We start from the raw sequence: 144,179 nt of genomic DNA, 5'->3' as shown, positions 1-144,179 counted from the left end.
GTTTCACAGATTCTACATTTTTTTTTAGGTTTATTTATTTATTTTAGAGAGACAGAGAGAGTGAGAAGGAGAGGGTCATAGAGAGATGGGGAGAGAGAATCCCAAGCAGGCTCCACACTGTCAGCGTGAAACCCGATGTGGGGTTCGAACTCACGAACCATGAGATCATGACCTGAGCTGAAATCAAGAGTCGGATGCTTAACCGACTGAGCCACCCAGGCGCCCCGTCAATTGCTTTTTAAACTGTGAATGTTCAGGTGACACAGTCCTGACCTGTAATACATAACAGGAAGTCAGTGGGTGGAGCTTTCTTGAAGTTTTTTAAAAGGATCTGATTTAGCTCATTTGTTCAAATGGAATTATACTCATAGAATAGTTTCACTATCAGAAATTAATTTAAAAATGCCAAAGTCTCTCCTGAAGAAAAAAAAAAATCAGCATTTAACCTGAAAATCTAATGATGAATTAGGAAGAGACAGAAAAGAGCCTGGGGTGGGGGGAAGGCAAGAAATGAATTTGTGGGCACTTATTAGGGCAGAGGTGAATCCATCAGACTTGAGGAAGTACATGGCAAAAAATTTTTCTGCACAGAAATTCTTTTAGATGAAGATTGTTAATTCTGTTTTTCATATCTTATTTCATTATTTTTGTCTGCTTTCTACTTAGGCTCTTGCTACTGAGATTTAAGTTCACAGAGTCCATTTTTTGGCAGAATGTATCAGGATGGTTCTCCTACCCTTCCCCAAGTTGTAGCCACGACAACAATTATATTCAGGTCTGAGGACTGTGTTGAAGTGACTTCCCTCCCTACTCAGTATTGCCAAATTAGCTGAGCCCTCGCTCTGGTGTTTGATTTATGAATTCTTTCTTCAGTTTGAATTCTTCCTTCAATTGTGTGTGAAGGATTTTAGCCTCCTTTTTCACAGAAGAGATGATTCAATCAAGCAAAGGTTAGCTGTTACAATGATTAACTTTGGAGATTTGGTCCTCATGGCCTCAGCGGCTTTGGCAGTAATAGTTCTGCTCTAACAGCAACTCTGCTCTATGGGGATGGACTCCCTCTACCGCCACTGGGGTGACTTCTTGACAGCCACCTGCATGTAGAGTCATGGTCTAGTGAGGAGACACTGTGGGGCAATAACAAGTTGTTTTTTGTTTTTGTTGTTGTTGTTGTTTGTTTTTTTATAATTTGTGGTACCTAAAAGAGAATTGCTTCTTCTTCCAATTAAAAGCCAACTTATAATTTGAGATGAAATCGGGAACTTTTTTTTTTTTCATTTGCCAGTAAAAAAAAAAGACTACCTAACAGCTGCCATGTACCAATCAATCCCCACAGAGGCTTACAACAACAACTATTCATTCAGCTCACATATCTTCAGATTAACAATTTGGGCTGTGATCAACTGCGTGGTTTTTCTAGGCTAATTATGTGTGAATGGTCTGCTGCTGGGCTGATCGGGGGCTGGTTGTCCAGGATTGACTCAGCTGGGACAGTTTCTGTCTTCATTTGGACGTCTCTCACCTTCAGCAGACTTTAGCCTGGACTTGCACACACGGTAGTGGCAGAGTTCTGAAATATATGGTTACATGCAAAGCCTCAGGAGATGTCGGCTTGGAAACGGCACACCGTCACTCCTACTAGGCCAGGGCAGGTATACAGATGAGAAAATAGCCTCTACCTTTTAAGGGGAAGAGCTGAAAATCACACTGAAAAGGGCACGGATACAGAAAGTAGCGAGGATTGTGATCACTTTTGCAAAGTGCCATGTTTGCCGTTGGCCAGGAAGATTGATTGCAGATCAACACTGGAAAAACTGATCTTGATCGAGGGCGGCAATTTAGCTAATATTGCATTCAGGTAAGGGATCGCTTATATGGTGTGGTGTGGGGCAGGTGTGAGGCAGAGAAGTATATACACATTAATCTCTGCTTTGTCAGCAGATTGTACTTCTAAATCGTGTATTGTTTTTGTTGTTTGTTTTATTGAGAAAAAAAAGAAGATATTTCTAAAATGTAGCAGCATGCAATTGTATGCTTCAGGCAGCATTTAATAAAAATTTCCTTGAGACAAGAGAAAGAGATGAGAAAGACCTACAGACAATCAAGACTGTTCTACTAGATTAGCTTCTTCATGTTGAAAATCTGTCAAATCTGTGATTCATTCAGATAGCACTTGTTTTTGGTATAATAATGAAATTGTTGCTTTAGTCTACTGCATTCTCCTCTATTATTTTGTTCAAGCAAGATACTGTGCTGAATTGAACCATGAAATGAACTGTATTGAACAACATCAACAACAAAAATGTTCTGAGGTGACATCTGAATTTTCATTTGCTTGTTCAATTCCTTTTACAGTTATTACCTTGTTAATAATGTAATGTTTTTTTATGAGATATCAAATCAGAGAAGAAAACAACAAAGGTGAGTTAAGTTAGCATAGTTTAATATAATAAAGGAGTCAATAGCATCAGTAAAAGCAGTGGGCACTACACAGAACTCTCAGTTCCGCTCTTTTACAATGTAGTGATGTTCACTGTTCTAATCACATAGCTCTAATAACCAAGGATCACTCTTCAGCCTGAAAATATGATATTTTGAAGCAGATGAGGATATCAGGGGAAGAGAATCTGAGCTGTTAGAAAGGTCAAGTTAGGAGAGATTCATGTCCTCTAGGAACAGCCAGCTGATTACTGTGGCTGGAGAAATTTGAGTTGCGGGGGAGAAAGGAGAAGAATAGGTCAAAGAGGCAAAGGGCAGGGAAGGAGCAGGTCATAAAGAAGTTGTAGGCTACAATAATGAGTTTGACTTTTATTCTGAGATATGAGAAGCCAATTACAGAATTGTGAGCAGCAGACTGAAATGATTTGTTTTTATTTATAATAGGATCACTTTGCCTACTCTGTTGGAATAGAACATGTGTGTTGGAGAGTGGTAGTGGATAGATAGCTATATAATGGAAGCTGGGGGCCAAATCAGGAAGTATGTTCTTTTTTTTCAAATCCATTCCTGGTACCTCCTCTGATCAGATTTATATATTAGAAGTTTAATCCTTGAGAAGTAGACTTCCCAGGTTACGTTGCTAACAGGTTTCAAAGCTGAATTTGAATAAAGAGAAACACTGTCATGAATTTAAAGGCAGAAAGAAAGAAGAACTAGGGTATTGCTCCCTCTCTTAATTGGTTCTGGTTTGCGCTTCTAATGTCTGTTGCACATATTCCTTTGTCTAGTCCTTGCTGGGCAGACCGCTCTGGTAGCCACTTTATTTGGGTAGTCTTGGATCTTGGGTTCCAATAAAACTAACTTTAGGGGTGGGGTAGCAGCTGTCTGTAATAACTATCACCTGGATTAATTAAACTCTTTTGTTTGTTCTTTCAGATATTCTAAGATTTTTTGTAACTAATTGGCTTCTATTAATACCCCAAAGTAGGTTTTCTTATTCCACTGGACCTTGACTAATAGAGTGGACTATTACAGTACTCAAGACTAAAGATGATGGTGGTTTGAAAGAGAATGGTAGTAATGGAAGTGACAAAAATCATTACATTCAAGATATGTTTTGTAGGTAGGGTGAACAACATTCCCGATAGGTTCTACAAATGTTATGAGAGAAATAAAAATGATTCCTGTTTTTCCTGATAAATTAAAAATAGTATAATATCCAATGACTAAAGTGAGAACTATGTAAGTAAGACTATAATGGAGGAAATCAGGAATTCAGTTTTGGGCATGCTATGCCCAAACAAATGAGCATATGTAAAAAAATAGAAGACTACAGGAAGTGAATGAGAGTTCCATTTACCACAACTTCGATTATTTAAATTTGTATAAATCAATGCTGTCCAAAGCAACTTTCTGCAATGATAGAAATATTTTTCTGTCTGCACTATCTGATATGGAAGCTGTGTTGGTCTTATATTTCTACCATAACAACTTAACCTCAAATTTGGTGGCTTAGCCAACACAGACTTAGTATCCTGAAGTTCTGTAGGTCAGAAGTCCAGCACAGTTTTAAGAGTCACATTTAAATGACACATGATGTTAAAAATTGAGCAGAGCAATCAGAAGCTAGACAATAGATGCATGGAATAGAATTTTGAATCCACAATGCCTGTGGAACTCAAAAAAGTTCAACCCAAAATTTAATTTAAAGAGGTGCCCAATTAGCAGTTCCCAAGATGGCAGAAACAAATACAAATCGTTTTATTGGGGGGTGAGGTGAGGGTCAGTGTGCCTGGCTTAGAGCTGCCCATGAGTGTTCTAAAACAAAAACCTAAAATTCATAAGCCTTCCTTATGCAGTCCAGAGATTGTATTTTTTTTTATTTTTTAAGAAGACCCATAAAGAAACATATGTACATAAGGACCATAAAACCCTCTGCCAACATCAATATTAATCATATTAGTTCTTCCTTTATAATGAAGAAAAAGAAACAATCACCAAAACTTTGCAAAAACTCAATTGCCCAAAAGAGAAACACAACCAATTATAATTTATAGTCAAAGGTCTCTAAAAGACTGGATACTTTTGAGGATATGTTGCAAAAAAGATATTTTTTTGTTAACAACAAAAAGGAGGATAATTAAAAAATACCAGGAAAAACTCAAAGGCTGCACAAAAAATGGTCTTAATATTAAACAAAGTCAAAACGTGGCATGATTTTGAGACGTCAAAGAAATATAAGAGTAAAGAATCTATTTGAACTTGATGTTTCAGAGTCACAGGGGTCCATGCATTATGCCTATCAAAAATAAAGGGTAAATCTAATACAGTACTTGATTGAGGAGTGACCAATACATAGACATAATAATGAAACTGCAGTTTGTTAGTTTTGAACACTTTGATCAAACTTATGACTAAGCACAGAGAAATTAAATGTAATATTATTATCCTTTTGACATAATAATGAAAGTGTCTACGTGGAACCTTGAAACAAGAAGAAAATTAAGCTGTAGGGTCAATAATATCCTCCCATTACATAGTGGGTGCTTGAGCTCCCACTATGTGGTCTAAAGTCATATATTGTCATAACAAACATAAGCTTAGAGGTATTATTTAAGGAACGCCAGAGTGGATAATTGGCCGAGTGTCTGACTTTGATTTCTGCTCAGGTCATGATCCCAAGGTTGTGGGATTGAGTCCTGTGTTGGGTTCCACACTGGGAGTGGAGCCTGCTTGGGATTCTCCCTCCCTCTCTCTCTCTCTCTCTTTCTCTCTCTCTCTATCAAAAAAAAAAAAAAAATTACTAAGGTAACCACAGAGGAGTTAAAAATAAAATATCTAGTGTAAAATGACAAAGATAAAAAAGATATGACAAGTAATGTGAGCAAATCCTGATCTTTTGAAAGGAGACAATAGACAATGTCTAAAATTGTTAATCCACAAAATAGAGATATAAATAGTTTATTCACAGTTAAGGAGATAGCCATCAGCATAGCACAAAATTGAAGTGGAAAAAGCAGTTGCCTCTGGGAAATGTGATTATGGATGTTATAATATTGTACTGTCAAAATCTGCTTTTAAGAAAGAGGAGGTATAAAAAGAAAGGTTTTGTTTGAAATTTGTATCCTTAGAGAATTTCAACAAATTAATGTATCCAAAAAAGAATAGTAGCTATTTGAAAAGATAAAATGTCATATCTTTGAAAATCTTTTTTTTTTTCAGTTTTGATTTTGTCTTTAACCTACAAGTTATTTAGAAAAGTGCTTGTTTGTTTGTTTCAAATTAAGTAGGTTTATTTTACTACTTTCTCTGTCTTTTTTCCCCATTAAACTAGAGATTTATTGTGCTCAGAAAATGTAATGCATTGAAATTCTACTTAGGATAATTTTTAGAGATTTTCTTCGTAGTCGAAAAGATTTTTGTAATTGTTCTATAAGACTGTAAATTATAATTTTTGTCAGATGTAAAGATTTCTTTTTTTAAGTTAGATTTTTTTAATGTTTTATTTTTGAGAGACAGAGTGCAAGTAGGGGAGGAGCAGAGAGAGAGGGGGGGACAGAGGATCTGACAGTGCAAGTTGGGAGGAGCAGAGAAAGAGGGGGACAGAGGATCTGAAGTGAGCTCCCTGCTGACAGCAGTGAGCCTGATGTGGGACTCAAACTTTTGAACCTGGAGATCATGACCTGAGCTAAAGTTGGATGCTTAACTGATTGAGCCACTCAGGCGTCCCAGGATGTAAAGATTTCTGAAACCTAGTTATAATATTAAACTACAATACTATATAAAGTTAGGCTATGTATAATTATTTCTGAGAGTAGTATGTTAAAGCCTTGACCGTTATAGCTTTATTTCTCCCTCTACATCTTTCGATTTCAAAAGCATGTTTTTTGCAACACAAACACCATAATTACTTCATATGTCATCAAAATAAAACACCTATTTTAGCCATTAATATTTTTTCATACTTAAAGACTTTTTGTTATCAGCTTTAGATTCACAGCAAAATTGAGACAAAGTTCAGAAAGTTCCCATGTACTCCTTGCCTCCGCACTTACAAAGCCTCCCCATCATCAATATCCCCACCAGAGAGATACATTTGTGATAATTGATGAACCTATATTGACACATAATTGTCATCCTAAAGCCATGGTCTACATCAGGGTTCACTCTTGGTTGTACCTCCCATGAGTTTGACCAAATGTAGAATGGTATGTATACATCATTATAGTATCATACAGAGTATTTTCACTTCTCTAAAAATCCTCCATGGTCTACCCATTCATCCCTCCTCCTTCCCAAACTCTAGCAACCACTGACATTTTTACTATCTCCCTAGTTTTGTCTTTTCCAACATGTCACATAGTTAGAATCACACCATATGTAGATTTTTCAGATTGGTTTCTTTCACTTGGTAATATGCATTTAAGGTACTTCCCTGTCTTTTCATGGCTTGATAGCTCTTTCCCTCCCTCCCCACCCTTCCTTCCTTCCTTCCTTTTTTTAAATACTGAATAGTATTTTATTGTCTAGATGTACATCTTTATCATTTACCATTGGAGGGTACCTGGGTTGTTTCCAAGTTACAAAACTAAACATAAAGATGCTATAAATACTTGTGTGTAGATTTTTGTATGGACATAAGTTTTCAGCTCCTTTGACTAAACACCAACAAGCACAATTACAGGATTACATTATAAAAATATGATATTTTATAAGAAATGACCAAATTATCTTCCAAAGTGGCTGTATTATTTTGCGTTCCCACCAGCAATAAATGAGAGTTCCTGTTGCTCCATATCTTCATCAGAATTTGGTGGTGTCAGCAATCAGGATTTTAGTCATTCTAACAGGTGTGTTGTGGTATCTCATTTTAATTTACATTTCCTTGATTGATGATACATGATGTGGAGCACTTTTTCAGATGCATACTTGCTATCTGCATATTTTCTTTAGTGAAGTATCTATTAGGGTCTTTGGCTCATTATTTATTTTGTTGTTTGTTTACTTATTTTTGAGTTTTAAGAGTTCTTTGTATATTTGGATATCAGTCCTATATTAAATATGTCTTTGGCAACTATTTTCTCCCAGTCTGTAGCTTATCTTTTCATTCTCTTGACAACATCCTTCACAGAGCAGAAATTTTTTATTTTAATGAAATCTAGCTCATCAGTGATTTTTTTTTTTATGGATCATACCTTTGATATTGTATCTGAATTCCATAAACATCATCTAAGTTTTCTCCTATTTATGTTCTACAGGTTTTACAGTTTTGTGTTTAACAACATTTACGTCATAATCCATTTTAAGTTTATTTTTGTGAAAGGTGTAAGGTCTGTGTCTGGATTTGTTTTTTAGCACATGGATGTCCAGTTGGTGCCATTAATGTTTTCACCTTGAATTTTATTTTGTTGAATATAAACACTGTCTAGTATACATATTTCCATTATTATTGTGTGTATATATTATATATAATATAATATACACAATATTATAATATTATATTATAATATCAGTTGGTTAAGGGCTCAGATGGTTAAGCATCTGAATTCAGCTCAGGTCATAATCTTGCAGTTTGTGGGTTTGAGCCCTGTATCACGCTTCATGCTGACAGCTTGGAGCCTGGAGCCTGCCTGGGATTCTTTATCTGCCTCTCTTTCTGCCCCTCTCCCACTCACCCTCTGTCTGTCTGTCTCTCTCTCTCAAAAATAAATATGTAAAAAAAAAGTTTAAAATGAAAGGAAGAGGGAGACACATTGACAGAATGGTGAAGTAAAGCCCTCCAAGACCATTCCTTCATAAAAGAAGTAGAAACAACGGGAAAAATTATCAAAATTAATTTTTTTTAGAAACCTGGAAGCTAACTAAAAACATTCAACATTTAGAAGAAATTTACTTAAAAAAATTTTATTGTTTATTTTTGAGAGAGAAAGAGAGACATAGTGCGAGCAGGGGAGGGGCAGAGAGAGAGGGAGACACAGAGGTAACCACAGAGGAGTTAAGAATAATTGAAGCAGGCTCCAGGCTCTGAGCTGTCAGCACAGAGCCAGACATGGGGCTCGAACTCACAACCTGAGCTGAAGTCGGACGCTTAACCTACTGAGCCACCCAGGCGCCCCGGAAGTTTATTTTAGAAAAACCATTGAATCTTGGTAAAAAGTGTGAACTTTATGATATTTTACATGTCTTATTCTCATTCCCATCTCACCATTTCTGTGGTAGCATTAAAAGCAAACAGACTTGCAACTGCAACCATGGTAGCTGTGAAACCACTAGCGTAGAAGTCATTGGAGGGGGGAACAGGGGCTCAGAACTTTCTTTACAGAAGCTGTCTGAAAAACTCCATACTCTGTGCTAATCTAGCCATATCCACAGGGTATGTGTCTAAAACAATCATTGACAGTTATTTCAAATCACGACTTCCTGAGATGAAGATATGGAGCTCATAGAAAGTTGACAAAGAAATTTATTTGTTTTAAATTCCAGGGTAGTTAACATACAGTGTTAGATTAATTTTAGGTATACAATATAGTGATTCAACAGTTTCATATATTACTCAGTTCTCATCAAGATAAGTGTGCTTTTAATTCTATTTCATCCATCCTCCCTCCTCCTCCCCTCTGGTAACCATCTATTTATTCTCTATAGTTAAGAGTCTGATTTTTGATTTGTCTCTTTTTTTTCTTTGTTTGTTTGGTTTCTTAAATTCCACATATGAGTGAAACTATATGGCATTTATCTTTCTTTGAGTGGCTTATTTCTCTTGTCATTGTAAATGGCAAGATTTCATTTTTCTTTATGGTTGAATAGTATTCCATTGTATGTATACCACATCTTCTTTATCCATTCATCTATCAATAGACAATTGGGCTGCTTCTATAGTTTGGCTATTGTAAAAAATGCTGCAATAAACATAAAGGTGCATATACCCTTCAAATAGTACTCGGTTTTTGTATTCACTGGGTAGAGACCCAGTAGTATGATGCCTGGGTTGCAGGGTAGTTCTATTTTTAATTTTTTGAGGAGGCTCCATACCATCTTCGACAGTGGCTGCACCATAGCATACCCACCAGCAGTGCATTTGCCAACATTTGTTGTTTCTTCACAACATTTTTTTGAGTTTTTGAGTTTTTAATTTTAGCTATTCTTACAGGTACAAAGTGATATCTCATTGTGGTTTTGATTTGATTTTCTTGATGATGAGTGATGTTGAGCATCTTTTCATGTTTCTGTTGGCCATTTGTGTGTCTTTTTTGGAGAAATGTCTGCTCTTGTCTTCTGCCCCTTTTTAAATTAGATTATTTGTTGATTGGTGTTGAGTCTTATAAGTTCCTTATATATTTTGGATACTAATCCTTTATTGGATATGTCATTTGTAAATATCTTCTCTCATTTAGTATGTTGTCTTTTCCTTGTGTTGATTGTTTCCTCTGCTGTGCAGAAGCATTCTATTTTGATGTAGTTCCAAGAGTTTATATTTGCTTTTGTTTCTCTTGCCTAAAGAGACATATCTAGAAGGATGTTGCTATGACCAGTGTCAAAAATCCCTGCCTGTGCTCTTTTCTAGGATTTTTATGGTATCAGCTCTCACATTTACATCCTTAATCCATTTTGTGTTGATTTTTGTGTATGTTGTAAGAAAATGGTCCAATTTCATTCTTTTGCGTGTAGCTGTCCAGTTTTCCCAACACCATTTGTTGAAGACACTATATTTTTCCCATTGCATATTCTTGCCTCCTTTGTCAAAGATTAATTGACCATATAATTCTGGGTTTATTTCTGGGCTCTCTATTCTGTTCTGTCGATCTATGTGTCTATTTTTGTGCAAGTACCATACTCTTTTGATTACTACAGCTTTGTGATATAATTGAAGTCTGGAATTGTGGTACCTGCGGTTTTGTTTTTCTTTTTCAGGATTACTTTGGCTATTTGGAGTCTTTTGTGATTCCATACAAACTTTAGGATAATTTGTTATAGTCCTGTGAAAAATGCTGTTGGCATTTTGATAGGGATTACGTTAAATCTGTAGATTCCTTTGGCTGGCATAGACATTTTAATGATCTTTGTTCTTCTAATCTATGAGCACGGAGTGTCTTTCCATTTCGTTGTGTTGTCTTCAAGTTCTTTCATCAGTGCTTTATAGTTTTCAGAGTACCGGTCTTTCACCTCTTTGGTTAGATTTATTCCTAGATATTTGATTATTTTTGGTCCAATTGTAAATGAAACTGTTTTCTTAATTTCTCTTTCTGCTGCTTCATTATTAGTGTTTAGAAATTCGAGAGATTTCTGTACATTGATTTTGTATCCTCCTGCTTTACTGAATTTATCAGTTCTACTAGTTTTTGGTGGAGTCTTTAGGGTTTTCTCTATATAGTATCATGTTATCTGCAAATAGTGAAAGATTTCTTCCTTACCAATTTGGATGCCTTTTATTTCTTTTTGTTGTCTGATTGCTGGAGCTAGGGCTTCCAGTGCTATGTTGAATAAAAGTGGTGTGGGTGGACATCCTTGTCTTGTTCCTGACTTTAGGGCAAAAGCTCTGTTTTTCCCCACTGAGGACGATGTTAGTGGTGGATGTTTCATATAATGCCTTTATTATGGAGGTATGTTCTCTCTAAACGTGCTTTGTTGAGGGCTTTATCATGAGTGGACATTGTACTTTGTCAAATGCTATTTCTGAATGTATTGAAATGAGCATACAGTTTGTATCCTTTCTCTTATTGATGTGATATATCACCTTGATTGATTGGCAATTATTGAATCACCTTTGTATTCCCAGGTATAAACCCCACTTGATATTGCTGAATGAATTTTTTAATGCATTGCTAGATTCAGGTTGCTAATATTTTATTGAGGATTTTTACATCTGTGTTCATCAGAGATATTGGCCAGTAGTTTTCCTTTCTTGTAGTGTCTTTATCTGGTTTTGATATCAGGGTAAAGCTGGATTCATAGAATGAATTTTGAAGTTTTCCTTCCCCTTCTATTTTTTTTTTTTTTTTTTTTTGGAAAATTTTGAGAAGAACAGGTATTAACTCTTCTTTAAATGTTAGCTAGAATTCCCCTGTGAAGTTGACTAGGCCTACACTTTTGTTTGTTGGGAGGTTTTATTTTTTTTCTTACTGATTCAATTTCATTGTTGGTAATCAGTCTGTTCAAATTTTCTGTTTCTTCCTGCTTCAATTTTGGTAGTCTATACGTTTCGAGGAATTTATGCATTTCTTCTAAGTTGTCCAATTTGTTGGCATATAGGTTTTCACAATATTCTGCTACAGTTGTTGTTTGTTATTTATCCTCTTTTGTTCATGATTTTGTTTAGTTGGGCCTTCTCGCTCTCCCTCTCCCTCTCCCTCTCGCTCTCTCTCTCTCTCTCTCACTGTTGGTATGTCTGGCTAGAGGTTCAATTTTGTTGATCTTTTCAAAGAACCAGTTCCTGGTTTCATTGATTTGTTCTATTGCTTTTTACTTTCTATATCATTTACTTCTTGTCTAATCTTTATTATTTCCTTCCTTCTGCTGTTTTTGTGTATTGTTTGTTGTTGTTCTAGCTCCTTTAAGTGTAAGGTGAGACTGAGATTTTTCTTGTTTCTTGAGGTAGCTCTGTATTGTTATAAACTTCTCTTAGAACCACTTTTGTTGCATTGCAAAGATTTTGGACCATTGTATTTTTATTTTCATTTATTTCCTTAAAGTTTTCTATTTTTTCTTTGATTTCTTGGTTGACCTATTTATTGTTTAGTAAGATGTTGTTTAGCTTCCATGTATTTGTGCTCTTTTCATATATTTTTCTTATGGTTGATTTCTGGTTTCATAGTGTATTATGGTTGGAAAAGATGCATGGTATGACTTTCATCTTTTTAAATTTGTTGAGACTTGTTTCATGACCTGATATGTGGTCTTTTCTGAAGAATGTTCCTTGTACACTTGAAAAGTATGTTTATTCTGTTATCTTAGGATGGAATTTCCTGAATGTATCTGTTAAATCCAGCAGTCCAGTGTGTCATTCAAAGCCATTGTACCCTTGTTGATTTTCTGTTTGGATGATCTGTCCATTGATATAAGTGTGGTGTTAAAGTCTCCTACTATTTATTATTCTATTATTATAGCTTAGTTCCTTTTTGTTATGATCCTTTTTTTATGTATTTGGGTGCTTTCATGTTGGGGGCATAAATATTTATAATTTTTATATCTTCTTCTTGGATTATCCCCGTTATTATTATACAGTGTCCTTCTTTGTCTCTTGTTACATTCTTTGTTTTAAAGCCTTGGGGGCCCTAAGTGGTTAAGCATCAGATTCTTGATTTCAGCTTCAGTCATGATCTCACAGTGGTGAGACTGAGCCGTGTGTTGGGCTCTGTGATGGGCATGGAGCCTGCTTAAGATTCTCTCTCTCCCTCGCCTCTACCCCTCCCCCACTCATGTGCACGCACACACTCTCTCAAAAAAAATCTGTTTTGTCTGATTTAAGTATTGCTACTCTGGCTTTCTTTTGACATCCATTTTCACGATAAATGTTTCTCCATCTCCTCACTTTCAATCTGCATGTGTCTTTAGGGCTGAAATGAGTCTCTTGTAGGCAGCATATAGATGGATTTTGTATTTTTATCCATTACATCACCCTATGTCTTTTGATTGGAGCATTTAGTCCATTTACATTCAAAGTAATTATTGATAAACATGTATTTATTGCCATTTTGGTATTTGTTTTGTGGTTGCTTCTGTAGTTCTTCTCCATTCCTTTCTTCTCTTCCTCTCTTTCAGTTTGCTGGCTTTCTTTAGAAATACATTTGGGTTTCTTTCTCTTTGTTTTTTGCATATCCATTACTGGTTTTTTGATTTGTGGTTACCATTAGCTTTGTACATAACATCTACTGCATATGGCAGTATGTATTAAATAGATGGTGACTTAAGTTTGAACTATTCTTTATTCTTTGCCTCCTCCATAGTTTAGGTATATGGTGTCATATTTTACATTTTTTTCATTTTGTGGATCCCTTGACTGCTTTTTTAAGATAAATTTATTTTTACTGCTTTCCTGTTTCCTACTTTCCTCACTCTTACTTATGGTCTTTCCTTTCCACTCAAAGAGTCACCTTTAACAGTTCTTGCAGGGATGGTTTCATGGCCATGAACTCCATCAGCTTTTGTTTGTCTGAGAAACTCTTTATCTCTCCTTCTAAACTGAATGATAGCCTTGCTGGATGGAGAATTCTTGGCTGAAGATTTTTCCCTCCCATTCTGCACTTTGAATATATCATTCCATCCCCTTCTGACCTGCTAAGTTTATGCTGAAAAATCCACTGATAGCCTTATGAGGCTTACCTTGCATATAACTGTGTTTTTTTCTCTTGCTGCTTTTAAAATTCTCTTTCTGCCAATTTTATTTACTATGCATCTTGGTGTGGACCTCCTTGGGTTGATTTCATTTAGGTATTTCTTTCCTCTTGGATCTGGATATCTGTTTTATTCTGCAGATTAGAAAAGTTTTCAGCTATTATTTCTTTAAATAAATTTCCTGACCCCCTTTTCCCTTTTATTCTTCTGGGATACCTATCATGCAAATGTTATTACGCTTGATGGAACTGCTGAGTTCCCTATTCCCATTTTGCATAATGTTTTTCTCACATCTGCTCAGCTTAATTACTTTACATTTCTCTGTCCTTGAGGTCAGTGATTCATTCTTCTGCTTCCTTTAGCCTGCTATTTATTTAGTGCATTTTTAATTTTAATTATTGTGTTCTTCATCTCTGATTGCTTCTTTTTTTTATCTCTTTGTTAAGGGTCTCACTGTTGTGCTCCATTCTTTTCTCAAGTCCAGTGAGCATCTTTATGATCATTAATTTAAATTCTCTATCAGGCATCTTACTTATATCCATTTTGCTTAGGTCTCTTGCTATGGTTTTGTTCTTTTATTTGGGACACATTCCTGTGTCCAACTCTCTGTGTCTGTTTCTGTGTGTTAGGAAAGTTAGCTATATCTCCTGATAATTTAAAAGGCTAGATGCATGTGCAGGACTGTGATCACATCTAAGAAACAGCTGAGAGGGCTGTTTCTCACCTATGGTTGACTTTGAGTCTGCATAAACAATAATTGAAGGTTAGGGCAGAGTTGTAAATTGTCTGCTTGCGTGTTGAAGATGTGCCAAAACATTAACACAAAGAGCCTTACAAAGTCTGTGAGACTTAGTTGTCCAAAACATTTAAGAAAATCTGTCTAATCATTAGCTTATGACTAAACTAACAAAACAAGTACTTAAGTGGCTGCATATAACAGGGATTAACTAATTCAGATTAACTGAATTAGTTCAGGAAAGTCACAAACAAAAGGAAAGCCACATAAATATAACCAACCAATAACAAACAACAATACCAACAACCTTGGAAAGTGAAAGACATGTAATTTTCATCTGATTTCCAGAGTTGCTAAAATTAGTTATTTTAAATGTCTGTCTTTGCAATAAAGTATCCACTGTATATACAGAGGAAACAAGTCAATAGAACTGCCCCTGAAGAAGAGCCAGACATGAGACTTAGTAGACAAAGATTATAAATCAGCGTTACAAATATCTTTAAGAACTAAAGGTTAGCATATATAAAGAATTAGAGGAAAGTATGAGAATTATATCTCAAACTAAGAATAGAAATAGAAATAAGCGAAAAGAAGAATTAAGTAGAAATATTTCACTCAATAACTGATAAAAAATTTACTGGAAGGACTCAATGAAAGATTTGAAATGGCAGAAGAAAGAATAAGTGGAATTTAAGACAGATCTTTTGAGATGATCTATTCTAAAAACAGAAAAGAAATAAAATAAGTGAGTAGAAACAGAGACATGTGAGACACCATATACAAATTGGGATTCCCAGAGGGAGACGAGTGAGAAAAAAAGACAAAATGAGAAAATAAGTTAGTAGAATATAATTTTAATGAAATTACCAAAAATACTCATAGTTAAATGAAGTGACAAGATACAAAATAAATATACAAAACACAATAGTCATATATGCAAGTCATTACCAGTGAGATACTATACTGGAAAAGAAAATGTGTAATTCATGATAGTACCTACTGTGCAAACTATATGTGAATAAATAAAAACTTGGAACAAAGATTTATAATCTATATAGTAGACTAAATGTTAATAAATATCCAATAGAAATAAACATACAATAGAAATATTACTTACAAATCATGATGAGGACAATATAATAGAAAAATAGCACAGTATACAAAATTTATCAGATAAATAATTTAAAGCGACAAACCACTTTAAAAGTGTGAAAGATGGTCAACTTTGTGAACAAACAAGAAAGTTCAAATTAAATCAGATCTCATCTCATATTGAACAGTGTATAACCACACTGTTCAATATGTAGACACTAGGTACATGTGGCTTTTTAAATTTAAAAATAATTTAAATGAAACTTAAGATTTGATTCCTTAATTTTGGTGCTAAATTTTAAGTGTTTAACTGTGATGTGTAACTAATGGCTACTGTATTAGCATGGATATAAGACATGTCCATAATTGTAGAACATTCTAATGTCCATAATTACAGAAGATTCTATTGGGCAGAGGTGGTCTATAAGATTTAAACTGAGGTGGAAGGAAATGGATCTTCATTGACTACTGATGGGAGTGTAAATGTTTTCTAGCCTCTTTGGAGAGAGATATGGCAATATCTAAAAAGTTAAAAATGAATTAAGTGCATTATTCTTTTAGGAAACTCTACCATAATCATATTTTTACATATATACAAAAATATGTAAAAGGATACTCATCCCATTATGTTTTTAATAGCAATTGGAAATACCCTAAATATCACCGGTAACAATTTATCTAATGTGTATAGACTGTTGGGTAAAAAAGCAAGTCACAAAATAATGTGAATAGTATGCTATAGTGTGTGTGTGTGTGTGTGTGTGTGTGTGTGCGCGCGCGCACGTGCACGCTTGCATGTAAGATCTGTGGGTATTGTAGACTTTTAAGAATACCCAGTAAACTTTTATAATGATTTAATGGTCAACCTTAGATGGAATTAAAGGTCAACAAAGACTATCATGTTTTGCTTTTTTTCTGTAGCATTAGAGGTTTAATCCATTTATGATTTAAAAAAAAAAAAAAAAAAGGTTTATAGAAACCAAGTAGTGCTGAAAGCAATGCCCTAAGTATTTTTTCACCATGGTAGAGATTTCCTCCATATCAGAGAAATATATTAGGTAAACATTGCCACATATGCTAAGATATTATGAGTGTCATGCATCATTTGTCCTCACACATTGTTTCATTTAGATGTGGCATTCTCAATAATAAGGAATTGTATATACTTGAAAGAAAATGTTAAAGAATGCTTTCATGTTTTCTAATGCAGTGCCAAAGACAGTAAATTCAAATAGAATTCAAGCAATGGCTTGATTGTAGCTATACCAAAATGGCAGCAGAATGAACTACTATGTAGTTTTTCATATCAGACTGATTTATGCTGTTTGCTTTAAGCCTGATTCTTCTCTTGAGGGCTCAGGGTGACATACCCACTTATGTAGGGCTATTCTAATAGATAGCCAAAATAACAGAAAAGAAATTTGAATAATTGTTTTTGTAGAATTGAAGAGTATACTTATATTATTCTAGCTGGAACCTTAAGTCAAGTAGTGGAAAAAAAGAGATTTCATTATAACATCAGAGCTTACAGTGCATTAAAAAAATATAGCCAATTCTCTTTTAATAATACAAATAATTTTTATGGGAAGACATTTATATCCTGTACCTCCCCATCCCATCACTTTAATGTTAATTTTAATAATTTTAGTAACCAATTGGTTCCAGATGTAACCAATAGGAATAAAAACAATGACAATATTAAAGACAGCCAAAGAAATAGGGCCTTTTGAGAGGGGGGATGTCTGGGGTACGCTAAGACATACTACCCAAAGCCCTTCTTAGCCCTAAATGATGTTTCAAGTTAAGTGTTTAAATTAGTACATCCAATGTGTTCTATTTGTAATGTTGAGTTTTTCCCATTCATTATATTTCAACAAATAAGAGAATGGATATGTTACTGGCTATAGCATTATTCTTGTCCTGTAGACGGTAAGACTCAATGCATATAACCGCTGAAAGGCATTTCTGTCTAAAAGCAGCAACAGAAAGTGGACAACAGAAATCTTATTAAACAAGTTATTCAAAGTTGTTTCCGAGATTTCAAGGTTATTTGCCAAAAGATTCTTTCCTAATGTATAACATAAAGTGATTTCGTGAAATTCTATATTAAGAATCACAAAGATTGTTCATAAAAAATACTCATCTCTATAAAAGTCTATAGATACAAATACAGCAACCCCAGAGTTAGAACAATAAAGCATACTTAGATGTCAAGGACTCCTCTTCAAAAATCTACTTATATTTGGGTAATAAAACCAACTGGGAACTAGGACACAACATTTTTTTCTGACTTGATCAATAACTAGCTACATGTTGCCCGTCACTTAACAGCATTGTGCTTCTTTACACTTACACTTGTGGAATGACTCATTTATATAATTTGTAAAATAATGGTGAGTAAAAAATTGAATTTTTTTTTGTTATTTATTTTTGAGAGAGACAGACACAGCACGAGCAGGGGAGGGGCAGAGAGAGAGGGAGACACAGAATCCGAAGCAGGCTCTAGGCTCTGAGCTGTCAGCACAGAGCCTGAGTGGGGCTCAAACTCATGAACCACCAGTCCATGACCTGAACCTAAGTAGGACGCTTAATTAACTGAGCCACCCAGGCTCCCCCCCAAAATTGAATTTTTTAAAGATTCTATCAGCTGAGGCACTGTATGAACTGAGGTTCTCCTTCTCACTAGACTTTTTAAAATTAAACTTTTTGTTTTAAAATAATAGATTCACATGAACTGTAAGCAACACAGAGCCATCCCATTTCCTCTTTACTTAGTTTCGTCCAAAGGTAACAACTTGTGAAAATATAGTACAATATTACAGCCAGAATATTTATATTGATTCAGTTAAGATACATACAGCTTGTTATACATTTGATTCTTTAATATTTATCAGACAAAAGGATTAAAATTTTTGAGAGCTTAATGTATATTGTGTTTTATATGCATTATTTCATTTAATTCTAATTTCATTAGGCCCCTTTGGAAATGAGGCCCAGCTAAGCAGTAAAAGAGTCCGGTTCAGGTTCTGTTGACATCACAGCCCTTTTTCTTTCTACTATAACATGCTGCCCCTGGGAAAGATCTCCAAGGTCTTTATCACTACTTTGCATGGCATTAAGTTGCACCACACATATAGCTGCCTATATATGTGCATCTGTTTCCATCAGGAAGCCTTGGCTTTTCCAGCTTTGCAGAGCCACATATGTAGGAAATTTTGAAACCTATCCAGGTCTAGGTCACCCAGCCCATCATCCATTTAGTTACAATTAAATTTGTCTTCTGGACTCCCTCCTTTTTTTTTTTTTTTTCATCTTTTATACCATAGCTTCATTCTCTGAATGATAAATGATGTTAGAGCACAGCAGAGGAAGAAGCAAGGTCATTTTAAAAGAAGTCATTTGTATGTTCCAAAGGAAGAAGAGTTTACAATAGAATCTGCTCAGATGAGGTACTTCTTTATGTAACAAACAAACATACATACGCTAACTAAAATAGGAATGCAAAATGGAAAATTGGGCTGTTCAGTCTTCTACCATTACCCTTTCAATGTCCTAGGGCAACAAACACAATCGTCTTTCTGAGCATCTAGGAATTCTCAGAACATTGGTGCCTCAGCTCCTGAGAAGTAATATTGGAGTAATTGGAATAACAATTGATTTACATAACAAATATGTACTGAATGTCTCCTAAGTATTTGAATTACAACACTAGGGACACAGGGCAAACCAAAAAGGACCCCTCCTGACCTCTTTACGGGTGGGGAGCACAGAATTTTTAATGAATAACTATAGAAATAGATCTATGCTTATATTCCATATACATCATGGAAGGAATCCACAAAGTATTATGATAATGTATAAAAGGGCAATTTAATTAAATATGAGAGTTCAAAAAAACCTCTGTGAGGGAATAACATTTAATTAGAGAACTGAAAGATGAGAAGATAGGTTTTACACTCAGAGAAGAGCCTTGTAGCCTGGGGACTGGTATCATCTGAGTGTGTGCCCATTTATTTACCTGTCAGCCTTGTCATATATACTCCTTAACTGGGATTAGCAGCTGGAACACTTACACTTGGCATCTCCTTATAGCCTGGGAATCCTCACAACAATAGTGGCTAGGTTTCAAGGATGGGGAAGGAGAAGGAGTTAATGCACGATAAAACCTACTTGTAAATCTGTCCTTTAATCACTTCCTTCCTAGAGATCTAAATATAAATGATATTTGACAAATAAAGTTCATGGATATTGATGTATGAAAAAAATGCATCTATGTGGCAAATGTTCCATTTTTTATTGAACATAAAATCTAGAATTGAAATTTAGGTTTTGTATCTATGGTACCAAAATAGACTTGCATGTTTTTACAACTTGGCTAAAAGTATTCAAGGTGGCATCTGACCTGTGCTCTATTTTATAGGTTTGAAGTATGATAGTTAATTGTTCTCTACTTCCTGTCCTTCCAAACAAAAAATTGTTTGTCTTCTAAATGAATTGGCTCAATTCACAGTAACCAGTTATCTTCTTTTGGTTACCTCTGTCTTGCAATTTTATTTATTTCTACGTGAGCAAACATAATATTTGACTGCACTAGACACATTCACCTGTCCTAACAGAGAGATTCCCAAGTGAAAATGGAAATAAACAGTGAAAGGAAAAACACAGTGCAACATGGTTAGTGGTTGCAGTGCACAGGCTCTGAGGTCACCCACCTGAGTTTGAAATCAAGTTGCACAATTTACCATTTATGTGATTTGTTTATTTAACCTCCTTGTCCCTTGGTTTCCTTTATATGACAATAAGGTTAATAATAGGACCAAACAAATCTTTAAGTATAGAAGAAGATAAAGCTTAAAAAAAAAAAACACAGACTAGCGTTTGACATATTTTAAGCTTTCAGAAAATGTTAGCTCTTATGGCATAATTACTTTTACTAATAAGAAAAATGCCACCCAGTTTCTTTACAATGAGGGTGGACACATGGGGAAATAGGGTTGAGAGTGTTAGTATATGCTCCATCCTCAGACATGGAATCTTCTAGCAGAATGGGCTTCAGGGAGACCTAGGAGAATAATCTAGTATCATTGAGAATACAGCATGAGGGCAACTGACGTTGGCCTCTCTATGCACCTTTGTGTGACCTCTCAAGCCTCCCCAAGAATCTCTTTGGGTTAGTTTCATTATCATCTGCACTGGCCTCTGCAGTTTCACCTAAATATAGTTACTTTAGCAATGTGTCTAGTCAATTGAGGTTTGTTTGCTTTTCTCACGCTGGCTCAAGACAATCACTTGTTCTTAAAAGAGAACTGTGGGCCTGGCAGTCTTCTAGAGTTTCATTAATTCTTTCTGAAAACAGTCAGGTTGGGAAAAAGAATACCCAGCTGGGTTCCTATCCATCTCAGGGAGAAGAGGAATGCCTGCCTCCAATGTTCTTGTCACTGCTGTCAGTCGCTGGCCATTTAAAAATTGCCCCATTCTGTTGTGAGGCTGTTAATGCTCAGCCTTGCATTCTGGTGACTGTTAAGTCCCAAGCTGACTGTATTAGTTAGGGTTCTCCAGAGGAACAGAGCTGATAGGATATATATAGTTAATATAAAATACTTTTTGTGGATATTATGAGAGGGGATTATTTATTATCTCCATTAGGGAGAATGAGAAGTCCCATGGTCTGCCATTAGCAAGCTGGAGGACCGGGAAAGCTGGTGGTGTAATTCTGACCGAGTTCACTGGCCAGAGAACCAGAGTACTCAATGGTGTAAATTCCCTGTCTGAGGCCAGAGGCCTGAAAGCTAGAGGGCTGCTGGTGTGAGTCCCAGAGTCTGAAGGTCAGAGAACCAGTATCTTCAATGTCTGAAGACAGGAAAAGATGGATGTTTCAGCTCAAAAAAAAAGAACAAGAATTTACTCTTCCTTGGCCTTTTTTATTCTTTTTTGGGTCCTCAAAGAATTGGATAATGCCAGACACTTTAGGGAAGGTGAATCTTCTTTACTCAGTCTGATTCAAATGCTAATCTCTTCTGGAAACACTCTCATAAACACTCCCAGAAATAATGTTTTACCAGCTATCTGGACATCCCTTCAGTCAGGCAAGATGACACGTAAAATGAACCATCTCATTGACCAAATGCCTGTCATTCATTATCATGCACTGATCTTTGGGACCTAAGATCAATCTGCTTCCCATTCTTATTTTTTCAACCATTATTTAAGTGTAGATTCTTGGGTAAGTGGTGCTCTGTCTTATCTCCTATCAATACCACTGTATGTTTCTGTTTCTTGACCCATACACCCTCTTCTATTCCTCCTACACTCCTTCTTCCCTGAGTCTCCAATTCCATTAGTAATGGACTCCAGATCCCAAAACTCTTTACAAAATATTTTGTGCATAATTTGGATTTAAATAAATTTTGTTTTCCCTAGAAGACCTTGATTAACCTCTTCTTCTTTCAAGCAGAGCTATATGTTCTCTTATCTCTCGGGGTTGAGAGGCAGCATTGCCCACTCTGTGCTCTTCACTGGAACTTTAGACTTAGTCTTCTGTTTCCTTACTACAATTTTATGATCTTTCGTGGCTCATGCCAGCCAGCTACACAATCTGCATCTCTGTTGGGGCTAAAAACCAACCCAGAAGCTGTGTGTGTGTGTGTGTGTGTGTGTGTGTGTGTGTGTGTGTGTGTTTTGTTTTTAATGGTGTTTAATTCTCTGCTGTAGGTAGGTAGTATTCTCTAGTTCCAAAATCTTTAGGATTTATGCTGTGAAATTCCAACTAGGACTTGCCAGAAATTGCATAAAACATATTTTTTTCCACCCCAAATGATGGGTCACATTTTTAAGTCTGAAACTGTGAAGGATCTGAGATGTTATTCTACTGTGAAGTTAATGAGTTAGCTGGTCTTTCTTCTACCAATCTAGCTACTAACAAAAACTGCAGGCCTCTGGATAAGACAGTTTATTCACCGAGCATTTTAGCAGGGCCCTAATTCCCCTATGAGCCACACAGTGAGGGACAGATATTACTTGGCACATACAGAGGTTGCGATATAGAAGAGGAACTCTGAAATCATGACACATCTGCCTTCTTCCTCTCCAGAAGAGACTTTTGCTCTGGGATATAAACAAACCTTCTCCAGGGAGGAGAAGAAATCATCTCTAGGTTTTTTTCTACACCACTTTGGAATATAAACAAATGGCTCCAGGGGATATCTGTCTTTAGAGTTGTTATTCAACCATCTTTAAACCATCCTTTACTTTAACCTGGACCATGCAGAAATGTGAAAATAGTAGTTTCACATGACAATGGCCCTAGTTGTAGAACTGCTTTCATATCAGCTTGGACTTGCTGCAGGGTACCTTTCTTCCCTGGATTCCACTCCAGTTTGGCAGCTTCGTGCCATCTACTAAAGGTCAGGGCACTATTCCCACCAGTGGGATATTCTGCCATAGACTCAAAAGTGCTATCTTCTTAGCTTGCATGACACCAAAATCCTCTTAGGTGTGAGATGCAATAGTTTTGTAGGGGACATCCAGCATGACCCAGGTCATTGAGCCCCTTAAAACTTTACCAATGTATTGGACCCTGATTCTTCATAAGGTCTGTCTCCTATCCTCTGTAGTTTGTGCATTTAATCAAAACTTCTCACATATTTGTGACTTCTCGCTCAGCCAGTTCCATTAACATATTACCCACAAAGTATACTCACATGTGCTATTCTATAAATATTCAGACAGTCCAGATCACTTCCAAATATATTATAAAAGATGGTAGAAGGGTTAATGTAGCCCTAGAGCAAGACCATAAAAGTATATTTCTGTCTGTTCCATATTACTACAACTTTGTTTTTTATCCTCCTTCTTAATAGGAATAGAAATGAAAACATTTGTTAGATCAATGGCCACACACCATGTATCTGAGCCCATGTTAATTATCCATATCCTACACAGCAAACAGAATTCATCTACTGGACTAGTGAATTCATCTGGAATATAATGGGGGCCATCATTCCTGTCCTTTGAACCTTTAAATGTGGCACTAATCACTGCCATTCCCTCCAACATGCAACATTGTTTTTGATTTACCGACTTGACCAATGGGGTTGGGGTGCGATGATGTCAGTTTTAGATGCTTCCATGTGGCCTTTCTCACAACAACATAATCTATGAATTAGGAGAAGGAATTTATGTGGGAATCCTAAGAACAACCATTTATTCAGGACCAGGTTCCAGAGAACTAAACATTGGATGGTCTAGGAACCCAGTGAATTCCCTATAAACTGAACCTCAGAGAGTATTACCTTTATTATATTCTTCACATTACTGATGATCACATTAACTCAGGCCCCGTGACTAACCTTCTTTGAAATATTTTTGTATTCCCTTTTCCTCATTATTATATGGTTACTTGAGTAAATGTCTATCTCTCTGAGGTCTGTAGGGGTAATTTTTCTACATATTCTCCCAATTTTAGAGTCTTGCATGGCCCTTTCTCCTGAGGACTTTAGTCAATATTTCAGATCTGCAAAATGGCTTAGATCTGAAACCTGAGCAAGCATTTGAAATATTTTATTGGGCCTGGTGCCCTTAATCTCCTTTCTTGATTTCTTTTGATTATATGGATTGAACAATACTCTTGTTGGTTGCCCATCTAGATTACCCTTAGGGAAACTGTGTTTTATCAACCGTTTCCATGGTACCTTGTGGTTCAGGTCCCCTGTTTGCCATACCAACCTTGCAGCTCATTACATTCATTCTAACAGCCTAATGTTGAGTTTATTTTATTTCTGACAGTTAAGTGCCACTACCTGGCATCTATTATTCTGGGATTCTAAAATTCCCAGTTCTACGATTGAGCCCAATTATAACAGAATCTCCTACTCTTTTCTTCTAGAGGAAAAGTAACCACTGATAGTGGTTTTAATGCTCCCCTCTCACTGGCATAATTTATCATTTTGGTAGAAGTATCCTCCAACTCCACCGATGAAACATGGTCAGATTTTCTAACTCCTGTAGATACCGATCTAGCATTCCTGCTTTCACTATCTGCTACTGCAGTTACTCCATTTCTATTTTACATACTGTGGGTCAGTGTTCTCTCCAAACTTCTAAGTGTCAACCAAGTTAGAATTAGAACCCTCTAATTAGTATACTGAAAAATCAGTATACCAGCACCACCTTCTGAGGTCCTTGCCAGATTAGGAGATCCTGTACTATGGGAGGATATTGCTGTCAGTAAACTCTTAATTATACAACCTTCTGTTTCATCCACACCCCCACCTCCCTTCCCCACTTGCAACTCCATGGTCTGCCACCTTCAGAATCCAGCCCCATACATAATTTCTAGGCTTCTGCTAGCACATGTTGCCTAAATCATGCAGCTTTTTCAGGATATAGCCATTTCTTCTCCTCTAGTCCCAGCACTTGACTGGCCATGCTCTGCTGTGGCTTGATGCTACATCTTGATTTGGTGGCTAGGAGGGGATGTGGGATTAGGTTCTTTTGGCAGCATGGAGTACAATCTAGAGGATGATGCATTGTCTTTATGCAAGGGGAAACTAGAACCCTTTGATTCTTCCTCTAACAGAGAGGGGCAGAAAATTCCTATAGACCCAGGGTGTTGAAGGGGATCTGAGGCTTTGATATTCTCTACTTACATGGCCTTCTCATGTCTCAGAGTTCCAACTCTATCCAACTAAAGCCTTGACTTTATGTAGTTGAGATTTCAACCCTTGGAGATCTGCTATTGGCTGGGATCCTCTACTTTCTCTGTTGTAGACTGTAAATGATAAGAGTTACTTTATATGCAGCCTTAGAGGCTGAATTTCACATTGTGCTTTTGATTTGTGAAATTTCCTTTAGGCATTCAGTGTCTTTCTCCAATGCATCAATTATGCTCAGCAAGAGCTATCTGATTCCATTGTCCTTATAATTAGTACTTCCACTGAACCTTCCAAAAGCCTGATATGTTGTACCAGTCTGTACATTTCCCTTTTCTGGCATTTCATCCATTTCAACTGAATAAAGTTTAATAACAACCAATTGCATCAAACTTCATTCTATCTTTTTACTTGATGCCTTTTCCAGTAAACAAAATTCAAACTGAGTTACAAGCCCCTACTTCAGCAAAGAGCAATTACTCTATTAAATATGTAAATATTAGATGTTTTTGGACCTGTGTGAGGATTTTCACTAAGTCCAATCACTTATTAGTTTTTAATATATTGCAAATAGAATAAGGCTAATTTTAATAGCTTGTATTGGAATTTGATTTTATCTACTGGAATGCCTCTGATTCACAATAAGACATAGATTGCAACTAAGCTAGTGGTTTCCACTGATCTAAAACTGGCCTAGCCAGGACAACTTGATATGTTGGGGTATGATCCAGAGAGCTCTAGGCCATAGCTGTTGCTCAAGCTTATTAGAAGTAGGCACTAGGATTCTTGACAGACCTAGTAATAGTTCTAGGTTAATTTTAGAATCAACTGTGTCAAAATTCTAGTAAAGCTGCCTTAACCTGTGGAACGTAATGGAATCTGTTTTCACACCCTCCCTCATCTATATTGCCAGAAATCTTTGCTATTCATTCCCAGTGCAATTCCTTTCCAGGCGGCTTGGCATGCTCTCACAGAGGCAATGCCATTCTTGCCAATTTGCATCCTTGAGGGTGAAGGTCAAGGGCTCCCAATTTAATTGATTTCCTTCTTTGATGAAAGGCAGGACAAGAAAGATGGAACTTCGTGAAAAATCCCTGGTGTTCCCATGCATGTCATTTGCCAGTGCGCAAAACAGCAAGGCTTTCATCTCCTCACAGACATCCATGCTTGGTTCCTGTCGTCCGTTCACTGCTAGTATCTGGCCCTGAATCTAACATGCCACTGAATGTACAAAGGAGTCTGTTGTATTTTTTTTGTCATTTCTGTTTTGGCTTGAGCCCCCCCGATGTTGCTCTGGCCCAGCAGTCAGCTGCTCAGACAAAGAGAGTCTGTCTCTTCATCTTGCAATTTCCTGCTTTCCATTCTTCACTCTCATGATCCAACAAAAGGATTTCATTAAAGGAGTTAAGTGCTTGGTTATTATCAGAGGGGAGAAAACAAATCCAGCTATTTTTGACCATGGAAGTCTTTCACAAGCCACTGAAATCAGCTTTCTTCACCTATAGTAATCATAAGGAATCACCCATGATTTCTATTGGTCATCTCATTATCCCACTGTAGAATGGGCAGATTTGTGTTGTTTAAAAACCAAGGGCAGATTATGTAACTATTCAAAGAACTCAGTGTTTTTGTTGCTGGGTTGGTTGTTGTTGTTCATTGCTTATTTATGTGCTACTTGTATAGCCACTGAAGTTTTTGGTAAATTCTGAATGCTAAAGCACATAAGACTGAGGTATTATTATTTCTTGGAAAGCAAGTAACAAAACAAAACAAAAACAACTTCTTCACTAACTCCATCAAGTACAGTCAGTAATAGAGTAACATCCTTTAATCTAAGAGCAATCAGAAACTCTAGTATCTTGTAATGTTTAAAAGGGAACCCTAGCTTTTTCTTTTTTTTTTTTTTTTTTTTTTTTTCTTGCTTGCTTGCTGGCTTATTTATTAATTTATTGAGAGAGTGAGTGAGCAAGCATGCGAGCAGGAGAGGAGCAGAGAAGAGAGAGAGAGGTAGAGAGAGAATCCCAAGAAGGCTCTGCGCTGCCAGCAGAGAGCTGGTTGTGGGGCTCAGTCTCACAAACTGTAAAATCACAACCTGAGTTGAAATCAAGAGTCAGACACTTAACCAACTGAGCCATCCAGGCACTGCCCCTCCCCCCCCCCACCACAGCTCATTTCTTAAAAGTTAGCACACCAACATATTACTTTATATACGCATTAGTGTATAAAAAAGTCACCATATTCTTTTTTCATACCATTAGGTTTTCAACTTTCTATAAAATTTAATAGAGTTGAATGATTGCATTTCACATCTAAGATTTTGGAAGGCACAAAGAGAAAAATTAAAGCTTATTGAGCTGGGTTTTAAAAATCTGAGTGTTTACTTATATGAATAAAATTGAATTCATTTTATACTGTATCTCTCTCTGTACTACAAAGGAAGACTGAACACACATTTTAGTTGTGTTGCTGAACTAGGAAATATTCTGCCCATAACTGGTGAACAGATATTCTTAAAAGTATAATCATCAACTTTAATTATCATTAAAATTGAATTTGGTAAACTGTCACACTCTTTTCTTTTTGGTTTTAAGAAACATCTTTTGGCTTAATGTCTAGATGACAACTATTCTCTACCTTTGGAAACTGATACAGAAGGGGATCTCCACCAGTCATGGCTATTCTATAGGCCTGCTGTGGTTGATTGGGTCTGAGGTGGCCACCTCATGTAACCAGTGACCGTTGCCTGATCCCAGTGATTAGGAAGCTGGAATGAGAGACACAGAGACTAGGAGCTTCTAGTAGTTGAGTTTTATTGATGGCAATACCCTAAGGCCTATGAAGTCCCACAGAAAGAACCTGCTCAGATATTCTGAAAGAATATCTGCTTTACCTGAGACCGACTTCAGCTCTAGCTTAGCTTGTGTGAGATATGGCAGTATCTTCCTAAAAGTATGTTTATTTGTTTAATCTACCTCTGTTTGGTGTCTGTTACTTGCAAACAAATATATCTCAAGTAATATATTTAAACTGTATTTATCATGTGTTGGCATCTATTTTTGCATTGTAAATATTAATGTCCCCCTTTACATTTCTCCTACCTCCTAACAAATGTATGACAGATACTTCTCTCCAAAATTTTGTACTCAAATTAGAATGCTTACATTAACAACAATGAAACAAAATTCCAAGGATATCCATACTACAAAGTCCACATTTAATATTACAGTTTACTGCAATAAAATTGTTGACAGAATATGCCCTTAATCTAGGTATACAGAAAGTATTCAGTCAGTATCTAATGAATTTAAATCAATTCATTTAGTATATTTTTGGACAACTATATTCTTACCTCATTTCAGTACATTTCTAATATACCACATAAATGTTTTTGTAATTCAATATCCCATCTAATAACAGCAGTATAAAGATTGCTATTAAAGGACACAGTGTAATAATAATCAGCTCAGCATTTTAAATAATATTATATGTGTAACATACAGCTTTTTAACAATGAAGATTTTCTAAAAATATTTGTAATTATTTTTTAAATGTAAAGCTGCTTGCCATTTTACAAATGAGAAGTAATAGCTTCCAAAGCAAACCTTAGGTAATATCAAAATAGCCTTTTATGAATGAGAAATCAAGGAAGTGAATCCCTATCTCATTACTGCACACACAAAAAAGCCACTTATCAAAAAATTCATCTTACTCTTGTTGGATAAAGTAGCAGCTATTTTTGTCCTTTGCTCTCTTGTAAGATCGTTAGCTTTGTGAGTCTTGAAACAAATTTTCCCAAATGGATATTCAGTCTCGTGCTCATCATGGGTGCTCCATAAATATTGTTGTGTAAAAACTTACCGCCCTGGGAGGCTAATGAAGAACAGATGCAGGCAAAAACAAGATGGTGCAACTAGAGGAGAACATGGAAGCTTAAAAACATTAGGATGAGCAGAGGGAATAAAAGAAAAATGCCAGTTGTCAGCTTAAATGGAGTTTGTGGATATAATTGAACAGCTCATAAAAATAGGTAGGAAAAAAGGATGATCTGCACTCTTATTTTCTTTCTTTAGGTTACAGCTGTGATTCTTGTAGAAGTAAAATGTGTTTCCAACTCATTCACAAGGGACATCAGTCCTATAGGTCTTTGTAACACTAGAAGCAGTTACACAGAATGTTTGAGTCTTAGGAAGTATGACAATGTAGATCCACTCCTCTTCAAGTTTAATCAGCAGAGTTTTTCTTTCGGTTTGGTTTGTTTTTGACATAGGTTTCCAATGGACTAAACTTCAAATTCTGGTAATTCTGTAGCAAAAAATATAGCTCTTGGCTATACTTATCACATTTTAAATTTCCCCAATGACTCTAACATGTGCAGCTTGCTGATAAAAAGGTCTTTTTGTTTGTTTGTTTCTTTTGTTTTTTTCTGCACTGTCTTTAGCTCTTCTGATGTGTTGGATTTTTGTTGTTGTTGTTGTTTTTCCTGTTCACCTAGTGACCAGTTAGGGAGGAAGAAGTAAGGATCCAGTGATGACAGAGCCAGGCAATATACTTTTCAAAGGTCATTTGCCCAGATAATTAAAGAATATGCAAAGAATTACTCATCAATTGGGACCTAGCAGTCAGCTTACCCAGTTGTGCAAAACTATGGTTATTTGCTTGTTGGAAAATAAGCATGATGTCAAAGGCACAGTTGCTATCTTTCTCACTAAAACTTGGTTGATTTGAATTGTATTATAAAATTTTTCCTTGATTATCTATCACTGAATATTTGGGCAGGAAGTGCATTTTTATTATTTTTGTTTGTTTGTTTTGAGTGGGGAGGGGCTGAGGGAGAGGAGATAGAGAATCTTAAGCAGACTTCATGCCCAGCGTGGAGCTCAACACAGGGCTCAACCTCACAACTGTGAGATCATGACCTGAGCCAAAATCAATCATCGGACTCAACAGAATGAGCTACCCAGGCATCCTTATTTAATTTCTTAACCTCTCCTGAGTCACATCCACTTTAGAAGTAGACGGTCATAAATATTTTTATCCAGAAAAAGCTACACATATATGTGTATATTAAATTTTATATAAAATTCAAATTTTGGCATATATTTAACGGTGATTGTTAAAACCTACCATTGGTACTTGAACCTCTTGGTTCACTCACAAATTAAACCTCCCTTTTGGAACTGCTACTATGAAGATTAGTCAGCTCTTGATAACTGAAGTTTTGCAGTTTTACTCCTGCCCTTTACGTAATATAATGTGTGCCTTTGCCCTTGTCACTGCCCTTATGAATCACCTGCAGATGGAAAGATAGAGGCATTTATCAGAGAACCAAGAACAAGAAAGCCAAGCATTATTTCCACCCCCCTTGTATATATTCTGAAATACAGTATTTAGAATACAAAATTTTAAATGTATTTCTTTAGTGGATAAAGTTTAAAGATATATTAGAATTTCCTTACTGAATTTATATTACTGATACTCACAAGCATAATATTTAGTCAGTTTAACAGCTTGTAAAACATTTCTGTGCTCTATTACAGCCAAAAGTACAAAATGCATGCTATATTTGGGTAGTGTGCAGTCTATTTCAAATGTATGTCTAAGGATGGAGTATTTATAGTTTTCTGTCATTTTTCTTTTTCCTCTACATAAGTTAGGATGATGTAAGTAAACAATAAGATTTTACTTTGCAATTTAATTTAAGTTTCTTTGTTTATGTGTTTCTTACTGAATCAAAAGGCTTTTTGGAAATTACCCAGTTCTCTCCAACATAATGTATAGAAAAGTAATTTTACACTGATAACAAAGTTGGAATGTATGTAAAACATTTTTCTTTCTGTTTCTTTTGCCCTGAGCTCTTATTGTTCAAAGTGTTTTTCCCCCTCTTTATAATATTCACCATAGTAATGTAAGGAATTACTACGCATTAAACCCAAACAGATATATTTATTTGTAATTCATATTTATTTGAATAATATCTATAACATTTTAATTATATTCCATCTTTTAAAATTTTGACTCATAACACTGAAGATGAGAAAATGAAAATGAAGAAATACTAGATGTTAAGAGTAATTAATTATAGTAGATTTTGTTTAATCTTTACAACAAAGTATGTGAGTTCCATTATTTCCAATTTACATGTTATTTTCAGAGGGACTAAGATGTTTCCTAGGATGTCATAGCTAGAATGTGGTAGAGGTAAGACTTGAACCCAAAGATTCTGATTTAAAAATAGTCAATATGTTTTCATTTTTTGGACAATTTCAAAATAACTGATAGAACAAGTATCTGGGATGAACTTTTCAAAATAAATAAGAATTTGCCTTTAGAGAAGCATTTGCCTAAGGTTAAAAGTACAGTAATTGAGTTAGTTTACATAGTAGTTAGGAATAAGTTTCCTCTTTTTACTTTGGTATCTCTTACCTCTGTTTTCCCATGCTTATTGTCTCTGTACTAGGATCGAGATCCATGGCATGTCATAAAAAAATTTATAAATTTTAATGCATTACACACACATACACGCACTATTTGATATATTTTCTAGTCTATCCACTGTCTTTGATATCCTTTGATATCTTTTCTAGTCCTCAATTGTCAAAGGCCTTAAGTGACTGGCCTAGTTTAGAATCTTATCTCTTGTATATTTGCTGAGTTCACACCTGCTGCTATTCCATCTGCTACAATTTTAGATCACTAAGACCTTCTTGAAATATGTGGAAAATGTCAAACATAGTCCCAAAAAAGTGCTGCCTCCTTTTAAGCTGATGGTGTCCTGAAATGACTGAGTTTTTCTTTTCCTAAAGATAAGCACTTACCTTTTTTTTTTTTTCAGTGACCTAAAGTCCCTTTATTTAAAGGATCAAGGTAACTTGGTCATGGTTTAAAGGACAGAGAAGTAGCATTTCAAAAGTAAATGTCACTCTACTTGATGGTAGGCACTTGAAAGTTTATCCATGCCATACTTATATTAATTTTACACCTGAATGAAATAACAAATTTTAATCATGTTTTCACATTTAGTGAATGTACAAAAGAGTTTCTTTCTATCTCAATCTTAATATATCCAGGACAAGATATTTTATGTTTAGGAATAACATCTAATAGCTTGATTCATTCATTCAGATATTTACTGTCTGCAAGATTCAACCTGGAACTGGACTATAAGGGCCTGAGAATATGTTCAGTAAAGAACCTGATAAGATAACATTTGTATGAGTATATGGGTCATTCTTTACGTATATATTTAGTTCTTATTTTTGTGTTTAAAATTCAGACATAAAAATTTATGTTTATTTTCTTGTATATTTGTATATAAATTTACTATACTTTTTTTTAACGTTTATTTATTTTTGAGACAGAGAGAGACAGAGCATGAACGGGGGAGGGTCAGAGAGAGGGAGACACAGAATCTGAAACAGGCTCCAGGCTCTGAGCTGTCAGCACAGATCCCCACGCGGGGCTCAAACTCACAGACCGCGACATCATGACCTGAGCCGAAGTCGGCCGCTTAACCGACTGAGCCACCCAGGCGCCCCAAATTTGCTATACTTTTTAAAGAAATTACTTAAGGATTACATTTTTTCCTCTTAAGCAATAAGGAAAGTATGGGGGTAGGAATGGATACAGCGGCTCCAAGGACCAGGAAATAGTAAATCCAGAATCTGTTGTACGAATAATTATCACCATATGGGAGCATTATTATGCTTCCAGTGTATGTTGGAGGATTTTTAGTGTTAATATTTTTATGCCTTCTAGAAATTATGTTTTAGAGTATTGTTATGAATTAGGGTAGAATTCACCTTTATTAGCTTTCACTGCAATATTTTATTGGTTGAAAGTTTAATTCTGTCCAAAATGGCAAGACCATACAATCTTGGGTGTTTGCTTCTTTATATAAAATAAAGGAATTGGACAATTACAAAATTAGATAGTTTTCTGAGCCTTAGCCCATAACTTTGTGGTCATGGTGGGCAGGGCTTCTCTACCACTGGGAGGGGCTAATGGGGGAGGAAAGGTAGAATTAATCTTCCGTGAAAAGCTGTCAGCCCTCATTGATAGACTGACGTTCAGAGCTATGGAGATTGATTTCTCTTCCTACATCTGCATTGGATTCTAAATCTTGAGCTGGTCTCACTCCTTGTTTTTTGTACCTTTTAACAATCTAGACTGTTTTTGAACAGTTCTTTCTCTTTGCTGTCATGTGGGGGAATTTCACTACAATAAACCTAATCACAACTCCTGTATGAACTTAACAAGATGAAGGCATCCACCAAAAAGGAAACTAACTAGATAACCACAGGAAACACAAATGCCATCAAGGTTCTAGCCAGGAATTTAAACTTTTTCAAATGTGTACTTTGAGGATTTTCAGAAAGCACAATGCCAATTAATCTGCTCCTTGGAATTTATATGTCGGGGGCTTTGATTCTTCCCTGCAAGAAAACAAAACAAAAAATGAACTAAAATATGCATTGTATCATAGAGATTGTAGGCCCAAATACATGGGAAAATGATATTTTTCATACTTCTGCTTTACCTCAGCCTAAGATATATATGACATCATTTGCTTCTACATAAGATTCTCAACACTAATTCTTAAAATTTTAAATTTTTTCTGAGTATCGAAACCATGGTAAGAACTTTGCTTAGTATTTTGCCAAGTGCCTCTCAGTCAAGGCTGACATTTTGGGCTATCTAGGCTGATAAGGCACTTTAAGTAGAGCTTTTTGTTAATCTATTCAAAACCCTGGTCTTTTGGTCTGTAGCCTGATCCTAATATTGCCAATGTACCGAAAGCTCTGGAATTCTACTGCTAGATTCCTGGCTTGGGGTGGACGGAATGCAGCTGCCTGCTGTCAGACTTTCCTTTTGCTGTCTGGACAAACAGTTCTTGTTCCTATATTCTTAGTATTGTATCTCACATGCATGTTCCTGGCTTCTTGTCATTTGTTGTATAGTTATCTCCCTATTGCCTCTCTATCTAGACTTCTTCCCAGCATTTCCTTCTTTCTGTACATGAGTAAATTTCACAATGTTGTTCCTCCCAATAATGTCCTATACTACAAGTATCTGAGCCTGTTATACCTGAATATCATGAGATGCCTTCCTAATTTGTATGGATCACCTCACAGGGCCTTCTCCTCGAGGAAAAGTAATGCTTTTAATTCTGTCACTGAGTAGGCAGTGCTTGGGACTTTGGCTCACTGCTTTTAGAAACCTAGAAGAGATGATAAACTGAAACATCTGTCCCTGTCTGTTCTGCCCATAATGTGGGCCTGCTTTGAAGAGGAGGACAGTATAATTTTCCCAGCCACCCATCCTTAGGATGGCCTAGGACTTTCACTATTTCTTCTTCAGCAATGATTCTGGTTATGTCTCTGACTACCAGGAGTTATGATTTTGAAGGGTTCCATTTGCTGTGTTTTGTTTTTAAAATAGTTGTTTGGGGATAAATTTCTACTGGATATAAAAACAGGAAAAATTAAAAGGACTTTTCTATTCCTCTGCAAAATAACGATACTAACCACCTCCATCAGCAAAATATCTTCCTTTTTCAGACACTGAAAATTATACAGTCTTTGTGTTTCCCATTCAGATAGTGCTACCAACAAACTTAGATGTCAGTGTAGGGCTTAAATATATTATTCCACACCATATTCTCAGTAGATTTATTTATCAACTCTCTATAAAAAATTTGTCACTTAAAAAATATCAGCCTTATTTTACAATTCACTGTGATGGGTTTTTTGTTCATTGGTTTGGTGATTTGTTTGTTTGTTGTAATTCTTCTCTGACTTTGTTGAAGGTATATTTGATATAAATGATAAATGCATTCAGAGTCAGAAACATTATACAGATATTAAGTGTTAAAGATTACAACATCAACACCTTCATATTGAATGTATTCCACAGTTAAATATGCAACATTATAGATTGGTCTGTATTAAACTGGTGATGGGTGTTGTGTGGGAGTAAGGATGGGAAGGTTTGTCAGTAAAGAAACAGCTCGAGGAATTCAAGTCAATTACAAACTGTCAATATGAGTTATCATCTATAAAAAGGTGTCTATTATGTGAAAATCCGTTTTATTCCAGAAAGAATTACTTTGAACGAACTACTTCTAGTGCATCCAGGAATTGTTGGCATGAAAACGATGACTGAAAGCTATGTCTAATGGCCTGGAACTCAGGCTGATAGTGAAAAGCCAACAGAGTGTAGCATTAGAATGTCTATCCTCCCCATGGGCGGTAACAAAACAGCCAGATCAAAACTCCTTAATATTGATTTCCAGAGCTGTTCTTGGACATAACTTTGAGTTGTGCCAAACTTCTTATTAGAATGGCAGTGAGTATCTACTGTATTTCATATCTAAACATTGCTGTGATAATTAGAGCTCAGAATCAGTTATTAACAATACATAATTTACAATTGCTTTAAATCAGGTATTTTCTTCTGGTTCAGATGAGATTTTAAAATTTATGAAAAAGGTCTTTATCTCAGTTTTACACTGTTGCTCATAATTTTCAGGCAAATGTCCTAGCTAAAAGTTTGGTATAAGCCACCAAGGGTACCCATGGCTTATTGCTGGGGACGTTTGCCAAAACAACTTGCCAGACTTCTCATCATTCAACATGGCACTTCATCTTCAACGGTAGGAGTCGGTCCTGCTGAATTACAAATGTTTGGCAGCCTCTCAAAACTTGTCTTAACCATTTCCATAGAGATTAGGGGGAGGTCTCGCATCACAAATAGTATGTTCTAGATGCTCATCTGTCTGGATTTAGTCTTCGGTTATTTTTACCACAACGGTTGATTTTTGTTGGGAAATACAGTACTGAATAATACTTTTCTGCTACTATAGTTTAGTTTCCTAGTCTGTGCCAAACAGTCCCGAGGGTAAAAGGACAAGCGTGCATGGTCCTACTGATTGACGTTTAGTATTTGCTACAGAGGATGATCCGACAATATTTTACCAGCTCACTTGCTCTTTTGCAGCAATGATATCCAGGGACTCACTAAAGACATAAAGAGAAACAGTACTTTTCCTGGAACCATTTGATTGCTGGTATTTCTGTTGCTTCTAGTGTAATACAGAAGTTGTCATGTAAAATGTTGCCTCTTTTGGGCCCAAGATGAGCCTACCAAATGGCAGGTGTTTGGGGAAAGATATTAGGGAATGGATAAGATTTGGGAAATGGATGGGGATTCAATTGCCGTTTTTCCCCTTGTGGTCGATGATAACCTGTTTTGGACCAGTGTGTTTTAATTTTATATATGCTTCTCCTTTTTTCTGGTGATCAGAACCAAAATCAGTGAACATATTGTATAAATTGAACAGCAAAATATATCACTTCAATACGAAGATACTGTGGCTTGGTGAGTATAGCTGAATCTAAAGATAGTTGTGTTCCGTAAAGCTAGTATTTATGGTTTTGGTGCATATTTACCTCTTACTTGCCCGATGTATTTTGGTGCTAGTTACTAGTCTACTAGTATCCATACTGGTTATTAAACCATTAAAATGCTCCCGTAGCTATTAGTAAATAGCCTCTGTTCAAGTCTCCTAAGTGTTTCTACATCATCCTAATCTTGATTAATACAAATATAAATTTATTTGTGGGATATAATTAACACATAACATTAGTTTCAGGGGTACAACATAATGATTTAATATTTGCATATATTGCAAAATGATTACAATAGACCTAGTTAATATCCATTACCACACATAGTTACAGATTTTATTTCTTGTGATGAAAATTTTTAAGATCTACTCTTTTAGTAATTTTCAAATATAATATTATTCACTATAGTCACCATAGTGTATATTACATCTTTATTCATGACTTACTCATTTTATAGCTGGAAGTTTATATTTTTTGACTACCTTTTCCACCTTTACACCCTCCCCCTCCACTCACCTATTTTCTGCATCTATAAATTCCACTATTTTAGATTCTATGTTTAAATGAGATCATACAATATTTATCTTTATCTGTCTTATTTCACTTAGCATAATACCCAGTTATCTCAAATGGCAAGATTTACTTCTTTTTTGTGGCTGAATAATATTCCACTATATATACATATCACACCACATTTTCTGTATCCATTCATCCATTCAGGGACATGTAGGTTGCTTCCATACCTTGGCTATTGTAAATAATCTTGCAATGAACATGGAATGCTTATATCTTTTTAAGATAGTGTTTTTAATTCCTTCAGATAAATACTTAGAAGTGGAATTGCTGGATCATATGGTAGTTCTATTTTTAATTTTTTGAGGAAACGTCACATTATTTTCCTAAGTGACCACACCAATTTACATCCCCCCAACGGTGCACAAGGATTTTCGTTTCTCCCCATCTTCTCCAATGTTTGTTATCTCTTGTATTTTTGATAATAGCCATTGTCACAGGTGTGAGGTGATATATCATTGTGGCTGATTTCCCTGATAATTAGTGATGTGGAACACTTTTTCATGTAGCTGTTGGCCATCTGTATGTCTTCTTTATAAAAATGTCTATTCAGATCCTCTGCCCAGTTTTAAATCATATTGTTTTTGAATTGTGTGAGTTCTTTATATATTTTGGATATTAACCCTTTATCAGATACAGGATTTGCAAACGTTTTCTCCCATTCATTAGGTTGCCTTTTCATTTTGTTAATGGTTTCCTTTGCTGTACAGAAACGTTTTAGTTTTATGCAGCCCCACTTGTTTATTTTTGCATATGTTACCTTTGCTTTTGGTGTCAGATCCAAAAAAATCATTGTCAAGACTGATGTCAAACAGTGTATAGCATATGTTTCCTTCTAGAAGTCTTATGGTTTCCAGTTTTACACTTAAGTCTTTAATATATTTTGAGTTCATTTTTATGTATAGTGTAAGGTATTGGTCCAGTTTCATTCTTTTGCATGTGGCTGTTGAAAAAGCTGTCCTTTCCCCAGTTTATTTTCTTAACTCCTTTATTGCAAATTAGTTGACCATATGTAGGCATGGGTTTATTTCTGGGCTCTCTATTCTGTTCCGTTGATCTATGTTGTTTTAATGCAATATCATACTGATTGGATTGCTGTAGTTTGTAATACAATTTGAAATCAGGAAGTGTGATGCCTCCAGCTTTGTTCTCCTTTCTTGAGATTACTTTGGCTATTACTTTGGCTAAATATTTCTTACTAACTGTATCTGAATATTTTAAATATTTCTTATTTCTATACCCTACTACTGCTACCATACTACTGGTATTACTACTCCTAATAGCATCACTAAGTCATTGATCTTGGGCTAGGCATATTTCTAAGTATTCTACTTATATTAACTCATTTAATCCATATGACAGTGCTCTGAGGCAGTATTATTATGTTTTTTACAGACAAGGAGATAGAGGCACTGCGAGATTAAGTAACTTGCTCGAAGTAGAAAAGGTAGGAAGTGACATAACTGAAAGTCAGCCTGCCTAGAATGGTTTTAAATCCAATATTCTTCCTACTACTCCTGCCAGCTTAATTAAGCAAACATCCTCGACTATTCTAGGTAAAAAGTATTATATTCTTTTCTAAGGTAAACACATAGACTTGCTACTATTATTTGTTTAGATCTGACTTTACTGGAGCCAAGCTTAGCTTTGACATTTGCAGACATGGGTTAGCTTTCATCTCACTGCAAGATATAGGGCAACCTGGTATTTAGTTTACCTACAAAAGGCAGTTAGGAAGCCCTAGAGGAACCTAATTAAAATGCAGCACATTTCCAAGGCACCACATCTTGCTGTGTTGCCATAGAAACAGTGGGAATTTCTGGTCATTGACCTTTAATGGAAATTGAGGATAAATTTTCATAGGGTTCATAAGAGAAGCAATCCCAGTATATTAACTTCTAGTTGCAGGACAACTTTGGAAATCCCCTATGCAATCCCACCTGACTTGAGAAGTATATTATATCAGCAAAAACTTATTAGAGGCTCAAACTCCCACTTTTTAAAGAAACATTTTTTTAACTACTTCCAATACACCATCTGTGCTATTGGACTTAAAATAATCAAAGATAGTGTTGTAGCAACAAAGAAACATTAAAGGAAATCTTAGATAATTATACAAGAAACATCAGAACTAATATTATATTTTGAAATAGTTTGCATTACATCTATTCTATTCCTTTTGGATTATGTAAATCTAGGCTTACTCAAATATTAAATGCAATATTACTGTATCAAAAAAATATACCTAGAAACTCAAAGTATTCTGAAATGTTAAGGTGTCCACATTTAAAAATACAAATTCTTGGGCGCCTGGGTGGCGCAGTCGGTTAAGCGTCCGACTTCAGCCAGGTCACGATCTCGCAGTCCGTGAGTTCGAGCCCCGCGTCGGGCTCTGGGCTGATGGCTCAGAGCCTGGAGCCTGTTTCCGGTTCTGTGTCTCCCTCTCTCTCTGCCCCTCCCCCATTCATGCTCTGTCTCTCTCTGTCCAAAAATAAATAAACGTTGAAAAACTCTTTAAAAAAAAATACAAATTCTTAATGCTTGCCCTTTCTAGTTTATTTATAAATTCAGGCATTATATTCCTAAGTATGTATCATTGAAAATACTACTTACATGATATATATGTATACTTTGTGTGTGGCATATGTATATGCCATTTGACAGAAGATAAGGGCCTGTGATTCAACAGAAAAAATGACAAAGTGTACCTTACTGAGGACTGCTTTTTACTATATTAACATTTTTATTTTCTACTAAAATAAATAACTTAGTTCTATCGTCAGGATATGCACACTTAATTACAAGGAAATGTCAATCAGGGAAATCAGGGTCTCACTACTTTCTCTTAGAAGTATATCTATATCTATCTCTCTCTCTCTCTCTCTCTATATATATATATATATGAGTATCACTTATTCTGGACATAGACATCTGAAGAAAAATAGGAATATTCTAATAATTATATGTAGAAAAGCAAGGCCACTACCCCAGTCCCTAAACTTCTCTCACACAGCTGGGTTCTCTCACACAGCTCTATGTTCTTACTCTCAGAGACAATATGGGCTAGGGGCTGAGAACACAGACTCTGGCCCTATAATAACTGGGATTCCTGGCTTTGTGACTTATTAGCCATGTGGCTATGAGAAAGTTACTTAGCCTGCAGGAACCTCAATTTGCTCATGTAGAAAATGAGGATAATAATGGAACTTCTTAGGGTTGTTTTGAGAATTAAATGAGCTAATATTGATAAATGACTTAAATTTATATTTGACACAGTAATAAAAAAATATTTCCTCTTCCAATGCCAGGGCAGAGCTCACAGGGAAATGCCACCCCCATTGCCCTCCTGCCCAAGACAAAGAATACAGTGAGATGACATCCTGGATAAAACAGAGTAATGTCAGTACAATGGACAGAGGAGTCTTTAGCGTTTGCTGTTAGAAAAGTGTGCTTTTCTTCCTCAGTACGGATGTAGACAGCACTATCTCTGAAAATTGATGGTTGTCCATGAGATATGTGTGTGTTTAATCCAATAGTTGCCTACACCATGAGCCAGAAAGATGAGAAAACATATTTTGCATCTCATACTAAGGGGGAGATTTTGATAACAATCCAACTTATAAGGCCAAACCATATATTAGATTGTCATGTTGTCATTTGGGTGCCAAAGCCCACCCTGACTTGTTTTGTTAAAGTCCCCATAGAGTCCCCATATAAGGCTGAATAACTCAAACTTGAGGGAATGGTATCTGCAAAATAAACCTAGAACCAGTCTAACGTTCAGACCACTTCTCAGATGGATGCCTCAGCAGTGGCTAGGAGATAAGCTTTCTGAAAAGACTTGTGTGTCTTATACAACTTTTTACTTAAGTGCTTGGTATAAGATAACCACCACTGGTGTATATTAGTACTAGAATGCTTTTTGAACAAAGATATTTTAATTTTTCATGTTGTTCTAATTAAAAATACTCATTAATGTGTTGAAATCAAACACGAGACATCACTTCTTTCCAATTTAAGACCACATAGGCGGTTTAACATTCACAGAGGTCCCTTTCCAATTAGGCAAAAATGGAAGTTTCTATGGTGATCATGCTTAGAGTCATTACAGTCATTCCTTTCTCTTTCCTTGCCAATGCCCAATATACATCAAATTACTCACAATCACATAAAAACTGCCTAGCACCTCTAGAATCTTCTTACTTAAAAATATACTTTGTACTGGTGACTTTAAAAAGTAACTGCTATTTTTCTCCTGAATAACTAAAAAGGTAAACCAAATAGTTTTTCAACTAATTCGTATAGGGTTTTCATAGTCAAATTTACTATCGGCACCCCTAGGGAGTTAATGAATCTTTCCTAAATAGAAAACCTTTGCTTAAAAAAGTATCCTGAGACTCATATATGTAGCAGAATTCAAAAGTCATAAGATTTTTATACACCTAGAGAATCAATATTTTTCTCATTAATTATATCTCTTATGCTGTACTTTTAATCTGCATGACTCGTCTGGTAACTGAAAGTTTGTACCTCATAATCTCCTTTACCTACTTCACCCATTCTCTTACCCACCTCGCCTCAGGCAACCACCAGTTTGTTTTCTGTATTTAAGAGTCTGGTTTTTGTTTTTGTTGTTGTTTCTTCATTTGTTTTGTTTTTTAGATTCCACATATAAGTAAAATCAGATCATATTTGTTTTTCTCTGACTTATTTCACTTAGCATAACACCCTCTAGGTCCATCAGTGTTGACACAAAAAGATCTCATCTTTTTATAACTAATATCCCATATACCACATCTTATCTATTCATCTATCAAAGGAGACTTGGAAAGCTTGCATATCTTGGACATTGTAAATAATGCTATAATAAACATAGAAGTGCATATATCTTTTTGAATTGGAGGTTTTCTTTTTTCTCCCCCCCCCCCCTTTGGGTAAATACCCAGTAGTGGAATTACTAAATCATATCGTACTTCCATTTTTAATTTCGTGAGGAAACTCTATACTGTTTTCCAGACTGGCTGTACTAATTTTCATTCCCACCAACAGTGCACAAGTGTTCATTTTTCTCAACATCCTTGCCAACACTTATTTCTTGTCTTTTTTATTGTTAACCATTGACAGGAGTCAGGTAATATCTCACTGTGCTTTTGATTTACATTTCCTTGATGATGAGTGATGTTGAACATCTTTTCATTTGTCTGTTGGCCATCTGTATGTCTTCTTTGGAAAATGTTTATTCAGGTACTCTGCCCGTTTTCTTATTGGACTTTTTTTTTTTTTATTGAAGAAGTTCTTTATATATTTTGGGTATTAGCCCCTTATCAGATATATCATTTGCAAGTATCTTCTCCCATTCACTAGGCTGCCTTTTTATTTTGTTGATGGTTTCCTTCACTGTGCAAAAGCTTTTTATTTTTGTGTAGTCCCAATAGTTTATTTTTGCTTTTCTTGCCCTTGTGTGAGGAAAGTGACCCAAAAATATATTGCTAAGATCAGTGTCAGGGAAGTTACCGCCTACGTTTACTTCTAGAACTTTCATGGTTTCAGGTCTTATATTAAGTCTTTAGTTCATTTTGAATTTCTCTTTGTATATGTTTAAGATCGTGGTCTAGTTTTCTTGACACTATTTAGTAAAGAGACAGTCTTTTCCCCATTGTATATTTTTGCCTCCTTTCTCTTAGGTTAATTGACCATATAGTCATACGTTTATTTCTGGGCTCTCTATTCTAGTCCACTGGTCTGTTTTTGTGCCATATCACTGTTATTATTATAGTTTTGTAATGTGGCTTGAAGTCAGGGAGCATTGTACCTTCAGCATTTTTCTTATTTCTCAGGATTGCTTTGGCTATTAAGGATCATTTGTGTTCCATAAACATTTTAGGATTCTTTGTTCTAGTTCTGCGAAAAATGCCATTGGCATTTTGATAGGAATTAAATCTGTAGATGGCTTTGGATGGTATGGAAATTTTAAAAATATTAATTCTTTCAATTCATGAGCACAATATATCTTTCCATTTATTTGTGCAGTGTTTAATTTTATTTGTATAGTGTTTAATTTTTTTTCCTCCAGTGACTTAAAGTTTTCAGATTACAGTCTTTCATCTCTTCAGTTAAATTTATTTCTAGGTATTTTATTCTTTTTGGTACAACTGTAAATTGAGAAATGAGTAATGCTGGCCTTCCAGAATGATCTGAGAAGATTTCCTTTCTCTTCTATTTTTTGGAATACTTTGAGAAGAACAGTTATTAGCTTTTCGTTAAATATTTGATAGAATTCCGGGGCGCCTGGGTGGCGCAGTCGGTTAAGCGTCTGACTTCAGCCAGGTCACGATCTTGCGGTCCGTGAGTTCGAGGCCCGCGTCAGGCTCTGGGCTGATGGCTCAGAACCTGGAGCCTGTTTCCGATTCTGTGTCTCTCTCTCTCTCTGCCCCTCCCCCGTTCATGCTCTGTCTCTCTCTGTCGCAAAAAATAAATAAACGTTGAAAAAAAAAATTAAAAAAAAAATATTTGATAGAATTCCCCTGTGATGCTATCTGGTCCCATACTTTTGTTTATTGGGAGTTCTTTGATTTTTAATTCAATTTCATTGCTAGTAATCTTTTTTTTTCTTCAAATTTTCTACTTCCTCCTGATTTAGTTTTGAAAGATATCATTTCTAGGAATTTATCCACTTAAATGGACATTTCTTAAGGTAATGGTCTGGTAGTTCCCAGAAATGTTTAAAGGCATTTCCTAGGGTGAGTGATAGGAAGGTTTGATTTTAGAAATAATAAAAATAAAATGCTGGGTTAAACAAAGTTAACCAGATTCTCTCAGAGTCTTAATGTACTAATATGTTTTATTAATATCTGAAGCAGACAGTCAAAATTATTTCTTAAAATCACTGTTCGGTGGAACCCATTTTTTCTGTATAGCTTCTCAAGAAACCACTGCACATCAGAACATACTTTGGGTAGTGTTGCTTCAGTGAATTCCCAGAGTAGGGTTAATGTTCCATCTTGTCTGCTTAACTCTTCCAAAATTCCTTCTCCTTCAAATGGCTGTCAAGAACTTTAATTGTGGGAGTTCTCAGTTCACATTGTTATAAGCATGATTTTATTATTTAAAATGAGATGGGATTAAAAATAAGATCTTTGTAATGAGACATTTTAATTTTCACCATTTATATATAAACACAAGTTAATAAAACACATCACAAAACAGTAAAATTTTATAGTTAATATTTATAGGTGCATAGTTTCATGCTCACATATTTTTAAGTATTGTATATATTAACAAATTTCACAATACATCATTATTTTTAGACAGAATCATTAAAAGACACCTAGAAATCTTATAATATATGACAATAAATCACAACTTCTCAAGAACAGCAACAAAAAAATAGTGAAGATTTAGAAATAAGTGGTAGTCACTTAGGTGTTTTAATTTAACTTTTAGATTTGAAGCCACAATATCCACACAGCACACAAAGACCCTGCTACCATATATTCACTTCAGTGAGAGGGAAGCACTGAAATGCTGAGTAAGGGCAGGTACAGATAATTTCAATCACTGCTGATGGAAGAGTTTAAAATACACTGTAAAAACTTTGAGAAAAATATCATGACTGGGCACGTTGGAACTGAGTACTTGTACAGGATGGAACATCTCTCAGTAGATCTCAAGAAACTGCGAGTAAAAGTATTTCTTATGCTTCGGGTTCATAGTCTTGATACCCTTCCTAATATGAAGAAAACCAAAAAGAAAACATGCAGTGTTAATATTAGTCATCAGGAATCAAGGATTTAGGGTGAATGAGATAGGACATGGATCACCACCTTGAATAAAGGTTCTGCAACTATTCAGTTATACACAATATGATCTTATTCTGTAACAGTTTTGTCTTCCTGTCAAATATAAAAGTGAATTTTGCTGTTCAGAGTTAGGGTATCCAGATGCTATTTAACAATCATATGGTCTTTTTTTTTTTTTAATGCTTATTTATTTTTGAGAGAGACACAGACAAAGTGTGAGGGGGGGGAAGGCAGAGTGAGAAGGAATCCGAAGCAGGCTCTAGGCTCTGAGCTGTCAGCACAAAGCCGGATGCAGGGCTCAAACCTGCAACCTGTGGGATCATGACCTGAGCCAAAGTCAGATGCTCAGCCAACTGAGCCACCCAGGCGCCCCAATAATCATATGTTCTAATCGTATAGAACAAGTTAGGTGGTCTGTCTTGCTCCCAGTTTCCTCAACTGTAAGTTATGAGAGCCAAATCAAGTGGCCTAAAATCCTCTTCCAGGGCTAAAAATGTTCTAATTCTTAAAGGGAGACAAAGACATTAAGGCAAGTGATGTTTTGAAAATCTTTTCTTCATCCTTGGCTTCAGTTATTACTTCTATTCTAAATCCCCCTCTCCCCAAACAATATGTAGATAACATCCACAATAAAAATATTAAAGGCCTTAAATAAAGTGCTCAGAATAGTCCTCCTAAAGAATAACTTGAATCAAGATCCTGCTTTAAAACAAATAAATGTACCTTCAATAATTCAAGTTGCTTTCTGAATACAGTACATACTTAAATGCGAAGGTTCTTCTAGTATTCTACAATTTGTCGTTGACTCATCTCTGCAGTCTTAATCTGTCACAATTCTCTCTGTTCCCTAAACTGAAATCCTGTTTAATTATTCACTGTTCCTCAAACATATCCTTATGCATGCTCAGACATGCCTTGCTTCCAATATTACCTGTTCTAGAATATCTTCCTTTCATTTTGGCCATCATTATCTCCCATCCCCTACCACACCAATCAACACCAACTCTTGTATAAAACTCCCGATGACTCTAAACAGATTCTGTAAAATATTATACTTTTTTGTGTATCTTGCATATTTTGCCTCTGTGATGCCTGATATATAGAAGACAGTCAATGTCTGTTAAAGGAATCATCATGAATAAATGAAACAGTAAATTTGTATTTGTTTTTATCAAACTTATTAGGATGGACTACTTGTGTCCTGGTACTATCAATTAACCTTCTTGTATTTTCTATAGTGTTTAGCATTGTGCTGAACTTAAAAACACTCAAAATTATTGGTAAAAATCTAAGCAAAAAAACCAAGTTAATTTCAGTTTCTATAAATGGGATTATCAGTATGTCTTTTACAAATGCCAATATCTAACCTAACTACTACTAGTTTTAACTTAATTTTTAATGAATACTACATGTTTTTTGCTTATGATGTCTGGTTTTGGCATCAGTGTAGTATTGCCCTTATGGAATTAATTTGGGAGTATTGCTTCCTCTTTTTTTTTTTTCTGGAAGAGAAATTAATTGGTATTAATTATAATTAATACTTATTAATTAAATGTTTGATAGAATTCACCAGTGAAGCTATATGGTCCTGGGATTTTTGTGGGTGTGTGTGTGTGTGTGGGTAGATTTTCTTTTTCCTTTCTAAAAGAAAAATATTTTAATGTTTATTTTTAAAAGAGAAAAAGAGACAGAGCATAAGCAGGGGGGGGGTATGGAAAGAAGGAGACACAGAATCTGAAGCAGGCTCCAGACTCTGAACTGTCAGCACAGTGCCTGACATGGGGCTTGAACCCACAAACATGACATGAGATCATGACTTGAGCCAAATTCAGTCGTTCAACTGACTGAGCCACCAGGTGCCCCTGTGAGTAGATTTTCTTAACAATAATTCAGGGGCGCCTGGGTGGCGCAGTCGGTTAAGCGTCCGACTTCAGCCAGGTCACGATCTCGCGGTCCGGGAGTTCGAGCCCTGCATCAGGCTCTGGGCGGATGGCTCGGAGCCTGGAGCCTGTTTCCGATTCTGTGTCTCCCTCTCTCTCTGCCCCTCCCCCGTTCATGCTCTGTCTCTCTCTGTCCCAAAAATAAATAAACGTTGAAAAAAAAAAAAAATAATTCAGTCTCTTTACTTTGTTATAGGTCTATTCAGATTTTCTATTTCTTCTTGTGTCAGCTTCATTAATCTAAAAGTATTTTTCAATTTTCCTTGTGATACATTTTCTATTAAAAAAAAACATATTTCCAAATTAACATAGGTAAATTAGCTGTTTAAAATGCTAAATTGAAATACGTCAATGTTGCAAACCATGCATTTCTCATATTTTTACTCTATAATTTTTGTGGGCAACTTTTATTTTACTATGAAAATATCTTTCTGGAAATGTATGGCAATAATAATTACTTTCCTTAGGCATTCAGTTGATTTATACAAAGTTCCATCTGGGGATTTATTTTAGAAAGTAAGTTTTTGAAGGGAGTTAAGATGGCAGAAGCTTGTCTTATCCTTTGAACACAGCTAGATAATTATCAAATCATTCATAACACCCAAGAAATCAATCAGAGGTGTGAGAGAACAAAAATGGCAAGTCTACAAGTAAAAAAGCAACCACCTTCCAGAAGGTGGGAGATGCAAGGTGTTGACTTGGGGGAGACAAAGCTGTGAGTATGGCGGCTGGGAGGAAACCTGCTTATGGAGGGTACTGCAAAGTATTATAGCAGTGGGGTACAAAATCTGAACTTTTAGAAGTCCCTCACAGTGGGGCATGTGCATGGCTTAAAGGTGCTTGCACGGCCAATTGGGGCAGAATCCAAGGAGTGGCAGTGTGGTCTGAGAATCCCATGGATCCCATGGTCTGAGGATCCCATGGGTCTGAGAGGCACCAATATGTTGAGCTGTGTCCAGGCATAGGAGCTGGGACTTGGGCTGAGGGCATCAAGCAGGGGTGCCAGCTTTCTGCTCTTTGACATAAACTCTGAACTGCCATGGGGTCTTGTGACTGCTTTCCTAGCATGGGGTTGCAAAAAATGCAGCAAGACCCTCCCCCAGAAGAACAGAGCAGGTGTCGTGGGAGTCTTTACAATTTGGAGTTTTGAAACTCAGTTATGTGCCTGAGATAAAAAAGTTCAAACACAGCAGAGTGAACATAGGGTTCTGACAGAAACTGGGAACACAAGAAGAGTGATTGAATACCCTTCTGTGAGGGCTCCCTGAAGAGTGGGGGACTGATCTTTCAGTTCCAAGGCTAGAGAGTAGGATGTTGCTATATTCATCCCACCCATCAGCTCTGAAAGCCTTCAGGGAGAAAACAAGCACCACCTAGTGGAGGCTGGAGCCCTATCCTTCTGCCTCTTAGAGGCACATTTCTAGGAAAACAAGTCAGCCTGAGAATCAGTACAACAGGCCTCTCCCCCAGAAGAGCAGCATGGACTCTCTTGCACCAAGTCTACTAATCATAGAGTGCACCAAAGCTTCAGCTCTAGGGGAAATAGGATCTAGTTTCCTCTTTATTTTGATTCTTTATTTTTTAATTATTATTTTTTCATTTACTTTCTTATTTTTAATTCCTTTTTATTTTTATTTTCACATATATTACATATATATATATATATTTGGATCTAGATTCCTTTAATAAGCAGACAAAAATAAACCCAGGATCTAGGTTTGTTGTTTTTTTGTTTGTTTCTGGGGAATGTTTTGTTTCTGTTTTTGTTTTTATTTCTCTCTTCTTTTCTGGACAAAAGGATGAGACAGAGAAATTCACCCCAAAAGAAAGAACAGGATTTAGAACCCATGGCCTATTGATTTAATCAATACAGATATAAGTAAGATGTCTGAGCTAGAATTTAAAACGATGATAAAGATATTACCTGGGCTTGAAAAAGCATAGAAGTTACCAGAGAATCCCTTTCTGCAGAGCTAAAAGAACTAAAATCTAGTCAGACTGAAATTAAAATACTATAATCAAGATGTAAACCCAAATTGATGCCATGACAGCAAGGACAGATGAGGCAGAGGTATAAATTAGTGATATAGAAAATAAAATTATGGAAAATAATGAAGCTAAAAAGAAGAGGGAAACAAATGTCATGAATCATGAAGGCAGACTTAGGGAACTCAGTGACTTGTTAAAATGTAGTAACATTTGTATGAGAGGAGTCCCAGAAGTTGAAGAGAGAGAAAAAGGGGTAGAATGTCTATTCAAACAAATTATAGCTGAAAACTTTCCTAATTTGGGGAAAGACACAGATATCAAAATCCAAGAAGCACAGAGAACTCCATTAAACTTAACAAAAGCTACCATTGACAAGGTATATCATAGTCAAATTCACAAAATACACAAAGAAAGAATCCTGAAAGCAGCAAGGGAATAAAAGGCCTTAATGTTCAAGGGAAGACAGATCAGTTTCTCAGCAGATCTGTCCACTGAAACTTGGCAGGCCAGAAAGGAGTGGCAGGATATATTCAACTTGCTGAATGGCAAAAATATGCAACCATGAAGTCTTTATCCAGGAAGGCTGTCATTCAGAATAAGAAAAGAGATAAAGAGTTTCCCAGACAAACAAAAACTAAAGGAGTTCATGCCCACTAAACAAGCCCTGCAAGAAATTTTAAGGGGGACTCTCTGAGTGAAGAAAAAAAAAAAAAAAGACAAAACAAAGACTATAAAGGACCAGAGAGCATTACCAGAAACACAAACTCTACAGGTAACACAATGGCACTAAATTCATATCTTTCAATAATCACTCTGAATGTAAATGGACTAAATACCCCAGCCAAAAGATATAGGGTAGCAGAATGGATTAAAAAAACAAGATCCATCTATTTGCTGCCTATAAGAAACTCATTTTAGACCTAAGGATACCTGCAGATTGAAAGTGAGGGGATAGAGAACCATCTATCATGCTAATTGAGGTCAAAGGAAAGCTGAAGTAGCCATACTTATATTAGACAAACTAGATTTTAAAACAGAGACTATAATAAGAGATGAAGAGGGTATTATATCATAATTATGGGATCTATCCAACAATAAGATCTAACAGTAACTATTAATACCCCAAACTTGGAAAACCCAAATATATAAATCAATTAACACCATAAAGAAACTCACTGATAATCATACAATAATAGTAGGGGACTTTAACACCCCACTTACAACAATGGACAGGTCATTTAAGCAGAAAATCAACAAAGAGACATGGCTTTGAATGATACACAGGACTGGATGGACTTCACAGATATATTCAGAATATTTCATCCTAAAGCAGCAGAATACACATTCTTTTTGAGCGCACATGGGACATTCTCCAGAATAGATTGCATACTGGTCATGAATCAGCCCTCAACAAGTACAAAAAGATCAAAATTAAAGCATGCATATTTTCATATCACAGTGCTATGAAACTTGAAGTCAACCACAAAAAAAAAAAAAATTGGAAAGCACTCAAGTACACAGAGGTTAAAGAACATTCTATTGAAGAATGAATGGGTTAATCAGGAAATTAAAGAAGAAATTTTTAAAAAATACATGGAAGTAAATGAAAATGAAAACACAACAGTCCAAAACCTTTGTGATGCAGCAAAGACAGTCCTAAGAGGAAAGTATATTGCAATTCAGGTCTATCTCAAGAAGCAAGAAAGGTCTCAAATACACAATCTAATCTTATAACTAAAGGAGCTAGAAGAGGAAAGGCAAATAAAGCCCAGCCAGCAGAGGAAGGCAAATAATAGAGACTACAGCAGAAATAAATGATATAGAAACAAACAAACAAAAAGAACAGATCAATGAAACTAAGAGCTGATTCTTTGAAAGAATTGACAAAATTGATAACCCCCTATACAGACTTATCAAAAAGAAAAGAGAAAGGACCTAAATAGATAAAACCGTGAATGAAAGGGGAGAGATCACAACCATTACCACAGAAATACAAATAATTATAAGAGAATACTATGAAAAATTATATGCCAACAATCTGGGCAATCTGGAAGAAATAGACAAATTCCTAGAAATTCACAAACTACCAAAATTGAAACAGGAAGAAATTGAAAATTTGAAGAGTCTCATAACCAGCAAAGAAATTGATCAATAGTAAAAAAAAAAAAAAATCTCCCACACAAGAGTTCTGGCTCAAGTGGTTTCCCAGGGGAATTCTATCCAACATTTAAAAAAGAGTTAATACCAATTCTCCTCAAACTGTTCCAAAAAATAAAAATGGATGGAAAGCTTCCAAACTCATTCTATGAAGCCAGTATCACCTTGATTCCAAAACCAGATAAAGACCCCACTAAAAAGGAGAATTACAGGCCAATATCCCAGATGAACATGGATGCAAAAATTCTTAATAAAAGTACTAGCAAAATCAAATTCATCGGTGCATTAAAAGAATTATTCACCATGATCAATTAAAATTTATTCCCAGACTACAGGGCTGTTAAATATTCACAAATCAATCAACGTGATACACCACATTAATAAAATAAAAGATAAGAACCATATGACCCTGTCAATAGATGCAGAAAAAACATTTGACAAAATTCAGCATCCATTCTTGGTAAAAACCTTCAATAAAGTAGGGATAGATGGAACACACCTCAACATCATAAAGGCCATATATGAAAGACCTACACCTAATATCCTCAATAGGGAAAAACTAAGAGCCTCTCCCTTACTGTAAGAATCAAGACAAGGATGTCCACTCTCACCATTACTATCTAACATAGCACTGGAAGTCTTAGCCTCAGCAATTAGACAAAATAAAGAAAGAAAAGAAAGAAAGGCATCCAAATCAGCAAGGAAGAAGCAAAACTTTCATTATTTGCAGACAACATGATACTCTATGTGGAAAATTCAAAAGACTACACAAAAGTTTGCTAGAAGTAAGAGATGAATTCAGCAAAGTTTCAGGATATACAATCAACATGCAGAAATTGGTTGCATTTCTATACACTAATAACAAAGCAGCAGAAAAAGAAATCAAGGAATTGATCCCATTTGCAATGCATGAAAAACAATATGATACCTAGGAATAAATGTAACTAAAGAGGTGAAAGATTTGTACTCTGAAAACTATAGAACACTTATAATAGAAACTGCAGGGGAGACAAAGAAATGGAAAAGAATTCCATGCTCATTGATTAGAAGAACAAGCATTTTTAAAATGTCTATGCTACCTTAAGCAATCTACACATTTAATGCAATCCCTATCAAAATATACACTTTTCATAGAACTAAAACTAACAGTCATAAAATTTGTATGGAACCACAAAAGATCTCGAATAGCCAAAGCAATCCTGAAAAAGAAAAATGAAACTGGAGGCAACCCAATTCTGGATGTCAAGCTATATAAAAAGCTGTAGTCATCAAGACAGTATGCTACTGGCACAAGAACAGACACATGGATCAGTGGAACAAAACAGAAAAACACAGAAATGAACCCACAACTATATGGTCAACTAATCTTCAACAAAGCAAGAAAAAGTATCTAATGGAAAAAAAGACAGTCTCTTCAACAAATGGATTTGGAAAAACTGGACAGTGAAATGCCGAAGAATGAAACTGGACCACTTTCTTACACCATACGCAAAAATAAATTCAAAATGGATGAAAGATCTAAATGTGAGACAGGAAACCATCAAAATCTTAGAGAAGAACAGAGGCAGCAATTTTTTTTTTTTTAACGTTTATTCATTCTTGAGAGACAGGCAGAGACAGAGTGCAAGTGGGGTATGGGCAGAGAGACAGAGAGGGGAGACACAGAATCTGAAGCAGGCTCCAGGCTCCAAGCTCTCAGCACAGAGCCCAATGCTGGGCTGGAACTCACAAACCATGAGATCGTGACCTGAGGCAAAGTCCTATGCTTAACCGAGTGAGCCACCCAGGTGCCCTGAGGCAGCAATCTTTTTGACCTCAACCAGAATCACTTCTTAGTAAGAAGACATGTTGTTGAAAACAAGGGAAACAAAAGCAAAAATGAACTATTGGGACTTCATCAAGATAAAAAGCTTCTACACAGTGAAGGAAACAATCAACAAAACTAAAACTCAGCCTATAGAATGGGAAAAGATATTTACAAATGACATATCAGATAAAGGATTAGTATGCAAAATCTATAAAGAACTTATCAAACTCAATACCCAAAAAACAAATAACCCAGTTAAGAAAATGGGCAGAAGACATGAATAGACACTTTTTCAAAGAAGACATCCAGATGGCTAACAGGTACATGAAAAGATGCTCAACATCATGCATCATCAGGGAAATACAAATCAAAACCCCAATGAGATACCACCTCACACCTGTCAGAATGGTTAAAATTAACAACACAAGAAACAACAGGTGTTGGCAAGGATGTGGAGAAAGAGCAACCCTCTTGCACTGTTGTTAGGAATGCAAACTGATGCAGCCACTCTGGAGAAAAATATGGGGTTCCTCAAAAAAACTAAAATAGACCTACTCTAGGATCCATTGATAGCACTATTAGATATTTACCCAAAGGATACAAAACTACAGATTCAATGAGATACATGCACCCCAATGTTTACAGCAGCATTATCAATGATAGCCAAACTATGGATAGTGCTCAAATGTCCATTGACTGATGAATGGATAAAGAAGATTTGGTATATATACACAATGGAATATTAGCCATCAAAAAAATAAAATCCTGCCACTTGCAACTACATGGAGTTAGAATGTATTGTGATAAGCAAAATAAGTCAATCAGAGAAAGACAAATACCATATGATTTCACTCATATGTGGCAATTAAGATACAAAACAGATGAACTTCTAGAAAGAGGAGGACAAAAAAGAAAAGAGAGGGGAACAAACCACAAGAGACTCTTAATGATAGAGAACTGAGGGTTGATGAAGTGGAGATGTGGAGATGGGCTAGATAGGTGATGGGTATCAAGGAGGGCATTTGTTGTGATGAGCACTGGGTGTCGCATATAAGTGATGAATCACTGAATTCTATGCCTGAAACCAATATTGCACTGTATGTCAACTAACTAAAATTTAAATTAAAAAACACCATATTTAATAAAATAATTTTCCAATGCAGTGTTCACCAAACACTTTCTGTAGAGGTTAAGCAAGTACAAATATTAGTTTGTGTGGACAACATAGTGTCTCTGTAGCTTTTTCTTTTTTTTTTTAAACAATACTTTACAAATGTAAAAACCATTTCTAGTTTTCAAGTTGTCTTCACAAAACATTCTGGATTTGGCCAACTTATCCCTCTAGAGAGTAAATAGTTTTCAATAAAAACAAATGTAACGAAAATCTGGGAGGGACAGACTTTTGATACTGCTTATTAGAAAGACCCAACTTGAACTCCTGAAGTTTACTTTCAGAGTTGTATGTATATAAAGTTTTACCTCAGAAGGCATTTCGTATGCCTCATTGTCAGGATCAACAGGCATATCTTCCAGAATTCCTTCCTGTGGGCCTCCTTCTTCATTCTAAATGGGAAGCACAAGGGAATATGATGAGGTACCATTTTTTACTTTTTAAAAATTAAGCACACTTTGAAAATATCTTATATACCAAATGGTAAGAATGTTGTAAAAATGGCACTCCTTAATATTACTGCTGGCATTCTAAACTATGCAGTACCTTTGCAGAAACATTATGGTGGTGTATTATTAACCTAAAAATGTACAGAATTTTTTCCCAAGTAATTCACTACCCAGGAAATAGTCCAAAACTATAGTCCAAATATGTTTTTTTTTACTGGATCAATGACAGCAGTGAAAAAATGATAGTATATTCATGATATAATGTTTAGAAAGATACAAAATTGTATATATTATAGACATCACCAGTGTATAATTCAGATACAAAGCTAAAAAGATAAAGAAAACCCAACAAAATATTAAAAGTACGTTTTATCGGGTAGTTATGTTTTTACTTTTTTGTAAGTTAACTTATATAACCATTTGTAATGTGAAAATATACATATTTTATAATTTATTTTTAAGTGTTGGCAAAGAAATTGTTTTCTGAAGTTTCAAAACTGAAACCATACATACATATATATATATATACACACATACATATATACATACACACACACACACACACACACACACACACACACACCAAACACATGATCCTCAAATTTACCACATCTCTCTCTTTAGAAACAAGATGCCATAAAACTCAGCTTGAACTTATGTCTCTACTAGTATCCTTCATTAATACCTTTTGTTGTTTTGCATTGATTCCAGTAAAGTGATTATAAAAAGATAAAGTTCACTGAAAGTTGAAAAAGCAGAGGGGGCAATGGGAGCCTAAAACGGACTTACTCAAAGAGATCAAATAGTCCCTCAGCCAATGTAGGTTATGTTTAAAAATATGTCTTGTGCAAATAATAGTTCGTCCTATCTTTATCAGTGACTGACAGGAAGGCAGAAGGAAAAAAGAAATGGATGCCCACGAGAAAAGGTCAAACTATAGCTCATGCCTACATTAGCAGGGCTGAGGAGTTTATGTATCATCTTCTCCTGCCCTCCCTTTTTATACACCAAAAAGCCCATTTATTTTTTAAATGTGGAATAAAGATATTGTTTCTATAGTGTTTCACCTGTTAGCACAAACCAAGAATACAGGTTCTATTGAATAGTGGTTAGCTATGAGGTCTGTAGCATCACAAGCCTTGAGTTCAAATCTTAGCTTTTCTAGATTCTAGATTCTTTTATTGAAATATAATTAACATATAGTGTTATATTAGTTTCAGGTGTACAACATAATGATTCAACAATTCTATACATTATTCAGTGCTTACTATGACGAGTGTAATCATTTTCATTTTTTTCTGTTTATTTTTCCTCTTTGATCTTGGTAGGCCCATTCATCGTTTAGTAGCATGTTGTTTAGCCTCTGTGTGTTTGTGTTCTTTCCATAATTTTTCTTGTAATTGATTTCTAGTTTCATACCATTATAGTCAGAAAAGATAAATGAAATAATTCCTTTCTTCTTGAATTCATTGAGATGTTTTTTTGTGGTCTAACATGTGATCATAATGGAGAATGGTTCATGAGCACTTGAATGCGTTTTCTTCTGTTTTTAGATAGAATATATTTATATATATCTTGTCTAATCTGTTGCTCAAAATCACTTTTTCCTTGTTGACTATCTTTCTGGATGATCTATCCCCTGATGTAAATGAAATGTTAAAATCCCCTATTATTACTGCATTGCTGTCAATCTCTCCTTTTATGTCTGTTAATAGCTGCTTTATGTATGTAGGTGCTTCCATGTGGAGTGCATAGATATTTACAATTGTTTTATCCTCTTTCCTTTATATAGTGCCTTTCTTTGTCTCTTGCTAGTCTTTGTTTTAAAGTTTATTTTATTTGAGAAGTGTTACTGCCCCAGGTTTTGTTTTTTTTTTACATTTACATTTTCATGGTAAATGTTTTTCCATTCCTTGACCTTCAATTTTCATGTGTCTTTACTTCTGAAGTATCTTTTTTTTTTTTTTAATTTTTTTTTTTCAACGTTTATTTATTTTTGGGACAGAGAGAGACAGAGCATGAACGGGGGAGGGGCAGAGAGAGAGGGAGACACAGAATCGGAAACAGGCCCCAGGCTCTGAGCCATCAGCCCAGAGCCCGATGCGGGGCTCGAACTCACGGACCGCGAGATCGTGACCTGGCTGAAGTCGGACGCTTAACCGACTGCGCCACCCAGGCGCCCCTGAAGTAAGTATCTTATAGACAGCATATAGATGGGTCTTATTTTCTATCTATTCAGTCACCCTGTGTCGTTTCATTCGAGTATTTCGTCCATTTTCATTTAAAGTAATTATTGATAGGTGTGTACTTACCGCCATTTTGTAATTTGTTTTATGGTTGTTTTTGTCATCCTTCTCTGTTCCTTTCTTCTTCTCTTGCTCTCTTCCTTTTGGGTATGATGGCTTTCTTTAGTGTTATGCTTGGTTTCCTTTCTCTTTTGTGTTATGCCTGGTTTCCTTTCTCTTTTTTGTGTATTTATTATAAGTTCATTATTTGTGATTACCATTAAGTTCATATATAACATCTTATGTGTATAGTAGGCTATATTAAGTTGATGGTCAGCTAAGTTGAACTCATTCTAAAAGCACTACATTTTTACATCATGGACTCCCCAGTTTTTATGTATGTGATATATTTTATATCCTTTTGTTTGTGAATCCCTTGACTGATTTTTGTAAATATAATTGATTTAACTGTTTTGGTGTTTTAATCTCCATTCTGGTTTTATAAATAATCTACTACCTTTATTATATGTTTGCATTTACTTATGAATATTTTTCTTCCATAACTTTCATTTTTCAGTTATGGCTTTTTCTTTCCATTAAAAGAATTCCTTTTAATGTTTCTTAGAAGATTGGGTTAGTGATGATGAACTCCTTCAACTTTTTTGTCTGGGAATCTCTTTATCTCTTCTTCCATACTGAATGATAACCTTGCTAGATAGAGTATTATTAGTTGCATGTTTCTTTCTTTTAGTACTTTGGATATATCATGACACTCTTTTGGCCTACAAAATTTCTGCTGAAAAATCAGCTGATAGTCTTATGTAGGTTCTCTTGTATATAATTGTTTTCTCTTGCTGCTTTTAAAATTATCTGTTTATCACTATTTTCTTGTCATTTTAATATTTTGCCTCGGTGTGGACCTCCTTGGTGACGGTAGTCATTCTTTGTGTTCCTGGATCTAAATGTCTCTTTCCCAGATTAGGAAAGTTTTCAGCTATTATTTTCTCAAATAATTTTTATCCCCTTCTTTATTCTCCTTCTGATATCCCTATAATGCAAATGTTATTAGACTTGAAGTTGCTGAGTTTCCTCAACCTATTCTCATTTTTAATTTTTCTTTTTGCTGTTTAGCTTGCTTTCCCTTACCTTGTTTTCCAGATCACTGATTCATTTTTCTGTATCTTCTAATCTTCTATTGATTCCCTCTAGTGTATTTTTTAAATTTCAGTTATTGAGTTCTTCATCTCTACCTGTTCTTTTTTTATATTTCTGATTTGTTTGTTGTTTTTTTTTTTTGATGGTCTCAATGAGATTCTCTACTCTTTTTTCAAGTCCAGTGAGTTTCTTTATTATCATTACTTAGAATTCTCTATTAGGCATATTGCTTATCTCTATTTCATTTAGCTAGTTTGCTGTGCTTCTGTCTTGGTCTTTTGTGATATATCCCTCTGCTCATTTTGTCTCACTCTCTGTGTTTGTTTCAATGTATTAGGATGGTCAGCTATGTCTCTTGGTCTTGGAAGTAGTGGCCTTATGAAGAAGTCCTGTGATGCCCTGTAGCACAATGTCTCCTGGTCACCAGAACTAGGCATTTCAGGGGTGTCTCCTATGTGGGCTGCGTGTGTACTCTCCTGTCGTGGCTGAGCTGCATTTGCCTTCAGTCAAGTCAGCTGTAATGACCCAGTTTTCCCACTGTGGATGCAATAATCAGTATTTGGTTGCTGTGCTGTTGAAAGGTCTGTCTGAGGATGCTACAGGCTTTTAGGTAGGGCATGTCAGCAGGCAGGTTTGCTGTCTGCTCTCAGTCTGTCTGCCACAGGTGCACATGCACCAAACTGCAAAATGCTCTCCCTGTGGAGCCCCTGAGAGGCTTTCAATGGTGGGCAAGGTTGTCAGTCAAACCCAATGTCTGCATCCAGTATGTCTGCCAGGGCTGCAGATGAACCAAAAGGCAAAGCACTATCCCTGCACAGCCAGCTAAAAGACTCAGGTGCAGGAACTGTGAGTTTACGCGTATATATGTTTTTTTCTTCTCCTCATGCCAGGGAAAGAATCACTTTGCAATGGCAACAGCCTTTGGTGGGGCTGCTTACAGGGTGTGTTGGGGCAGGAGCTGCTTTGGAGGGATGCCCTGTTGACACAGGTGAGTTGCTTAGGGTGAATCTGCAGGGGAATGTGGGCACTTGGCACATGGTGCTAGCAAGAGAGGTGGGATGTGTTCGCATTGATTCTGCCAAGTGTCCAGCTATCTAGTCTTGCAAGGAGGAAGATAAGTGGTATCTTCTGGCACTTTTGTTCTTGGATAATTCTCCTGAAGATCCCTGTCCCTTCAGTACGTGTTCTGAGATTAGTAAATAACTCTCCTTCATAATATATAACAGTTTTTTGGTTTGTTGTCTGTTTGTTTTTTAACTGTGCTTCTATGTTTTTACTCCCATTGGTTATTTACCATGCTGGTTCTTTAAGGACAGGGACTCAGTATCTTATCACCCTCTAGCTCTCCCAGAACTATGTCTACTGATTTTAAAAGTGCCTGGAATTAAGCTCTGCTGATAGCAAAAGCTCACTAAGTTAAGCCCTGCTGGTTTTCAAAGCCAAATGTTATGAGGGACTCATCTTCTCAGTGCTGATCCCCCCATTCTTCTATCTGCAATGTCTCTCCCATTTGTGATTGGTCTCATTGGGGAGTTTGGTTCCCAATTATGTGTCTGCCTTCTACACTATTCCATGTGGCCTCCGCTTTATGATTAACTATGGAAGGTTTGTTGTACCAGATAACATATGTAGCTGTTATATTGGTGTGTCCATGGGACCAGGTGAATTTAGGAACTTACTACTCTGCCATATCTTCCTGATATCCCAGATTCTAGATCTTTTGTGATGTTGAGCAAGTTTCTTAAGTTTTTCTAAGCACCAAATAGACAGTGAAAAAATGGGGCAATAATACCTTTTTTAACAGGGAAGAGCAAATGACATCATTAATCCACTACTGGTATTTAGGTAACTTTTAGTGATAGTTAAGTATGAGGAAAATAAGGCAAACCTGTTGTTAAAAAGAAAACCACAGGCCCCAAGTAGAACCACTTATGTTAAGGACCCATGTCAGTAAACCAAGTCTTAATACCTAACCTAATTGCAGTTTTAGCACCTCCAAGAATATAAACGTTAACCATCCAAACTAATTTTGGTCAACACTAGAGGTAATCTGCTATTAGACCATTTCTGTTCCCTTTAAGAGGGTGATATTGCCTAAACAACGTTTTTTTTTTTTTTTTCTTCTCCTGCCATTCCCTCTCTGCCTTTAAAAAACTTTCCTTTTCTGCAGCTTACAGAACTCCTTTCTATTTGCCTAATTCATGAAACATTGAGTAAAGCCAGTTAGATCTCCAAATTTACTCAGTTGAATTTTGTTTTATAACAAATTTTGTGGCAGTATTGACAACTGACATAAACTTCTGACAACGTTCTGAGATAAGAAACAGAAGCCAAATGCCTCACCAACACTTTTGACTTCATTGTCTTTTTCACCATTTCTGAGGGCCATTGGTGATTCCTCTGAGTTTGATCTCTGTTCTTTTTGCATCTAGCTCCCAATCTAATTTCCTTTACAGTGTAGACCGACAGGAGGATTATTAACAGAACGCTAGTCTTTAGCTCTTGTTTCAGTCTGCAATTTCAGTTTGGAATCCTTTCCCAGTTACAGTCCACAGTCTCCATTAATGGAGTCTGCTGGTTTAGTCCACATTGGGAAATGCTGTTGATGTGTATAGGAACTTCTATTGGCAAGTTCACAGTAACTTCTGAAACCTGGCCCTGGGTTCTATCCTCAGATTCCACATTAAGAACTGCTGGTGGCAGTTACATTTGGAATTAGTCCAGAGTCCCCATTCTCTGAGGTCTGCTAGTTCAATCCTTTTTGCTTCCTGCTGGTGTCCACAGTTTTGTTTCCTTGGTAACTATTGGTTCCTGTTAATGTACACATGAGATAAAAACTAATTGCTAAAGGGAATCTTGGACACCAAAACCCTGCAAAAATTGGTGGGCATGGGTTGAACATTTAAGAGCTGTTAGTGTGCACACCACCTAATACAAAGACTACCACATTAGTATAAGTTGGTTACACAGTGGGTTAGATACTAGGTAAGCCATTGACTTTAAGAACGTTTCTGTGCAACAAGGTACACTGTAAAACATGCACGATTCCCAACCCACCTGCACATCCCTTTTAGATAACAGCTTGGCTCTGAGAAACCCAAAGACTTGGCATCCTTTTCTAAACAGTCAAGCACACCACCTTCTAGCACACCTGCTTATTTCTAAAAACTATGGTCCCAGAATGTGTGAATATCTACAGAAATGGCAAAATTTTATTTAAAACAATAAAATTACAATGGCCACTATGAGGAATGTTCCAATTAGATAAGATCATTTAAAAAGTGTACTTAAAAGTAAAACCTTCAAAATTCCAAAAATAGCTTCACTGAAAATTTCATAGCAAAAAACATAAAAGAATAAAAAGATGCAAAAAGTAATGCAAAAGACTGTAAGACTCAGACAATTCTTACTACTTCCCTCTATCCTCTTTTAGTTCAATACTCATCCTATTCCTCTCTCTAAATTGCCTTACATGAGCATAAACAGAAGTCTATCAAGTTAATGACCTTACAGGCACTCCCATATCTACCTTAGAATGAGGGCCCCCTGTGAGTTTTGCATTATCATACTCATCTCATGGCTAAACATTTTTAAACAATAAGGTTTCTGATTATATGTTTATGTGTTTCTATTATAGAATGTGATATTTTCTACCTCTGGATGGTACTACTAACATTTGTAAAGAGCTCTGTTTAATTGGCCTAAATATAAGTGCTTATAACTTAAGAATTTTTTAGAAAAATCTCAGAAATATAATAGAAACTAAAGGAACTGCTTGTCAATTTCACCAGACCTGGGAAAAGTTTTAGTATTAAAGGTAATTTCAGTTTGCTCATTGATTATAATAAACATATCTTAGACTTATCAACACTGACTATAATACATAGACTTTTTTATTCTGCCTAGGCTTACTATTCAAACAGGTTCACACTATGTTGCAAAATTTTTCAGAGGAAAAAAAAAATTAGAATAGAGCTGATTTGTCTAATGTTCCAAATCTAAACATAATTAAGAAGCAAACTGAATAGGCATAAATTAAATAAAAAAGTTTAGGTGACATTTTAAGATCATTTCCCTAAATCTTTTTGATAACCTTAAACTTTAAAGTTTTGCTAAGTGATGAGTTAAGTTAAATTCATTAAGTATCAAAATTATTTCCAAGTAAAATACTGACACATTAATCACTGAACATAGGCTTATTCACTTTTACAGAGGAATCAAAAATATTTGCACCTATTAGTAAACATGTTTTATACCACACTGATAAATTTTCTGTGAATAAAGCAGAAACCATAAAAAGTATAAGTTAATTTTTCTTAGGAAAAATTAGGAAAATTTTGGTCTGTTCAAATTTTCTATTTCTTCTGGATTCAGTTTTGGTAGGTTATATGTTTATAGGCATTTATCCATTTCTCTAGGATGTCCAATTTTTTGGCATATAATTTTTGATAACATACTTTTATAATACTTTGTATTTCTGTGGTATAGGTTGTTATTTCCCCTCTTTAATTTCTGGTTTGGTTTGAGTCCTCCCTGTTTTGTTTTTTTTTTCCCATGATAAGTCTTGCTAGAGGTTTATCTATTTTGTTGATCTTTTCAAAGAACCAGATCAAGGTTTCATTGATCTCTTCTATTTTTTAGTTTCTATTTGGTTCATTTCTGCTCTAATCTTTATTATTTTCTTTCTTCTATTGGTTTGGGGTTTTGTGTGTTCTTTCTCTAGCTCTTTTAGTTGTAAGAGTAGGAGACAGTAATTTGAACAGACCAATTACTAGCAATGAAATTGAATCAGTGATCAAAATACTTCCAACAAAGATCCAGGACCAGACAGCTTCACAGGCAAATTCTACCAAACATTTACAGAAGCCTTTTACCTATTCTTTTCTCAAAGTATTAAAAAAAATAGAAGATTAAAAAAAGCTTCCTAACTCATTTTATGAGACCAGCATTACTCTGATACCAAAACCAGATAAGGACACGCACAAAAAGAAAACTACAGGCCAATATATCTCACAACACTCCTCAACAAAATACTAGCAAGCTGAATCTAACAATACATTAAAAAATTATACACCACGATGAAGTAGGGTTTATTCCTGGAATGCAAGGGTGTTTCAATATTCACAAGTCAATCAACATGATGTATTATATGGTTTTTATCCTTTGTCTTGTTGATATAATCATTATAATAGCATCAGAAAAAACATGTGGCAAAGTACAACATCCATTCATTACAAAAACCCTCAACAAAGTAGGTTTAGAAGGAAGATAACATAATAAACGTCTATATGAAAAATCCACAGCTAACATCACCTTCAAAGGGGGAAAAGTCAGTGCTTTTCCCTTAAGGTCAAGAACAAGACAAGGATGTCCACTGTCATCACTTTTATTCACCATAGTACTAGAAGTCCTAGAGACAGCAATCAGACAACAAAAAGAAACAAAAAGCATCCAAATTGTAAGGAAAAAGTAAAACTTTCACTGCAGGTAACATAATACTCTATACAGAAAACCTAAAAGACTCCACCAAAAAACTGCTAGAACTAATAAATTAATTCAGTGAAGTCACAGGAAACAAAATCAATGTACAGAAATCTGTTGCATTTCTACACACCAATAATGAAGCGGCAGAAAAATTAAGAAAATAATCTCATTTACAATTGTACCAAAAATAATAATATACCTAAGAACAAACCTAACCAAAGAGGTAAAAGACCTGTACTCTGAAAACTATAAAACACTGATGGGGCACCTGGGTGGCTCAATCAGTAAAACATCCAACTCTTGATTTGGGCTCAGGTCACGATCTCATGGTTCGTGAGATTGAGCCCCATGTGGGCTCCACGCTGACAGAACACAGCCTGCTTGGGATTCTCTATCTCCCTCTCTCTCTGCCCCTCCCACACTTGCACTGGTTCAAAGTAAATAAAACAAACAAACAAACAAAAAACATTAATGAAAAAAATTGAAGATGACACAAAGAAATGGAAAGACACTCCATGCCCATGGGTTGGAAGAACAAATATTGTTAAAATGTCTATACTACCCAAAGTAATCTATGGATTTAATGCAATCCCTATCAAAATATCACCAGCATTTTTCACAAAACTAGAACAATCCTAAAATTTGTATAGAACCACAAAAGTCCTTACATAGCCAAAGCAATTTTGAAAAAGAAAAGTTGGAGGCATTGTATTTCTAGACTTCAAGTTATATTACAAAGCTGCAGTAATCAAAATAGTATGCTACTGGCACAAAAAATAGACACACAGATGCATACAACAGCAAACCCAGAAAGAATCTCACAACTAAATGATCAATTAATCATTGACAAAGCAGGGAAGAATATCCAGTGTGAAAAAGACAGTCACTTCAACAAATGGTGTTGGGAAAACTGGACAGCAACATGTAAAAGAATGAAACTGGGTCAATTTCTCTTACCATATTCAAAAATAAGCTCAAAATAGATTAAAGACCAGGCACGTGGGTGGCTCAGTCGGTTGAGCATCCCACTTCGGCTCAGGTCATGATCTCACGGTTCATGAGTTCGAGCCCTGCATTGGGCTCTGTGCCTGACAGCTCAGAGCCTGGAGCCTGCCTCAGATTCTGTTGTCTCCCTCTCTCTCTGCTCTTCCCCCTCTCATGTTCTCTGTCTCTCAAAAACAAATAAACATTAAAAAATTCAAAATAGATTAAAGACCTAAATGTGAGACCTGAAATCATAAAAATCCTAGAAGAGACACAGGCAGTAATTTCACTGACATCGTCCAGATCAGCTTTTTTTTCTAAATAATTCCCCTAAGACAAGGGAAACAAAAGCAAAAATAAACTATTGGGACTACATCAAAATAAAAAGCTTCTGCACAGCAAAGAAAACAATCAACAAAACTCAAAGGCAACCTACAGAAAAGGAGAAGATATTTGCAAAAGACGTATCTGATAAAGGGTTAGTATCCCAAATATATGAAGAATTTATACAACTCACTACCCAAAGAACAAATAATCCAATTGAAAAATGGGCAGAAGACATGAACAGACATTTCTCCAAAGAAGACATACAGATACATGAAAAGATGCTCATGATCAGTTATCATTAGGGAAATGCAAATCAAAGGTACAATGAAATATTGTCTTACACCTATCTGAATGGCTAAAATCGACAACACAAAAAACAACAGGTGTTGGCAAGGATGTGGAGAAAAAGGAACCCTTTCACTGATGGTGGGAATGTAAACTGGTGTAGCCACTGTGGAAAACGGTATAGAGGTCCCTCAAAAAGGTAAAAATGGACCTATCTTTTGATACAGCAATCACACTACTGGGTATTTACCCAAAGAATACAAGAACACTAATTCAAAGGGATACATGCATCCCTATGTCCATTGCAGCCTTATTTACAATAGCCAAGATATGGAAATAACCCAAGTGTCCATCAATAGATGATGAATGGATAAAGAATAAGTGATATATATATATATATATAATATAAATATATCAAATATATATGTATCTTATATATAAATATATACATGATACATATATATATGTATATATATCCACACACATACATACATAATGAATATTATTCAGCCACAAAAAAGAATGAAATCTTGCCATCTGCAAGGACATGGATGGAGCTAGAATATATTATGCTATGTGAAATAAGTCAGAGAAAGACAAATACCATATGATTTCACTCATATGTGGAATGTATGAAATAAATGAGCAAAGGGAAAAAAGAGAGAGAGAGAGACAAACAAAAAAACAGACTTAACTATAGAGAACAAACTGATGGTTACCAGACTGGAGGGTCCTGGGGGGGGAGGGGCGAATAGGTGATGGGGGTTATGGAATGAATTTGCTGATCTGAGAACTGGATGATTACAATAAAACCTTAAAAAAAAAATTCATGTTATCCCTTCTGGTCCAAATTTAGACCTATTAGGTTTTTATTCTCTCCCTCCCAGGCCTAAGTATTTTCTTTGTACTTTTCTCATTTTACATCTTAAGAAATGGTTTGAGTTTCTGCCTGCCTGGGACATTCAGATTGTCAGTTCTTTTTTTGGCTATCTATGGGAGTAATTCCAGATATCGAAAAATTGTATCTTTTACACCTTTTTTGAGGATTCCTCTTGGGTGCATGAAGTTGTTTGATATTGCCAGAAATATTTACTGTTTGTCCTAGCTAAAACCTGAGAAGATATTCGAAAAGACTTAACTGTATAATCAGAAATTTGGCCAAATTGGAAACTGATATTCAGAACCTGATATAAAACTTTTAGGCCTTCTCAGCTAAGCTCAAAGTACCCAGAGGAAAAGAAGACATTTTCATAGGTGGATGGGTGTGTCAGTCTTTTGATATCATTACACAGCAACCCAATTCTTTAAGGAATTAAAAAAAAAAAAGCTGTTCTTATTTTATGAATTTAGTCTTGGCAGGATCAGAAGTGATTACAGAAGCAATTCAAAGATCACCAATCTTTTTTGCCCATCCCACAACCTATTTATCTCAAAATATGTATAAATATTGTAAAAATCCTGGCCTTGAGAGAGTAAGTCATTCTAGAAAGTGGTTGCATTTTTTTTTTTCCTATGCTATTGAACTGTAAATGTTCAGTGTGCTGCCTGGTCTTTTCCAGGAAATTAGTCCATCTCTTTAAAATGCAAATTTCAGAGAGGTAATTTTTATCAAGAAAAAACAAGGGCTAAAGCCATTTAGAACTTGACTTGCCAAGGACAAATACAAATCTTTAAAAAATTTTTTTTAATGTTGATTTATTTTGACAGAGACAACACACACAAGCGTGAGTGGGGAAGGGCAGAGAGAGAGGGCGACAGAAGATCAGAAGCTGGCTCTGACAGCAGAGAGCCTGATGAGGGGCTCAAACTCATGAACCATGAGATCATGACCTGAGCCACAGTTGGACGCTTAACCTACTGAGCCACCCAGGTGTCCCCAAATACAAATCTTAATTGTCTCCTCCACAAATATTAAAGGAAACTTTAGCTATCTAGACCAATAACCTTAAATTCAGTACAAAAAAGTAGCTTTATTAGAGCATAGAAAACAAAACTCCCGGAGACTACTATGAAAGACTATGTGAAGCATACCGTGTATACACCAGAAAGTCAACAAGTGGTAAATACCTCCTCTGTGGCACAGGCTGCCCTAGATATCAGAAGCAAACTCCAGAAGTTGGAGGGCTTTGCCGGGATGATTATCACTCAGCTGATAGTGATCGCCAATAAAGTTTTTATGAACAGAGAAGCCGCAGCCGAAAGAGAAGTGAACAGAAGACTAAAAAAGAAGGCCACCCTTCTCGCAGCAGCACTAAAAGAAACAGACACTGCAAAGATGGGAAGACCCCAACCACAAAAATGGGGGAAGCCCAGAGCCCCCTTAGCAAAGGACCAATGTGCATAGTGCAAAGAGAAGGGACACTGGAAGAATGAATGTCAGAATTGGAAGGGGCCCTCAAAACCCAGCCGATATCAGGAGGAACGCTGAGAAGGGGACCTTACTGGTCTGGCCAAGAGAGAATCAGATTGAAGGGGACACTGACTCTCTCTCCCTGTTCCTCTGCCTCATAATGTGAAGGATTCTCCTTCCTTTCCCAGGTTAATAGCTATAATTGGGGCCAACTGTGGTTAGTCTGCCTCGGGATGGGGACTTTAAAGAATGTTCCCAAGCGGTTGCTGAAACTCCATTTGTTTCAGGGAAATTCCTGGTCTTCTTTGGCCTGATGTGGATATTCCACTTTGGTGGAAAAACATGGTGGCTGCTCCTCTGAGTTAAGGTTTTAAATTAGGTTTTCCTCCTCTGCCTTCCCCTCCCCCTGCTGTTTCTGCATCAACGTAGGTGTGGTCTACATAGCTGGTTCCTATACCCTCCTCAGTGCCTGAGTCACCATTGGCTCCTCCTCCCATCCTCAAGGTCAAGGAGTAAAGTACACCCCCCTTGGACAACTAGGTCTTTTCCAAATAGAATGAATTGCTAAAGCTTTGATTACTGAACATAGGTTTGTGTTTTTAACTTCTTACTGCAGAGAAATTAAGGCTATTTGGATCTATTGGAAAACATGCTTTGTACTTAATTGGTTCATGAATTTACCATCTAAAAAAATTCTGGTGTAAACACCTCTCAGTTGGTTACTAAGTCCTCAATTGGAGACTAAGGTTTCCTAAGAGTTAAAATTCTGCTAAGTGTATTTAAGACTGATGGAAATACGGAAAGCAACCCTGTATATAGGAAAGTAGGAAGTATGTAAGAAAGATATAAGGGATAGAATTTGTTTTTGTTGATGGTAGAAGAAAATAATTTTGTCCTAAATGAGACTGGTTATTTGGAGAGAAATGGCTTTGGGACAAAGTTTGAAGGCAACGGAAAGTTGTAGAAGGTTCATGAAGGGAAATCTTTGGAAAGGAATTTTATGTGTGCTCAGGATGGACTGAGGTTGAGATGAATGGAAGTTTAAAAGTACACTGGTATAAGGTTGAAATTCTGCTTTTCTCTCTGTTCAAATGACAAAGTTTTCTTGGACTGTTGATCTGCTCTTGATAAGACAATGCAAACAAAGGTTTGTCTTCTGGGAAAACCAAAGTTTTAGGTTTCATCTTTATCAGGTCTTTGATTATGTTAAAGGAGATAGGTTTTGGTAACAACTATATAATGCTATACATTCACCTTTAGGATCTTTTATTGCCACCTTGGTTGAATAAATAAAGTTTTAAGATTTGTAATGATCTGTAATCCTATTCAGGATATACTTATAACTTCCTAACGTTTTAACAAACTTCCCAGGATTTAAATGGTAAATTAAGTCTTTTTGGCCAATTAGGCCCTTTTATTTTGGGTGCTAAGTTACTTGGAAAAGCACTGTCATACAATGGTAAACCTTAGGTTGTATTGCACAGGTAAATGCTGTAACTGCCCATATATATATGCAATTCCTAAAGTTTTAGTGTTTTGGTATAATGTCATCACTTAATATTCTGATTACTTGAAGTGTTATGTGTCACAGAAATAACCGAACTTCTTTGTCGATTGCATCATAATGAACTCTCATCAGATCTTTAACAATGTCTATTTCTGAGATTTTGTCATTTATAATTGTTCTTATTCTCTCACAAAACGTGTCTCTTCTTCAAGGAGATTTATAAAAAGGACTTTGGGGACAAATACAGGTATTCAACATCTTTAAGGTTGATACTAAAATGGGTAAGAATTTCCAGAACTAAAAAGGTGCATTCAAATTGAACAAGAATTAGGAACATGGGATTAAATGAACTGAAGAAGATTATAGTTTTATGATTCTTGTTGAAAATATTGCTGGTTCTCTAATGTTTCCTCTTTCAGAATAAGGAAAGTTTCTTTTAAGATATCTATGATATACAGAAATGTCATAAAGCATTCATTTGAAAACTGAAGCATTTATCTTTTCTCTCTACATAACTTCCTAAAATTCAAAAACTCTCGGTGAGTATTCTTTGTTTCATGGCAATTGTTTGTGTAAGTTCAATAAGAATCTGTTCATTCTGTAACAGTTCACCGTTGGAAATACTGGTTATTTTACCAAGGCTTTGACTGGAATGTCATATTTCAGAGTGACATTCATAGACTCAGATATCACCAGATAGCTTTAAGGAACCAAGGTTGGCTTTATGAAACATGGAGCCATAAAGCCCCTTGGAAATGTTGGCCTGATACCTTGCTTACAGATTTCCCAGAAGCCTCACCAGATGAGTAATGAAGGTCACTTCCAGGCAGGTGCAGGAACCTCAGGATATTTTGGGGACCTCATGAAGAGGAATATGCCCAATTCTACAGGTATTGTAGGCCTGTCTGATGGCAAGTATTTGGCAAGTTTTTTTTAAAGGCTTCAAAGGGGGGGAATGTTGGAGAAATGAATAAAGTACTGCGCCAAAGATGGCCGAGGGGACTAAAACAAGCTCTGGTCTCTAGCTTAGAGACCCCTCTTCTGGGTTCTTCTTGCCCTGTTTGCCGCACATGAGAAAACCCACCACAGATATGGAAGCTGACAACTATAAATTACACTTCCCACTTGCATTCGGCGCTCAGATTTTTGGAGAAACGGTCTCCTCTGAGCCTGCTGGTGTTAAATAAATCTCCAATCCACCAAGATCTCCAAATTTTGCTTGGTTTTTCTGCCAGTGTTCCAGCCTGGTTCCATAACAATATAAATATCTAATTTCCAAATAAGACAAAATACTAAAATATTAATTAATAAACATAGGTTTTTCTACTTTTGGCTTGTTACAGAGAAACTAGAAGATATTTGGAAATGTTAATGCTACATTTGAAAACTTTAAGAGACATGCTTCTAGAAATTTTAAAATATATTCATAAATTTGAAAATTTAAAAAATGCTGATGTGACCCTTCACAATTGCTTATTCTTAGTTTTGACTAGAAATTAAGCTTTCTAAGGGTTAAAGTTCTAATTAATATTTGTAATTAAAACTACTAAAAATAGGGGAAATATCTCTGTATGCCAGGAAAGGATACATTTTCAGCATAAATAAATAAATAAATAAATAATAAAATAAATGAAAAATTAAGACGCATTTTTTTGTTGACGTGGAAAAAAAGTAATTTTGTCCTAAATAGAGGTTAGTTTAAGGATAAAAAGACAAAGGACAAAATCAGAATATAAAAAATAATTACAAGCAAACCTTTAGAAAATTAATATATGGTCAAGCTGGCTAAGATTAAAAAAATTATTTTTAAAATAGATTTAATATCAAAAGCTGGTGCAAAGTTAAAATTTGGTTTTGTCTTTTTTAAAAGGACAGTTTTCTTGGACTTTTAGTCTGGTTTTAGTAAAATTATTGTAGAAGATTTTTTACCTTTTAAATATTAAGTTTCATAATTATCTGTGATCCTATTTAGAATAAGTGCTTTATTTAAAAGCCCTTTTTTGGTATTTTTGACAAATTTCCAAAATCAAATTCTTTTTAAATTTAATTTAATTTTCTTAGTTTTATTAGTGTTTATTTATTTTTGAGAGTAAGAGAAAGAGACAGAGCATGAGCAGGGGAGGGCAGAGAGAGAGGGAGACACGGAATCTGATGCAGGCTCCAGGCTCTGAGCTGTCAGCACAGAGCCTGACAGGTGTCTTGAACTCATGGACTGTGAGATCATGACCTGAGCTGTAGTCAGATGCTAAATCAACTGAGCCACCCAGGTGCCCCCAAAATCAAATTCTTTTTTTTAAATGCCTTTTTAACTTGGAATATTCCAAAAGATTTGTTAAACAAATTGGGCATTTCATATGTAATTTACATGGAAGCACTGTCAAATAAATAATACTAAGCCTTTTTTATATTTATAGGATTGTGGTACATGTAGATGAAGTCCATTCTCCTGCAAAAATGGCCCCTCATTGCCAGACTTTTGCCATTTTAATGTCCTCTGACATGGCACCAGTTTGCTTCTGAATGAGAAAATTTCATATGGAGAAATAATGGTTGTAAATTCAACAAAACACCTGCAACTAGACTTCACTAAATTGCTACCTAGTATGGGTTATCAATATGTTCTTATTATTGTATATGCATTTTCTAGATGGATTAAAGTCTTTCCTTGCTCCAAGTCTGATGCCCTCACAGGAAAAGCAAAAAAACAAAAAACTTAAATGTGTTTCCCATTTATGTGTACTTTCCACTATCTCCAGTGATTAAGGCATCCACTTCACTGGCCTAATCCTAGAAGCCTTACCAAAAGCTTTATCAACTTGAAATTCTATCAGTATACAGCCTTTTGCTGATCCCTTGTTGTTTCATGCTAGTATAATCAGCTACTGTAAATCTCTAATGTTTTATGCTCAAGCCTGTCATCCATAGGATGTCATCCATAAAGAAGGTTTGCTAGATCCTAATTTAAAAGAACCTGTTGGTCACCCTCTACAGTGTGGTGGCTGGTCTAAAATGTCATCAGAGGAAGACAACCCTTGAGCCCCACTGAAAGGGACCTTAACAAGTGCCTCTGACCACTGACACTGCTGCAAAACTAAAAGATGGTCGAGAACTCTAAATCAAATTGACAAGGAAGAGAAGTAGCTGACATTGAGGTAGATGGCTTCCTGCCAAGGTTCCAGATTAAGACTTAATACATTAACTGAACATAAAACCCCTTCTTCCTCTCTTCCTTTCCTTTCCTTTCCTCTGGCATTGGCCTAGAAAGATAACACCCTCATCTGTATCTCTCAGGCCATTGCTAAGGCAGGGAATAACGTCTTTGATTTCAGGCAAAGAGAAAATCATGTGCCCCTAATTTTTCACAAGCAAAATAAGACATCTCATTAGTTGTTTCTCCTAAATTTACATTGTTGAGTTAAACAGGACTTCTCAGGAGGCTTTTGTGATTCAGGATTCACTCCTTTTGGCAGGTCTCTATTTCCCCAATTAGGGATAAATATAAATGAGGCTACAATCAAAAATGTCTCCCTACTTCTTGAAATCATTAAAAAATCTGCCAAAGTAATAGTAGCCCAACAAATGTCTTTAAACTCTCCAGCCATAGTTGTCCTTGATAACAGAAGAGCTCTTGATTATCTTTTAGCTGATCAAGGAGGTGTCTGTCCTTTGAACAACATCACCTGCCATGTATAGTTTGACAATTTTGAGGAAGCTAAAACTCAAAATAAGGACAAGCTGCTTGACTTTAAAAAGGTATGCCTTTCCATAGGGATTTTCTTTGACTTATTTGACTTTGATTGGTTTGAGTCTTGGGGACCATGGTTCCAAGTTATATTCTAAATTTGGGGAATTATCCTGCTTATAGTAATCATAATAATCTCCCTGGTCCATTATATTCTCTCAAAAAACTTTAAATGTATGTTTGCAGCTACTAACCACCAATTATCCCCCTGAGACTGGAACATCTAAGGAACAACAACAACAAAAATTATCAACTTAAAAAATGTCAACTGGAAAATGTGACCTATGAATATCACAGAGGTTAAGTAAAAATGTCATGGCCTATTGATGCCTCACAGAGGAGCAAAGTTGTAGGAACTTCAGTGAGATAGGTTAGAGAGAAGCCAGTGCCTTCAAGCTTGATAACATCTGTCAGTTAAGCTGAGAGTCTGCTCAAAAGTGAAGAATTGTTATAAAGAAAACCACAGGCCCAAAATGGTGTCACTTAGACTAAGTTCCTATAGCAGGGCTTGATACCTATTCTAATTTCAGCTTCAACGTCCCCCAGAAATGTAGTTTTCACCAGTCAGGAATACTGGTCAGTGCCAATCAGTCTGCCACCTGGGTCCTCTCCATCCCTCAAAGGAAGAGTAATATGCATGATAAAAAAAAATAAAGATAATAAAAACAAAAACAAACAAACAAAAAAACTGTGTTTTCCCCTAGAAAGTGGGCTTACCTGAAATAATTTTTTTTTTTTTTTTTTTTTGCTAATAACCTTCTTGCCTCACACTTTTTCTATGAAAACTTTTCATTTTGTGTATCTCCCTGGGCCCTCCCTCTACTTGCTAGGTGGGATGCTGCCCCATTCAGTAATTGTTTAATAAAGCCAATTAGATCTTTAAAATATACCCAGCTGAATCTTTGTTATCTAACAGAAAAAAGAGGGGAAAAGATAAAAGTAGGCAATCAAAAAGAATCCCAGGGTGTTCAACAACTATCAGCATGTAACAAGAACAGGTTTATACTTTCAGAAACCTTTAACTCATTAAAGGCATAAATATATTGTGTTCACAAGTCTGACTGCTGGACTTTATAAGTGTCGTTCTCTGGAGAATGAGATTATTGAATACATTAATATTTGAATACATTTTTAACTGACTAAAAATCTTAAATAACTCTTTTATATTACATAGAACAGGGACAGCTCACAGAACTATGGACCAACTATCCTCAACCACATCTTCCATAGGAAACTTGGTCTTAGAGAGGTTTAGTAATTTACTCAGAGTCAAATTGGCACAGGTGACTTATGCTCTAAGCCACTGTTCTGAAGTTCTCGGAGAGTTCTGGCATTCAAACGTTTTAATTGAAAAGTACAGATTTCAGTAACTGAGAAATTTGACTTTCTGTTATGTCCCTATGTCCAATTTATCCTTTTAAGACCTAGTTAAGAGTCTATTCTTGGTAAATGAAATTCTTGTAATTTGATTGCTGAACCCATCAAAGAATTTTATTCAGTAATATTATATATTCTATGGGGCCATTGAATCTTACATATTATAGAAGTCTACCCAGAAGGAAAAACAATATTAGTTAAAGCATAGGTGAAAATTGTCTCTATCAAACTACTCTAATGAATCACCTGTGTGTATAAAAATCTACCTCAAAGACATGCCTGGGAAATTAGTGAGGGTCAAGGAACTGGTAGGAATGAAGTGACAGTGTAAAAGGCCTACTCCCATGATGATTCTTGCTACATAAGTAAGCAAAATCCTTTAAGGACAAGGATAACTGTTAATTCAACATCCTGTTTTCTATGGAGTCCTGTGCTACAATATGATTTCACTGTCCCACCTTCCCCCCTCATAGCCTGGTGTTCCAAAATCTTCAGTAAAGTTTATTACACGGTAATCAGAATAGGATGCTGTGGGATGAGAAAGGCACAGAATAGGTGGGAGATAGATTATTTTATGGAAAAAATTAGTGTCAGAATTGACAAGGAGAAATGTAATCTCAGAAATCATCAGGAATGTATTTTCCTTTCCTGTACAAACTATACTTTAGGTTAAACAAATAGTTGGTGAGTACAAGCTTTTCTCTTTAGATATACTCTAAAGAAGATAAAATAGAGTATCATGCTTTTACATGGAATCTAGGCAATGATTGGCAATGGCTGCTAACAAGACTTGAAGAGATATAACCACAAGTTCTGTGTTCCTTATAAGATATGCTTGCCAAACATCTGAACTGGATTCACATCTATCATTAGATCTGACAATTTACAGCAATGCAAGGGGCTGAAGAATATGTTCACATTAGATGTAACTGGCAAATTTTCTGACTATGGGGAGTGATACAAGACAAATAATACAGATACTTCAACAAGTAAATTTCAAGGTAAACAACAGTTTTGAAGAAGCTATAGATTAAAGTAGATGAGAGCGTCAGAAAATTGCAACTTAAGAATGTTATTTTAGTCTTATTTGAATCTTGATTTAAGCAAATATGAAACAGGGAACTCTGAACACTGGGTAGAGAGTTACTTTTTAAGGATGATCATATATTGGGCTTTTGCATTAAAAAAAGTGTCTTTAACTATTAGAAATTAAATAATCAAATGTTTGCTTATTAAATAAGATACCTAGGTATTTGCTTTGAAATTATCCAGGTTTGGGTGGGGAGAAATGGATGGAGTATAGAAGAAACAGCATCTATCAGTTGATGATCAGTTGTGTATGTCCTTTTTCTTAACAAATTTAATAAAATTCATTTCGGTAGTCTCTAACACTAATATGTTTTTCAGAATATGACTATGTGATCTATATTTGCCAACTCCATGTATTAGTAGATTTTTAAGTATACTAAAACATTTAGCAGCTATTCCAAAGAGATTATCACAAGAAACACTTTAATTACCAGATATAATTTTATCTTTAACTTATATATTTGCCACTTTATCTCTTAATAAATTTCAATTTTAACTCCAATTTAGAACTGTGCCTAATTATGCTTTGAATGTTAAATAACATTAATATTTCATATTTATGGATAGTAAGGACTTGTTTTCAAAACATAATCCATATCGTAAAATATGAAGTTCAGCTTCTATTCATTTTTACCACACCAAAAACAAAAACAAAAACAAACAAACAACAACAACAAAAGTTATATAACAAATGTTGAACACTTTTGGAAACATTTTTGTTCCCAAGTTTTTATTATAGTGTATCAAGCCAGAATATATTACAGTAATAAGATACATGGGAAAAACACGCCTAGATTACGCATATACCTGCATGTTTAGGAAAAGAAGTTGCATGCAAAGTTCAATAGAGTGTATAGATGTAGTAAGAGAAACCTTTTACAGAGGAATTAAAGATAATTGGGTCTATTAGTAAAGATGCCACATTGGAAAATTTACTACAAGAAGAATATGCTTCTAGATAGTGTTAAATGGTTTATACATTCACCAATCCCACAGAATGCTGGTGTAACAACCCACAGTTGCTGACTTCTTAGTTTTCACTAGGAATGAAGAATTCTAAGAGTTAAGAATTCTAATCAATGTATGTTGTTAAAACTACTTAGAAATAATAAAGATCAAAGGAAACCACTATATATGAAAAGTTGCTAAGGAATGTAAAATAAGTGTTTCAGAATGAGAAAGAGGAAAACATCTGAATGGCTACATGAAAGTTGTAGAAGGTTTGTGGAAAATGAATATTGGAGAAGGAATTTTATGTGTGGTCATGATGGCTAAGATCAGAATGGATTTAATTTTTAAAAAAAAATAGTTTTAATATCAAAAGTATACTGGCACAAAACTGGAAGTTGGTTTTGTCTGTTAAAAGGAAAAAATTCCCTTAGATTATTGGTCTGCTCATAATAAGACATTTTAAACATAGGTTTCTCTTTACTTTTTAAGTCATCTGCTTGGTCAGCAAAGATCTTGTGTCTTACCAAAGTGACTTATTGTGCTTCACATTGACTTGATCAGGTTTTTGATTACTTAATAAGACCCAATCTTCTATTAAGAGAGCTAAGTTTTTGTCCATCACTATGTAGCCTGTGTATTTGCCTTTAACATCTTTTGTCACTTTTGTTAAATAGATAATTCTTATTTTACAATAGTTTGTAATCCTAATTAATCAAACCTTTTGACATTTTCTTAAAATCAAATTCTAACTTCAAACTAATTTTGAGAATTCCTAGAGGAACTCTGGAAAATCTCAATGAGGTTGTCTCTCACCTTGTATAAGAGAGATGATAAAACAATTAGGTTTATTTGGTATGTTAAATTATGTGTTAAGCATTATTAACTGATGATAAACCTTCTTATATTTATGGACATATGAATATATATACACACATATATATCTATATACATATATATCTATATATACATCTATATAGAGATAAATAGATGCATGTTATAAATATGTGTTCTCAAATTTGTACAAAATTCATAAAAATATGATATGTTCTGGTGTAGTGTTATCGGTCATAATTCCAGCTATTATCTTAAAATGTATGTCACAGAAATAATCAAGATTCCTCATCAATTCCATTATAATGAACTATCATCAGATCTTTATCTATGGGCATTTTAAAGTCTTTTGTTATTTATAGACCATCATTGTGTTACTCTAATGCTTTTGCAAAAATGAGATTCATGGAAAGAACCCTACCAAGGACTCTTGACCACTGACATTGCAGCCAAATTCCAAGCTATAAAAATGCAGGTGCATATCTCACACCTCCTATCTCTGTCATGTCAGACTCCCTAACACTAGAGGTCCATTTCCCTATCTCTAGTTAACAATCCCAATCCGGAGAACTTTGCAACCAGGCTCTATACAATGAGAGTGAGACAAGGCAAGGGTAAAGAAAATAAAACCACTTAAGTTGTCTATAGACCCTTACATTTTACCAGCCTCCATGGCTGTCATGCTTCCAGTCCTGAGCCACAGGCTCAAACAGGAATTACCAGAAGGCATACATGATTCAAGATTTACTAGCTTTGGCAGATCCCAACTCCCCTGGCTAGGAATAAGTATAAATGAGGCGATCTATTTTCAGGAACCACTCCTGTGGCCAACAGCACTTACTGCACCTAGGTTAACATTTCTGAGGAAGCTGAGACTCAGCTACATAAGATTACTGAACAATCCAATTGGCTTAAGAACGTGACCCCTTCAAAGGGGTCTTTCTTTGACTTGAGTCTGATTGGTTTGGGTCCTGGGGACCATGGCTGTAAAGTGCACTCCACACATCAAGAATGATCCTGCCCATAATAATCATAGTAGTCTCCCCAGTGCACTGTAGTTTCTCAAAAGATTTAAATGCATGTTAACAGCTGCTAACCACCAAGCAAATGACCTCCCTAAGAATAGAACATCATAACAGGAACAAAGAAAATGACCAACTTAAAAAATTTGAACTTGACGTTGTGAGCTGTGAGTACTATGCAGAGATTCAGCAAAAACCATGAGAGCTCCAGAGTGGTAACTGGAAGTAGTGCTAATGCCTTAAAATATCAAATCTCTTAATTAGGTTGAGAATCTGATCAAAAGGGGGAAATGGTTAATAACAAACAACAACAACAAAACTGAGATAGGCCCAGAATGGAGTCATTTAAGCTAAGCCCCATATCACCAAACCAAGACTTAATTTCACTAAAGTTTCAGCTCTCCCAGAAATGGGAATCTTAAAGGAGTCATTCGGGAATCTCCTGATGAACACTTAGGTTCACTGCCTGATAAATGCCCCGCCATCTTCTAAAGGAAAGTAACCTTCCCATAACCAACCTGCTTTTTTACTTACATGTAATTTCCTTGTTCCCACTCCCTTCTGCCTACTAGTCTTTCATTTTGTACAGTTCAAGGTCCTTTCTACCTGCTAGATTGGAAGATTCCCGATTCAAATTAATTTTTTGCTCAAATAAACTCTTAAAATTGTTAATATGCCTCAGTCATTCTTTTAACAAATTTAAGTTAATATACTTGGCATAACAAAATTATTTTTGTTCAATTGTAGGACTTTTAGTTTTTGTATATTTATTCTAATGCACAATGGAGATGAAAATTGCTTCTGCAAACAATCCTCTCAAGCAAAACCTACCATCATCTGGGGTTGTTGTTAACAATGTAGGTTTCTAGGGCCCTGCGAATGTTTTATATGTTCCTTGGAAATTATTACTCCACATCATCAACTGTTTGTAAACTCTGCAGCATCGTTTGGTTTAGAGTAGAGCAATGTACTTGCTGTCAGTGTGAATATATCAAAAAACTACTTTTTAAAAAATCTTTCAGTTGGAAACCTATGGAAGATTGTTGGCAAATGGATAGGATGTTCTAAAGACTCTAAGAAGCAACACCTGATCATGTTTTTAATAATGGCTTCATCCACTGCCAGGCATCTAGGCCTTAAACATTTTCCTGTGTTTACATTGAAAGATATTTTGGGTAGAACTGTTATTTTGCTGCATTGTAAAACAATGTTAATCAACCCCAAATAACTCAACAACTCAAACAAAAGAGAGTAACCCTAATGATAAAGAAACTAAAGAACTCCAACTTAAGAGAGAAAAAAGGTTCAACATAGCACCCATCTTAAAGAATCCAGTATTTGATATAACTTGATTTGAAATCAAGCTCAGAACTCCTGTTCCAAGGAAAGTGACATAGACTGTTAAAATAATGTGCATATCATATACTCTTGATTTTTAAAAAGTAAGTAAATGAAATGTGTGTAGACAGGGCTAAGCGACATTTATTTTATTGAAAACTAATAAAATGAAGTAGGCAGGTATAAGAATCGTTTTTAAAAATAAGGCTAAAATATATTCAATATTTTCAAATTTTTGTCAGTTCTTAGTGTTCTAATGCCATTTGAAATGGAGAGCAAAGAGCATCTGATTCAAAATCAGATTCTTTTTTTTTAAACAAATAAGGAATTTTATAAAGAAAAGAAGTTGAATAATACTAATAAAAAAAACTTTGGACAATGTTATTTAATCTTTAAAACCAAAGCAATATATGTACTTCAGAAACACCACGGTATTTTAAGTCTTAATGTTATGAATAGAAAATTAAAAAATGATGTAATGATCATATTTGTTTCCAGACTATAAAGAGTGTTTAAATGCATTCTAGTAATTAAGTGCTATGACATGAGAAACCATGAAAATTGACATATTCTGGTGTAAGCAACACCTAAAGAATAAAAAATATTGCTAAAGAGACACTTAATGAACTCCTACCCCCTTTTCCAAATATGTATGGTTAAATTAAAATTCTATTTTTTAAGGATAGGGTATAGTTATGGTTTAGATCTAGGGCAGAATTAAAATGATCAACAGAATTGGTCCATTCAATGCTATACCTTTGGGAATGCATAAAATATGGCAGGATAAGCATTAATGGCTATTTGCCATTAGAGACCTTGGGGTTGAAGCCTATTGGACTAATCTGTTCAATTATGTAGTGAGATAGATGTAAAAGAGAATGAGTTAGTGGGAGGGCAAGGCATCAGCAGGAATTAAAAGGTAATAGGCCTTGTACGGCCATAGAGACAAATCTGTAAGTACAATATTTTGAATTTTTTGCACTGCTTTTTCAATATAGCAGTATTTTAGATTCTGTTGGCCTAATTTTCCAAGATAGAACATTTTAGTTTTGATAATATGATATCCTGTTGTCCTTTAGATGTTTTAGCCAACAATTTTTCTGTCAACATTTACTACTCGTATAAGACATGCTTTAGGATGTGGGAAAACACACACATACCACATGTATTATATTAGACCACTGATTATCTCTGAGGCTAGCTCCTGAGACCATCATAATTCTCTTAATAAAAAGTGCAACTACAGCACATGATTTTCATCATAAATTGCATATGCCATGGTAAACAAAACCTAGCAACAAGGCTGAGGGCAGATATAGCTCCTGGTCATCTGCTAGGCTTTCTTAGTGGCAAAGCAACCTACACTCTTCATGTGTTATACACCTACTCAAATTGTCTCAGCAAATTTACAAATTACTATGTCATCAACCATCTGTATCACTTGGGTACAGTCAAATTGATGAACACCATAAGTGTATAGTAAACACATTATACACTATACATAGTTCATACCTACAGGGGAATCTTCTCAGATTAATAATGCAAACCTAGGGGCACCTGGATGGCTCAGTCAATTAAGCAACCAACTCTTGATTTCAGCTCAGGTCATGATCTCATCGTTTGTGAGTTAAAGCCCCGTGTTGGGCTCTGCGCTGACAGCATCGAGCCTGCTTGGGATTCTCTCCCTCCCTCTCTCACTGACCCACCCCTGCTTGTGCACTCTCTTTCACTCTCAAAGTAAATAAACTTTTAAAATTCAAATCTATTTTAATTAAATGATACTTTTAGAGAAACCAGTCTTCAATAGAAATATGTATTTAGAAGCCACTTATACCCTACTTTGGATAATTTATTAGCATACTATTTATTTTCCTCTGCCCTTTAATTTTTGAGTCTTGGCAATCCCCTCAGAGAGAGAAAGATAAAGGTAACAGATACAATTAAAATTAGTTTGGGGGCGCCTGGGTGGCGCAGTCGGTTAAGCGTCCGACTTCAGCCAGGTCACGATCTCGCGGTCCGTGAGTTCGAGCCCCGCGTCAGGCTCTGGGCTGATGGCTCGGAGCCTGGAGCCTGTTTCCGATTCTGTGTCTCCCTCTCTCTCTGCCCCTCCCCCATTCATGCTCTGTCTCTCTCTGTCCCAAAAATAAATAAACGTTGAAAATTAGTTTGACTTTTTAAAGCCTTAAAATGAAGGAGAGTGCAAAATTAATACATTAAACCTATCATAAATTACAAAATAACTGTTCTATAAATCAAGAATTAGTGTGAAATCATATTTTAGAAGCTCAGTCACTGCCATATTTATGACCATGCCATGTAATTAGCTGACTCACCTAATAAGACTTCACAGAAGAGCAACGCTGCCAGCTTTTTTTTTCCTGTTAACTTGGTTATAGACCTAGTTCCAAACACTAATGTACATTAGGAAGTCTAGGAATAAACTATTTTTTGTTTTCACATATAAAAATTAATCCTCTTCTTCAATTAATGAAAAATGCTACTAAACACACACACACACACACACACATTTTTAAAAAATTTATTATTTAAAATTTTAAAAACACCCCCTTGGATAGTGATTGAATGAGACATCAAAATGAAAGTAGGTCAACCTAAGAAAGATCTACTCTTGTGTTAAGCTCAAAAGCAGCCAGTCATTTTATCTTTCAAATGCACTGATATATGGAGGCAAGTCTTAAAACTAGCAACTGGGTACAGAATCAATGAGGAGTTAGAGATCAGGAGTCTTCTATATTTTAGGGATGTTGGGAATGCTAAAAGGCTCCCAGAAAGAAAAAATCTGCCATCAAAATCTTAGTGATCCAAGATCCAGGTATTTGTTTTCAAAACTTGGGGGGAAACTGGTCTTAATATCTGACTGAGAGAAAATATGTCAGGCAAAATAAACTGCTCATACACCAAAGACTGGATAGGACCAATAGGGCTCTGAAGCACAGAGTGAATACAGTAGCTTCAAGACTAGTGGATGTTGAATCTAGGAGGAGAATCTTAAAGAGAAATATAAAGATGTGTCTTCTTCATCTATGAAAGTAAGACTAGGAAAGGCCCTAAGAAAGCCAGAGCACAACACAGTACATGTAATCAGATGCATGTGATATCTGAGGTTCCAAGAGTCTCCTTACTACTGGGAACAGAGGCCAGTCACATGTGAAAGGCTTTGAAGAAGTGGAAGAAAAACTCTTCAAGTGGATCTCAGCCTTCAAGTTGGAATATAAAGATTTATATTCCATAGTATCTGGAATTCTATAGTGTATGTATACATAAACCATGTATATGTCACAGTAGCATCTATGACTGACAAAAGAACTCTGGGAACAAGGCCCCACAGTTGTCACTTTCTGTGGGTGTTGCAATTACCCTATCCTGTAAATTCTTTCATTGTTAAGCTTTGTCACACTATTACGGTCATTACTTTCTTTTGGTTACTTAGAAAAAGTCTCCTCTGAAAACCTCTATCCATGTTTCAACAGATCAGAGATAAAAGGAAATCTACTTAAAAGATTATCAAGAAAGGTAATGGCCTGGGTGTATCCTTAGAAGGTCATTCAAGTAAAATATTAAAATGCTTAATTTTCCATTTTACAACTAAGGTTCATTTATAGCTTACTCTATATTTGGTACTGTCTCAAGAGTTTCACAAGCATTATTTGATCTTAGAAAACAATCCTATGAGAAAGTTACTACTATTATCTCTATTTTATCAATGAATTAACAGAAATAGGCAGTCTGGCTCCAAAAGCACTTAGCTATCATGCAATATTATTTGTCAAGATTCTTGAAAAACAACAACAAACTTCTTATTGAAACATTAATCTGAGCTTACACAAGATAAAATCAAGTTTCGAAAAATGAAGAGTTTAAAACACTATACAAAATATTTTATGATTAAATATCTGAAGTCTATTACTACTTAGAAATTTGTCCCTATTTTTATCAGAATAAAAAAAATAAGGAACTAAAACAATTGCCTATCTCTTTGTCTTGAGAAATGTATTTACAAGGACAAAACCAGATAGAATGTATTTTTTAACCATATAGCTATTAAATCTGCAAACACTAAGCTAATTAATTTTTATAAAGAAAAATAGCTTATTACTAATTCAATGCATAGCATTTTTCTCGTTTAAACCTTTTCCTTAGTGTCTTTTAACAGAATAAAGATGATAAAATTGTCAGAAATACTGTTCATTTTGCCCCCAAATACGTGGCACAGAAACCACAGTTTTTTAGAATGCTTTGCAATATCATCACTTGAGCTTCCTTCTTCAATCCTTTTGATCAACCAATAAAGCTTCTGCCTGGGTCATAGCCTTGTCTTCCTTAGCTTTACTTTGGAAATGGCAATCTCTCCCAAGCCCCTACACCAAATTTATTTTGGTTATCATAATAAAACATAATGGCCCGTTAAGTCCATGGGGCAGATATTACACTTAGTCATGATGTTTATTTATTTACTCTGCCTTATCCCACAGAGAATTTGAAGGGGAATCAAAGATTATTTCCTCAACACAACAAGTGAATACCCTTTGCTCTGTTTAATGTTGTCTTTTTTTTTTCCTTTCTTTAGGCACTAAATGTTTATTTGTGTTCTTTAATCACTTTTAAAGCATCCATTATTTCTGGAGTTCTGGATTTAATTTTCAACCATTCTCATTTCTTTAATTTGATTTATTTATATCTTTTTGGCTTATATTAAGTGGAAACTCCTAAATTTCTGTATAAAAGGGAGAAAAAAAAACCACAGAATATTCTGTATTTAAGATGCTGCAACTGTCTCTACAGTTACAAAGAGTAGGTGGGGTGGGTTCACGTGCGTGTGTGTGTGTGTGTGTGTGTGTGTGTGTGTTGGAAACTATACATTAAGGATGATTCCTAATTTTATTACTCTTGAGGAACTAAAAATGTGGTTACACAATCACTCTAAATACTTTGTGTCATAGTCCCCTCCCTCCAACAATTGTATATATTATTTGTTGTTGGGAAGACAAGGAAAACATACGCTTTTAAGAGCATGGGATTTGGTAGCCAACTGACCTAGCGGTAGATGGTATCTGTGAGATTATGAGATGTCTCAAATGGAAAATGATAATAATAAAACCTGTCCCAGACTGTTGTAGTAAATGAAATGATATACATAAAATAGCCTATAATGACCAGTGCAGTCAGAACAATACAAATATTTACTAGGCATCTACTTGGTTCTGGAGTGTCTTAAGCATTTTATTTTTAAATATATATATATTATATAAGTATATATATAATATATATTAAATTTCTGATTTTATATATTAATATATATAATATATATATATATTAAAGTTTATTTATTTATTCTGAGAGAGAGAGAGAGAGAGAGCACAAGTGGCGGTGGGGCAGGGAGAAAAGAGAAAGAGAGAGAATTTCAAGCAGGCTCCACACTGTCAGTGCAGAGCCAGATGTGGGGCTTGAACCCACAAACCATGAGAACATGACTTGAGCTGAAGCTGGACACTTAACCAACTGAGCCACCCAGCTGCCCCTAAGCATTTTATTTTTGTGATCTAAGTATCCCAATAAATGTACATCCTATATTGTCTCAATACATATTACCTGTTATATTTTCATCTTGTTGCTAATTTTTATAAAGATTCTGTGTGGGGGGAATGATTGAAACAAACAACTGTTTTAAGAATTGAAGCTTTTGCCTTTTTCATTGGCTACATGCGACTCTCCATTGGACCTCAGAGTTTTGCCTTTCTCAAACTGGTTCACAAGTCATCCTTTTTGTCTCCTTTCTCTCAGCTGCCTAGAAATGCAGCTGAAAACTTGTAGTAGATTGAGGTTGTTATATTCTGAGTACATTCAAGTGAGATAGCTCTATAGCATTTGCCTTTTATATATCAGTGCAAATGCTACAAGGACACTGTCCTAATTGCTTTTAACTAAAGACTTACAAGTAATGTTATATTTAGACAAGACTGAGGATAAGAAATATTCACAGCACCAGTACTTAAAGAAGAATGTACTTTTCTTGATGTTTATAATGCTGGTAAAGAAGCACCTCTTATCCTTGCAGTAACTAACTTCTCATAATTGAAGAAAAGCAAAACCTATATTATGACTTATTTTTGTAGACTCTTGGGTCAATCTCACAGAAGGGTTAGTAATGTGTCTATGAAACTGTAGACAGCTATATTAGTCAATTATAACCTTGACATAGAGACACACATGGGAAAAAATATAGAGTACAGAGGTCTTAAAAATGGCAAATACCTATGCTAAGCTAAATTAGAGAAAGACAAATATCATATGATTTTACTCAGATGAGGAATTTAAGATACAAAACAGATAAACATAAGGGAAGGGAAGCAAAAATAATATAAGAGCAGGGAAGGAGACAAAAACATAAGCGACTCAAATATAGGGAACAGAGGTTGTGGGGGAGGGGGATGGGCTAAATGGGTAAGGGGCATTAAGGAATCTACTCCTGAAACCATTGTTGCACTATATGCTAACTAACTTGGATATAAATTAAAAAAGAAATTATTAAAAAAATGGCAAATACCAATATTGCAACATTAGTATTTAAGACGAGGTGTCACAATAACTTGGTAACACTGTGACTTGTTTCCAAAAATGTTCAATGTATTTGTGTTTAAGGGGCTACACAATTGGAGAAGACAAATGTAGAATTAACCCTATTTTGTACAATGAATTGACCAATGATAACTTTTATATTATTTATCAATAAATTCCTCCAAATTATAAATTATGAAACAGAAAATGTTGTTTCTCTATAATCTAATTCAGAGATAGAGCTTCCATATATTTTATGTTATATTATTATCAAACAGGCAATCTTACTGCCAATATCAACCTACTCAACTAATAGAAATTATTATTAAATGGAAGGATTATGAAGTGGATTAGCCACAGCAATAATCTGGAAAGAGGTGGTCTGGTGACTAGAGGAATAGGAATGGTAATGGAGCAAAGGGATTGCCTTGGTGAGATGTTGTAGAAGTTGAATGGACAGAATTTAGCCACTGATATTTAAGAACTGTGAGAAGTCTGAGATTTTATCCTACTTGCAAGCTAACAAGGTAGTCTCCCACAGTTTTACAGATACTGGCCAAAAACACAAGAGTTCTGGGTCAGAGGTAAATGTCTTTTTTACCTATAACAACAGTAGTAGCCAAAGTATCATCATTTTCTTGAGTTGATTCTCTAAGTCCTAATTCCTACAGGGAACTTCAGGTGACACCTACAGTCAGTGAATCGCATTTACAGAGGAGGAATCCAGGGTCTAGGAACCTGAATCTTTTCTAGTAGGCAGTGAACATGTCTTTCCTTTGCTCCAGAATGGGACATTATCTCTAACCAAGGCTATAAACACACTCACCCTTTGCTTTAGACAAAGAGACTATCTTTATCTTCCAAGGCTGTTCACTTTACAAAAATCCTTGAAATACAGTCTCCAACAGAAGGCAGCTAGTGCCTCGCTTTCAAAATGTACAAAAATGTGAGGCTCTTAAGCTCCCACATTACCTGAAAGCACAGATGATGCAAGGAAAAGGGATAAAAACAAGTTTTGAGTTTGACTAGGAAGATGGGGACCATTAGTAGTTGTAACAGAGAAAAAGAGGACAAAGTAAATTTTAATGCCAGTCATTTTGTATTATATTGACGCTGAGGTGCCTCCATAAATATATGTTGAAAATAGATGAGAGTTGAGGCTTTGGAAATATAGGTATATTTTGAATACTCCACAGAAGTCATCAGAGCTCACAAAACTAAGAGAAAAAGAGACAAGCGAAAGAAAACATTACAGTATCACATGAAGAAACTTCTTAGCTGGAAGGCAAGGCAGGAAAAAGAGGTAAAAGCAAAGGCAGACAGGAAACAATATTTTAGAAGCTAAGTGAAAATAGTTTTACTGACAGATTGGTACTGTCACTGGCGGTTTCAAAAACTGAAAAAAGAAAATAAGAGAAGAACATAGGTACACTTTTAGTACTAAGTATTTTATGCAATGGAGATGCATATATGTTTATTAAATATTTAGGTTTGTTGAATAATCCAGAAAAGTTGAAGAAGTCAGATTTCAGGGAACAAGATTTCAGAAGAACAGATTTCAGTGGGAGGCCAGGATGGTAGACAAAACTGAGAAGTTATGCGTAGAGAAAGTTGTTGGGACAATTAATTTTTAGGGTAATGGGATTTGCAATGACTACTAGTCTTCTGCGTTTTGTTTTTTGTTTCGTTGCTTTGTTTTTATTTTAAAGAAACAGAGAGGGGCATCTGAGTGGCTCAGTTGGTTAAGCATCTGACTTCAGCTTAGGTCATGATCTCACTGTCTGTGAGTTCGAGCCCCACATCAGGCTCTGTGCTGGCAGCTCAGAGCCTGGAGTCTGCTTCAGATTCTGTGTCTCTCTCTCTGTCTGCCCCTCACCCACTCACACTCTATCTCTCTCTCTCAAAAATAATGACAACAAAAGAAATGGAGAGATTTTAATGATTTCAATAGGGATAGAGTTTCACAAGACAGGGATTTTGTTGGTAACATAAAAATCTCAAAAGAGAGAGAAAAGGATGGAGTCAAGAACACAAGGATGTTTACTTTGGAAGAGGCAGGACATGTGTCTGCACATATATTTCTTAATGGAAACAAGAGAACCCAAAGGAGCCTGAAACATATGGTCTCTATTTTTACAAAAAGATAGGTAATGAGATTATAAATATGAAGGATCTAAGGGTGACAAAGGCAGGGGAAGCAGCTTATGTTTATTGGATGATCTCATGGTTAATCATCTCATTTTATTGATGATAAACATGAATATCAAAGATTGCATGTTTGCCTAAAGTCACAAAGATGCTTAACAGTAAAACTGAACTCAAAAGCATCATCTTATGCTAAAGATATGTTTTTAATTGCTATGGTGGTGTTGTGGTTTTAAATAGAAAAATTTTATAATGGATTCTGAAAAATAAAATATCAATTAGAAAGAAAGAAACAGCTGCTGAGAAGTAATGAGTGCCAAGTGGAATCTGGGTATCATTATTTTTTCGTTGAACCAACCAGCACAATATCCTGATTTTTCTTTAGCAGGCAAAGGATTTAGTCTAACTTTTGAACTATGCACATGGATTGAGTTCACGGTCAACTGTTTTACAGCAATAATAGGATTTAATAGATGAAAAACCACCACAGCATTCTACTGCCAGTTTCTTGTCATAGAGTGACTTTCTGGACCCATAGCTAGTTTCTAAACAAATCATTTGAATGGCCTGACTTGTTACATTAACTAAAAGCCAAGTCTAAAGCATAGATATATAGATAGACATACGTATGTACACACACTATATTTATATACCAAACCACTTTCTATTCACCCAAATTCCTAAATCATACAATATTTTTTAATAATTCCAAGCATTTGCAAACAAGAAAAAAAGCTACTTTGGCATAAAATTGACATGTGCAAAAGAGACTATCCATAATACATTTTAAAATGAGAAGAAATGAAATTTGATTTTTAAGATTAAAAACAATTCAATATAAATCAATATTTAATTATTCTGAATGACTATTGTATTTGTTTTGCACATTCCTATACAAACTTTTATTGCTTAATTTACCTTCATTTAAAAAAAGTTAACATTATTCATTTTCTGAGAGACAGAGAGAGAGAGAGACAGAGAGAGAGAGAGAGCATGAGTGAGAAGGGAGATACAGAATGTGAAGCAGGCTCCAGGCTCTGAGCTGTCAGCACAGAGCCCGACGCGGGGCTTTAACTCACAAACCGTGAGATCGTGACCTGAGCCGAAGTAGGATGCTTATCCGACTGAGCCACCCATTTTATATTCCTCTTCTAATTTTAATATCTCTGGAATTTAAGTCTGGAGAACTATTTAATCTTCTCTTGCCCTAACTTTTCCAGTGTTCTGGCATTCTTTTTTTTTTTTCTTTTTGTTGGCACCCCGACAAGCCAATCATTTTAAACTTATGTATCATTATCATAGCATAATTGTTATTGAGTATAATATACCTATCTCTTCACAAGAAAGTTTTTAAAATCTCTGTGTAAATAGATAGACGTGGTTCCATCAATTCCTCTCCGCCTGGGACAGGGTATTTAGGCACATCAAAGGAATACAGAGTTCCTTGAAGCAAGTATGAAAACCACAATGATCAACTAGATACATACTTCATCAAAAGAAACATACAAACATTACTTCAGGAAAAAGGGCAGCATGATACAATAGGGTATCAGTAGTTTAGAAACTTGAAGCTTCTTTCAAGGTATAAATTATAATTTAACAGATTAGATAATCTGTATTTCATCTGCATACCTATAAAACAAGACTTTCAAACACATGCACATCAGTTACAGGTAGGTGTTATACAATATGTATACAGTGAGTGTCTAGATGTGAATTATTAGACTTTCAGTTTTATTATCTTCACAGTATAGCACAATATGTATTGATGAATAAGTAAATCAATAAACAAGATTAACATGGGTTAGTTTTAATCATATTTAGAACAGAAATCACTTCCATAAAACATGTAAAGATGGACCTGTAATCATATTACCCCTAAATCTCTGTAACTGATGTCCCAATTTCACTATTAGCTATTCAGCCTTGGGGTTAAAGACTGCTCTCTCGTCTGGTCCTCTCTTTAAATGTCACAGCTATTTCTGGCAGGTAAGACAACTGCCTTGGTTAGTGTGAACACACACCACTGTGGAGTGCAAGGCACCTGAGAGAAAAGGCTGCTAAAATAGGGAAATAACTCGGGGGGTGGGGGGGAGGAAGATGGGAAACTGAAAATATAACATCTATGCATTTTTCAACTTAAATCTCATTGACATGCCAGTCATTTTTAAAAGAATATAAGGTATTTAGAAAATGTAGTGTTGCCTCTGGCTATACTTAATACTGGGGCCACTTAATACAAAGCAGTGTCCTTGCCTGTCTCCCAAAGGACAATTCAGAATTGAGAGCTCAATCTCCAAGGATGGTTTATATACTCTGTATCTTGAGGTACACCAAGCAGAGAGTTTATCATTTTCAGAAAGCATGCCATTATTCAAGTTAGAGAGAGGGCTGATAAAAGACCTTTTAAAGATTTAGAAAGATCACAAAGGCCAGCTGGCTTTTCACAAAAACAAAGTATTTTTATGCAGTTTCTGACTGAATTTATGAAGTCCAGAAACTCACCCAAAGGCTTAATTTTTTTTTTTATTTAATTGCAATGGGGGGGGGAACAATATTATTTGGACTATCAATTGTGAAATTAAGCAAAAGGGAAGTTTTGCTAATGGGTGGTTTAATATTCATGAATGTGATGGTTCAGCATTTTTTCCAATGTTTCCCACAGCAAGAACACTAATTAATGATCATGTACACAAATGGAACATATCATTTCCTGGTACTTTTTTTTTTCCCTTGCCAAGAGTTAATACTTCTTATTTTGAATATGTTTTATTATTCCACTCCACGTTTCCCTATTCCTACCGGAGCATTACTTGATTTTCTTTCCACTACATCTTCTTATCCTCACTATTGGTTTTTTTAAAGACTGGTTCACTATACTGAAATCCTCCAACTGTGAACTGAGCACTGTCTTTCTTTCCTGATCCATCTGATATCAGGCTGACTTTATGAAGCATAAGCATCAACATGAAAGAAAAGACTTTTTTAAGTTTTTATTTATTTTTGAGAGAGAGAGAGAGAGAGAGAGAGAGAGAGACTGAGTGTGAGCAGGGGAGGGGCAGAGAGAGACACACAGAATCTGAAGCAGGCTATGGGCTCTGAGCTGTCAGCACAGAGCCCGACACAGGGCTCAAACCCATGAACCGTGAGATCATGACCTGAGCCAAAGTCGGATGCTTAACTGACCGAGCCACCCAGGCGCCCCGAAATAAAAGATTTTTAAAACAAATGCCTGAATCAAATGAGAGGTCAAATTTGGCATAGTGTTTTGTGTCTTGAAAATCTTCCTGCTGTAATTATCTGAAGCCCTTGGCTAGATAATTATTAAGGGACTCTTGCAATTGTCCCTTTTCTCCACATAGATCACCACATTAATTAAGAGAGGATCACTGGAGACAGGTTGCTGTTCTGCATCTTTAAGTATTTTTAGTTCTTCATTTTCAGAAGAGAAAAAAATACATTAAGAAAAAGATTGCTTCTCAGCCAAATTTTCTGATATACAGATATTCTCAAAAAGATCTCCGGAATGTGCTTTAATCTTATTTCTGCAATTTTTTAAAGGAGATCATTATGAATTTCGCACACATTTTATAGCCTGTAATGTACTTATCTAATCAGATTTCAACTGAGCTAGTAAAGAAATATGAATCAGGTGCTTGTTGTGATGAAGATGCTAAAGTTATACCTAGACTAGATCACCACCGTAAGATGTGAAAACTTAGCGAAACAAGAAGCAAACTGATAATTCATTAGCGTGAGAGTGGTACAACATTACTTTTGGGGATGGGGGGGGCTTCCCAGGTTAATGTAATGATCAGAGAACCTGGCTCTTGGTTACAGGAATGTCAACCAAAGTTGACCCATGGATATTTGGAAGATATCTTATTACATTGTGCTGTGTTAAAATAAAAACGCAAATAAAAGCAAGCAAACTGAGTGATAAGAACTTCAGTTTCCTCACCAATTTCCTTAGTTACCTATTTCTAAGGCCAGTTCTCATGCCCACCAGAAGAGAAGGTATCTAAGAAGAGTGACCTAAAGTCTTCATCATTACCATATCCTTAGATTCTAGAATAATAAATGCACCTAGTAAAAACAATCATTGAATAACTATACCTCTTCTATAAAATTTTCCATGATATCCTCTGTCAGAGCTAATCTCCCTTTGCTATGTGCCATGCTAAATGCTTTCCCCATGGATCTAGTTCAGCATAAACTGTCATAAGATTATTGGTGTAGGTGATGTCCTCTAGGAGGTTTTAAGTTCCTAAGAGCAGGGATAAAATCATATTCATCTTTATCTTCTATAGTTCTTTGCCTAGCAAATAATGCCAAGAAAAAAATTAAAAATGAATAAATATATATAAAGACACCAGTGGAGAAAACAGAAAACCAAGAGTTATTAAAAAATAAACTGAATTAAATTGTGTAAAATAGCAATCCCTTGGTGATTTATAGCAGAAATTAGGATTCGGATCCAAATAAAAATAGATACTAATGCCCCATAATATGATTTCTTGTATAATACATACAAATATATATTTTTGATATTAAATGTTTATGCCAAATTTAAATTTTTAAATTTATTTTCCTTTTATGTATAAGCAGTTATGGTACATTAAAGCCAATATGCATGCCCATCACCTGAGGTACTCATTATAAATGCAGATTTCTAAGCTTTGATGGTTAACTACTAAATCAGAATTTTGGGGGGCTAACCAATAAGAATCTGAATTTTAAAAATAAGCTCTTAGGATGATTTGTTAGGATTAAAAGTGACTCTGTTTTTTACCTGCTATTGCAAAATTTATATTCATTGGCTATTAAATTTCCTTTCTCTGAGAAAAAAATTTTTCTCTGGGGAAAATTAAAATGTAATCAGCTTTTCTGAGAGATTACACTTCTACAAAAACCTTGATCCCAGTGACTATATCATCCAAGGCAGTGAAGTGGCCTCTAGTCCTTAGCCCCAATTTCCTTGCAGAAGTCTCCCAAAACCATTACAGATGGTCCATTCTGGATAAAAAAGGAATGCATTAATTATAAAGCATTTAACAATGGAAAAAAAAAGTGGTTTTTCAAAATTACAAAAAATGAATGACTATAAATAACGCTTAAAGTTAAAGTATCTTGATTATAGAATGAAACTATAGGCCAGGTGATAATGGTAGCTAATGCTTTTTTGACAATTTACTACTTGTTATTCATCGGGCTATTTCCCATAATCTTAGGATGTAGGTACTAAGATGAGGTCCACTCTACAAACATAACTAATTTACCCCAATTCAATCCACTTATAGGAAATGGAACCAAGCATGTGAGCTCTGGAAGCCATGCTCTCCAGTACCAGGCCACATTGCCTTTCAAAGAACACCTGGATATGTGTGGGTGTACCTTTAGGGATACATGCATACCAGCATGCTACTTGTGTTTAATCTGTCTACCAGTGTTTACATTAATGATTGGAATTCCAGGCAAATGAGAAAATATTTGTATCTTCTAAACCATCAAAATTTTAGTGGGATTCATTAATAGTCTGTATCCCTTTCAGCGGTACCTTTAAAATTTAACAGGTGAGGACCTTTCTATGAATCAAACGCAAGTACAAGAGACATTGAAGAAGAAACACTTTCCCCATTTAACGTCCACTGAAAAATCTCTAGTTTCTCCTGAAGATGACTTTTAAGTCTTGCCACATTTCCCAGAAACTGCTACCTTCTGACTTCTTTAAAGAATTTAGAAAAAGAAAACAAACTGAATACAAGGTAAGTAATTATTATAATAATGTTTCACTCTCCCTTCTTTCTTTCTCGACCACACCATCTGCTATAAAATCAATTAATAACAGTCTCTAAGCATCACTTATTTAGTTAATATACAGATACACAAACAAATGTGTAAGTACACATACATACCATAAACTAGAATGCCTTTTTGGAGGTGTTTAGGAGCCTATGGGATGTCTTTATTGTTTAAAAATTTCATAGCACTTATGCTCATGAGGAAATTTAAAGCTGGGGAACAAAGAAAAAGGATTACTATAGATTTTTAAAATATTTTTAAACAGCTTGCCAAGGATTAAATTATCTAAGAGGCGAGAGCTGTTAGACTTTGCAATTAACTATTTGATTGGAGCCCAAACACTTTGAAGTTTTATGTTAAATTGCAGACTTTCATTCAGTAGAACACAGAATTCCAAAGGTTCATTGACAAGTAAAATATCAACCAGTTTTGCATCTATTAGCCAATTCATTTTAGAATTTCTTTGACTCACTGTTTCTGTGAATCTTTATTCCTCAATTTCTCCTTTGAACCAATCTTACCGGCTTCCTGGCTCTTTTATTAATTAGTTGAATAAAATCTTTGACTTGTATTCATGCTACTTTTGTCTGAAAGACATTTTTTACTGTTGAAACTATAATACAGTATAGAAAAACCATTTTCTATATTCACCTGAAGCATTGTTGAATTATTTTTTCCTCTTTTAGTTTTGATATTCTATATAATTTTAGATTACCTAAAACCTCAGAAAATGTTTTATTTATAATCTCCCCAAGTAATATAATTTGTTACCTGAATTCAATAAGTAGAATTCTTTGGAAACTTTCACACTGAAAAGTAAATATATACAAAGGTATGAACTATTTTCTAGATATCTAAGTTCTCCTCAATATAATACACTTAGTAGGAACTCAGCAAGAACATTAGATGGATTTTTAAAAACATACATCCCATGGGGTGTTTCTATAAATTACTTTTTAAATATATTTTCTCTTTCATTTTGCTTTCCATTTGGAATGTATTATGTGCTTTGGTGTTTTCAGAGAAAGCATGCATCTATCCTATCCCAAGCATCTTTTCTGAAGAGCACAGGTAAAATATGCCAAAATATGAACAAGAACAATGACAACCCATCCAATCAAGTGGGCTCAGAAGGACAAAAGCCAGAGTATCTAAAGCAATGAAGGATTCTGACCACTGGGAAGTGGCTGCTCCATTTCCTTTTCCAAAAGCTTTTTATATAGAACATCAGTCTGCTTTCCTATAAAGATGAGGCCAACTCCCTTGACAGCGGCCCCTCCTCCCCACTCCCCCATCTCTAGTCTACATACACACCCACAGAGATTAATTAACACTTGCTCCAGGAAGAACCACAGACAATAGCATCCGATATGGGAATAGTCCTTTGTGAATAAGTATAAAACTTACAAAGGAGGAGGGAGATATTCTAAGAGAAAAGCATTGGACTTTATTGCTTAAAGCCAAAGAAATTTGTATTTGTGATAAAAGTATGAAAAACATACATTTAAAAAAAATGTTTAAATGTTTATTTTTGAGACAGAGACATGGAGAGAGAGAGTGGAGGAGGGGCAGAGAAAGAGAGAGAGAGAGGGAGGGAGACACAGAATCTGAAGCAGGCTCCAGGGTCCGAGCTGTCAGTAGAGCCTGATGTGGGGCTCGAACCCACAAACCATGAGATCATGACCTGAGTTGAAGTCAGATCAACTGGGTGACTGACTGAGCCACCCAGATGCCCCAAACATACATTTTTTTTTGGAAAAAAAAAAGTACACAACAATGAAATTTGGCACTGATAATCTACTGTTTTTGTGCCAATTTGGGTCTATTTCTTAAGAGGCTTATGTAAAATGAACAACAGTAGCTAAAACATTACTATTATGCCATGTGGTCAAGATCTGAGAACCTTCAATAAATGGAGAGTTGTGATGCCACAGACAGATATACTTCTAAAGGCACAAAGAGAATGGTAGTCCTTTTCACTATGATATAAAGCATTTTATATGATATGGTTATAAGTATAGTTTGTTTTTTTTCAAAATATAATACAGTCAGATTTTTTGAATAACTTAAACTCAAGATTCCTTGTGTTTTGAAGAAATTTATGAAAACATGTTCACATTTATATGAAAAGATTTTTACATTGTGAAAATGGGTATGTAAGCATTTTGCATCCAAAAATATCACCACGGTTTTGTTGTTCCTTTTTTAAAAAAAAACTTGTTTTCATACATTTTTGGTTTTATATCATAAATGACATAAATTGGGCAATGTTAATCCCCTTTGTAGAAATTTTAAATGCCTTCCCACCAGTCTATACATAAATCCTTTTTACTATAACTTATACAACCTGTGGTCATTTTTTATCTATAGCCTCTGTCCCTTTCTCTCTCAAAGCTTGTAGCTAGTCTGGCCCCTTTCATGCCATTAAAATGACCAGATTCTCCCCTTCTCAAGGCCTTCAACATGTCCTGCCTTCTGTCTCGCATTTCCATCACCCCACCCCAAAATTTCATATTCTCTTTCTCTCTCCCATCACATAGTCAGCCCCTTCTCATTCTTTCCATCTCAATTTAAATGTGACCTTCCTGTATGAAGTTTCCATAAACTGGATTGTCTGAATCCAAATGGCTAATAGGTTCCTATTTTCATTATGTGCTCAAAGTATCTATTTTATGATGCTTTGTTAAAAAAAAATGATAAAAGGGAGGTAGTCTCAGGAGGATAAAAGTGCTGTTATAGAGGTGCAAAAGTGTAAATAGTAGTCTGTTAGTCTGTTCGCCAGCTTGGTTCTAGGGAGCTTAAGGAGGAAGAGAGAGAGAGCCACAGCAAATGCTGAAGGCACCGTTTTGATTGAGGGCACAGGAAGCAAGGTCACTGGCCAGGGTGGCAGTGGAAGGATTCCTCCCTTAGTAACTTGGGGGCAGCAGATTTCAGCAAGCAAAGCAAAGCAAAGCAGATAAAAGTGAGCAGACTTGTTCTCAAGCACAGGTGAGATACCCTTGGAGATTCCAGTACATCAGTGGGGAGCCAGAGGGGAGGCTCAGGCCCTGCAGATGGAGTTCTGCAATGGAGGGGAATCATGTCTATCCTCAGGCTGTCAGATTTGAAGTTACTTGGGTTAAGTAAGTGACGCCTGGGATAGTAACAGCCAGCGATTATCAGCAGTTGCAGATAAAAAAGCAGATAAAAGCATCCAGGAATTATCAAAAGCCACAAATCAATCCCAGTGTCTTGTCATGCACCCACACAGCACTTTTCCCTTTCCTCACAGCTACTTAATGGATACTGGCAAGCCATCAAACAGACAAACAAAGAAGTGAGGATAAATGATGCTTTCCAAATTTAAGGTGAGTCATCAGTCAGGCTGGGTATCTCAGGGAATTTAGTCTGTTTTCTAAGTAGCTTTATTTTAGCACAGCCATAAATCTAGCTGTAATTAGTCACTAAGTCCAATGACTCAATACATTTAAGCATTTCATTTGATTCTCAACCATGAAAAATTGCAACTGATTTGACAATACTGATATGCTCTCACTGGCATGCATATGCTGCTGTCAGCACAACATGCGCTACCAGTATCTTTTTCTCTCTTGTGATATTGATGAACTATCATGAACCATCTTCTATCTCTCCTACTTCCCTATGGATCTAGTAGGATGCATCGGAGAGGAAAGTGATGATGGTAGAGTTTATGGCCATGGCTAGATTCCACCCCTCCCCCACCACAGATGAAACAAATAAGTTTATGTGGAAACTGAACAGAGCATGGAAATTTTTTGGTTTTTTTTAGGGTTAGCTACTTGAAATATTACCTTAGTTAATGAAGTAATTCTACATTCTGTAACTGATAAAGATTATTTTTAACTAAGCTATAATGGGCAAATTGCTTTTCTCATCACTAGAATTACCATTTTAAACAAAGAAGTAAACATTTCCTTTTCAATCTCGAAGCAAGTTAAACTATATGATACTTTATATTAAATCACATGTAACATGTTTTAAAAGTAATAGTAAATGTTTGCAAACCTTTTAAAAACTGTATTTGATACCTTGTGGATATTCTTGCACATGTTCCAAGATTTTCATTTCTCCAAGGATTTTTATTCACCCACAGAATCAAAATATCAAGGCTGAATAAGGTTTCATCAAATGCTAATGAAACATCTAAGTTTTTTTTTTTATTAATTAACTTGTAAAGGACATAATAATGACATTCAAAGGAGGAGGCATCATCTGTGGAATGTTCCATTTGCAGATTTCAAGAAAACTATTAAAACATTTATAGCACTGAGGCTCAGATGGGTTCGTGTGCTCACTTGTGTGGCCATGTTGTATAACAGTGGGGGGTTTAAAGTGATAAAGTTCAGCCATCCATTTCGTCTCCAATTGGGGCTCAGGCAACTGTCCTCTATTGTTTGATAAAATTTTTTTTTAAATGCACTGTTTGTAGACCCACATTTAAAAACATTGAGTAGAACTAAAAAGTCACATATTTTGACAGTAAAAAGTATATCTTTTAGAAATATACAAATGTAAAGTAAATTATTGGAAGATTTTAAAGGTTCGTTCTAAACATAATTATCATAAAATGCAAATATAACTCAGAATATATTCGTTATTATATTTTTGTTTCATCAGCTCCACTAATGAAGGCAAATATGTGAATTCTTTGTATACAAAAAACCCCAAACAAACAAATAAAAAAAACTTCCACAAAGTATAGCCTATATGACCACTGGGTAAGACTCTTTATGATTATTAGCATGGGAAAAGTATAAACACTTAGATACCTTTCATAACTTTAAATTAGTAAATATATTTAAAAAATGAGAAATCTTATTTAACCAATAGTTTGGGATCTTCATTACATGTATAACCCCAAAACATGCAATGTTAATGTGTCCTGAAAATAACAGCTTCAAAAGAATTTCAGCTTAAATATTCTCCTACATTGCTTTGTGAAACTTAAGACAAAATTTAGTCTTTCAGAATTCCTAACAAAAGGGGATGGAAAAGAAGTGTTTAGAGAAAGTTGAAAGATGACCTTTGTCATATATTCCTTACATTGTAGAAGAGTAAATGGTGGTTTTCTAGGGAGCCTGCGAAATTGCTAAAATTAAATGTTTGGGCATAAATGTGGAATGCAGAGTTATATTCTTCAATAATTTCAAAAGCAATTTAAAAGACATTTTAAAAAATCATCCAAGTCTAAATAAATGTTATAGGAATCCTAGACTTATAAGAATAATACATTTTAAAAGGCCTAGATAATATACAATATAAAAATAAGTGTTTATAAATAAGGCATTTATTTTCATTTTAAGTACAGTTGTCTAGGCTTTTAAAAACCCTTCTCTCTTTAACTGGTTTTATTTTGATATTCAGCAAATGGATGAGCAGCAAAAAATAAAGTGGAATAGTTGGAAAAGGCCATAAAATTCAGCATCTGATAATGTAAACAGTAATAATAGGAGATAGAAATTTTATTAGTTATTTGGGCTTATAAACAGCCTAATGTTCTAATAGTAAACATACGGTTTATTTAACTAATTGCAGCTGTCATTCTTAGAGGCGATTAGCACCTGAAAATAGTGAATTACACCCAAATAAAGGGTGAGTTTGTATAGATATTGGTCCTTATTGCTAACCATTTATTCAATAATAGCTTTTAGGCACCAGTTACAAAGATAGCCAGAAATATAAATTCTGTGTATATAAAAAGAGAACCAGCCATTTAATAAAATCAGGTATACAATGCCCCCCAAAATATTTTTTATCTGGAGGCTAAGGCAATCTGGACTGGACAAATGTATTTTTGTTGGAACCGTCTCAGTCTATAGTTTCAAACACCTCCCACACATTTACACTGGAAGTTTTGTTTATTACCTCTTTTCACCCCTAGTGTTGTAAGCACAGTATGTACACTTGCAGAAGTATCTCTACACGAGACATTTTTGATGGAATGAGAAAGATTAAAATATAGATGTTTATTTCAGAGATGCTGAAATGAAATATAAACATTCTGTGACTATAAGGAATATGTGCATAATGCAATGTATGAGGAAAGAACAAGGATATCTTTAAAAAACAATAGGTATGTGTTTTGAGAGGTTGGAATTCACTGTTCTAGGTCACTTTTTAAGGTGTGCTTGACTCACTGACAGCTTTGTCATGAAATCACCTTTAAAACAATCTCTGTTTGAATGCAATGAATCCTGATATGGATTTTTTTGGAGCTGACCATGTTACCTATTCTAGGCCAACTACTTACAGCAGGAAAAGAAGATTTGAAATTTGGGTGCTAGGGGGGTTGCTATGGATAGTTACTCTGAACAGTTCAGTTAAAAATTGAATTTGTCAGTTCTATTATTAAATATTATAAAGCATGAGATAAAAACATTGGGTAATTTTAAAACTACAATAAAACTTATTTCGGAAGACTGCTAATTTCCTAATATGTGCATTGTTTTCAGTATCATCGATACCATAAACTTTGCCTGTGTGACCAGCAGATGATGAGCAGATAGCCTGTGTAATATTATCAAATCACACAGTCAGAAATCAAAGTCTTTTTCTCCCACTTTATAAGCTATTTGGGAAGAAAGGGTATGGGTGTATGCATGTGTGTGTGTAACTGAGAGCCAGAGATTAACTTGTAAGCCATCATCTGATGCAAAAACAGACATTTAGTAAGTCATCTATGAAGAGATGTTTCAATAACAGCTAAGCATTCATATAAATCTTCAGAGACCCAAATGCTCTCATGTGTGACAGAACACACATCTTAACTGCCAGAACTCCTATTTTAAAAGATCACATTTGGCAAATGGCTCTAGTATTTGGAGTTCTGTTCAGTGACAGATTTGTTTTCAACGTGATTAACATTACCTGAGGACTAAAATGACCTTCACTTAAAATCCCTTTTACATTTTGTCCATGTGAACCCTACCAGGGATGGTGGGCTTTGGCTGTACTTTAAGGATGATTAAAACATTCTAAGATGGTTATGAAAGAGAGGTCTTCAAAGACAAGAAAATAACCGATGATCAATGCTATTCTGTGCACCATATGGGAGCACAAAAATTTATCCCAAAGAATATAATCTAGCCATCAGAGTTCAAGTGGATTCAGCGTTAAGTGAGCAAAGCATGAAACAGATTTGTGGTGAAAAACAGTGATGCTCAATTGCCTAGTCTAATGTTCTCACTCATATCCCTTCCATCATCGAATTTGTTTGACATCTAGTCTTTTTTATGATGCAGTATGTGGAAAAAAAAGCCCTTATTACAGAAGTTTTAAACATATGTTACACATTAATCGTGCTTGTATAATCACAAACAAGCAGGCAAACGCTTCACTGGGCTACATCAGCTTCTTTGCCTAACTTCCACATTGGTTTTGTGAATTTTGGAACAACATACATCGGGAATGGCTCCCTCTATTTAGGGCCCCAGGAAATAAATAAGGGCCCCAGCTGATTTAACTGGAACTTTTTATGTATTCTCACAGGGTAAGAGAATCTAATCAATCATCCATCTTTTGAGGAATCCATTTAGAAACACGTATAGAAAAAAAGCATGCTATCTACTTTGGCATTCTTATTTATGAGAAAAAAAAAAAAGACAAAGCTTACATGCACACAGAGGAAACATTCCGAATTACAGACACATCTATTAATATGTTTCCTGACTTACGACTGAATTGTACTCTTTTAAAAAGTGTATTTGTTGTTGTTTGCTTGTTTTTTATTTCAGAGAGAATATGCATGACTTGGGGAGAGGGGCAAAGGGAGAGAGAGAAATCTTAAGCAGGCTCCACACATAGAGTGGAACCCCATGTAGGGATGAGTCTCAGGACCACAAGATCATGACCTGAGCCAAAATCAAGAGTTGGATGCTTAACCCACTGAGCCACCCCAAAAGTGTTGTTTTCTAAGTGTTTTTATTTATAATGCGGCCCCTTTCTCTACAATAGGTTATTTTTATACATGCATACTATCATCATTTTCATTATATATAGTTAACACAGATATCCCATTTAATTTACCCTTTTAACCCTATTTTACATATTTGCTGATATTTTAGTATAATTATATTTGATACTATTAACAGAACATGAAAATACAAACTACTACCATTAGGAAGGAAATGGTTAAGATCTTAAGTTCTTTTATGCCAAGGAAGATAGTGGTTTGTGGAGAACCACAGATTTTTAAACTTGACTTTGACCTGTGCCAGCTGCAATTTCAGAAGAAAACCATTTGAAGGGAAGAGATGGCAAATCAATGGGTCAGTTGTCTGGTGGATTATTCTTCCTCATGCCACTTTATCTGTTAAGTGTTGCCTTTCCCCATGAAACCATAATAATAAACACCATGAACCTGGGAAGGCACAGCCAGTCACTATCCTACGGTCCACTTGGTAGGAGTTATATGCATGAGGACTAAACGGGGTATGTGAACAGTATGGTCCCACTCTGGGATTCAGAGTGGATATGTGTCTGAATATAGTCTGGAACAAAAGGAAAGTATTAGACTCGTTCCTAAAATGACATCTATTATTTAGGAACTAGGTCAAGAAAGCCTATAATTACATATCTACTATATTTACATGGTGCTCCTTCATCAGAGAGCTCTTCTAGAAAACAGATGACAGTGCATAAAAATAAATTCTATTTCTTTCTCAACCCCAAAGTACATAGAACTTGACATGGGATATTTTCTAGCTAAAAAGCACTTATATAATCTAGCGTCAGCTTTAATTTCTCAAACATCCCTTTTCTGCTACAATAAATTGATAAAGCCATTTATATTTCATTCACATTTGTTATATCTTAGTCTTTGTTTTTCATTTAGATAAATAGGCTTTTATACTCTAGACAATATAGGAAATCCCAAAGCTCAGAAAAATCACTAATGAGGATGGAAGGAATTAACCATTATGGAAGCTGAAGCATGTAGCCAGTACACAACATCACTTTGTGTTCATGTAACAAGGTCATCAGAGTAGAAGCTATTCAGTGAGCTTGATTTTTTAGTATTACATCCTAAATCTGAAACATCTACTCTTAGTAAAGGTGGTAACTTGGGGCACCTGGGTGGCTCAGTTGGTTAAGCAACTGACTTCGGCTTGGGTCATGATCTTGCAGTTTGTGAATTTGAGCCCCGCGTCAGGCTGTGTGTTGACAGCTCAGAGCCTGGAGCCTACATCAGATTCTGTGTTTCCCCTCTCTCTACCCCTCCCCTGCTCACGCTCCGTGTCTATCTCTCAATAATAAATAAACGTTAAAAAAAATTTTTTTTAGTAAAGGTGGTAACTTTACGCCATGCAAAAAAAAACCCAAAAAACAAAAAACTAGTGCTCAAATGTCATTTTTTAAAATTAATTAACTCTTTGTCTTTCCTCAGACCTTTTATTTGTCAGTATCTTCATTAATATTTCAAAGATTAACCTACATAACAGTGTAAATGCTAGGCTAAATACAATGCCTTATACATTGTAGACATTCAATAAGTTCATTCAGTAAATAAGTGAAGGTTGGACGAAAAATATCATGAAATTTAAAATGGGTTTAGATGTCACCTCTAAATTAGCTGAATTATGCAGGATTAGAACATTGATATATTTTCACTACTAAATTTAATATTATTCACTAAGGGAATGTGGTATTGGATAGTTATATAATTGATAGAATTATTGGTAGCTTCTAATATACCCACAGATCATGATTTTTCCCAACATCTAACTTTCAAAATATAAATTCTATAACACTTAAAGCTATAACATTTTTGATTAGCCTTTTCAGTAACTGCAGGTCAATATTTTTTCCCATGAGTAAAAGCTTATTTATATGTACAATGAAATTTAGTACTTTATAAATCATTTGTAGTAATCCTATAAGAAATCTGTAAGAGTGAATTATGATTATAAAAATAAGTGGATTCTAACAAATAAAAACATCTTTCAGTAAAGTTTATGGATACCAAAAGGCATTCAACTTTTAAAAACCCCACTGTAAAAAATCAAATGGAAAATGGTAACAGGGCCAAAGCTAGTAATATAATTGCTACCTGACTATAAACTAATTTAATAGTTATGCTGAAATCAGTATGTTCACTCTTTTAACCTCAGAGAAAGAATATACACACCTTACTATGCAGAACTATCTTCAATGGGATTGCACCATTGAGGAAAATAGAAAATGGAAAGCTATAAGAGTTCTTATTTATTTCTAGTCCCAACAGATAATATTTCATTGATATTGGATTTCCATATACATTCAGGTAGAATATTAACATTTCTTGCTTCTCAGTTTTACTAACTGTAAAATTGCACAAATTATTTTCAGTAGTATCCAGAGATACTGTACTGTTAATTGGCATCATTAACATTTTGGAATTATGATTTTAAATATACTAGATGAAGGCATGATTGGACGTTGGTAAGTCATGTACTTGATCTCTAAAGAGATGGAATTCATCTCTTAAAAGGTTTTTATCCTCATGTTACCTGTCACAAATTTGGAACTCATTTTCTTTTAATTTGCAAACTTTATTTTCATATTGGAAACAAGCTATAATTTTAGTGAGTAGAAGACTATTTGAAATGCAATGCTATCCATAGTTGCCTCTTATCCTCTGGGTTTCTTATAGAATCGTTTTTAGGGATAAGAATTATCTGGAAACCAGATGCTACAATTGCCCTAATTTTTAAGTCCCAAATTTCTCATTTCCATTTTGGCAAAAGAGGCCAAAAAGACATGATAGCCTTTTTGAATCTGTCTTTCCCCAACACTAGTTCAGCAAGACCAGTGGCTTCATTCTTTCTGCTATTGTGGGTTCACACTTTGGTGTCCTTATTTATTCTGCCATCACTACCTTTGATTATCCCGAAGCGAATTCTTTCCAGGTCATTCTGTCATTAACCTTCATTTTATAGCCATAGATCTACACCCTGCAAACTATTTTAAGCACGAATCAATAATCTTCTCATTATAATAACCACTACCACTAAATCTGTCATTGTTATGCTAAACACTTATTCAACACTTAACACATGTACTGTGCTCAAAGCTTTATGAAAGAAATTGAGGCACGTAAAAATTAAAGCATCTTGTGGTGCCTGGGTGGCTCAGCTGGTTGAGAGTCTGACTCTGGATTTCGTCTTGGGTCTTGTGAGTTACTTCAGTTTTGTGAGTTTGAGCCCCTACTAGGGCTCTGTGCTGTCAGTCACCTTCTCTTTGCCCCTCCCCCATCCTGCACTCTCTCTATCGCTCTCAAAATAAATAAATAAAACTTAAAAAAAAAAAAAAGGAGGGGCGCCTGGGTGGCGCAGTCGGTTAAGCGTCCGACTTCAGCCAGGTCACGATCTCGCGGTCCGTGGGTTCGAGCCCCGCGTCGGGCTCTGGGCTGATGATGGCCCAGAGCCTGGAGCCTGCTTCCGATTCTGTGTCTCCCTCTCTCTCTGCCCCTCCCCCGTTCATGCTCTGTCTCTCTCTGTCCCAAAAATAAATAAACGTTGAAAAAAAAAATTTAAAAAAAAAAAAAAAAAAGGAAAAGATTAAAGCATCTTACCCAATGTCTCATAGTTGGCAAATGGTATGTGAAAGGTAAAAAGCAAGATTTCACCCATTATACTATAAGGCTTCCTGCAGTACCAATGTAAAAATTTCATTGCATCATCTTTTGGGATCTTCAGCTTCAAATTTATTTATAATGCAGTCATGACTAGGTCTGCATTGTCATTAGAAGTCAATTGCTAGAAAATTTGTGTGAAGAAAACAAAGCTAGGTCATAGAGTATCTGGATGCCTTAAAAAGACGTCTGGACTTTATTGTGTGTGTGTGTGTGGTAAGTAATCATGGAAGTGTTGTAGCTGGGATTATGCACAATTGCATTTTCAGAGAGCTCTAGGTAGAGACTAGGGGAGAGATGAGGAGGTCTGAACTACATGAATGTTGATAAGCTTTTAAGCTTGGGAGGAAAAATGGAATCAAAAAATATTTGGAAAGTGAAATTTCTAGGCCCCCATGATCAACTGGATGGAGGGACGAGGGAGTCTTTGATGGCTACACCTCCAACACTTGGGCCATCACAGTCTCTGCACTACAAAGTGGCTTGCCCTAATTCCACTCTCTGCCTGGACTGAACCCTCTGCATGGCTGCTCCCCTAAGCAATAGAACTCCTATTTTCCAATTACCCAACACATCTGGATTATAGAAATGAGAGAAAAAAAATGAAGTCTGAGGATGCTGAGCTGTGACCGAACAGGTAGGTTGCAGGTTTGCCTGTGTATTGGTATATATTTCAGCCACTGACAGACTTCTTTTAAATGGGATTTAAATGGTTCCTTACATTTCTAAGTAAAACTCCACTTTGCACTGAAGCAACATTAGAGCACCACAGATGCTTACCAAATTTAGATAACTAATTATCATGGCTATGCTTCTATAACTTAAAGGGATTTATAGCTTATTAATACATGTACACACAAATCCTATATAATTAAAATTATGTGATCTGCAAGACACTTAGCTATTTGCAAAAATAAAATAGGTATCATAACTCTACCTTACCACTTCAGCAGAAGACCTGATTTTAAAATATGTCTTTTTAGATTTACATAGGAAATCCTGTGATAAGCCACCATGCTTCATACCAGGCAGCCCAGGTTAGAAGGCTCTGGAGTCCCGTAATGCTCAACCAGGTTAATACTCAACTAGGTCAAGACTCAACTAAGATAACATCAAGGAATCAGGTAAAAAGCAAAATGGGCTACAATACATTAATATAAGAAAATCCCCCCAAAATTATGTACATGAATACATTTGTCCAGATATAAACAAAAATTTCTGAATAGTACACCATAAACACTAGTTTCATTAGGATGAAATATACATTTTCAATAAAAAAATATGGCTTGTTTAAAACATGGTTTTGATGAGAAGACAGATTTTCATTTTTTTTACTTCGTATGTTTATGGTTTGAAGAGTGGGGCAGCAGAAGACAACAATATAAGAAAAGGCAGATCAAGTCAAGGACTTGGCCCATAGTAGGCACTTGTTGAATAGCTGGTAAATAAAGAACGAAAGTCAAGTTAGTAGCAATTGGGGCTTTTATGCAAGTGACACACAAATCGACTCGGTGACGTGTTGACCTAACTTATGACTTTGACTCTGGTTCCTGACTGAATATTTTATTCCCAGAAACTACAGACCCATATAGTAAAAATACACTACACACAGAATTCCCTGGACTTAAAAATATATCTAAGGGTGCCTAGGTGGCTCAGTCAGTTAAATGTCCAACTCTTGATTTTGGCTCAGGTTGTGATTTTGTGGTTCATGGGATCGAGCCCCACATCAGGCTCTGCTCTGACAATGCAGAGCTTGCTTGGGATTTTCTCTCTCTCTCTCTCTCTCTCTCTCTCTCTCTCTCTCTCCCTCTCTCCCTATCCCGCTTGTGTGCTATCTCTCTCTCAAAATAAATAAACTTATATATCTATATATAGATATCTATATATATCTACATATATATAATTACATACATATATATAATCACACACACACTATACATATAGTGGGCTGGATCAGACTCTGGGGCTACACGGAAGGGGGGTGTCTACTTCCTTTAGGAAACTTTTTGCAGTAGGGGCACCTAGTGGCTCAGTCGGTTAAGTGTCTGACTCCTGATCTCAGCTCAGGTCATGATCTCATGGTTTGTGGGATTGAGCCCCACGTGGGATTCTGTACTGACAATGCAGACGGAACCTGCTTGAGATTCTCTCTCTCCCTCTCTCTGTCCCTACCCTGCTTGTGTGCTCTTTCTAAAAATAAATAAACTTTTAAAAAAGCAGATAAAGATTTAGGAAATTTTTTGCAGACAATGAAAACTCTACCTTGTCCCATCAAAGCTTCTGTATCTCAGGATGGAGGCAAGAAGGCTGACATTGAAAGGTAAGAACTCAGATATGCCCTTTCATCAGAAGCTGAAGTGGAATGGTCTTATCCTAAAAACACATGCCAATCTCTCTTAAACAGACCCATAATTGTTTCCAAATCTGTCACTTAGGAGAATTTTAGAAACATAACTTTGATAATCCCACGCTCCATTTCCAGAGTATAATAAAATCCAACATGCATTGGGTGCTCGCTATGTACAAGATATATTTCTAAACAGTTAATAGCTTTTTGTTTGAGGTGAGTATTCCTATTGTTCTTCTTTGGGAAGAGTTGAGAGAGAGGCAAAGTGACTTGCCCAAGATGGCATAGTTGGGAAGTGGGAAAGCAAAACTCTAACATCAACACCAACCCAGAGACCACTGTTCTAACATGTTTGCTATCTGCCATCTAAGAAATTAAAGCAAATTAAAAGTATGCCATGTCCTATTAATCTAAAACAGGCAGAAGAGATCTCAGAAAAAAATTTGCAGTATTTGACAGAACATTTTAAGTAGTTATGGAACATAGTTTGTTTAAACAAAGTGGTCTTTTTATGTACTTTTCATGAGAAATTTTAAGTGTGTTTTGGTTGTTATTTTCCTAAGTCTGTGACTGAAGGGCCTTTGTTTACTGGAATACTTCACATACTTCCTTCCTCTGTTGTAGGGCATTTCTTTCTCTTCAGATACCACAGGCCTAATATCTATGTATAGAGTTTCATTTTTTGTTATTTTCTGCCATTGTGAAACAGCATAAGAGATAGACATATCTGTAACCATGCCGGTGCATATATATATAAATAAGTTCTTGTTACATAATATAAAAATATGCTATGCTTCTTAATCTATAAACTAAATAAAACCACCGCTTGAAGATAAAGCTTAGTAAGTAGATACAATGGTGCCTCTAAGTTTATGACTTGCCTTTTAATATTTGGGTTGCAAATAAATTTGAGAGCTAATGTAGCGAGTATGATGGTTAAAAAGTATGAGATTTGGAGTTGGATATTTCTGAATTCTAATTAGTAAGTCTTTGAACAAAGACAACTTGCCTAATTTCTCAAAATGCCTACATCCTATGTTATTGTGAAAATTAAATGAGATAATACATATAAAGGCCATAACCCAATGCCTGGTACCTATTACGTGCCCAATATAAGTCAGTGATTATAATAATTTGCTACCAAGTCATAGTAAACAAAGTAGTTTAAAATACTGCTTCTTTGATTCAATGACCCACAATTTTCCATATTTTCCTGGTTTCTAATATTGGGATACATTTATAAAATTATTACATATAGTCTCCTCTCTGCCTGTCTCCCCAAGTTCTTCTAAAAGTATTATTAAATTAATAGTGTATCCTAGGAGTAGGTGTTAGATTCAAGACACATGGAAATAGTATAGTGCTGCATGTTTGTAGTTAGATTTGTAGTTAATAAAAGTATTATTAAATTAATAGTGTATCCTAGGAGTAGGTGTTAGATTCAAGACACACGGAAATAGTATAGTGCTGCATGTGCCCTTTGATGTGGAAATCAAAGGGCAATTAAGCAGGAAATGAGGAGATATTACTTTTTGCTTTGAAGATGAACCCTCCAAAGGTTCTCTTTATCTTTTTACATCTCCTCCAACAGTGCTAATTCTGTCCCTTGTATATATCCTTATTCAATTCATCAGCACATATCTGCTCTATGACCAACACAATGCTAGATGTTTAGAGATTCTGGACAGAATGAGATGCTAGCACCTACAGGATCTCAAAATAATATGAAAGAAGAATTTGCTTGAGGAATTCTTACTGCATGTTTGAGTGTAATTAAAGTGCCTAGTCACTAGTAGATGACAAATTTATGATTTTGGTAGTCATGTGGTACCTTCAGTCTTGAAGATACTAAAGGTCTTTCTCACTCAAATGTGGTGATGTTGTTAATTCCTTAGATGAAAGGGGTACTGCTCCCAGTCAAAATAAAGTGAAAATTAAAAATGAGTGCAAATCTATTTTTGAAAGTGAGGAGAATTTATTGTAATTCACTTAATTCTTTATAGATCTCCACTTTTAAATGATCTCTGATTCTGTATTAATTATTCCTAAATGTATAAATTATATTCAAGGTGGTTACAATTGATTAAGCAAGAGAAGATTAAGAAACACAAAACAAAAGGCATTATTTGAGTACAGAAGGAGATTTTTCCCCATGAACTGGCATTCTGTTTCTATTTTACCTTAATCTGAAATATGTACTTTGTCATTACCAGCATTTCCACAGGATAAGATTGAGGTCACAAGCATTTACTGAAAGACTTAAGCAAAAATGAGCAGCAAGATTAAGAAAGAAATAAGGTAAACAAATAGATGGCTACAAGAGTGGCCTTATTAAAGTCTTCAGTCTGTTGGAAATACTTGATATTTACACTGAGAGCAATTGCTTTGTATAATTATTTGTATAAACTGAGACTAAAAAGGCATAACTATAAATGTATATCTATAAACTGATAAGAAAGTTTAGATGTATTTGATGCTTCTCTTTTATTTTTCACATATATATGTGAAATATATATACATATACGTGTATATACGTATACACACACACACACACACACACACACACACAAACTTGCTCAATTGTAAGCATCCTGAATCTATGCTCAGAGACACAGAAACTCATCCTCAAGATTAAAGACTTGTTTTTATCTGGGTGGAGTCACAGAGTTGCCTTGGTAACAGTTACTATCACTAAATTAAGTGTTAACAATGGAAAATTTAAAAAATACAGATGCTAAAGTGGGGCAGCATAGGGAAAGAACATTTTAAGTCTCCCCCCACATCTATTTTATACTGCAAGATACTTTGAGCAATTTTTGAGTGTTTAAAATATATACATATACAGAGTGCTTCTTATGGAAGTAATCACCTTAAAAATTATGAAATGTAAAGAAAATCAGAATGGTAAAGGATTAAAAAGCAAAAGACACTGAATCTGAAAAACATGAAGGGTCACATAGAAGTGGCATTCTGCCTCTTGCTCCTTGTAAATTCTGTAACCAGAACCAGAACATTTCTGGCATTTGGTCTGGAATCATTTTGAAGGGTAAGGCTGATTCTGTGATACTAAGCACAGACAATTTGGCATTTCGCTCCAAAAATATGCTCAGGATTTGTTACTTCTTCCCTCAGCAACAGGCTCCCAGCCAAATAATTTTTAACCAAATCTCAGAGCCCAATTTTGCTTTAGTTACTGAGATCCTATTTCAAGTTGTTATCAAGATAAGGGGAAAGAGAAATACTGATACTTGTGAGATCCCAGGACAAACTGAATCCATACAATTTCTTTCTCTGTATTAAAAATAAAAAGAGGCAAGAAAGTGTGATATTTTCAAAACACTTAGTTTTTTTCTCCCACCTTAAAGTCCAAGTAGGTTTTATTTTTTTAAACCTGGACTTGGTGGAAGAGAGAGCATGAACATTTAAGGAAAATATTATTTTAAGTGGATTATTTAAAATCAAAATCTTAGACTTTCCTTAAACTATTTCACTATTTTTTTTCACATAAAGGACAGTTGAACTTTACTTCTAAAATATGCAAGACAAGTGAATAAAAGATACTTTTCCTCTTTCATATACTTAATACTGATTTTTTTTTCTTTTAGCAGTGTGTAAAAATTCTGGGTTTTGTCTTTTTAAAGGACAGTAAAATGAAACATTTTCCTCTAATGTATAACCAGTAAAATTTAATTAATAGTTATGGAGTATCCACAGTATAACTGTGTAGCTGAACTTCTTTAGCCTTTTCTTTTCTTTAAACATCAAACAACTGTTCCACATCAGAACTATGTCTTAGATTAGATGTTTAAATTAGGAACTACTACCATCCTTGATTTAATCTTTAAAATTTTAAATAAATACAGCCTGATGTTCAAAAGATGCATCTATAACAGGTGTATTATACCTATAACAGGTGCATTGAGTTTTCATTGAATAATATATTTTTTTCCTTTAAGATTTTTGTTTGAGGATCTATTTCATAACCCACCTCTGAATCCATGAACACTGGTACAGGTGTATGATATGAAGTCCATTAGATAGACTTTCTGTGTACTATGTTCTTTCTGTTTCTTTTTTAATAGCATTAACTTACATTTTAAATTCTGTGTTTTCACAAGTCATCAAATAATACTTATTTCTATGAAATTCAAAGGGATATTTACATAGTTGAAAGGACTGTGCTTTAAAAGGAACAATGAATTTTAAATTCCTAACTGGTAACAAAATTGTTATGATCTTTTCTAAATTCTTTTAGTATTATGCCTACTGAATTGTCTTTTAGGATTTTTAATTATATTCATTTCCTATTGACGCTATAATAAATCACAAAACATGTACTGGCTAAAACAATAGAAATGCATCCTCTTATAATTCTGGAGGTAAGAAGTCAGAAATGGGTCCCCCCAGGCTAATGTGAAGATGTCTGCAGGCCTGCATTTCTTTCTGGAGGTTCTAGAGTAGAAACTATTTCCTTGCTGCTTCAGCTTCCCAAGTCTCCCCATTTTCCTTGGCATATGCCCCTCTGGGTCTATGGCTTTTCTTGGAAAGCCAGCAATGGCTTTCTCAAGTGGCATCACCTTGAAGCTCTCCCCTGCCTCTTTCACTTATAAGGACCCTTGTGATTACATATGCCCCACCTGGACAATCCTTGGTAAGCTGATTAGCAAACTTAATTCCAAATGCAACCGTATTTTCTTTTTCCATAAAACAACATATTCTCAGTTTCCAGGGATTAGGATGCGGACATTTTTAGAGGTTAAAGAGGGGGGAAGGGAGGGGCGTCTGGGTAGCTTAGTCAGTTAAGCATCCAACTCTTGGTTTCTGCTCAGGTCATGATCTCACAGGTTGGTGAGATTGAGGCCCGCATTGGAGCCCACTTGGGTCTGATTCTCTTTCTGTTCCTCTCCCCCTCGCATGCTCTTTCTCTCAAAATAAATAAATAAATAAATAAATAAATAAATAAATAAATAAATAAATAAATAAATATCAAATAGGGGGGGGGGCAACAGAGAGCATTATCCTGCCCACCACATTAATATGACATTCTTAAAAGAAAAACAAAATTTGTTTTCGTTGTTTTGTTTTTGTTTTTTAGTATTATGCCTTCTATTTTACTAGGAATTAGGTAGAAACTAAGATTAACAAGCATTAATTAAGTACTAAAATGTACGCGTACTAGCAGTAAACATCAAAACTAATCCTACTATTTCAATAATATTAAATAATGATGACATTTGTGTTGCACCCAGCACTGGCTTCAATATAGATTTCACCCATCAGTAGCTGACTTCCAGCTGACCATCCTTTCTTAATTCCAGGTCTGTCCCACAATCATAGAAAAGAGTCCACTATGACACAAATAAAAGGTCATCTCATCATTTTCTGGATTCCATTTTCTTCAACAGGCTCCATGTTTTGAATTATCATACACTACCAGTTCTAAAAATCATTGAGTCACCTCCTTTTGAAATTCTTCAGGCAATTTCTTTGTTTTTAATTAGTATATAGTATAAATTTATGTTTATATGACATCTCCAAGTGACCAACATTCTACATGAAATGCTCAGGGACTTCTTTATCCCCCAATAATAAAAGAGTCCCAGGACTTCATTGAAGATTAATCTTAGAGACAAAAATCTGCCTGTTTTTCTCTTTCTTGCGTTCTGATGCAACAAACACACCATGCACCAGGTTCTGCTAATTATTATTTCTTTGGTTTCAAATCATTCCCCCACCCCAAACCACCTGTGTCTATACTAATCTCCTTATTTGCTTACCAGTCCCTTTTCAGATTACCCCCATACATAACATCTCCACTTACGGTGTCCTGCTTTTCTGATACAGGATAACAGATGAGGTTTTGAGACTAAATAGAGAAAGAGGGCATTAGTCCCATCTGCCTAGGAAGAAAACAACCAGCAAAGTGTCCCTTATTTAAGGGAAGGTGGCTTCACCCCAATACAATTTCAAGGTATTTCAAAATTGCAACAGATTCTTGGGTGCCTGGGTGGCTCAGTCGGTTGGGCGTCCGACTTCAGCTCAGGTCATGATCTTGCGGTCTGTGGGTTCGGGCCCCGCGTCGGGCTCTGTGCTGACAGCTCAGAGCCTGGAGCCTATTTTGGATTCTGTGTCTTCCTCTCTCTCTGACCCTCCTCCATTTATGCTCTGTCTCTGTCTCAAAATAAATAAACATTAAAAAAATTTTTTTTAATTGCAACAGATTCTTTTCAGTTGTTTTTTGTTTGTTTGTTTGTTTGTTTGTTTGCATCCTTTACAGAAAGGCCGACATTTCAACTGAGGCCGTGGAAGCCGAGGACATTTTTACTGGATTGGCCTTTGTGCTTGAGAACTGACTGCTACTTCAACTATACTCTAGTGATAATTCTTCCTCTGTATTATTCATTTAGGGAAGTATGATGCTGAAACACCTAAGAGCTTCTTTTCTCCAGAACTAGAACTGCAATTACAAGTAAATAAACTATAGATTTTTCCTAAATATGATGGGATTTTCTTTTTTGTGCCTCTACATATTAGCCATGCAGATTGCATAGCTAAATATGGTTTTTAAAAGTTGTCAGAGATGATTATTTGATCATAGATTTCTAAGTTTGCAAAAAATGGAACATTAAAACATGTAACAGTGGTTGGTAGCAGTACTTACAAAGAGAAACACTTTCCAATTAGCAAAATGTGAGTCTAGATATAAGCATCATGTACAAAAATCACAAACCTTATTGCCAGCAAAAAATTAAACCAGGTCTCTCCCCTCTACCCCTGCAGGGAATTTGTTTATGCTTTAAATGTTTTTCCTAACACTTAAACTTGTTTATGCATTTTAAATATATAAGGGCTTACTTGTCTCATCAAGGAGACAAGTATGAATGCCCAGAACTTTCTGGTATAAGTGTGTATAGAGTTCATCCACACTTGGAGAGAAGAAGTGGAAAGACAAAAACAAAAACAAACAAAACAAATGACTTGTTTGCTGTTTCTCCTTTCATATCCAACCTGTTAAATCTTCTTGATTATATATCCTAGGTAGCTTCATGCTTTGGTTCCAGATGATACTTTTCTCATTTCTGCATCATCAATCATCAGAATGGTCTTTCTGCCCTTGGTTTTGCTGCCCCCAAGTCAGACCTCAGTATTTGCAAGAAAGGTCCCATTCTAAAATACAAATCTTAAAATCTTTCAGGAGCTTTTCTTCCCCTGTAGGATAAAGTCAACTCTCTCCAGCATGAGGTCTCACCCCACCTAACTTTTTATCTCAACTTCTTCCTCTTTCACATACATTCTCTTTCTGACTCTCAGAGTCAGGAAAAGCACATCGCATCTTGACTTTTCCTGAGTTGAAGACCTACTCTTTGCTGCCATGTTTCTTCATTTGTTAATCCACTTGTCCAGCATGCTTTTACTCACCTCTACACAGGAAGAACTACAGATCAGATCAAAAGGAACATCAAAAGTGCCACTCGCACAGTCCTTTGCCAACTCCTCAGATTCCAGCCAGTGCTGGATGCAGTTTCCCATGGGCTTTGATTTATTTTGTGCCAGCATCTTGCCTTAAAATGCTGTGCCTTTTTTATTTCTGCCGAGGGGCTTCTGCAGTGCCAAACCTAAGAGGGACTCCGGCAGCGAATCACGGAATTCATATCCTAGTGGCAGCTTTCACATGATGGGAGATAGAAGTTCATGAGTTTCTCTTGTCCTTCAACAGATAATTCAGGGAAACTGTCCATATGATTCTTGAGAATTTGAGACTCCATTGCTCTCAATAACATTGCTTTATATTGGCTTTTTCACCTGACCTGTCACACTCTCCCCTCTTCATAGGGATTTCTACCCAGATAAACTACCTGCATCCTCCACTATACTGCAAAATCAGCTTCCAGCTTCCAACAAAGCTAAGACAAGGCCCCGCTCCTATTGAAACATATCCTGCCTCTGTGCTCTCAGGTCCCAGAACCTACTTCTACTATAAAACTTAGCAACAGAAATTTCTTTAAGTATGGGTTTTCTCATGTTCATCTTTGACTCACTAGTGTTAATACAATCTCTGACAAACTAGAGATGTCCAGTAGATATTTGATGATTGAATAAATGAACTCAGAATTCTCATTTGTAAACTTTTTGTTCAACTGTGGGCTTTAGGAAACAGACCTGTAAAACACACTTGTAACAGTTACAGCATCAGGTACTGAATGGCAGCTCAGAAATATTTGTGGGATGAAAGAGTATGAAGGAAGCTGACTCACCAAAAGAACACACATGGCCAAAGTCTTGAAGAAACTAATATTTCCCCAATGTAACTTGAGATAGGTGGTGAGGGAGAAAGAAAATGAGATGGGCATCTTTTCTCAGGCTTCACAGCTACAGATAGTAACCTGGGGAAGGGGTCAAGTGCAGTCTGAAGGAAAAAGGGACTAGAACCAAGTGTCACTTTCGTTCACCTCTGTCAGTCAGCCTTGCTGCAAAGCAGTCCCAATACAATGGTGCCTGGGCAAGGTGCCAGCGCTCTGCAGTTTACATTTTTATTCATCAACACCCAGAGCTGTCAATACCTAGTGTTTCCCAAGGTTTCTTCTTTGTCTTTTAAAGTTTCAGAAAAACGTTACAGAAGAGCACAGATGTGGATGTTTTGCTGGATCATGCATCCATCCATCCGTCTCTTTGACCTTCTGAATCCTGCAGCCAGCCTTAATGTTCTGCCTATACACTATTCACTAATTCTTATTATTCATCATCTTCCTGTACAGTATTCACTAATCCACCAACGAATGGTCTCAGATTTGTAAAAATCAAGCCCAGAGTCTTCTGGCCATTTTCTTTATCAGCATTCTATGGGTTTGAAAATAAATTTTGTATTTTCAGATTGAACATAAAGTACAATGCAATTATTTGCTTGATGGTAAAACTCACGCATATTCTTACAACTATGTTAACAATAGCCTTAAGCTAATAATGTTTATTTAGATATAAGTGTGGATTCCAGGATGGTGGTCTGGGGTATACAAAAGTATATCTTATGAAGATTTGAAGAAAAAAAACTGTAATAGTGGTATAAATGGGAAATTATATGAAAAAACATCCTGAGAAATAGCTAGCAGATGAAACTGAAGGATTTTTTTTAATCGTACTACTTTTAAAGTGACCTGTCATATTTTACATAATAAATATTTAAAAATTATTTAGTCAATTCTTGGAGCATCTGGGTGGCTCAGTCGGTTAAATGTCGTCCGACTTCAGCTCAGGTCATGATCTCACCCTTTGTGAGTTTGAGTCCCACGTCAGGCTCTGTGCTGACAGCTCAGAGCCTAGAGCCTGCTTCAGATTTGAGTATCCCTCTCTCTCTGTCCCTCCCCTACTCACTCTCTGTCTCTCTCTCTCAAAAATAAATATTCTAAAATGATTTATTATGACATTTCTATGTTTCTTATGGAAAAAATACTTTTACCCAGTTATAATTTTTTTTAATTAGGGAAATGATTTGTTTACTTGAAACATTGATGTATATAAATGGTTATAGTAAAAATTTATTAAAACATAGGTAAAAGTTCTACCCATACTTAGATACGTGGTTAGAAAAAAAAAGTCAACAACTTTTTATATAGGATTCTTGGGGTAAGTAGAATTCATTTGTTTTGTTAGCTTTGGATTGTAATGGAGTTTGGAAGCAATGGAACCGGCTGGACTCCTTTGTCAAATCCAGTATATGAAGGTGGTCGTGAAGTGAAGATTTATATGTATATTTCTTAGCCCATGGCTGAAATGTAAGTTGCCAAGAATTTTACTTTTTCCAAAAGTGGGTATTAGGCCTGATTAACTCAAATACTCCAATTTTCATTTGTTCCTTAAAAACAGTTCCACACTTAGTATTCTTCACACCCCTCTCTTTTCCTCCCTCTCACCCCTCACACTCAAACTACTACCTATTTTATCCATTGCCACATTTGAAATCTGGGTCAGACCTGCAGTGATCTCTCACCCATACTTGTGCTTAAATTTCTTAATTGGAATTTTTATTTCTAATCTCTTCCCTTAATTCTATGTATGTCTTCAGAATTTTCTTTCTAAACTCGAAATGTGATTTCACCTCACCCCTTTTGAAACACTGTCAATGTGTTCATATTGCTACCGGCTAGAGTTGAGATGCACATGACATAAAGAGTGACTCGCTGTATGGCAAACCCTACTTCCCAGCTTCATCTCCGGGTGTTCCCTCTCAGGGTCTTAGCATGGTGTCCAGGATGAATGTCAAAGGTGAATGTAGTAGTTGTTGCTTTCAGTGAGCTCAGAGTCTAACTGGAGGAGACAGAAAGGTAGTAAAGTAACTTGGTAGTGCAATGACAGCAGTGAACACAGGTGCCACGGAAGCAGAGAGGAAGAATATATAATAAGCCAGGCTGGGAAGAAGAAAGTTAGGGAGACTTGACTGGAGCATGCGATGTCTGCAGGAAGTCTTGAAGTAGAGGGAAGAGTTGGCTAAGAGAAGGGGAAGGAAGGCAAGGGAGAGACTGGTACAAGGGTACCAAGGCAAAAAAAAAAAAAAAAAGCCTAGTTAGAAGTGATTTGGTGCTGCAGATGTTCAATACTATACCTACCACATTGTATTACATACTTTGAGACACCATGAACTCTGTTTATCTTTGTATCTCTAACTCACAGTGTGACCCACAAATGTTTTGTGAATATATGGGTTGCATAAGATTGGATGGTTAAGTGGGTTTGAAATTTTTCAAACCTCCTGTTATGGAATCACAGAAATATGCAGAGAAAAAGTCCCAGCTGTTAAGAAGCATGTGCTCATAAACTATGCTTGTAAACTATGTTGAATCTTGAAAACTATGCTTAAAAAAATGAGGCAAAAGATCATATTAAAAAAAATCCCCAACAATTTAGTATTTGGGATCTCAATTGTGACGTTAGTTATAATCAAAACAACAAACTACTCCACAGCATTTCTCTGAAATTCTTGGAATTGTCAGACCTACTGATTTCCCATGATGCTTATCCTCCTCTCACATTCCAGAACCAGGTTGATTTAAGGTTCTAAATACTTAAGCAGGTGAAAATGCCTAAGATATCACAGTTTAATGGGTCTCTTCCCTATTTCTCTGTCCATATCTGTTATTTTCAAGTTTATTTATTTTGAGAGAAAGAGACAGCATGAGTGGGGGAGGGGTAGAGACAGACAGACAGAAAGAGAGACAGAGATAGAGACAGAGAGACAGAGAGAGAGAGAGAGAGAGAGAGAGAGAGGGACAGAGAGAGAGAGAGAATCCCAAGCAGGCTCCATGCTGTGAGCACAGAGCACAACATGGGGCTGAAACTCATGAAACCGTGAGATCATGACCTGAACCAAAACCAAGAGTCCGATTCTTAAGTGACAGAGCCACCGGTGCCCCTGTCCATAATCTGTTCTTAATTTACTTCTCTTTGATGATCAGATCTGGGGCACAATGGACACAAAGTCACCTTTCCATTAGGTTCATCATGGAAGTGCACAGCACTGGTCATGGGGCATCTGCTTTTTTTTTTTTTTTCCAACGTTTTTTTATTTTTATTTTTGGGACAGAGAGAGACAGAGCATGAACGGGGGAGGGGCAGAGAGAGAGGGAGACACAGAATCGGAAACAGGCTCCAGGCTCCGAGCCATCAGCCCGGAGCCTGACGCGGGGCTCGAACTCACGGACCGCGAGATCGTGACCTGGCTGAAGTCGGACGCTTAACCGACTGCGCCACCCAGGCGCCCCTCTGCTTTTTTATCTAAGTCCTCCTTAATGTTTATCTGTTCATAAGCTAATGGCCACATCCTGGCTTATAGAATCATCTCCCTGCCATCTATGTCCCACAACACACATACAAACCCTGCATGGCATGGAAGGCCCTGTCCAAAGAGGGGTGGGTATTTTTAAACCCATATTTCAGTGACATAGTTCCCCTGTCCAAGGTTCCTCAATTTGTACACCTAGGATCCTGCTTTGAATCCTGCCTCTGAATGCCAAGTACTTGTAATAGCTTAGGTTGGGTCCATGCCATGTTCCTGTGGAAACTTGAAACCTGTTCCTAAATGGCATTCAGAATGCTTGTCTGTACTATCATGACCATCCCTTCCTACCTCATAGAGGCCTACTGGTCCTGTGTGTGTGTGTGTGTGTGTGTGTGTGTGTGTGTGTATGAAGGTGAGGGTATGTGCATGGTTTTCACTCCAGAGGAAGAACTTTCAAGGATCTCTATCCATGTGTTTTGTTACCTTTTGGTAAGTCCTCAGTGTAGACCTCTGGTGCCACTGGGTTTTCTGACCCATGTTATACCCCTTAGACACTGATTGTTTTTTCTGCTATTAGGAAATATACATCCCTACTCCAAACCTGAACACAGAGATAACAAGTGTTAAAGAGGACAAAAATTTCTAAAGAGTTTTCGGGAAACATATGAATGTATAGAATAGTTTGTGGTTAGTACCTCAGAACCAATGACAAATATTTCACATATTATTTATAACAGGGACCTTAAAAAATACTTTACCAGCTCATCATTTTGTAAAAGCCCATCAATTAGTAATATGAAAATCATTTCAAAAGCCTTTCTAAATCTATTGCATAAACTAGGGAAAATACTATTTTAAAATTATTATGGATAAGCCATTGCTAGCAGAATTTTCTTTTCTTAAAGAAACTATCCTTTAAGTATTTAACTGACAGTTATATAAATAAGCACTCCAAAATCTTGAGATTTCAGATGACTCTGTTATAGCCTTCAAATTTTTATTCCTACCCCTAACTTCTCTCTTCAAAGCATTTTTATGCATTGCCATCAGAATATTTGAAGCCTTCAATACTATTTCTCTCATTAAAAGTTTTCAAGAATCTGATTAAAATCCACTATTGTGTGACTAGTTTTCAGAGAACCAACCCTTTACTATCACTATTCTCCAAAGTTATTGCCTATAACACTCATAAAACATTTATTAACACATTGATTTAATTTATCATAGTTCGATTATTAAAGAAATTAAGTATTAGTTATATTATTAATTGGTTTGTTTAAATGGTTAAGTGATGGATTAATTCATCTCCACTTGTCAATTAGATTATAAAATCTAAGGGCAGTTGAATAGAGGTCCAATACGTGATTGATGAATTGAATTATACTTTTTTGTATAGAGAGCCTCATATAATAAGGCCTTACGTATATATTACATCTAATGCAAAATAAAAAAAAAAAAACAAAACATTGATCAACAGGTTTTAGTTTGTAACAAGACTGGCATAAATAAGATGTTATGGGAAAAGAGTGAAATATGTTTCATTAACTTGTACGAATGCAACTGAAGTCCTATGGTTTCCTGTTTAGCATCGAGCTCATAGTCACACCCTTCTGGACCCATAGCTTCACACCAGGTATCACTCTTTCACACACTAAAAGAGTGTATCTAAGCCTAGCTGACTGCACTAGAACAAAGCTGTGGCCACAAAAGAGGTACGTATCTCAGTATCATTCAACACCACGTATGGAAAAAGCAAACTATGTATCCTAGTGAAGGTAGAATCCTGACTGTAGCTGACATTTAACCCTAAACAAAAGGTACTCTTATATTTTCAGTTAAATAACTTTATAGTAAGATAATAGTACACTGTTTCACCTAATGTCATTGGCACCCAACTTTCCTTTACTTTAGGCATATATACTCGCCATAGATATTTTTAAAATCCTTTATACCTTGCTCTTAAACAAGAACATAAAAGGAAAACATTTCCTAATATTTATGTTATAAACATATTCTCAAAGCAAATATAGCTGAATAACTGACTTTCTTATTTTTCCTTAAGATACGTGTCAAAAAGGGGCGCCTGGGTGGCTCAGTCAGGTAAGCGTCCAACTTCAGCTCAGGTAATGATCTCGCAGTCTGTGAGTTCAAGCCCCGTGTCGGGCTCTGTGCTGACAGCTCAGAGCCTGGAGCCTGTTTCGGATTCTCTGTCTCCCTCTCTCTCTCTCTCTCTGACCCTCCCCCGTTCATGCTCTGTCTCTCTGTGTCTCAAAAATAAATAAACGGTAAAAAAAAAAAAAAAAGTGAGACACATGTTTAAAAAAAAAAAAAAAAGAGCCAGAAACCACTTAGAACTAGTCTACCCAAGTAGCATAGCTGTCACTTGATTCCTTTCTCAATCTCAGAGGGGAGTATTTCATTAGGAATTCATCTTTAAATATAATGATGTGCAAGGTGTTACTTTTACAGTTTTCTTGTCTTTAAATATAATGAAATCATATCAGTATTGTGAGAAGAGTATAATCTAGCAAAGAAAACAAAAATTTTAGATTTGAGAACCGATGGTTAAAGATCATGATGAGAAAGAACATACCCAAGGTTAATGATCTATCTACATACTGAACTTGTTTTAATTTTAAAAGCCACTAACAATGGAAAATATCCTGCTTTAGCTGAAGCAACACATAATTTTTTTAAATATCTTTTTACCTTTAGAAAAATACTCTTGCTGCTGGGAAGCAACAGTGGGATCCCATGTGGTTACTTATTTGTGAATAAAAATATCCATATGGAATTGGTTGTTTCTGCGTGCGTGGGCAAACATGTTGTGTCATACAAATGACTTAAATGCAAATTTCCCTAGAATTATTTTACTCCTTAGAATTCTAAGCTTAATTTTAATTGTTCTTGGACTAATTTACCGCTTCCATCAGTGGTTAAATTATTTTCTGCTGACCAAAGGGTACATTAAGATCCTAATCACTATGATGTTAGAGGAATCAGGTAAGACAAAAATTATTTATTCCGGTAATCAACAGAATGTTAAGAAAGATTTTAAGAATGAGAATGGTAGCTCCAGATTCCAGTTATTTGATACAGCCCACCAGGGAACAGGAAAGGCACACAGATTGAGTTTGTGATGAATTTTCAAGGACAAACTTCTATTCTCACATTCAAAATTTTTTAGAGAGCTGACTTGAGAAAATACACATTTCATTCTAAATTTTGGTAGATCACATTTTTTGTAGATCAAAGAAAACTATTTTTTCTTTTTTTTTTAATTATTGACCCACATAATAGGGAGGTAATAAAAACTGCTTATATTATTTTTATGAGATCTATATCTTTTTTCAATGTCTGTATTTAAAATACCTTAAACTATAAATTTGACATAGTATTATAGTCAGATAGTCTGTGAAATGATCTTTGGATAATTTTTCTAAATTACTTTTATCAGTGAAAAAGGGACCCTTTGCCATCTTTCATGAACACTCCAAATCTCTTAGACAAATTACATATACACGCTTCCTTCACCTGTGAACAAAAAGACTTAAACACAGACACTAGGAGAACATGGGACCACAATACTCAGATAGCTATAATAAGGGGGGGGCATGAAAATTCCTTGTTGAAGAAGATTTTTGTACACTTAATAATACATAATATTTCTATTATCAGCAGAAAAACCCCGAGTTGGAGAGAAACATTTGTATGGGATGCATCACTATGAATCATCTCGCAGATGGTATATGTATATGTATATGTATATGTATATCTATATCTATATCTATATCTATATCTATATATCATCTATCTATCCTAAGTTCCTTAAGCTGGATTGGAAATAGGGAACAGGGGGATTGTATCTCAATTGGTTAAAAATATAAAACAAATGACAAAAAATATGAAATATATCAATGAAAGAACATCAATAGCAGAGATAGTCTTCAATACTTTTAAAACATAGAAGGCTTAGTAGTAGGAAGACTATATAGCGCTTAGGAGAGTAATACTTGTGCTAGTGCCCATGCCACTACCTTCTAGCTTTGTGATCTTGGGAAGATTATTAGTTAATTACTCTGGGTTTAAAAACGAATCTGAAGAAGAGGGCCTATTATGGTCCATTCCAATGCTAAGACTGGAGATTCTGCAATCACAGTTATGTCTGAAATTTCCCTGACATTTTTTTTTAATTTTTTTTAACGTTTATTTATTTTTGAGACAGAGAGAGACAGAGCATGAATGGGGGAGGGGCAGAGAGAGAGGGAGACACAGAACTGGAAGCAGGCTCCAGGCTCTGAGCCATCAGCCCAGAGCCCGATGCGGGGCTGGAACTCACGGACTGTGAGATCGTGACCTGAGCTGAGGTCGGACGCTTAACTGACTGGGCCACCCAGGCACCCCCCACCCTGACATTTTGGAAGCTTCTCAAGGGTATCAAGAATTTAATATGTGTTTATAAAATGCCTATGGTATTATTTCCTAAACATAAAACTGCCACATGTATGAAGAGATGTCTTTATTAAAATTTCCCTTAAGTTATTCCTTCCTATAGTAGTGGAAGCTAAACAAATCTTAGATACTTATTTAAGATTGATCATTCTACTTGACCAAAAATTTAAGAATCTAATTATTTTCTTTTAAGATATCAATATATTTTATTTGAAATACATGAATATGTATTTCATCACTTTAATCTGAATACATAAATTCTCTTTAAAGGAACTATTTTTAGAAATATGGAATGGGACTATCAACCAATATTTATCAAGAAATGTTTACTTTTCTAAGTTAGTGTGGGCAGAGAATGTGAAAGTCTAGCAACATAAAAGAGATTGGTCCCAGATCCTATAATATAGATTTGCAGTACGGAGTGACAGAATTCTATTGCTATTAACAAAACATGCTGATCTTCAAGAGCAAGAACACTGAATTCTCTGGTTTTCTTCTAGTTCCACTGTGCCCTTGGCATCATGTAATGTGCTGATCAACTGCATCCAGAAGGTGGGATAAAATGCCAAATTATACTTTTGGCAGGATCCCAGAAATTCTTAGCTTTTTTTTTCTTTCCTTTCCTTAAAACTGTACCATATGAGCTACGTTTATTTTGAAATGTCCATGAAAAACAAGTCAGACATTTCTTGAAATTGGCCCCCTCTTAGAGATGAAATGTTTTGGGACATGCTTCATATAAATTCATTTGTTCATTTCATTAGTTTTAATCTTGTTCATAAATTTATCCTGTATACAGAGCTTCAAAATTTCACTATGTTTTGGCATTACTATAAAAATGTACCAGTATGTTCATTGAAAGACAGTGGTCAATATATTTAAGAGAAATGTCTTATTCATTGATCTCAGGAAATGTTAGAGGGAAACCAGTGTAACCAGGAATTGAAAATACAGATCATTCAGTGAAGCTGAAAGTTTTATCTATCAAACATTAATGACAGTAATAAAAATATATATATTGTTTTACCACTTGTAAAGTGCTTTCGCATGTATGTTTCCATCTGATTCTCATATAACACTGCCTGCTAAATAATATTATTCTCGTATTACACAAAAGATTGAGGGATGGTAAATGACACAAAAAAGTCACAGAGCTCTTAAATTATGTGATACTGAGTATATTTCCTAAAACATTTCTACAGGATTAGCTACTTATATAAACATCAAAAGAAATACTCCGTTATATGACTTGGTACAATTCTGCTAATTTTTTAATGACTTTGTATGTGTTTGTTCAGGAAACTACTACAAAAGCAAGAAGGTGGATAACTTTTTTTTAATGAAGAAGTATTTTGTTACTTTAATTTAGCCCATAAGTTACAATTGAACAGATTTAAAACAAAACACAGTAATCCATTATAAACAGGAAAATCCACTCTGAACTAATTTTTGCCACTTTGAACTTAAGCCTATCATTAAAGAAAGGTATTTTCCTATACAATCTTTTGTTTGGCTTTGGTTTCCTAAATCTATTTTAGATTATTTTTTTCTTAAAAGATTTGGCTTTAAAATTCCATTTATTTTCTATATCTCATTCTCCTCAACTTTTCTAGACCAAAATCTTACATGTAACCAATTTTTTCTTAATGAATTTAATACATCCCACTTCATACTTTTCTGCTTCAAACATGTTCAATTCCTTACTAAAGTAGGGAAAGAAAGAAAGAAAGAAAGAAAGAAAGAAAGAAAGAAAGAAACAAGCTAACTTATCTTTTCTTGACTCCACTACTTTTTAGAATTAAAAGCCTAATCTTTGTTTATAGACAATCTAAAATTCATCTGCTTTATCTGTTTGTTCATTTACATCAGCTCATTCATTTGTTCATCTATTCAATTCAAAACAAATGTGCCCTGAATTTCAATCACGTTTAAGAGCTAAGTCCAATACTTTCATTTAAGCAAGTCCTTTTCTGAACAAATTTAAAAAGGAGAAATATTTACTAAATATCATTACATTTATTGCACATAAAGAGTTTTAAATATTTTGAGCAGCAGACATGCATCTTCAATTTATTTCTCCAGTCTTTCCTAAGGAATTAATGAAGATATAACCAAAATTTAAATGTAAGGATGTTTATCACAACATTATTTATAATATATAAAATTATAAATAAAGAGTGGCATTTTATTCATAAGTAAATTGAAACAATAAGAGGTCACATGATTTGATCATAGACACAGCAGTAGTTAGGGACAGATTTGAGACTCAAATTTATGTTAGATATCACTAGATATAGAACTCTCTCTACCAGGATACTCTATGTCATATTCTAACTGCAGTACTGATGGTTTTCCCAGATGTTTGTTGGATGTGGATTTATGTATAATTGTGATGAAAATAATTCTTTTTTTAAGCTAAAAGAAAGGGAGGATAAATAGGTTATAGCACAGTTAATAATAGGTTGTTATGCTGCCATATGTACCAAATGCTTTGTAATATACTTAATTTTAAATATACTTTTCAAGGTGTAGAAAGAATGTACCTCAACATAATTAAGGTCATATATGACAGGCCCATAGCTAATATCATACTTAGTGATGAGAAGCTGAGTCTTTTCCCTAAGATCAGGAAAAAGACAAGTATACTCACTCTCACCACTTCTATTCAACATAGTACTAGAAATCCTAGCCAGAGCAGTTATGCAAGGAAAATAAATAAAAGACATCCAAATTGAAAAGAAGACAAATTGCTTCTATTTGAAGATGATGATTTTATATATAGAAAACCCGAAACCTCCACTAAAAAACCTCTTAGAACCAATAAACAAATTCAGTGAATTTGAAGGATACAAAATTAACATATAATAAACAGTTGTGTTTCTATACACTATCAAAAAACTACCCAAAAAAGAAATTAAGAAAACTATCCCATATACAACAGCATTAAAAAGAATAAAATATTTAAGAATAAATGTAACCAAAGAGGTGAAAGATATATACACTAAATACTACCAGATGCTAATGAAAGAAATTAAAGAAGACACAAATAAATGAAAGATAGCCTATGTTCATGGATTAAAAGAATTAATATTGTCCAAATGCCCATACTACGCAAAACAATCTACAGATTCTGTGCAATTCTTACCAAAATTCCAATTACATTTTTCACAGAAATATAATAAAAAATCCCAAACCTCATATAGAACCACAAAAGACCCCAAACAGCCAAAGCAATGTTGAGAAAGAACAAAGCTGGAGGGATCACACTTTCTGGTTTAAAACCATATTACAAAGCCATAATAATAAAAACAGAATGGTGCTGGGAAAAAACAGATGCATAGATGAATAAAGAACTCGGAAATAAGCTCATAATATGGTCAAATAATCTTTGACAAAGGCTCCAAGAATACACAAGGGAGAAAAGATAGTCTCTTTAATAAGGGTGTTAGGAAAACTGGATATCCACATGCAAAAAAACGAAACTGGACGTCTATCTTATACCAGTCACAAATAAATTAACTTGAAACAGATTAAAGACTTAAACATAAGGCTTGAAACTGTACGACTTCTAGAAAAAAATATAGGGAAAAATTTCCATGATATTGGTCTTGGCAATGATTTTTTGGCTATATCAAAACAAGGAACAAAAACAAAACTAAATAAGTGGAACTACATAAAAAGCTTCTATACAAAAAAGGAAGTAATCAACAAATTGAAAAGGCAACATATAACATGGGACAAAATATTTGCAAACCATGTATCTAATAAGGGGTTAATATATAAAATATATGAAAGTCTCCTACAACTCAATAGCAAATAAATAAATAAATAAATAAATAAATAAATAAATAATAAAACAAAAAACCAAAAAAAATCCCAAATAACGCAATCACAAAAAGGACAAAAGACCTGAATAAACTTTTTATTTTTCTTCCAAAAAAGATATTCAAATGGCTCAGGTATATGAAAAAAAGTATTCAACATCACTAATTATCAGAAGAATGCAAATCAAAACCACAATGAAGTATCACCTCACACCTGTTGGGTGTCTGTTAGCAAAAAGAAAGGGATTATAAGTGTTGATGAAGATGTGGAGAAAGGAAGAACGCTTGTATACTATTGATGGGAATGTAAATTGGTACAGCCATTATGGAAAACAGTATGGAAGTTACTAAAAAAAAAAAAAAAAAAAAAAACAACTAAAAATAAAACTGCCATATGATCCAGAAATCCCAATTCTGTGTATATATCCAAAGGAAATAAAAACAATATCTTGGAGACATATTTACACAGCCATGTTCATTGTAGCACTATTCACCATAGCCAAGATATGGGTAAAACCTAAGTGTCCGTTATGAATGAACAATTAAAGAAAACGTATGTGAGTGTGTGTGTGTGTGTGTGTGTGTGTGTGTGTGAGTGTGTGTGTATGTGCATATGTGTCATGGAATATTATTCAATCATTAGGAAGGAGGAAATCCTGTCATTTGTGGCCATACGGATGAATCTGGAAGACTATGCTAAGTGAAATATGCTAGAGAAAGACAAACACTGTATGGTCTCACTTATATATGGAATCTAAAACTATGGAACTCATAGAACTACAGAGTAGAAAAGTAGTTACCAAGGGATTGGTGGAATAGGGGAGATGTTGGCTAAATGGTACAACCTTCAGTTATAAGATAAATAAGTTCCAGGGATCTAATTTAAAGCATGGTGACTATGGTTAATAATACTGTATTATTAGCATTGTATTAACATTGTATTGTATATTTGCATTCTCACAAGTATAAAAAAGGAAAATGGAAACTATGTGGGGTGACAAATGTGTTAGCTAATTTGACTGTGGTAATCATTTCACAATATATATGTATATTAAATCATTACATTATATACCTTAAAAATCATGCTGAATAATCTATATACAATTTTTGTTTATCAATCATATGTCAATAAACCTAGAAGAAATAAATATATTTTTAAGGTCTTTTCTCCATGAGCAGTCACAGTATAGTATGATACTCTGGTAGGAACTAAAAACTGAATGCAGAACTTCTCATTCATATCAAAACTAAGTGAGTTAAAAAGGGCCTTAAGGCTAAGTTTATTAGAAGGTAAGAGCTAAGCCAAAGTCAATACTTCACCTGGTTTTTCTTCATAAATTTTACTTACCAAAATAGTACCTTGGATTCCTTTAGGAAAATCAGAGAAATGACAGAGAAGAGGTAACTTGAAGATAATAAATAGAATAAACTTTTCTTCTACTAAACAAGGCCTGTCCTCAAGACAAACTATTAAAAAAATAAAAAAAACAAAAACAAAAAAAAAGAAAAGAAAAGAAAGGAAGTTCTGAGCTAGATAACATCCATAGAAGTTTTCAATGTTCTTCTGGCACTAGATTCTGCTAAGAGTGAATTATTTCCAAGAAGCCAAGTTCAAGCTGCTACAAAAGCTGTATATTAATTACTTGAAAAAACTCCCAGTAGGGCAATGTCTAAAAATATCTCAGTGAGAATAGCATATACATTTGTTATAAAAGTGATGATCCAGCCAAGAGGGTGTCTGGTCTCCAAAGTACATTTCTAATAAAAATTTAAGGAGCATTTGGATAAGAATGCATAAGGAAACTTACAACACAGATGGGTTCTCCACATTTGGCCACGTCTGCACTCAGCCAGATCAATCTTAATGGTCAATTCAGTCCAAAGCAGGTAACGTAACTTAGTTGGTTGTAAAAAATGTAGCACTTGCATTATTACCATGTTGTATTTTTGTCATGATTGTAAAACCACAGTCTCTACCTTCTGAATGTTAGAAGGTACAAATATGTTTAAACATAGCAAAGTAAGACTAAAAAATTTAAGAACTGTTTTTAACTATAATTATTAACTTCCAAACCCAAATCATCTTCTCCTTTGCATAACATTTAAAGATGACTTTTAACCATCTCACAGAAACTTACTGCTAAAAATTATACTCATGAATATTCATTTTACTTAAATGACACAAGCCCTACGTAGGTATGATATTTTTACACATATTCATCCTTTCTGAGCTCACTGACAAGAATTACTATGTCTGTTTATAAAATTTCAATATCCCCAAAACTTAATTCAGTTCCAACAAAAGAAAAGTTGTACAGTATATGTTTGGTGAAACAAAAAGAATCTCCTTCTAGTCAACATGTATCTATAAACATGCTTAATAATAGGTTGTATCGGGGTGCCTGGGTGGCGCAGTCGGTTAAGTGTCTGACTTCAGCCAGGTCACGATCTCGCGGTCCTTGAGTTCGAGCCCCGCGTCAGGCTCTGGGCTGATGGCTCAGAGCCTGGAGCCTGTTTCCGATTCTGTGTCTCCCTCTCTCTCTGCCCCTCCCCCGTTCATGCTCTGTCTCTCTCTGTCCCAAAAATAAATAAACGTTGAAAAAAAAAATTTAAAAATAATAGGTTGTATCAGAGGTTGGTAGTTGTCTAGTACAATCTGTTTTTCCTTCTTTGTCAGGGCATGTGGCTATCTACTGCATTTTCCAGTCTGTCTTGAATTAATTGTGTCCAATATCCAGTGGGGGAAGAGAGGAAATAATGTATGCTACTTCAGACTGGGAATAGATATGTCCCCTTAGAGGATGGTGAAGCTGTAAAATGGGAACAGTTTGGGTCCCTCAGTGACCCTGTGCAGGAAACTCACCCCTAGCCCAACATACCTACCATGGACTTATACGAATGAGAAATAAACTTTTATGGTTTTTGAGTATTTTTATAGAAATTCATAGCATGACTTTTAGTATACACATGTTCAATGGATATTCACTGAATTAATTCTTTTTTGTTTGTTTCTTTACAAACAAATTCTATTAAATCAAATTAATTTTTTAAAAAATAAATTCCTTTAAAACAAATTCTTTTTTAAAAACTCAAAATACATATACAATATACTCAAGACACATATATGTATCTATATATGTATAGGCATATGTATATGTATATCCCTATGTATTCATGGCATGCAACATAACTATAGATTTTTTTCAAGCATAAAAATATTTTTCCCAACAAAAACCATTAAATACCTAGGAATAAACTTAACAAAAGAGGGAAAAAATTTGTACATTGAAAACTATAGAAAGTTTATGAAAGAAATTGAAGAAAACACAAAAAAAGGAAAAACATCCATGCTCATGGATTGGAAGAAGAAATATTATTAAAATGTCAATACTACCCAAAGAAATCTACATAATATTCAATGCAATGCCTATCAAAATCACATCAGTATTCTTCACAGAGCTAGAACAAACAATTCTAATATTTGTATGGAACCAGAAAAGACTCTGATCAGTCAAAGTAATGTTGAAAAAGAAAATCAGATAAATAGGGAGAAGATGGCAGCGTAGGCAGACGCTGGGCTCACCGCGTCCTTCTGATCACTTGCATTCCACCCACATCTGCCTAAATAACCCAGAAAACCACCAAGTGTAAACAAGAGGCCCACGGAAGAGGGTAGGAAGGGTAGAGAGGCGGTGCGTGCTACACAGACTGGTGGGAGGGAGCGGGGCGGTGGAGGGGCAGCCCAGCCACCTGGCAAAGCAGAGCCCCCGAGTCTGGCTTGCAAAAGCAGAGGGGCCGGACTGCATGAGTTCTGACAGCTAGCGGGACTTAACATCTGGAATGTTAAAAGTCAACAGCTCTGCTTGGAGAGCGGGAGGGCAAGAGGACACCTGGAGGGAGAGGTGTTGAGCCCTGGAATACAGAGCTCAGCTTGGCAGGGAAACAAAGGCACTGGCAAGCACCATTTCCCTCTCCCATCCTCCAGTCAAAATTCCAAAGGGAACCAGTTCCCTTCACCAAACTTGCTTGCACTGAGCAAACACCCAAAGCTTTGTTTCTATGGATCCATCACCAGTTTCTATGGTACACACCAGTCTGACTGCAGCCCCGCCCACCAACACAAGTTACTCCAAACAGCACAGGAGAAGTGCCCTGCAGGTCCACGCCACTCCAAGGACTATCCAAAATGACGAAACAGAAGAATTCTCCTCAAAAGAAACTCCAGGAAATAGCAATAGCTAACAAATTGATCAAAAACGATTTAACTAATATAACGGACCATGAATTTAGAATAATAGTCATAAAATTAATCACTGGGCTTGAAAAACCATTAGAGGACAGCAGAGAATCAATCACTACAGAGATCAAGGGACTAAAACAGTCATGGGGAGCCAAAAAATGCTATAAATGAGCTGCAAAATAAAATGGAGGCAACCACAGCTCAGATTGAAGAGGCAGAGGGAAGAATAGGTGAATTAGAAGATAAAATTATGGAAAAAGAGAAAGCTGAGAAAAAGAGATAAAAAAATCCAGGATTTGAGGGGAGAATTAGAGAACTAAGTGATGCGATGAAACGCAACAATCTCCATATAATAAGGATTCCAGAGGAGGAAGAGAGAGAGAAAGGGACTGAAGGTGTACTTGAACAAATCATAGCTGAGAACTTCCCTGATCTGGGGAAGGAAAAAGGCATTGAATTCCAAGAGGCAAAGAGAACTCCCTTCAGATGTAACTTGAATCGATCTTCTGCATGACATATCATAGTGAAACTGGCAAAATACAAGGATAAAGAGAGAATTCCAAAAGCAGCTAGGGATAAACATGCTCTAACATATAAAGGGAGACTGATAAGACTAGTGATGGATGTCTCTACTGAAACTTGGCAGGCCAGAAAGGAATGGCAGGAAATCTTCAATGTGATGCACAGAAAAAATATGCAGCCGAGAATCCTTTATCAGGCAAGTCTGTCTTTCAGAATAAAAGGAGAGATAAAGGTCTTCCCAAACAAACAAAAACTGAAGGAATTCATCACCACTACACCAGCCCCACAAGAGATCCTAAGGGGGGTTCTGTGAGTGAAATGTTGCAAGGACCACAAAGTACCAGAGACATCACTACAAGCATGAAACCTACAAACAGCAAAACGACTCTAAATCCATATCTTTCTATAATAACACTGAATGTCAATGGACTAAATGCTCCAACCAAAAGACATAGGGTATCAGAATGGATAAAAAAACAAGACCCATCTATTTGCTGTCTAGAAGAGACTCTATTTGCTATCTAGAAGGTGAGGACACCTTCAGATTGAAAGTGAGGGGATGGAGAGCTGTCTATCATGCTACTGGAAGTCAAAAGAAAGCTGGAGTAGCCATACTTATATCAGACAAACTAGACTTTAAATTAAAGGCTGTAACAAGAGATGAAGAAGGGCATTATATAATAATTATAGGGTCTATACATCAGGAAGAGCTAACAGTTATAAATGTCTATGTGCCAAATATGGGAGCCCCCAAATATATAAAACAATTAATCACAAACATAAGTAACCTTATTGATAAGAATGTGGTAATTGCAGGGGACTTTAATACTCCACTTACAACAATGGATTAATCATCTAGACACAGGATCAATAAAGAAACAAGGGCCCTGAATGATACATTGGATCAGATGGACTTGACAGATATATTTAGAACTCTGCATCCCAAAGCAACAGAATATACTTTCTTCTCGAGTGCACATGGAACCTTCTCCAAGATAGATCACATACTGGGTCACAAAACAGTCCTTCATAAGTATAAAAGAATTGAGATCATACCATGCATACTTGCAGACCACAATGCTATGAAACTTGAAATCAACCACAGGAAAAAGTCTGGAAAACCTCCAAAAGCATGGAGGTTAAAGAACACCCTACTAAAGAGTGAATGGGTCAACCAGAAGTAGAGAAGAAATTAAAAAATACATGGAAACAAACGAAAATGAAAATATAACAATCCAAATGCTTTGAGATGCAGCGAAGGCAGTCCTGAGAGGAAAATACATTGCAATCCAGGCCTATCTCAAGAAACAAGAAAATTCCCAAATACAAAATCTAACAGCACACCTAAAGAAAACAGAAGCAGGACAGCAAAGACACCCCAAACCCAGCAGAAGAAGAGAAATAATAAAGATCAGAGCAGAAATAAGCAGATACAGAATCTTAAAAAACTGTAGAACAGATCAATGAAACCAAGAGTTGGTTTTTTGAAAAAATAAACAAAATTGATAAACCTCTAGCCAGGCGTCTCAAAAAGAAAAGGGAGATGACCCAAATAGAAAAAATCATGAATGAAAATGGAATTATTACAACCAATCCCTCAGAAATACAAGCAATTAACAGGGAATACTATGAAAAGTTATATGCCAACAAACTGGACAACCTGGAAGGAATGGACAAATTCCTAAACACCCACACACTTCTAAAACTCAAATGGGAAGAAATAGAAAACTGGAACAGACCCATAACCAGTGAAGAAATTGAATCAGTTGTCAAAAATCTCCCAAAAAATAAGAGTCCAGTACCAGATGGCTTCCCAGGGGAATTCTACCAGACATTTAACGCAGAGATAATAATTATCCTTCTCAAGCTGTTCCAAAAAATAGAAAGGGAAGGAAAACTTCCAGACTCATTCCATGAAGCTAGCATTACTTTGATTCCTAAACCAGACAGAGACCCAGCAAAAAAGAGAACTACAAGCCAATATCCCTGATGAATATGGATACAAAAATTCTCAATAAGATACTAGCAAATCGAATTCAACAGCATATAAAAAGAATTATTTACCATGATCAAGTGGGATTCATTCCTGGGATGCAGGGCTGGTTCAGCATTCCCAAATCATTCAATGTCATACATCACATTAATAAAAGAAAATATAAGAACCATATGATCCTGTCAATCGATGCAGAAAAAACATCTGACAAAATTCAGCATCCTTTCTTAACAAAAACCCTCGGGAAAGTCAGGATAGAAGGAACATACTTAACCATCATAAAAGCCATTTATGAAAAGCCCACAGCTAATATCCTCCTCAATGGGGAAAAACAGAGCTTTTTCCCTGAGAGCTTTTTCCCTGAGATCAGGAACACGACAGGGATGCCCACTCTCACCGCTGTTGTTTAACATAGTGTTGGAAGTTCTAGCATCAGCAATCAGACAACAAAAGGAAATCAAAGGCATCAAAATTGGCAAAGATGAAGTCAAGCTTTCACTTTTTGCAGATGACATACTATACATGGAAAATCTGATAGACTCCACCAAAAGTCTGCTAGAACTGATACATGAATTCAGCAAAGTTGCAGGATACAAAATCAATGTACAGAAATCAGTTGCATTCTTATACACTAACAATGAAGCAACAGAAAGACAAATAAAGAAACTGATCCCATTCACAATTGCACCAAGAAGCATAAAATACCTAGGAATAAATCTAACCAAAGATGTAAAAGATCTGTATGCTGAAAAACATAAAAAAGCTTATGAAGGAAATTGAAGAAGATATAAAGAAATGGAAAAACATTCCATCTCATGGATAGGAAGAATAAATATTGTCAAAATGTCAATACTACCCAAAGCTATCTACACATTCAATGCAATCCCAATCAACATTTCACCAGCATTCTTCTCGAAGCTAGAACAAGCAATCCTAAAATTTGTATGGAACCATAAAAGACCCCAAATAGCCAAATAATTCTGAAAAGACCAAAGAAGGAGGCATCACAATCCCAGACGTTAGCCTCTACTACAAAGCTGTAATCATCAAGACAGCGTGGTATTGGCACAAAAACAGACACATAGACCAATGGAATAGAATAGAAACCCCAAAATTAGACCCACAAAAGTATGGCCAACTAATCTTTGACAAAGCAGGAAAGAACATCCAATGGAAAAAAGACAGTCTCTTTAACAAATGGTGCTGGGAGAACTGGACAGCAACATGAAGAAGGATGAAACTAGACCACTTTCTTACACCATTCACAAAAATAAACTCAAAGTGGATGAGGGACCTGAATGTGAGACAGGAAACCATTAAAACCCTAGAGGAGAAAGCAGGAAAAAACCTCTCTGACCTCAGCCGCAGGTATTTCTTACTTGACATATCCCCAAAGGCAAGGGAATTAAAAGCAAAAATGAACTATTGGGACCTCATGAAGATAAAAAGCTTCTGCACTGCAAAGGAAACAATCAACAAAACTAAAAGGCAACCAACAGAATGGGAAAGATATTTGCAAATGACATATTGGACAAAGGGCTAGTATCCAAAATCTATAAAGAGCTCACCAATCTCCATGCCCGAAAAACAAACAATCCAGTGAAGAAATGGGCAGAAAGCATGAATAGACACTTCTCTAAAGAAGACATCCAGATGGCCAACAGGCACATGAAAAGATGCTCAATGTCACTCCTCATCAGGGAAATACAAATCAAAACCACACTCAGATACCATCTCACACCAGTCAAAGTGGCTAAAATGAACAAATCAGGAGACTATAGATGCTGGACAGGATGTGGAGAAATGGAAACCCTCCTGCACGGTTGGTGGGAATGCAAACTGGTGCGGCTGCTCTGGAAAACAGTGTGGAGGTTCCTCAAAAAATTAAAAATATATCTACCCTATGACCCAGCAATAGCACTGCTAGGAATTTACCCAAGGGATACAGGAGTGCTGATACATAGGCACACTTGTAACCCAATGTTTATAGCAGCACTTTCAACAATAGCCAAATTATGGAAAGAGCCTAAATGTCCATCGACTGATGAATGGATAAAGAAATTGTGGTTTATATTCACAATGGCATACTATGTGGCAATGAGAAAGAATGAAATATGGCCTTTTGTAGCAATGTGGATGGAACTGGAGAGTGTTATGCTAAGTGAAATAAGTCATACAGAGAAAGACAGATACCATATGTTTTCACTCTTATGTGGATCCTGAGAAACTTAACAGAAGACCATGGGGGAGGGGAAGGAGGAAAAAAGTTACAGAGAGGGAAGGAGGCAAACCATAAGAGACTCTTAAAAACTGAGAACAAACTGAGGGTTGATGGAGGAGGGAGGAGGGGGGGGTGGGTGATGGGTATTGAGGAGAGCACCTGTTGGAATGAGCACTGGGTGTTGTATGGAAACCAATTTGACAATAAATTTCATATAAAAAAAAAAGTAAAAGAAAACCAAAGATAGAAGCATCACAATTCTGGACTTCAAGCTGTATTACAAAGTTGTAATCATCAAGACAGTATGGTACTCACACAAAAACAGACACATAGATCAATGGACCAGAATGGAGAACCCAGAAATGGACCCACAAATGTTGGCCAATAAATCTTTGACAAAGCAGGAAAGAGTATCCAATGGAAAAAAGACAGTCTTTTCATCAAATACTGTTGGGATAACTGGAAAACAATATGCAGAAGAGTGAACCTGGACCACTTTCTTACACCATACACAAAAATAAACTCAAACTAGATGAAAGACCTAGACATAAGACAGGAAGCCATCAAAATCCTAGAGGAGAAAACAGGCAACAACCTCTTTAACCTTGGACACAGCAACTTCTTACTTGACACATCTCTGGAGGCAAGGAAAACAAAAGCAAAAACAAACTATTGGGACCTCATCAAGATAAAAAGCTTCTGCACAGCCAAGGAAATAATTAGCAAAACTAATTGTTGCCATTTGCAACAACATGGATGGAACTAGAGTGTACTATGCTATTTGAAATAAGTTAGAGAAAGACAGATATATGATTTCACTCACATGTGTAATTTAAGAAACAAAACAAATGAACATAGGGGAAGGGAAGCAAAAATAATATAAAAAACAGAGAGGGAGACAAACCATAAGAGACTCGTAAATACAGAAAACAAACTGATGGTTGCTGGTGGGGTGTTGAGTGGGGTGATGGGATAAATGGGTGATGGGCATTAAGGAGGGCACTTGTTGACATGAGCACTGGGTGTTATATGTAAGTGATGAATCACTAAATTCTATTCCTGAAATCATTATTACACTATAATGTAACTAACTTGGGTTTAAATAAAAATTATATATATATATACACACACACATATATATGTATATGTATATATATGTATATATATGTGTGTGTGTATATACATGTATATATGTGTGTGTGTGTGTGTATACAGACACACACACATATATTTCTTTTTTCCCTGCACAATAGTGCATTAACCTAAATACCCCAATATCTACCTCCTCAAAACAAAAAGACACCATCCAACTGACACTATCCAACTCTTACAACCAGTAAGTCAACAATGCTACAACTCTACCATCCGAGCCAGAGTATTAAAATTATTATGCACTTATCATTTGTTCAACTATTTGTCCAGTGTGACAAATATGATAATCACTCTGGCTGCCTCTTCCACCAACCATCTCGGGCTCTCTCCTTTCCCTCTCCCACTTCTTTGGCTCTGGGCACACTGCAGTTGAGCTGTCTTTGGCAACCCCTTTCCTCAGGCTTGCTCAGACATCAGGCACCCATGTTTGTGTGTCTCCATAGCAAGAGGAAAGGGAAATGAAAAAAGGAACAAAAAACAAGAAGAACATGGGAAGATGAATGAATTAATTCATTTTTAACATAGTGCATGAAAGAAAATGTTAGCAAGTAACATTTTAAAAGTTGATAGTAAAAACATCCCCCGAGAGACTACCTAATATGAACATTTATATTTCTCTCAAAATTCTGTCTGAATTGAAAAGAATACCTGAGTTGTCTGAAAAATCAGAGCGGGCTGCCTTTGATGACCAGCATCTTGCTACTTTCCTAAATAGCAGGGTCAAGCACACAAAAGTGTATTTTTCAGTCAGATTAAGGTAAAAATATTTTTTCTCTTGTCCCTTCGTTATGAAATATCTTCCTAGACTCAGAAAGTCAAGGGCCACATGAGAACATGACATTTTTTCCCTAATTTTCCAGTAGCATAACTCAGATTACAAAGAAGACCTTATTTATGTGCTTAAAATTTTAATCTTTTTTTTTTTTATCACAAACTAAAACACTGCTTACTTATAGCACATATGTGTAAGCCAACATGATTTTTCTGGTAAAAGCAAATGCAGTCACAAAAGAGGTTATAGGAAGTGTATGTATACATTCTAAAACATTTTGTCTCAGTTGTTTCAGTAATTATTCCATTTCTGTGTAGGAGGTATACAAGATTCCTGCTAAAAATATATTCCCTTCCTTGAATATTCACAATAAATGCCAAAATTTATCTCAAATGAATAAAGACAGGGCTGGTTAGCAGTATTTTATTTAATGCAATAATAAATTAGATTTTATATAATAATTTCAGCATCTATTAATTATTCTAAGTAATCTTATAAGAAATCTCATGATTAATGTACTACATATAAAATTTTACTGAGGACTTTGATAAATTAACAGAAAAGTAATATCTGCAATACTACAACCAAACCGGGCTAAAAATAACCAATACATGTGAGGGTATATAAGAAAACTAATTATGACATGATTATAACAGAAAGAGAACATTGTTGCCTACGGCACTGTCTCCTCAATTATAAATGTGTCTGCTCCGAAACTGTGTTTGTAAGTCATTTGCTGAAACAATGACCTTATTTCCACAGAAATTACATTAAGGATGTTTTTTAGTTCCCAAAGCAAGTCCACAACAGGGTGTCTTATTCACTGTCATGAAACTGTAACAGTGTATCATCAGTACTATGTACCTAACCAAGAAATATTAAGGGTCCATTCTCAACACCCAGGTTTCTCTACTAGTGACTAGTTGTACTAGTTATCCTAGTCTTCAGCAGTAAGTTTTCCTAGTTCTCAATAGCAAGATAAGAAGTCTTGAAGCTCTAGGCAGGGGAGAGGGGTTCCTGGCTGTTGCAGAAAGGGACTGAGTCTTCATGAGCAAACATGCAGGATTCATGGTCTCATTCTTGGTAGGTAGTGAAAGCTGTCTAAATTTCCATATCCTAGATCTCTAGTAGCACTTGGCAGGGAGAGGACCATGTCTTTGTGACAAATGATGGTAGGAGAACAATGGGAACACATATAAACAATGGCTAAAGACAATGGGATGAAGAAAGGACAATTTCAGCAACACCCTATGTGGGTAAATGAATCCCGCCCTCTAGGATATCACCTCTGCTGTGTATGTATATGTATACATACATGCATGCGTGCACACACACACACACACATTCATCAGTTATCAATTTAATATTGACAGTTGGAACATTACAAACTAGTTCAAAATAATAGTTACTATTCAATGTTTCTAAGTGCTTTAGTTCATTATTTTATAAAATGCTTTCTGATTTAATGAGTACTATTTGTACTATACAGAATTTAAGTAATGTTTTGGTATATAACTGTCGTTAAAGATTTTGTGCTATATAATATTTGTGGTCCTGTCTCACCTATCTCAGGGACATGCTGACATAATTGGGGCAGCTCTGCATGTCATATGGAAAAATCTCTCATAAAATAAAGGTCAAAAGATTAAATAGATAGCCATTGAATTAATTTGTTTTTCTTAAGAGGAGTTATTCCACAGGTCAAAAGTAAAGTCACTGATAGATATGTTTCTCATCTTGCTTTCTGGGTGTGAGGAAAACAAGTTGTTGATTTCCTCTGGTGGAGTTTTGCTTGCCTCAAAAGAATACATTAATAAATTCTGCACGGCTGTGATTTAGCAGTGTGACAAAAATGAAGAATGTGTTTCTCTGTCCACAAAGAAAGCACAATACAAATCCCGTCCCCTTGCTACCCTGCCCCATCATCATTACTTAGCCTGGTGAAATTTTTTAACTCTAACCACTTTCAAAAGTAATGATATACAGTTGTTTCAGATCATGCTGATTATAATTTTCCAGCACTTTATAAATATACCTACAACTGAATTGCTTGCTTCTATGTTATATGACAATGGTTTCTATGGGTAAAACTGTTTTGCAAACAAGTAATTTTGAACTGGCTACCCTCATACATAGACATTGACCCTTCCAAATTTCTTTCATTTGGGAAAATAAAAAACACTCAAAAATGAAAAGGGCTTTCTAGCTTCAGGAGAGCAACATTTTCCAACTTGTGCTAAGAACACCATGACACTTTTTCACCTCTGAGTTGTTTGTATCATGGAAACTTTTGAAGGGAAATAAAGACATATAGAAACTAAACATTATTTGCGTTTATTTCTTGGATGCTTATTTTTTATTTTATTATTTTTGAAATGAATGTTCCTCACATTCCATACATTTAGAATAATTGCGATGTAACAGTAAATGTCCACTGTGGAGACAATGGGAAGTTATACAATTTTACAGCTAGAAAGAACCTTAGAGATCCTGTAATACATCCTCATATTTACAAATGAAAACAAGGTTTATGAGTTTAAGTGACTTGCCTACACCATAAGCTAGTGGTGGACCTGGGTTATTTAGCCCATCTTGCTCAATTATTCCCTGGTGAAATCCAGTGATGTAGTATGTACAAAATTCCTTCACAACAGCCCAATATCTGGCCAGAGAATCATTCTGTGGACATTCACATATTAACACAATCTCCTTGGTTTACTTCTGATATCCTTTATTCCTATGCTAATTTCCTGGCCATCACTGTCACATATATATACAGTGTGTCAATCTAGTCTCCCGGTATTTCCATCATGTCTTTATTTTTATACATACTGTAGTCAGAGATTAATCTATCCTTTAGCCTGCATTTTCCTCTCAAAAGCCTACAATGGATCTCTTATTGCCTTTTAAATTAGATTTAACCCAAACATTCAGCTTCTTCTTATTTGATAGCTGTTATCTATCAGGATATACTCTACTTCGGCAAGAAAATCTTATATCTTCTTATATGTATGCCAAGTGTTTTAGCCCCTAGATTTTGACAATGATATTACAGCATGCAACACTTTATGTCAAATACTGTCCTTAGAGCTTTAATCCATTATCTTCTTTAGCATTTACAATAATTCCATAGGTATTGCCATATTTACAGTTTATTGTTCCGTGATACAACTATTTTGACATACTATTATTCCACTGTGGCTGTTAAATACATTACCACAAACTTGGTAGCTTAAAGCCACGCAAATTGATGAGCTTAGAGTTCTGCAGGTTAGAAGTCTTACAGGGGTCTCACTGGGTTAAAGTCAAGGTGTTCACAGGGCTCGGTTCATCTCTGGAAGCTCTCAGGGGGAATGCTTCCTTGACTTTTCTAGCTTAAGGTCATTCATAGCTCTTATCATAATCCAACATCACGTAATTGTACTTGTTTTCTTTGTTTTATGTTTGCCTAACCACTGTAAAAATGCTCATTTTTTGTGGGCAGGCATTTTGTTTGTTCTGTTCTTAACTGTATCTTAGTATCTTAGAACACTGCTGGACAAGCTCTCAGTCAACTTGCATTAATGAATGAAAGCCAAAATTTTTATGTTGTCACTTAGTAACCATATTATCAGAAGGAAGTTTTAAACCTCAATTTTCTTATATGTAAGCTAAAGGTATTAATACCAAGATATTGTCTTGAGGAATAATTGAGGTTACATTTATGAATACTTGTAGCATAGTACCTGCCACATAGTATCAACAAATGGTATTATTATCATTATTAATATTATTAATTAAAGTAACATATATTCTTTTTTTTTTAATTTTTTAATGTTTATTTATTTTCAAGAGAAAGAGGGAGAGAAAGACAGAGCATGAGCAGGGAAGGGGCAGAGAAAGAGGGAGACACAGAGTCAAAAGCAGGCTGCAGGCTCTGAGCTGTCAGTACAGAACTTGATAGGGGCTCGAACCCATGAACTGCGAGATCATGACCTGAGCTGAAGTCGGATGCTTAACTGACTGAGCCACCCAGGTGGCCCTGCTTTATTTTCTTTATAGCACCTACACCTATCCAAGTTACTTTATTTCTTTACTCATTTATAAATTGTCCCATGAAAGCAAAATCTTGTGTGCTTCATCTCTGTATCTCTAGTACCTAGAATAGCAACTGGTACAAAGTAGGAGATGAAAAAAATATTTGTTGAATTAGTATTAGTTGTGTGTAGGAAAAGAACCTCAGGGAGGCTTTTATCCTACCATTTAAAGCTGGTTCTGTGTGTGTTTTCTTAAAAAGTTTTGTTGCAGAACTCAAAATAGGATAAAGAGTGATGGCTGAGTTGGTGACGATGATGAAAAGAAGTTTGAATTCTCCATACTGTAAAAGTTCTTAATGTTTTAAGTGTTATTTAAACCTATTAAAACCTGAAAGCAGGCATGAACACTTCCTTCAAATTGCACATCCCTACCGAACTCACATTATTTTGCATAATTCCCAAAGGCCCCTGAGAGGTCCTGAAAACTATTAGTCAATGTAACAGATGTTCCAAGTCTCAGTCACTTAGGGCAGGCTCTTACCTTGAGGTGATAGGGTGCAACCAATACAATGTATTATGTTGATGTAGCAGGAATGTGTATAGTTACAGAAAGCAATTATGAAGTTATTATTACAAGCCAACTGAAAAATTTTGAAGACCTGGAAAGACATGGAATGTTGGAGGTAGAGAAAACACTTAGGCAAAGCCAAGTCAGTAGTCTGGGTGTTTTGGAGAGCAAGAGGGAAGAAATCATCCTGATTCCAATATTTTTATCCTCAATAGACACATATTTTGTGTATTTTTCACATAAAATGTAGCTTTTTTTTTTTTTTTTTAACTGGGCTATGAGAAGAAATTGTGAAGGAAGAAATAAAAGTTCAGGAGCACTTTAATGAAATTTCCTCTATTTAGTTTGGACATAATAAACTTAACGCCAGTTTAGTTCTTACCATTTTACAATCTAGACCTCATTTACCACAGGATTATTATTTGGGGATTCCTTGATCTATTAAACGTGGACTTAACTACTGTTAAAACCCCGTAATGCCCATGGAACCGCATCTATTACAACTGCATACAGTATTATAGCTAAAAATATCACCAGGTCATGCAATGGACAAATATTCCTATTTCTATTGTGAGGGGGCTAAGGAAAGACTCTGAGCTACTTGAGCAGCAGATAGAGATAAAGAGCAGCTGTTCACTTCACATGACACAGCCTCCAGTGCCCACAGGGCAGGGTAAATCTTGCTCTCTTTGGATGGAAGGCTGACAACTAAAATTGGCTCAAGTTTACATGGAGGAATTCACTAGGAAAATCAGGTCCTCTTCTTAAATAATCCAAGAGAAGAAAATAAACCCACTAACCAAGAAAAAAAATACCAGTTTGGAAGCCTTTGTATAGTGTTCCAATGAAACTACTCGACATTAGAACAGAAAAATCTAGATTAGAGTCTGCCCCTAATAAATGTGGTGAGAATTCAAATAGCTCCTGAGCGTTATTTGT

General features: G+C 35.6%; 1 protein-coding gene and 1 long non-coding RNA gene across 2 annotated transcripts; both read right to left on the bottom strand.

Moving 5' to 3' along the window:
- Window positions 1-44,432: 44,432 nt before the first annotated feature.
- Window positions 44,433-115,267, bottom strand: SNCA (synuclein alpha). Its single transcript, XM_032593074.1, has 3 exons — window positions 115,130-115,267; window positions 54,398-54,481; window positions 44,433-44,952 (listed from the first exon to the last, which is right to left on the bottom strand). Exons 1-3 carry the CDS (start codon window positions 115,265-115,267, stop codon window positions 44,920-44,922), a joined length of 255 nt encoding a protein of 84 aa, XP_032448965.1. The 3' UTR covers window positions 44,433-44,919.
- On the bottom strand, window positions 81,300-94,541 carry LOC115512419. Its single transcript, XR_004343538.1, has 3 exons — window positions 94,500-94,541; window positions 93,842-93,940; window positions 81,300-81,337 (listed from the first exon to the last, which is right to left on the bottom strand). It is a non-coding gene; the product is annotated as an uncharacterized LOC115512419 (long non-coding RNA).
- Window positions 115,268-144,179: the final 28,912 nt, after the last annotated feature.

The sequence above is a fragment of the Lynx canadensis genome, chromosome B1, assembly GCF_007474595.2.
Source record: "Lynx canadensis isolate LIC74 chromosome B1, mLynCan4.pri.v2, whole genome shotgun sequence".
Lineage (NCBI taxonomy): Eukaryota > Metazoa > Chordata > Mammalia > Carnivora > Felidae > Lynx > Lynx canadensis.
Note: the sequence above shows the minus strand (reverse complement) of the source record. Positions and strands in the feature narration are given on the sequence as shown.

What these genes read in the sequence shown, in the direction of transcription:
- SNCA (XM_032593074.1), bottom strand. Translation starts at nt 115,267, where the DNA reads ATGCTGGCACAAAATAAATCAAAGCCCATGGGAAACTGCATCCAGCAC. An exon ending in GTAGTTCTTCCTGTGTAGAG is followed by an intron (nt 54,482 to 115,129) that starts GTGAGTAAAAGC and finishes CTTCCCATTTAG; the next exon opens with AATGAAGAAGGAGGCCCACA. An exon ending in CATACGAAATGCCTTCTGAG is followed by an intron (nt 44,953 to 54,397) that starts GTAAAACTTTAT and finishes TCTTCATATTAG; the next exon opens with GAAGGGTATCAAGACTATGA.